Genomic DNA, 144,179 nt, shown 5'->3' with positions numbered 1-144,179 from the left:
GGGATCCTCCCGGACAGGGGCACAAGCCCGCGTCCCCTGCATCGACAGGCGGACTCTTAACCACTGCGCCACCAGGGAAGCCCTGGCATGGATTCTTTTGAGAGCACTTCAGCACAAACAGAGAAAAAAATGACAAACTCAAGCTAACTCTCAGCTCCCTTACTCAGGGAAGTAGCTCTCTCCTACAACCTGTGCATGCCAACTGGTTTCGGCTTGCCTATGTTCCAGAGGGTTGTCTCCTGCTTTCCCAGCGACTGTGGACCAGCTGTGGTCTGGGAAATCAGAGAATTTTTCATCATCTAGTGGACTGCAGCTACACATTCTCCAGTGAGGTCTGAACTCCTGTACTTGTTTGTCCTTTCTTGATTACTCTCCCTCAGCCCCAAGGTATACCTATATCTTATACTTACTCTTTTATCATTGCTTGATAATGTTTTATATTGAACTTCCCTTGTTTAAATCACAGTGTGGTTTCTATCTCCTGGTTGGACCCAGACTGAAAAAATTGGACTCCACGTTTGGTATCTGCCACAGGTCAGAGACTGATCAAGGAATCATCGACTTTTATTGAGGCCACTGTTTTCAGCTCCCTGTTTATCTATTCTTGCTTTGTTTTTATTAGAGGCATAAAGCAGTACCTTTTTTCAACTGCCCATCTGTTTTGCCTCCAGGGACACTGTGTTCTATTAACCATCTCTACAATTCTGTGGGTCAGTATCTTAGATGCTACATCAACTTTGCCCATTATGATCATTGTGAGCCTTTGACTTCTGGTGGTTAAACACTACCTGTTGGCCTCATCCCCTTTCCTAACAATGAGCTAAGTTCTCATACCTCTCTTACTGTCAGACCTGCCCTTTAGAGGAAAGCCACCACTAAACTTCTTGGTGATGCAGGTGCCTCTCTCACTGGTGTATACCTGATGGCCTTGGTAAATTGCATGATCTTTAGGACTTCCATGGAACAAAGTCTTCTGGTGGGTCTTTTAGCCTTACATGGTATGTCTACCCCAGCGTGTCCCTTGCCTGAACTTTTTATCCTCTCTGCCCACCATATACACAGAAATTCAAGCATTTCTATTTATCTTGGCATAAGCCATTACTTCCTGCAGCCACCCATGCAGTGAGTTTGCACTGTCGCTTGAGTGTCTTAGAAGGGTGTTACATCCAATATCTCAAGAGAGTTCCCACTGAGTTAATAAACTCTCCCTTATTCAGGTTTATGTTCCTTTGATAAAATGTTCTAAAATCCAGTACCACAGGTAACCCCTGGCTCCACCTGGAACATGCTTATGAATTCTCACAGTGCATTTGGAGTACTAACCTTATCCTCTCTTACCAGGCTCAACATGAACTCAGCTGGCTTATGCCGTTACTCTGTGGAGCGACTGGCTTGGCAGCTGGGTCCAGGTGCCCCGTCAAGAAGAGATCTCTCGAGTGTCTTCCTCTATGAAGAGCATGCTGGCTCTAAGTGAGGAAGGGTAGGCCACCTCTGTGGGTTCTGAGGGTTTAGATAAGTCTGGGGAGCAAAAATCTTCAGGGGATATGCAGTTATCTCTATTCCATGGGTCAGGATCCTAGGCTTTCCCAACCAGGGCACTGACATGGGCATGATGGACCTTCTTTGGTTATGTGTTCAATTGTCTTTGAAGTTAGGAACTCTCTCTAGTTCTTTTCGGTTTTAACTTTTTCTGCTTCTCACTGCAGGTGATGTAGGACTCTTTCTAAGATACCACAAAGGATCTCTGGCCTTCACAATTAATTTTCCATTGTTAATTGCCCTCAGCTTTTCATTATCCCTCTGTAGGAGGGGGAACCTGTAAGATACAGCTTAGTAACAACTAGCCAATTACATTGTCTTTGTATGCATCACCTCCCACTCCCATGCTTGAATCATTACACCAAACAAGGAATCCCCTTCACCAGAACATTCTTTCAAGCTACCACCTGTGGGTTTTAGCAATTGGCCACAGATCAGGGACAATCCTTGCCCCAATCCACTGAGATGAGTTTCCTTTAGCCTGAAGAACTTCCTTTATTATTTCTTGTAGTGCAGGTCAGTTGGCAATAAATTTCATGTTCTTGTCTGAAAGAATCTATATTTCACTTTCATTGTTAAAGGATATTTTTCCTGGGTATATAATTCCAGATTGACATCTTCCCAAGAAACTTTCAGTATATTGTTATATGTTTTTCTGGCTAGAATTTTTTCTGACAATGTCTCATATGTGTAATATGTCTATTTTCCTCTGGTTGCATTTAGATTTTCTTTTTACACTGGTGCTCAGTAATTTGTTTATGATGTGCCTTTGGGGTGTGTGTGTGTGTGTGTGTGTGTGTGTGTGTGTGTGTGTATTCTGTTTGCTATTTGTTGAATTTCGTGGATCTGTGGATTTATAGTTTTCATCAAATTTGGAGATTTTTCAGCCTTTATTCCTCTTCTGGGATTCAAATTACGTATATATTACATGGCAAATAAGCATATTTTTGAGATACTGTAGATTCAGTTCCAGACCACTGCAATAAAGTATTGCAATAAAGTGAGTCACACAAACGTTTTGGTTTCCCAGTGCATATAAAAGTTATGTTTACACTATACTGTAGCCTACTAAATGTGCAATCACATTATGTCTAAAAACACAATGTCTATATCTTAATTAAAAATACTTTATTGCTAATAAATGTCAAAACAATTACAAAAGTAATATCAAAGGTGAGTGAACACAGATTACCATGACGAATATAATAATAATGAAAAAGTTTTGAAATACTGGGAGAATTGACAAAATGTGACACAGAGACACAAAGTGAGCAAATGCTGTTGGGAAAATGGCACCAATAGGTGCAGGGTTGCCACAAACCTTCAATTTGTAAAATATGCATATCTGCAAAACACAATAAAGCAAAGTGCAATAAAACGAGATATGTCTGTGTTATCCCACAAGCCATTGTAACTGCTCACTCTTTTTCAGTCTTTTTTCTCTGTGTTTCACTTAGCGATATTTCAGTTTACTATGTCTTCAGATTCACTCATCTTTTCTTCTGTAGTACCTACGCTGTTAAATCCACTCAGTGAATTTTTAAAATTTGGGATATTGTATTTTTCAACTGTAGAATTTCCATTCTACTCTTTTTCAAATTTTTAATTTCCCCTGCATTGTATTTATATTTTCCTTTAAATTCTTGAACTGTTTTAAAGCTCCTGCCTACATCTGTCATTTCTGAGTTGTTTATACTATTTTTCTCCTAGTTATGGGTCACATTTTCCTGCTTCTTTGCACGTTTCTTTGCTTCTTTGCAATTTTTCACTGGAATCTAGACATTGTGATGTTATGGTGCCAGGTATCAATTTTGATGTCTTTTTAAAAAGAGTGCTAAGTTATTTTAGCACTACTACTAAAACATATCATCCTATGTTTCTAAATATCTCTGATTGAAAACCACATGTATAAGAGTTATGGATTAGGAGGCAGAGGAATAGGTATATGAATGTAAAGTCTCTTTTCCCCTCAGTTTCTTTGGTGAAACAGAATCCTTTACATGTAAAACAAAACAAAACAGGAACAAAATCAATGTGGTGTGGTGAAAAATGCCCAGGACCAGGAATGAGAAGATCTGGGATTTTTTAAAAATTCAATTCATTTAAACTGAAAAACAAAAACAAAAAAAACAGAAGAACAAAAATCAGATCACCCCAAATCTGGGATCTTGGTCTTTCTCTATTTTAAGCAAGTTCCTTAGTCTTCCGAAAATAACTTCCTTCTTATAAAATGAGGTCCAAACAACTACTAAGAGTTCTTATGGCTCTAAAATTTGATGATGTTTATGCATTAAAGAATTAATTCTGCTGAGATACCTTATTTGTGTGGCAAAGGTGGTCACAGACCAGTTTTGCAACTTGTAAATTGCAGAGGGGAGGAGTGTAGATTCTATCACCCTTCTTCCTATTAGATACAATCAAATAATCTAGAGGTCAGATGACAAAGCCTAGGAAGAATTTCAACTGCCTCCCAGGCTTTTTCAGAGGAAGATTTTTATTGGTCTACATGAACTCACAGTCTTGTTTTCCTCCTTAGCTCTCTTTCTGTTTTGATGAATCTGTTTGCCTGGTTTAGAATACTAAGTTTCCTTTCTCATTTGTCTATACATTTTAGAAATTTCAGTTAGTTACTGAATGTGAAGCATTAATCCTTCGTGACAGAATGTAGTTTCTAGGGAGTCCTCCCATTACACTGCTGAAATATAAAACACTTACTGTGAATGGAGCATGTTATTTGGGACTTTATATACATTCTTTATTTAGTCTGCCCAGGAACACTTCAAAGCAGAGCTAGTCTCCTCATTCTACGGATCAGGAAACTCTAGGGACAGAGAGCTGAAGTCAATTGCCCGTGGTCACACGTGCTAGTAAATAGTTCATCCTGACTCTGTACTATCATAATATCGAGTTCAATCAAATGAATCATTTAGGTAATTCAAGGAAGACATCCATTATCCTCCAAATTAAAAAAAAAATACAGAAACATACCTATTAAGGGTTAAGGCACTTCCTCAAACATTAGTCCTAATATTTTCTCCTGTTTTCTGTTTCCTGCCCTATTTAATTTTTTTTTAATTATTTTATTTTAGTTTATTTTTTTTTTGCTGTGTGTGGGCCTCCCACTGCTGTGGCCCCTCCCGCTGCGGAGCACAGGCTCCGGAAGCGCAGCCTCATCGGCCATGGCTCACGCGCACAGCCGCTCCGCGGTATGTGGGATTTTCCCGGACCGGGGCACGAACCCGTGTCCCCTGCATCGGCAGGTGGACTCTCAACCACTGCGCCACCAGGGAAGCCCCCTGCCCTATTTTAAGAGAGAGTATCTGTATCAAATCCTGAAACCTGAATAACTACTGATTATGACCTAGAAGGAATACTCAAGGAAAGAACACAAACTTTTATGTGTGATTATCTTGAGGCAGTGACCTTTAACCTTTACTCCAACTCACAGATTAGGGAAATAGACAAAATACTTTGCCCAGATTCAACTGTGAGATAATATATTCTTTATGACTATATTACGAATTGGGTTAAAAAATGGAAAATTTGAATTTAAATAATACTGTAAAAAAAAAGACTTAAAAAAAAAAAAGATGAACAGGCTTATCATTCTTATAAAAGATTGAGTGACAAGTCCCTTTGTGTTAACCCTTTCTTTTTGTTACTGTGGGACCACCTTTAACATTGTTAAACTTTCTCAGTGAGGTCACTGGGATCCCAAGCCCCCAAGTGGCTGCCTTTCCCATGGGGTCCTGGATGAAGTTTTCTTTCTGATGCTACAGCTACTCCAGGTCTCCCTGCTTCTCTGACACTTGCTGGGCTCATTGCAAAACTGCTGCTGCTTCCCTTCCTGGTATCACTGGGAATGGATAAGGGTCTTCCCCTTCCAGCATTCATAGCTCTGAATTTGGCTCACAAAGGGCTTTATAAGTTTTTCCCCATTGGCTGGAATGAAACATATTTGACAGTGATTCAATGTCTTGCTTAAAACAATTCCTCTTGTCAAACGATCATATTGAGCCCCAAGCTGTCTTAAGTCTTTCTTACCTCAAGATTTTACCCCATAAAAATTAGAGATGGTCTTTATCTCCCCCCCACCACCTTTTTTCCTTGAGGCTTAAACATCTATAAATTATAAATATATCTCTGAAAATATCCACAGAATTTATCTGGTGCTCCATTCTAAGGCTCTCCATGCTTTTTAACCACATGGCTGACTACCAGGACTGCTATGCTATCTATACAAGACCAGAGGCCTTCATATATGTCCACGTGGATGCAGATCCTGGAATTGTGTAGTCACGTGTGGTGGCCCTAAGATTTTATACATTTCCAAAATCTTTATGGACATATTTCTCTGTCCCCTTATTTGAAAATTACAAAACATGCCTCTCTAGTAAAATCCCTATCAAATCTTAGCATTAAACTAGGAGTCAGCTAACCTATTCCATTGAAAAATTATGATCCTTTTAACAGTAAAAATAATGTAATAATAGTATATCTTCTCAGAAGTTAATTTTTTTAAAGATGACTTTTTTAATATGGTCATTTCAGTCTGCAAAGAATTTCCACATTAATTATCTCATTGTATTCCCACATCAGCCCAGAATATAAGGTCTGCAATTCTCGCTTTCTCACACTGGGAACTGAGGCTTAAGAAGAGACAGCAACTTGCCCAAACTCACACAGCTACTTAGTGACTGATTGGAACTCAAATTGCTGATTCTACTTGCTGTGATATTTCCATTATGCTACTTTTTTCAAAAATTAGAAATATCTTGCCTGTGCCAGAGATAATTCCAGTGATCTCAGAGGTATATATAAAATCAAAGGGGGTTTAATGATATTACATAAAAACTCAAAAAGAGCAGAAAAACTACCCACAGATGTCAGAATGGTCTTTCTGGGAAATTTTATTTATTGTATATTAAATGTTTTTTATTTATTTTATTTTATTTTTGGCTGTGTTAGGTTTTTGTTGCTGTGCGTGGGCTTTTCTCTAGTTGCAGTGAGCAGGGGCTACTCTCTGTTGCGGTTTGCAGGCTTCTTACTGCGGTGGCTTCTCTTGTGGAGCACGGGCTCTAGGCGCACAGGCTTCAGTATTTGTGGCACGGGGGTTCAGTAGTTGTGGCTTGTGGGATCTAGAGCACAGGCTCGGTAGCTCAGTAGTTGTGGTGCACAGGCTTAGTTGCTCTGTGGCATGTGGGATATTCCCAGCCCAGGGCTTGAACCTCTGTTCCCTGCACTAGCAGGCGGATTCTTAACCACTGCACCACCAGGGAAGCCCCTGTATATTAAACGTTTTAAATTTTATTTTGTTATAGTTGGTTGATTGACTCACTCATTAATTCAGTATACATTTTTGGGGTGTCTGTTATCGACAAGGCAATGAACTGAACACGATGAGAACTGTAAAAATGTGTATGACACAATCACTGACCTCATGAGATGTACAATCTCCTAGTACACAAGTAACTATAATAGCAGACAAAATGTTACAGATGCTACCAGAGGCTGTGAGCACAGTGTTACAAGACATTAGCAAAGGAGACTGTTGCAACTGCCTGCTGGTCTCTGCCACCACAGGCACTTTGTATACACCCCAGTCGTGGCTGCTGTACTCCTCCCCAGCCTGAGTGAATTGATGAACAGCTGCCTCCCCGCCTCCCAGGAGACCTTCCAAGACCAGCAGGTATCAGGGAGACTAGGAAACATCACTCAAGGATTTTACATTCTCTTCTGGGAAAGAGAAGCAGTATAACAAACAACTATTCAAGAATAAGATATCACTGGGAGAATTTAATATAGTGCCATGTGGCTGACAGGGTCTTGGTGCTCTGGCCAGGTGTCAAGCCTGAGCCTCTGAGGTGGGAGAGCCAAGTTCAGGACATTGGTCCACCAGAGACCTCCTGGCCCCATGTAATATCAATTGACAAGAGCTTTCCCAGAAATCTCCATCTCAACACTAAGACCCCGCTATGCTCAACGACCAGCAACCTCCAGTGCTGGACACCCAATGCCAAACAACTAGCAAGACAGGAACATAACCCCACCAATTAGCAGAGAGGCTGCCTAAAATCATACTAAATTCACAGACACCCCAAAACACACCACCAGACATGGTCCACCCCACCAGAAAGACAAAATCCAGCCTCATCCACCAGAACACAGGCACAAGTCTCCTCCAAGAGGAAGCCTACACAACCCACTGAACCAACCTCAACCATTGGGGGCAGACACCAAAAACAATAGGAACTACGAACCTGCAGCCTGGGAAAAGGAGACCCCAAACAGAGTAAGTTAAGCAAAATGAGAAGACAGAGAAATATGCAGCAGATGAAGGAGCAAGGTAAAAACCCACCAGACCAAACAAATGAAGAGGAAATAGGCAGTCTACCTGAAAAAGAATTCAGAATAATGATAGTAAAGATGATCCAGAATCTTGGAAGTAGAATGGAGAAAATATAAGAAACATTTAACAAGGACCTAAAAGAACTAAAGGGCAAACAAACAATGATGAACAATACAATAAATGAAATTTAAAATTCTCTAGAAGGAATCAATAGCAGAATAACAGAGGCAGAAGAATGGATAAGTGACCTTGAAGATAAAAGAGTGGAAATAACTACCACAGAGCAAATAAAGAAAAAATAATGGAAAGAATTGAGGACAGTCCCAGACACCTCTGGGACAATGTTAAATGCACCAACATTCGAATTATAGGGGTCCCAGAAGAAGAAGAGAAATAGAAAGGGACTGAGAAAATATTTGAAGAGATTATACATGAAAACTTCCCTAATATGGGAAAGGAAATAGTCAATGAAGTCCAGGAGGTGCAGAGAGTCCCATACAGGGTAAATCCAAGGAGAAACACACCAAGACACAAATTAATCAAACTATCAAAAATCAAATACAAAGAAAAAATATTAAAAGCAGCAAGGGAAAAGCAACAAATAACATACAAGGGAATCCCCATAAGGTTAACAGTTGATCTTTCAGCAGAAACTCTGTAAGCCAGAAGGGAGTGGCAGGACATATTTAAAGTGATGAAAGGGAAAAACCTAAAACCAAGATTACTCTACCCAGCAAGGATCTCATTCAGATTTGACAGAGAAATTAAAACTTTTACAGACAAGAAAAAGCTAAGAGAATTCAGCACCACCAAACAAGCTTTACAACAAATGCTAAAGGAAGTTGTCAAGGCAGGAAACACAAGAAAAGAAAAAACCTACAGAAACAAACCCCAAACAATTAAGAAAATGGTAATAGGAACATACATATCAATAACTACCTTAAGTATAAATGGATTAAATGCTCCAACCAAAAGACATAGACTGGCTGAATGGATACAAAAACAAGACCCATCTATATGCTGTCTACAAGAGACACACTTCAGACCTAGGGACACATACAGACTGAAAGTGAGGGGATGGAAAAAGATATTCCATGCAAATGGAAATCAAGAGAAAGCTGGAGTAGCAATTCTCATATCAGACAAAGTAGACTTTAAAATAAAGACTATTATAAGAGACAAAGAAGGACACTACATAGTTATCAAGGGATAAATCCAAGAAGAAGGTATAACAATTGTAAATATTTATGCATCCAACATAGGGGCACCTCAATGCATAAGGCAAATACTAACAGCTGTAAAAGGGGAAATCGACAGTAACACAATAATAGTAGGGGACTTTGACACACCACTTTCGCCAATGTACAGATCAATGAAAATGAAAATAAATAAGGAAAAACAAGCTTTAAATGATACATTAAACAAGATGGACTTAATTGATATTTATAGGACATTCCATCCAAAAACAACAGAATATACTTTCTCCTCAAGGGCTCATAGAACATTCTCCAGGATAGATCATATCTTGGGTCACAAATGAAGCCTTGGTAAATTTAAGAAAATTGAAATCATATCAAATATATTTTCTGACCACAACACTATAAGACTAATTACAGGAAAAACACCATAAAAAATACAAACATATGGAGGCTAAACAATATGCTACTGAATAACCAAGAGATCACTGAAGAAATGAAAGAGGAAATTAAAAAATACCTAGAACAAATGACAATGAAAACACGACTACCCAAAACCTATGGGATGCAGCGAAAGTAGTTCTAAGAGGGAAGTTTATAGCAATACAATCATACCTCAAGAAACAAGAAACATCTCAAATAAACAACCTAACCTTACACCTAAAGCAATTAGAGAAAGAAGAACAAAACAACCCCAAAGTTAGCAGAAGGAAAGAAATCATAAAGATCAGATCAGAAACAAATGAAAAAGAAATGAAGGAAACAATAGCAAAGATCAATAAAACTAAAAGCTGGTTCTTTGAGAAGATAAACAAAATTGATAAACAGTTAGCCAGACTCATTAAGAAAGAAAGGGAGAAGACTCAAATCAACAGAATTAGAAATGAAAAAGGAGAAGTATTAACTGACATTGCAGAAATACGAAGGATCATGAGAGATTACTACAAGCAACTATATGCCAATGAAATAGACAACCTAGAAGAAATGGACAAATTCTTAAAAAAGCACAACCTTCTGAGACTGAACCAGGAAGAAATAGAAAATATAAACAGACCAATCACAAGCACTGAAATTGAAACTGTGATTAAAAATCTTCCAACAACTAAAAGCCCCAGACCAGATGGCTTCACAGGCGATTCTATCAAACTTTCAGAGAAGAGCTAACACCTATCCTTCTCAAACTCTTCCAAAATATAGCAGAGGGAGGAACACTCCCAAACTTGTTCTATGAGGCCACCATCATCCTGATACCAAAATCAGACACAGATGTTACAATAAAGAGAAAACTACAGGCCAATATCACTGATGAACATAGATGCAAAAATCCTCAACAAAATACAGCAAACAGAATCCAGCAGCACATTAAAAGGATCACACACCATGATCAAATGAGGTTTATCCCAGGAATTCAAAGTTCTTCAATATACGCAAATCAATCAATGTGATACACCATATTAACAAATTGAAGAATAAAAACCATATGATATTCTCCATAGAGGCAGAAAAAGCTTTCAACAAAATTCAACACCCATTTATGATAAAAACTCTCCAGAAACTAGGCATAGAAGGAACTTACCTCAACATAATAAAGGACATATATGACAAACCCACAGCAAACATCATTCTCAATGGTGAAAATCTGAAAGCATTTCCTCTAAGATCAGGAACAAGACAAGGTTGCCCACTGTCACCACTATTATTCAACATAGTTTTGGAAGTTTTAGCCACAGCAGAGACAAAAAGGAATCCAAATTGGAAAGAAGAAGTAAAGCTGTCACTGTTTGCAGATGACATGATAAGAAAAAAACATAGAGAAAAAAAACACAGAAAATCCTAAAGATGCTACCAGAAAACTACTAGAGCTAATCAATGAATTTGGTAGAGTAGCAGGATACAAAATTAATGCACAGAAATCTCTTGCATTCCTATACACTAACAATGAGAAATCCAAAAGAGAAATTAAGGAAACACTCCCAATTACCACTGCAACAAAAAGAATAAAATACCTAGGAATAAACCTACCTAAGGAGACAAAAGACTTGTATGCAGAAAACTACAAGACACTGATGAAAGAAATTAAAGATGATACAAACAGATGGAGGGATATACCATGTTCTTGGATTGGAAGAATCAACTTTGTGAACATGACTATACTACCCAAAGCAATGTACAAATTCAATGCAATCCCTATCAAACTACCAATGGCATTTTTCACAGAACCAGAACAAAAAATTTCAGAATTTTTATGGAGACACAAAAGACCCCAAATAGCCAAAGCAATCTTGAGAAAGAAAAACAGAGATGGAGGAATCAGGCTCCCTGACTTCAGACTATACTGCAAAGTTACAGTAATCATGATAGTATGGTACTGGCACAAAAACAGAAATATAGACCAATGGACCAGGATAGAAAGCCCAGAGATAAACCCACGCATATATGGTCACCTCATCTTTGATAAAGGAAGCAAGAATACACAATGGAGAAAAGGCAGCCTCTTCAATAAGTGGTGCTGGGAAAACTGGACAGCTACATGTAAAAGAATGAAATTAGAACACTCCCTAACACCATACACAAAAATAAACTCAAAATGGATTTGAGAACTAAATATAAGACCATACACTATAAAACTCTTAGAGGAAAACATAGGCAGAGCACTCTATGACATAAGTCACAGCAAGATCCTTTTTGACCCACCTCCTAGAGAAATGGAAATAAAAACAAAAATAAACAAATGGGACCTATTGAAACTTAAAAGCTTTTGCACAGCAAAGGAAACCATAAATAAGATGAAAAGACAACCCTCAGAATGGCAGAAAATATTTGCAAACAAAGCAACTGACAAAGGATTAATCTCCAAAATTTACAAGCAGCTCATGCACCTCAATATTAAAAAACAAACAACTCAATCCAAAAATGGGCAGAAGACCTAAACAGACATTTCTCCAAAGAAGATATACAGATTGCCAACAAACATATGAAAGGATGCTCAACACCACTAATCATTAGAGAAATGCAGATCCAGACTACAATGGGATATCACCTCACACCAGTCAGAATGGCCATCATCAAAAAATCTACGAACAATAAATGATGGAGAGGGTGTGGAGAAAAGGGAACCTTCTTGCACTCTTGGTGGGAATGTAAATTGATACAGCCACTATGGAGAACAGTATGGAGGTTCCTTAAAAAACTAAAAATGGAACTACCATATGACCCAGCAATCCCACTACTGGGCATATACCCTGAGAAAACCATAATTCAAAAAGAGTCATGTACCACAATGTTCATTGCAGTCCTATGTACAATAGCCAGGACATGGAAGCAACTGAAGTGTCCATCAATAGATGAATGGATAAAGAAGATGTGGCACATATATACAATGGAATATTACTCCATAAAAAGAAATGAAATTGAGTTATTTGTAGTGAGGTGGATGGATCTAGAGTGAAGTAAATCAGAAAGAGAAGAACAAATACTGTATAGCTAACACATATATACGGAATCTAAAAAAAACAAAAGGTTCTGAAGAATGTACGGGCAGGACAGGAATAAAGACGCAGATGTGGAGAATGAACTTGAGGACATGGGGAAGGGGAAGGGGAAGTAGGGACGAAGTGAGAGAGTGAGTGGCATTGACATATATACACTACCAAATGTAAAATAGATAGCTAGTGGGAAGCAGCCGCATAGCACAGGGAAATCAGCTCGGTGCTTTGTGACCACCCAGAGGGGTGGGATAGGGAGGGTGGGAGGGAGACACAAGATGGAGAGGATATGGGGATATATGTATACATATAGCAGATTCATTTTGTTATACAGCAGCAAGTAAGCCAGCAGTGTAAAGCAATTATACTCCAATAAAGATGTAAAAAAATAAAAATTTAAATATTTAAAAAAAAAAGAAATTAGCAAAGGAAAAGAAGATGCAACATAAATTTAAATTTTTGTCTACATTGAATATGTACTACTTTTGTAATAAGAATAAAAAGATTCATTTGTTTATTTTTTAAAGAAGGGATTGTTAAATTTATGAAAGAGAAACAAAGGTATGGAAGTGGCCATGGAGAGTCAGGAATGTATAGACCAACTTCTTTTTCTTTGTTCAGTGAATTAACAGAAGGAAAAGTAGCTGCCTTCCTCAGCAAAGTTTAAGGAAATGTTGTAAACTGGGGAAAACTAGGTTTCAATTAAGGTAAGCAAATTGAAGGATTTTTAGGGCTGGGGTGGGGGAGGGATCTTGGCTATCATCTTGCACACCCCCCATTATTTTAAAATTTATTTTTGGCTGCGCTGGGTCTTTATTGTTGCACGGGGTCTTTCTCTAGTTGCGGCGAGCAGGGGCTACTCTTCGTTGCGGAGCATGGGGTCTAGGTGCGCGGGCTTCAGTAGTTGTGGCACATGGGCTTAGTTGTTCCGTGGCAATGTGGGATCTTCCCTAACCAGGGATGGATCCCGTGTCCCCTGCATTGGCAGGCGGATTCTTAACCACTGGACCACCAGGGAAATCCAACCCCCCATTTTAAAGTGGAAGAAATTGAAGCACAAACAAATGAAGATACTTGCCCAAAGTCACATAATCGATTGCAACTGAGACAGAACTAACATTCTTGTCTCCACACCCCATGCTGCTTTCACTGGCAGTATGTAGAATACTGTCAGAGGCATAAACAGAGTTAGATTATCTTTATTGGCTATCTACAGGTGTGCCTTAAACATCTAGGCTTTCACTAATTGTTCACTGAATGAGTAAAAAATTAAATTAGTAGTATGTTATTTGATGATACAAGGACAAATAAAATGATATCTATAATATATATCTGTCTACTTGACATCCTGAACAACTAATAAATATTTCAAATTTTCCATGTCCAATACTGAACTCCTCATCTTCTCTCCCCATACCTGCTTCCCTCTCAGTTCTTCTTACCTCTAGGGATGGCAACTCCGTCCTTCTAGTTACCCAGGCTAAAAGCCTCCAAGTCATCTTTGACGTCTCTCTTTTTCTCCTACCACACATCCATTTTGTCAGCAAATCCTGTTGGTTCTACCTTCAAAATATCTCCAGAATCTGACCTCTGTCATCACCTTCTTTACCAGCACTGCCTTAAATTGACCCACAACTGTCTTTCTCTTGGATTACTGCAATAGTCTCTAAACTAGACGTCCTGCTTCTACCTTTGCCCACATCCAGTCTACTCTCAAAACATCCAGAATGATTCTTTTAAAAGTCAAGTCAGATCATCACTCCTCTGACCCCAGCTCTGAAATAGTCTTCCACTTCATTCTGAGTAAAGGCTAAAGTCCCTCCGTGGAACAAATGTTTAGAGCAGCTGTAGTCATAATAACCAAGAAGTGGAAGCAACCCAAATGTCACCCAATGGGTGTATAAACAAAAATGTGGTGTACCCATACAGTGGAATAATACTCGGTAAGAAAAAAAAAGTGAAGTACTAATACATGCTACAACTTGGATGAACCTTGAAAACATTACCCAATTGAAAGAAGCCAGTCAAAAAAGACCATATATTATACGACTCCATTTATATGAAATATCCGGAATAAGCAAATCCACAGAGACAGAAAATAGGTGAGTGACTATTTAGCACTGGAGGGATTGGAGGAAATAGGGAGGTGACTGCTAATGGGTACAGGTTTCTTTTTTTAATTTTATCTTATTGAACTACAGTTGATTTACAATGTTGTGTTAATTTATGCTGTACAGCAAAGTGATTCAGTTATATATATATATTCTTTTTTTTCAGGTTTCTTTTTAGGATGATAAAAATGTTCTAAAATTGATTATATATATATACATATACATATATATTTTTTCAGCTTTCTTTTGAGGATGATAAAATGTTCTAAAATTGATTGTGGTCATGGTTGCTCGTCTCTGTGAATATACTAAAACCATTGAACTGTACACTTTAAATGGGCATATTTTTTGGTGTGTGAATTACATCTTTATAAAGCTGTTAAAAAATGGAAGGTAATAGAAGGGAGGAAAGAACATAATAAGAGGAGCAGTATATGTAAAGACTCCAAATTGGGAAGGAACTTAGTATCTTTGAGGAATACAGGGAAAGCCAGTGTCCCTAGAGTATATGAACAAGGTGGGAAATAAGCTGGAGAGTTAGTTAAGGGCCACATTATGAAGGATTTTAAATTTTATCATAAGCCTCAAAGTTTAAAAAGGATTTAAGCAGGTAAGTGACATAAGCAAATTCCCATTTCAAAAATCATTCTGGCTGTTGTGTGGAGAGTTAGAAGTGGGCAAATGTAGAACCAGAGCAATTAAAAGGTTATTGCAATAGATAAGGAAGAAAGGATGGTTGATGTTGAGGCAGAGATAAGAGAGAGAGTTTGTGATCTACTTTGGAGGGAGAAGCAATGAAAGTTGGTGACTGGTTGGATGTAGGGCATGAAGGATATTGGTAGATGGAGATTCTATTTACTAAGGTGGAGACCCCTAGAGGAAGAGTGGTTTGGGATAGTATATTTCCGGACATGCTAAATTTGAGATGCATCTGAAAACAACAAAGCGTCTATGTACATAGGTAGTTTGATATAAAGTCTAAATTGGGTTCAAATATTGGCTCTGCCATTTACTAGCACTGTGACATTGAGTAAAATTATTTTTTCCTGATTCCTTCATCAGGAGATAGCAATACCCTCTAATAGTCAAATAATAGCCTATTGGGTTATTACAGCTTGTTGGTTAAGAGCACAGACTTTGGACCCCAGCTGTCTGTTTTGGATCCTGGCTCCACCATGACTATTGTTGTGTGACTTTGGGCAAGTTACTTAACCTCTTTGAATCTCATTAATAAAAGCACCTATCTCCTAGGGGCATTAAATAGTACATGCATTAGATCAGGGATCCCCAAGCCCTGGGCCGCGGACTGGTATCGGTCCACGGCCTCTTAGGAACAGGGCTTCACAGCAGGAGGTGAGCGGCGAAGCTTCATTTGCCACTCTCCATCGTTTGCATTACCACCTGAATCTCCCCCCAGCCCCGTCCGTGGGAAAATTGTCTTCCACGAAACCGGCCCCTGGTGCCAAAAAGTTGGGGACTGCTGCATTAGATAATACAAGAAAAGTGCTTTGGGCTTGGCATATTAAGCCCGATATAAGTGGTAACTATTACTATTATCTCACAGGGTTAACATGAAGAGATGAGATAATATACATGAAAGACACCAGTGTGTAATAGATGTTCAAAGAATGGGACTAAAATTTCTTTCCTTATTTTTCCACCTGAATTTTGTCTTAATCAAACTTTTAGCTTTTATCCAGATTAGATAAACCCAAGACACCCTCTCCTACTGGAAAGCCCACTATACCGCCCAACAATGTAAGATGGGAGATAAAGCCCGGTTAACATTGCCGAAGAGGTGACAATGGATAAAGGAATGTCTAAGAGAGGAGGCACAGTCCAGGCTGGGAAGATAGAACGCAATTAGCAAATTTGGAATTCAGCTTAAACAGTGAAGCAGACACTATAGTTCCTGAGAAAAGGAGAGCTGGGTTGGTCTGGGACACTGGCTGCTAAGAGATGAAACTCCACAGCTGTGTCTTTTATCTGATGAATATCATCAATAAAGCAGGCCTCTTCCCGTGAGGACTCTGACTTGACAATATCTAAACTTATCATTAACTCTTCCCGAAGCGTTCGTGTGTGCCATCCCAGCTGGTCATTCATTCATTTACTCACTTGTTTGATTATTTAGTAATTCAATTAGTTACTAAGTTGACTATTTACTAATTCAACAAATATCTGCGAAGTGCCAGGTGCTAAGGATACACAAGGTGAAAAAAGACAAAAGTTCTTATTCTAATAGAGCTTGAAGTCTGGTGGAGGAAGACAGGAAAGAAACAAGTAAGATGCATAAATTTTATGGAGAAAAATAAATTAATGGCATCAGGAGAAATGTGGTCATGGTGAATAAAGGGCTGAAGGAGGGGAACATTACAACAGAGGGAACATTCAGTACAAAGGTCCCGCATCTTCCTGTCTCTACTTTCTGTATCCCATTTCCCCATCCTCTAACATTTAAAGAAAGAAAGAAAAGTTTTTGTTGGACTGAAGAAAATAATATACTCAGTAACTCAAGGTATTAGTTTCTTAGGGCTTCTGTGTGTCAATTTCTCCTTTTCAACATTATGCCTGAGAGATTCATCCATGTTCCTCTGTGTAGATGCAGGTCATTCTTTTTCACTGCTGCATAGTATTCCACTGTATGATATATCCTAATTTATTTAGTCATTCTATTTTTGATGGACATTTGTGTTGCTTCTCTTTGTGAGCTATCATGAATAAAGTTGCTTTGAACCTTCTTGTACAAGTCTTTTGATAGACATATGCCTTTATCTTTGTTGGGCATATCCATAGGAGTGGGACTGCTGGGTCATAGGATACGCATATGTTTAATTTTAGTAGATATTGCCAAAGAATTTTTCAAAGCAACTATACCAGTTTTCACTCCTGTTGGTCCACATCCTCATCAACACTTGATATTGTCAGGATTTTTAATTGTAGCCATTCTGATAGATATACAGTGGTTTTAATTTGCATTTCCCTAATGTCTAATTATGTTGAGCACCTTGTCCTATGCTTATTGGTCGTTCATACATCCTCCTTCATGAAGTGCCTATTCAAGACTCGCTCCTCTCCCCTGAACCTTTAAAAATTTGGGGGGTTGTCTGTATTTTTGATTGATTTGTAGTTCCTTATACATTCTGGATATAAATCCTGTTTGCAGATATACATCTTTTCCTAATCTGTCCTAATTGCCTTTTCACTTTCTTACCTGTGTATTTTGGCTGTCATCAAACTTTTTCCGTAAAGGGCCAGATAGAAAATATTTTAGACTTTGTAGGCCATGTGATCTCTGTTGCAACTACTCAACTCTGTCTTTGTAGCACAAAAGCAGCTGTAGATAGCCACACAATTAAATGAATAAGCACGGCTGTGTTCCAATAAAGCTTTATTTATGGGCACCAAAATTTTGCATTTCATATACATTTCACATATCATGAAACATTCTTCTTTAGAGTTTTTTCAACCATGTGAAAACGTAAAAACCATTTTGAGCTCACAGGCTGTACAAAGACGTGTAGTGGGCCTCATTTAACCTACAGGCCGTAGTTTGGTGACCTCGGATGTACTTCATAAATATAAGTTCTTAATTTTAAAATATTTCAACTTGTACCTCTTCTTTTGTCATTATTGTATTTTATTCCCATATAGGAAATCTTTGCTTACCCCACAGTCATGAATAGGTTCTCCTTTGTTCGATTCTAAAAGCTGTATTTTATCGTTCATGTTTATATCAATGATCCTTCTGGGATTAAGTTTTATGAATGGTTTAACTCTTTTGTTTCTATGTATTCAAGTTATTACATGTCTTTTCCAGCCTTATTATGCAGCCCTGCCTTATCTGCTTTGTGAAACTTTCCCTCATGGCCCTATGTGGAACTTACAACTCTCTGCTAGCCTTTTATTCAACAACTACTTTTTGACGACTTATTACGTACCATGCTAAGCACAAAGGTTTGGCTTTTGTCTGAAGATTACATGCTGTTTTTTTTTTGGCGGTACGCGGGCCTCTCACTGTTGTGACCTCTCCCGTTGCGGAGCACAGGCTCCTGACGCGCAGGCTCAGCGGCCATGGCTCACGGGCCCAGCCGCTCTGCAGCATGTGGGATCCTCCCGGACCGGGGCATGAACCCGTGTCCCCTGCATCAGCAGGCTGACTCTCAACCACTGCGCCACCAGGGAAGCCCGAGTACAGGCTTTTGAAGAAATCAATTAAGTCTTTATAATAAAATGTGATGAGAGTCAGGATAATATTGCCAGTATTTGGTTATGTTTTTCTCCTACTAAAAATGAGTCATTTGAGGAAAGGGACCATAAGCTTTTCATTTGATTATCTCTAGCATCTAGCATGAATTCTAGTGTAGAACAGGTGCTCATGAAAATGTGTGAGTGATTAAACGAATGAATAAACACCCATGTATATACAGTGAATAAATACATAATGTATGTGAATAGGTATACAGAATATGTATACATATGAATTCAGTAAATGCACATAAATGTGTATGTTTGTGTATACCCACACACAAACACAGAACTGTTCACATCTTCTACCCTTCTTCCCAGACACACACAGCTAAAGTGTCGCTTGGAGAAACCACTGATCTTTCCCTTGTGTACCTTAGACAGAGGACAAAGTTATTCAGTGTGGATTAATGATTAAAGTCTCAATGGCTCTTGTATCAGACAGCCCAGGTTCAAATCCAGGCTTTACCACTCAGTAACCTCATAATCTTAGACTCGTTTCTTAACTTCCCTGTGCCCCAGTAACCTTATCTGTAAAACGGCAAAACCTTCCTCATAGAGTTGTTTAATGAGTCCATACATATGAGATAATTAGAGACCTAATTATCCATCCTCAATGAGAACAGTAATTCTTGTCTGCTTTGTTCATTGACATATCCCTAGCTCCTAAAATTATTTGGTACATATCAGATACTCAATATATACTTGTCACATGAATGATAAATACTGGATCAGGAAAATATCAAAAACTCTGGGCTATTATTATTTCACATATGATATAAAAATTCTGAATTCCCATTACAGCCATTCCCCATCCCCCAACTATGACAATTTTCACTTTGGGAGTCCCAGCATTTTTCTACAGCGACACAAGGTGGCAGCATCAGTCTCCTTTTGAGTTATCAGCCATGCTCCAGTATTACCCATTCTGGAGACGAACTGCCACATCTTTATTTGCAAGTTCCTCTGTCCATTCTAGACTGCTTTTTTTTTTTAAAAAATTAATGAACAGCATTCACTCTTTGAATTATCATAAAGTTAGCTCTTAACTGCTATAATTTCTAGCTAAAGAAAAGACGACTGCTTGTAGAAAGGTAAACATATTGACATGAACTGAGGCTACTGTACAGTAATACTACTGTTTTGTGTTCTCAAGCTCCCTTTTTGTAACAAATAACTGCTTGACACACAATGAACCCAATTCTTGCTTTTCAGTGACACAAGGTGCAACAATGTTGTTCCTTTCCAAGTCTATAAGAAAATACAAAACAACATAAAACTTCTCCGTCTTTTTAGTAAAGACGCGAGGCTAATTCTGCAGTCCCTCTAAATTACTCTGTGAAACCATGGTTGAGCAGCAGAAATTTCTGAGCACTTTTGAGGATGTACAGAAAAGAATTTTAGTTTAGAAATGAAGAGATCTGGAATTCTAGTCCTTCAGGAATCTCCTTACCTCCAATTTTAAGCAAATCTCTTATCTTTCAAAAATTCATTACCTTCATTTCTAAAATGAAGATAATAATCTCTGCCTTATCTACCTGAAATGAGATCAGTGAATGTAAATGCCTTTATAAACTGTGAAGGGTTCTATTTTACTCCGCATGAGCTAATGTTAGAATCATTTCCATTTTACCTTCAAGGAAAACCATTTCTATCCAGTTAAATGGGCTTGCCTCAGTTTTGTCATCTATAAAATGGGCTAACGATAGCAACCCGCCCCCACCTACTTTGGTGAACTGTAAGAATAAAATAATACATGTGAAAGTGCCTTTAAAATGAAAGTACTCCCACTTGTACAAGATTATTAATTTAAGTAAATAGCTTTTCTTGAGTTTCACAAACAATCCTGAAGAAAATAATCTGTAACTAAATTGTCTAAAAGAAATAAGCTTGTTTGATTCAATACCTTCAGAATTCTCAAGAAATTGCACATTTCAAAAAAAGATAGATATAGAGATGCTGAAGGTGTTTTTGCATCTAGGGAAAAATGAATAAAATTAAATGGTACATTCAGAGTTAGTACTGGATAAACATCTTTTTAGATCTCTGCCACATCTTTGTTTGCAACCTAGGCAGTCTGATACAAGAACCACCAAGACTTTAATCCTTAATCTATACTGAATAACTTTTAATATCTGTGTTTAAAACAGGTATATTGTAGAAACAAAGTGCTCATTTAAAATATTAACATTCAATTAACATTTGTCAACTACCTATTGTGTACTAGGTATTTTCAAATGTATTATTTCATTATTAATGTTTTAGTCCCCAGAACCAGAGAAAAATGTCAGTCCCATTTAAAAGTTGAGGCAATTCAGGTTCAGAGAGGTTGTTGAGCATATCTCAGATCAAACAGCGCATCAAGATGCTCAAAGCTTCTGCTCCTTCCTGCCTTTTCTCCAGAGTATTACTCTGGAGGCCTCTATTCAGTCCAGTGGGAGCACTTGTGATATTGAATCCAACACTTAGAGCAGCAAGCCAACAAGTTTTGTTTGGTAAAAACAAGAGATGGAATGGAACACTTTTAAAGAACTTGGATAAGTGGGTACTTGTTAGGCCAAACTTAGGTTTCTTTAAGTGAATTTCAATGGCTTGGGAAATTTGGGCTCTGACCTTTTGACTACACAATTTTATGTAAAGGAACTCAGTTACCTTTCCCTTAAGTATTTCCAGAGCCAATTCATGCCTTTTCAAAAAATAAAAAATGATTAATTATTAAATGTTAGGGGTTAAAAAGAGAGAGAAATAAAATTATGAGGTAACGAGAGATCTTAGAAATGAAGGCCTTTTAAATCTCTCGGGAGGTATCAGTTATTTAAGAATGATGTGCTGTTGTTGCCACACATAATAAGTTAATCTTAAAAAGGCATTTATCCCCGCTGATGTTATAGTTTTTATACAGACTAGTTGAGTGAAATGGATGTCATTTTCAGGTGTGCATTCTGGTGGGCTATGTTTACCAGGAATTTAAATTATGTAATTACTTTGAAATGACACCATTCTAAACTATCCAGTCTGTTCTGTTGCATTTTACTTGCTAATTGGACTCTTCAATTTTAGGATTTAAAGCAAAGAGGCCTTCAGATGCATCTGGGGAGGCTGTTTTATTTCCTATTACATAAAGAATGATATTGACACTATATTTATGACTAGTTCAAGTCCATTTTAATGAGTATCTGTAGTGTTCTGTTCCCTTGAAGAGTTATCCAAATGTAATCATTGTTTGCACCCAACTACATGCACCAATTAACACTATGATCTTTTTGTTATGAAAAAAATAGCCCCCAGTGCCTTGTGAATGGAAATATAAAGCTCTTATTTAAACATCCATTTATTTTCCCTTTTATTCGCTCCTGGAATAACAGATTTTTATCTTTCTTAATAAGTAGCTGAATTTAATCCAGGGAACCTTTGAAGCCAAAAAGGTTCCTAGTATTCAATCCAGTGCCAGCTGAAGTTTACCATCAATCTTGCCCAGTAACTTTAAAGAGCCCAACAGTGACTGCTGAGTTATAATACCATTTAACTACAGTAAAAGTCTGGCTTTTAAAAATGCCTGTTCTTAAATTAATAAAAGTCATTTCACAGAGAAGGAAAAACAGACAGGAAATGTAAAGGGAGGTGACTATAAAATTCAAATAATAGAACAGAGGACTCTACAGTGGAATATTCGTGGCTGTCAGTGGCACAGATGCCCTAGGACTTTTGAAACTCAAAGGAGGGAAAGATCAGAGTGGGCTCCTGAAGTTTCAGGGGTTTGCTCTTACTTTTCGTTTGGGATTCTAAAGATGTGGCTTGGTGACTTAGAACTTCAAGGGTGATTATCATGACAAGGAGTGCTGAGTGGGCAAAAGGGAAGACACCAGGAGCCCAGAATTCCTTTCAGAATGTCAGTAATGGTGAAATCGGTTTTGTATTGTTTCTGCTATTTTAACATGTCAAGAGAAGGTATTTCTCCTGGTAAAGCCGTCTAAGGAATTTGTTCTTCTGGTTTCCCTGGCTTTGACTTGCTGCTATTTGATTGAGAATGCTGTGTCTGATCTGCCGCTAGATACTGCAGCTCCAAAACTGTCTCAGAGATTCAATTACTCTTGCTTCCAGAAGACAGCGATTTTGCCTTTCTTTGCCAGCCCAATGGTTGCTGTGCAGTCTGGACTTAAGCTTAATTCTGCAGGCATCAGACTCTGTGCGAGGTACCTGGGAGATGCTTTGGAGCTGATAATCTGTAGAGTGGACTAGTCTTTACTAAGTATAACGCCAAATCAGACTGTGATGAGTGCCACAAGAGTGTCATAAATAAAGTGTTGAAAGTGAAGTTAATTCTGTCTAGAGATCAAGAAAGGGCTCAGAGAGAAGGTGACATTTCAGAGTACCCTAAAGCAAGAGAAGAATTTTGCTAGTTAGAGAAGGGATGGATGTACATTACAGGCAGAGGGAAAAGGAGGACGGGGTGTGGAGTGGGAAAGGACTATTGGAGAAAGGTCAAGTGGCTGGGGGTGGCTGGATATAGGGTTACTGAACCCCATAACAAGTCAGGATAAAAAAAGAACATGAACAATATAACATATAAAGAAGCTACAACTATTTCTGTTTCTGGATGTACAAAAAGAGACATCTGGAAGAAATACCTATTTATTGTACTGTGTGCCCAGTTTTCTGCTAGGCACTACAGAAGATAGAAGGAAAGGCCCTTGCCTTGGAAATGATTATAGTCTACCTGGAAGAAAAATTAATTCACATAAAATAATTAATTTAAAAGCACATGACAACCTCTAAGGCAAAGCATTAGATTGCCCCCAAAACTACCCCTCGTAGTTGTACAAGCAGGCTGGGGGCCAGCTGAACTAGCAGGGGGTTGTAGGGCTTGGGACTCGTTCACCCTGGAAACAGGAATAAAAGTCATAGTTAACACCTATATACCTGGCACCGTTCTAGGCGTTACATGGGTTAGCTATTTAAGTCTTCACAATTACTCTATTTAGGAGAAACAGTTATTATCTCCAGTTTACATATGAGGAAACCAAGGCACAGAGCCACGGCCAAGGTTCCAGTCCACAGGGTCTAGCTCCAGAGTCGTGCAGTCCTTTTCCTGTTCGTATCCTCAGAATCTACCCCAGTACCCGGTGCTGGGTGTTAAGATCTTTAAAAAACTTTTTTTTTTCTTTGAGTATTTTCGGGATAATATGATTCAAACCAAAATAAAGACTTGAAAGCCCCAAATGTGTCAGGGAGGAGAAATGCTTTTGAGCTGCACAGCCTCAACTTTTACCTGACCCAAGGCCGGCAAGAAAATGTTTCTTTTTATTCTTTTATTTATTTATTTATTTTTCCTTTTGTGACAATTTAGTGTTTCTGAACGCTAGGGGCTCCCGGATTCTCTGGTTTGAGAGTAACTTTTCCTTTTAGGATTTTTTTTTTTTTTTTTTTTTGGAAAGGGGTGGGGGAAAATGTGGCCTTAATTATCCTACGTCTTCGGCTGCTTAAGGAAGGGGCTGTGCTTTCGGAATCTCTTCTGAGCCAAGTAAGGAGGTCCCTCTTTCTTTTTAAAGGACCTCTTGAAATAAAACTGCCGAAAACAAATCCAGGCGATCACAACGGCAGCTGCGGCGGCAGCAGCAGCAGCAGGAGGAGGAGGAAAGTTAGAGTTGCAGCAGCGTTTCGGCGTGGCTGGGCTCCGCGCAGCTGGGCTCCGCGCAGCTCCCATTCATTAAGCAACCAGCCGCGGAGGAGGGTGGTCGAGGGCCCGCGCTGCCCGCTCGCTGCTTTGCACACAGAAACGGGAGCCCTGCGCGTCCGGGGCAGCGCGGCGCTGCAGAAGTTTCTGCTCGGGAGTTGTCTCTCTCCCCCCTGGACTTTCGAACGATTCGGGATTGAGGCAGGAAAAGCAGAGGAGCCCCAGGGGAGCAGAAAGCACCACCGCCTGCCGTTGGAAGCGGGCAGCGGGGCCGCACTCTCCCGCCGCGCCCCGAGCAGCCTCGGCCGGGAGGCGACCCGGGCGTCTGGGTGTGTGACTGCTGTCGCGGGGCGTCTTGACCAGCGCCATGCAAAACTACAAGTACGACAAGGCGATCGTCGCGGAGAGCAAGAACGGCGGCAGCCCGGCGCTCAACAACAACCCGAGGAAGGGCGGCAGCAAGCGGGTGCTGCTCATCTGCCTGGACCTCTTCTGCCTCTTCATGGGTGAGCCCAGCCCCGTTGTCCCTCCGGCCCTCGGCGCCCGGCGCGCGTCCCAGCCCGACCGGGGCTGCGCGCCGGGCCGCCTCTCCCGGCTGCGCCGCGCAGTCCGCCCCGGGGGCCGCCCGCGGGCTTCTCGCAGAGCCTTCGCGCCGCTCCCGGCCCCCGGGTCCCCGCCCTCCCCGTTCCCGCCGCCTCCCCGGCCTGTAAAGGAGTGCCGGGAGCGCTGTAGGCTTTCGCGGGCCACTTGGACACCGAATCCTAAAAGCCGACCTCCGGTTGGAAGCTCGGCCAGAATCCCACGCAAGGCGTGGGCTCGGCCTGTTAGGATAGGGGAAATCGGTGGAACCAGGACCCGGAGCCGGCGTAGAGCTGGTTGCCCTCCATCCAAGTAAGATGGATCTCCTGGAGCGCTGGGCTCCAGCCTGTAGAACGCTGCCTTCCCCCGGCCGAATGTAAACATTCAGCCCTTCCGCCGGGGCTGCCTGGGCCTTTTCTCATGCCGCTATCCTGAACGCCCCCCGGGGGTTGGGAGGGTGCTCTCGAGGGGCGTGATGCTGGGTACCGATCCAGCAGTCACTTTTTAGGCGCCTACTGTGTGCCAGGGAGTACTGCCTCTCCCTGACTCGGTGCAACACGGGCGAGGAGGTCCATTTCACCGATGAGGCAACTGAGGCACTGGGAAAGCTAGCCACGGTTCATGCATCGGGACCACAATTAATTGTACTCCCAGAAAGCTGAGGCTGTAGCCCGCTTCTGTTTTCCAAACTAGTTGGAAGCACAGCTGGAAGAGCAGGAGTAAATGGAATGGAGTGGGAGGGAAAGGAGGATTTATGAACTCGCCCCTGGGGCAGGGGGTGGCTATTGGCAAGAATCTACAGGAGTTCCAAGATTGAAGTAAGTGTAGATTTTTTTTTTTAAGCGAATCATGGTGTTATGGGAAGCGTGCAGGACTTGTCATCAGGACACCACCACTCTGCCACTTGCCGGGGGTGCCACCTAACTGCCTCTCTGGCCTCAGTTTCCTCATCAGTTGAGTGAGTGGCTTGAACTAGATGCTCTCTAAGGCCCCTTCCTGCATTAAGAACTCGGATTTGGTCCAGGAGCTGTTCTGCCAACTCTGCTAACTGAAGAAACATCTGTGTTCCCTGTTCCCCTTAAAATAGAACTCCTGCACGGAAGCTCAAGTCCCTTTGAAATGGAGTTGTCCATGCAGAGTGTGCAAACCAGAGACTTCTTGGGCTGGAGTCCAATGACCCTGCGTTCATGACTCTGTAGCAGGATCCTTACTGAGGTCCATCTGTCCTTGGCTTGACTGTCCATAGTAAATTCTGAGAGTCAAAGAAAGAAAGGACTCTTGGAGTTTAAATATAAGAATGGCCCCCTTTAGATATGCAGAGACAGCTGAAGGTCAAATTGTGCTCTGCGGAAGGCAAGAAAGGTGACTGTAGTTCAGGTGGCAAATCCCATTCCCACCTCCTTGTATCAATTCAGCATTAAGATGTTATGTAAAGGAATTGTCACTGGGGGGCCTACCTTCCTGAAGGCCACTGGCTTCTGCACAGTGCAGAGATGAGTACTTAAAAGTCCCCTTGCCAAGCTATTGAATGTTTAAGAGACCTTCCCTGGTCCTGGGGGAGTACCAGGAACACAAACACATTGAAGCTGTTTGCTGTAAACTTGTCTGGGGCTTCCCAGTGTTCACTGATGTGTTTTGTTCCCTCGTGGTAGGGTGAATTCTTTCTAGACTGTCTGTTCCCTGTACCCTCCTACCTCCTACTTGGTGATTAGGAAAGCAGAGCTAGAACACACTTGACAGCCTTCGGACAGTTTTATTGAACTCCCCTCCTCTTTCCACTCTTCTGATTTCAGAAGGCAGTCCCACGAGATGGTGTATCTTATCAAAGGAAAAAGTGTGAAGGAATTTGCAAAAAGACACACCTATCAGCTATAGTTTAGCGGGGGACACAGAAATCCCAAGATACTGTTGTACATTGAAGGTGTTAAGTAAGGTGTATGTTTGCACATTACAGCTCTTCATCTGCCCCAACTCTCCCTGTGTCCCCTTCAAAGCTAATATTCTATACCTGGCTGTTTGTTAAGTTTACTCACTATTGGCCTCTTTGAGCAAATGATTTTTGTTTACTGAAAAAAAAAAGTTAATAAGATACCAGGTCGTTGTATTTTACCATAAGGAGCACATAGCTATCCGTTTTAAGGTATGTGCCTTGCCATTAACCTAATGTCAACCAAGTCATTTTCAATGTGTCTCCCCTATGCATAGGCCAAATTACAATATCACTAATTTAATGCCTCTCGACCACCCTTAATAGGAAACACTGTAAGGTAAACATTTACTTGAGAAATTTATGCAGGAGAACTCTATTTGGCTTCTAAAAGAAAATTATTAACACAACATGTGATTTTAATATTCCACACATCACAGTCCTAAAAAATTGTTTCTACTTGGTTCACTTTCTGCCTGGGACTGTCAGTATGATTTAATTTTTATATAGTGTATTGATCATATGGTCTGGATTACAAGGCCCTAATATATGAAAAAGGGAGACATTTTTCTGTTTATTCTCTCACAGGAATATATACCAAGCTTCCTCTCCTTGTGTCTGGAAAAAATAAAAGCTGATGTGCAATATATGTGTTATGTAAGTGGAAATATGCAAGCAGTTTAACTTGTTTCACATACCTTTTGGAATGTTAAATTCTTGGTGAAAAAACAGAAGTCCACTCTCCTTTGAGGACCAAAGGAATCTGGTGTCAGAGAATCACCAATGGAGGTTTATGTCTCAGAAAATAGCATCTTTGCCGATTATTGCTTTTATAAACACAGTTATGAATCTTTGCATAGTAGTTTTTCTGAAATCGATTTTGTTTTCCTTTCAGTTGCATAAAAGTATGGCCTTCTGTTTTTTTATGCACTCCTTCTGCTCTACCAGGTTACAAGAGAGCAGCAGACAATATTCCCAGGCAAGGAGGAATGAGCATCTACTGTCTTTCTAAGCCCTGTTAGCCTCTTTTTCAGATGAATGAGCTTACGTCCTTTTCACTTCAACTCTGATGAAGAGATTATCTCCATTTTATAGATGAGAAAACTGAGGTACACACTGAAGTCAATTTGAGTTGATCTCTAATCCTCAGTGAGCATGACTGGAGTCCATCCCCCTTTTCTTCCCTCATCTGAAGAACCCTGAAACTCAGATCATTAGAAAATTCTAAAGCTCGGTTTGCAGAAAGTCCTGCCTCTCCACATTTTCCAGTTAGTCATTTGCACCAAAGCAGATGGATAAAGGTGGTTCAACTCTTCTGGTCAGTGATACGGTCTCGTCTCCCCAAGGTATCGTTTTGATTTGGGGTCGTTCTAACACTAAGTAATTCCCAAATTTTGAGGACGCCTTTTTACCCCATGAGACAGTGGTTCCAAAGAAAGCACAAATGGCAGTGCACGGCTGTAGCACAAATGGCAGAGATTTGGTAAATCCATGTGGAGCTTCTCTGCTCTGTCCCCTGTCTCTTCCTTGTCCCCCTCCCCAGATATCTAGTGAGTGCCTCCTTCCAACCCATGCAGAGTCAGCCCTGCTGACTCTTCCAGGATGGTTGAAAACCTTTATTGTCTGGATTGGCTAGTTTCTTTTGTTTTTCGGTTTTTTTTCTCCTTAGCTCTTCCATCCCTTTCTCTTATACTTGAGATATACCATAGGGTTATAGCTGCCTTTGTGGGAGACTGTTAAAGCCAGAGTTGGTGGCCTTTTCCACTTTTAGCCCTTTTGACTTCCTGTCAATTTGAGATTCTTTCTTTCCCCCTTCCTGTGCAGTTGTTTGGGCTGGCAAGCCCTGTTCATAGCATGATGCTAATGATACCATAGCTGAGGGCTTCTTCCCCGTGGAGGCAGTCATGTTTATGGAGACACCCTGCCCTAGGTGTCATGTCAACCTGGTACACATTATTTGAGGAGTGATAATTTGGGGGATGCCTCCTGTGTCAGTACTTCACCAACTCAGCTAATAAGGAGACCCATCTGGTGTGACATGCAGATTTCTCAGGCTCCTTCCCAGGAGATTCAAATTCACTAGGCTCTGGACCAGGGCCTAGGATTCTGTGTTTTATAAAAGCTTCTGGTGATTCTTATCAGGCCAATTTGAGAATCACTGTGTTGTTTAATAGCTAATGTCTTGAAGGGCAGTTGGTTTATGTAGAGGGATCGCATGTTCTGGCACGTTTTGAATTGTTAGGTTGTCTGTACTTTTCTTTCTGTTTGTGGCCAGTACACCTGTCTTTTCCAATAAAGATAGTCAAGATACCTAGAGATTATCATACTAAGTGAAGTCAGACAGAGAAAGACAAATAGCATATCAAATATCAAAGACAGATATCACATATCTCTCATAGGTGAAGTCTAATTTTAAAAAATGATATAAATGAACTTATTTACAAAACAGAAACAGGCTTGCAGCTATGGAAAACAAACTTATGGTTACCAAAGGGGAAACGTGGAGGGGAGGGATAAATCAGGAGCTTGGGATAACCGTACTTGGGATAACCAACAAGGACATACTGTATAGCATAGGGAACTCAACTCAATATTCTGTGATAACCTATATGAGAAAAGAATATAAAAAAGAATGAATATAGGTATATGTGTAACCGAATCACTTTACACCTGAAACTAACACAACATTGTAAATCAACTATACTCCAATTAAAAAAAATATTTAAGATTGTTAGAATCCTTTCAAAAGGAAAAATTACCTCTGGGTGCTGGCCTGAAGGTCTGATTTTTAGTGCAAGGACTTGCTGGTGTCTCCTAACTGCTAAGAGACTGGGATTTTTATTTCTTTTTAAACTGAGTTCTCTGTAGTGTTGTAGGCCAAGTGACCACTTTGGATAAATGAAGTGTTAACTCTATAAATATTTTCTTTTGAGATATTGAAGTTTGTATATGAGTAAACAGTGAAATGAATGAATGCGGCTTCTAGAGAGAGCCTTTACAAGATCAAAGTTAGCTTGGCAAAGTGTTGTAGCAACAACACAAGCTTCGGATTCACCCAGGTCTGGGTTTGAATCCTGACATAAAGTCATCTACACATGTGACATGGGCAAAAATTATTTAACCTTTCACGCCTCAGTTTCCTCATCTGTAAAATACAAAAGCAAACCTGTGACCCTCGTATATGGTGAGGCTCAGATGAGATCACAAATCTGAAAGCAAAAAAAAAAATAAAAAAAAAAAAACAAATCTGAAAGCACTTCGAAGAGGTAAAAAGCACTAAATCATTATCGGGTATTATGTAGCTATTATTATTCACAGTAATAGCATTTTCCTTTCCTTCCCGGTGTCCTTACTCCTCGATGGTTCTATGAATTTAATATTTTGGCAGCAAAGTTGCCTGAAATATATTAGGGGAAACAATTGTGAAGAGAATCCCAAGAAAAAACCAGACAGAGGGAACACAAATGTTTTCTATTAGCCAGAGAAAAGCAGTGGCAGGTTTGGGAAAAGTCACAGTGCAGGAACCTCAAGAGTCTTTGGTGGTTACCTTCTTCCCCTCTGGAAGGGACATGGCTATATCATTTTAAGGGAAAGATAAATACACCTTTGTCGGGGAGGGAATTTGGACAAATGGCCTATTTTAGTGTCAACTCTTATATGTGTCTTTTGAAAGCCCAGAGGAAGAAAAAATAACTAAAAAGAGCAACATGATTAAAAATAATCAAAATGCTTGTCGTCCAGGGCACTCTCCATATCTCTTGAGGAAGGGAATCACTGTGGTAGTGAACATATTTATTGTTCAGGTCAACCATGTAATATAGATAGTAGATTCCTTTTAGAGAGGAGGAAACTGCAGTTCAGAGAGGTTAAGTAACTTGCACAACGGTGCCCAGCTAGTAAGTAGTCACTAAATTTTCCAGAACTCTCGTCGGCTTACCTTGCTGCCCACTTTTCAATGCAGTTAATGCAGGGAAGACTCCCTCTTTTCTATTCCATTCCATTTCATTTATTTCCATTTTTTTGAGTCCAAATATGTACAAATATGTTCTGCAGGGCCCAATAGAAATAGTTGCAGAACAGCTTGGAGTGTGCTGACTGAGCATCTCGGTGGACGTAATAAAGAAAATTCCATCGGAGCAATTCTTTAGTGCCTAGATTCATGGATGCTTTAGAATTTGAAAGTACCTTGGGGATTTCATTATCAACAATACCAAGTCATTTTTTATCTCAGTCAGAAAAATAGGCCTCTTTCAGCAGGGGACAGGTGGGAGGTCCAAGGGGGAAGCACAGGCTTTGGAGACAGATAGGTGGGAGTTTGCTTAGGGTTATTAGCTGTACGTGGTTAGGCAAGTTGTGACTGTCTCCGAAGCCTCGGTTTTCTCATCTGTAAAATGGTATAATATGTGTTGTGAAGTTGCGAGGCGATGCCTGGTATAGTGTGTGCCGTTGTGCACTCACCAGCTGCTCTTGTCATTGTCACCACGTCCTAGTCAGTGCCCTTGGTTCACATAGGAAGACTTGGATGCTTGGACTGGTTAGTAATTGTCTGGTGATAGCGAAAGGGCAGGACCTAGAACCAAGGTCTTGCCTTTATACCATTTTGCTTTTCTGGTGCGTACTTGTCAGTTCGAAACTTGATTATCATTTATGAGGTGGTTCTCCAGAGAGCCCTATTCTCATTTTTCTCTTTCCTGGGTCAATTAAAAGAGGAACAAGACAAACAGGTTTAACTTTTAACCCAAATCAGAGGATGATAGTTTAGTGAGGGCAGAGACACATGGGCAAATTTGAAGGACTAGGCAGTTTTTTTGATAGATCACTTTTCTTCCACTGGCCCTTGTTCTAGAAGGTGCTTATTACCAAAGATCACTGCTGACTGATTTGAACTTGAACAGGCACCATCTTTTTCAGATGATGTGTCCCAGGAGAGAAGAAAGAGAAGCCCACGTTTTCGAAGTGTTTGTTTTTGACTGGGGAGGAAACTGAGTCTCAGATGAAATAATTTTCTCAAGGTCATGCATGAGTTGGTGGTCCCAACATTCAAAAGAAGGCTAGGTCAGTTTCTGAAACATCCTTGTGAAACTATTCTTCCTTTAGGTCCAAGTTAAATTATAAATTATGATCTGCATTAGAATTCCCAAATTTAAACCAAACCAAACCAAACAACACACATAAGATCCAGTTGGCACCTTATGAAAGGAACTTGATGATTTCTGTGTGCTTTGAGAGTATACACTGCAATCAGAGTATTGGTGGGAGGTGTGTTTTTGAGGTTTGTCACAAATTAACAAAATTATATGCTTAGAGAGTTTTGCAGAGAAATGCAAATCAGTGTAAGTGCCTTGTCATAATAAGCAGTATGCTTTTGTTCCTGTTTATGTATCCCTAAAGCACATAATACAGATGATTATATTGACACGAAGGAAGCTGTTCTCACTGATGGTTTCTTTATATCTGGCCCCCAAATTAGCATCAGTCAGTATAATTTCTAGAGAGCCTATTTAATTAAGTCTATGTTTGTACCTGTCTTTCAGGTATGTCTTGTCTTCTGCAGTTGTTTCTTGAGCATCTACTATGTGCAACACCCCTTAGTCCCTTCTTCCCCTGGAGTGGGGTTGGTGGGTGGGGTTCCTTGTGCTTTATGAATTCCCACGTTGGGAAAGGGTAACAGACTTTTGTGTAATTTTACACACTTAGTGCTGCTGATTTGGGCATGGTAAGGGAGGGGCTATAGCTGCACAGTGAAAAGCAATGAGTTTGCCTGAGGGCTTGGAGCTGGGTCTTGTTAGAGAAATAATAGCCTTCATTACATGGAGTGGGAAAGGGTATTGCAGCAGAGGGAGCAACGGATGCTGAGACTTAGAAACAAGAACGTTTTTGGGAAGGGTGGGTGGTTGGAGGCTGGAGTGTAAGTGCTGTGTATTTGCATTGAGTTGGTGGGGAAAGAGAATGTTGGGGATGAGGCTGGAGAGATAGTTAGGAGCCAGATTAAAAAGGGGAGCTATAAATGGCAGGCCGCTAAGGGACTTGAACTTTAATTTGGAGGACCAGCGAATGAGGTTGTATTTTCGTTTTCATTTTTCTTTTTATTATGGAAAATTTCATACAGAAACCAAACACAGTATATACCTAGGAGTGGAATTGCTGGGTCATACGGTAACTCCATGTTTAACTTTCTAAGGACCTGCCAAACTGTTTTTCCATAGCAGCTGCACCATTTTAGAAGTACCGTAAGGTTAGTTAAAATGTGTAAGGAAAAAAAAAATTACCGAAGTTTTACAGGCAATGTTTGACATTAACATATTCATGCGCAGTTTTTAAGAGGGGATTAATTTAATCTGATTTGTGTTTGAGGGGAGGGAAATTGGAGGCCAAGGAGGGAGATCATTTGGAAGCCAGATTAGAAATGAACCTGAGGTACAGGGGACAGAGAGGAGAAGGATGGGTGACAAGGAGATTAAAGGAGATTGGGGGGGGTGAGGGAGATGGTGGGGGGGGTTCCTGATCTCCTGGTTGGGAGCCTCTGAACCATGGTGATGCCTCTCTCTCCACGAACACTTTAAAGGCAGTGTTTGTAGAGACCTGTGAAGCCTGTATTATAGGATTAGTGAATGCTTCTTTATGTTCATAGCCTTATTAGAAAGATGAGGCTCTAAGTTTTTTATATACATAATTTATTTAATTAATATATATTTTGCTCTGGAATTTTTAAATTTCTCAAAGCCCCTTAAAATAAATGGGCCATTGGAAATCCTCTTGGTTTAGAGAAACGGTTTTCCTTGAGTTATAATGGTATTTTTAAAACAGTTTTGCTGAGATCTAATTTATGTACGATAACATTGATTCACTTAAAGTGTTCAATTCACTGGCTTTTAGTATATTCACAGAGTTGAGCAACCGTCACCACAATCAATTTTAGAACATTTTTATCACTGCAGCAACAAAAAAACTGTACCCATTAACTGTCACTCCACATTTACCCTCCTCCTCCCCCATCCCATGGCAACTACTGATCCACTTTGTTTCCTTGCCTTTCACTCAGCATAATATTTTCAAGGTTCATCCGTATCGTAGCATGTATGTTCAGCATGTGTGTTCAGCAGGTATTAGTACTTCATCTACTTTTTTTTTTAACATCTTTATTGGAGTATAATTGCTTTACAATGGTGTGTTAGTTTCTGCTGTATAACAAAGTGAATCAGCTATACGTGTACATATGTCCCCATATCCCTTCCCTCTTGCGTCTCCCTCGCACCCTCCCTATCCCACCCCTCTAGGTGGTCGCAAAGCACCAAGCTGATCTCCCTGCGCTATTGGACATAGATTTTCAATTCTCACGGTTATATTTACCTAGGAGTGGAAATGCAGGACGATATGGTTCCTGTGCTTGACTTTTTGAGGAACTGCCAAACTATTTTCCATAGTGCCTACACCATTTTGGAAGTATCGTAAGATTAATTAAAATATGTATGGAAAAAATACAAAAGGTTTACCGAAGACCTTTGGCATTAACATATTCATGAAACCACTCTAGTGCTGCTTTGTTTGTCAGAGAATATTTCACAAAGAAACAGAGTTTTCAGTCAGTTTAGCAGTGTCAGTGGGTTTACGATGAGTGAGCAGAGAACAATAAAGCTGCCTGAGGAATAGATGCTGGGTGGTCAGCTAGACCCCCTCACCCGCTGAGTAACGTACTTCCACAAACCAGGGTGTGTGACAAGCAGATTCCTGCTTCAGCAAAATGAAAAGCAGCCTTAGATCTTCAGAGTACCCTGAAAACAGTTAAAAGTACAAATATTAAAAATCCGTATTCCTTGGATTAGCTTTACAATATTTTTAAGACCATGAAATAGAACTGTAGTTCCTGATAAGGTTGATTTTTTTTTTTTTCCCATCCCCTTTCCCCCCTGGAGATGTGGCTGTTATACATGATTATCATCTCAAAAACTAAAATTACTGTGCATCTTTTAGATTCATGTGTGGGATGCTGGGTGATATTAAAGGGTATAAGACACAAACACAGATCTTTAGAAACTGGTTGGAGTGTCAAGTTGAAAATTACAGTGAAGATTAAGCTATAAGTGCGTGAAAAATTAAACCACATAGAATACAAGAAGGTGAGGAAAAGGCACTCAACCTTTATTATTAGGAGTTTTAGTTGATATCTCACTTAATCTTTCCAATAACAAAATAAGGTAGATGTCAATAACCAGTTTTGCAACTCAGAGAGGGTAAATGATTTGCTCAAGTTCACACAGCTAATAGGTGTTAGGCCTGGGATTTGGACTCAAGCAAGCCTGACTAAATAATGACAATTGCTAACATTTATTGAGTGCAAGTATGTACCTCTCACCGGGCAAAGCAGTGTGCATGCGTTCTCTTATTTAATTCTCCCAGTGAGCCTATGAAGTCTTCATTACTATTATCTCCATTGACAGAACTGAGGTTCAGAGATGTTAAAAAATAACTCACCAGAAGTTACACAGCAGGTGAGTTTGAGTTGGGGTCAGACCTGAAAAGTCTGTCTCATGAGGCCATTTTTTTTTTTAACATCTTTATTGGAGTATAATTGCTTTACAATGTTGTGTTAGTTTCTGCTGTATAACAAAGTGAATCAGTTATATGTATACATATATCCCCATATCCCCTCCCTCTTGCTTTGAGGCCTGAAGCCCAAGTTTTCCCCACTATTCCCTGCCAGCTTTCACATCAGCAACACGTGATGAATTGTCCAAAATGAGTTAGACTCATGATTCTCACCCTGGGTTCTCTGGACCTGCCAAGGTCTGTTAGGGCAATCACAGGGCATCTCGTGCTCTTTTTAGGACTTCAAAAATACCTAACATGTCCTGTACGTTTTTCAATGATTAACTTGCCTAGACTAACCGAGAACAGCAGCCTCTGCCTGGACTGGTCACAGCACTGGCGTTCTGTGCTTGTGATCTGAATGTGGAGTGACACTGGCAGATCACTCTGGTTTCGCTGGTTATTTCCACTCATCAGGGGATGTGATTGACACTTCCCATGCTTTGATTGACAGAAGTGGAGAAATGATTTAAATATAGTTTACCTGGTAAATAAAGACATCTTATAGATGTCACAGAGGGTCGAGAAGGAACTGCAAGGCATCTTTGATGGTGAAAAGGTTGGACAGTCTAGAATGCACAAGCAGCTCTGGATTTAGGGCAGAGGAAGCCCGCTGGATCCTGGGAAGGCTTCTTAAAGGAAGGAGAGACTTGAACAAGGCCTTTGTCACTCATATCAGGGAGCAGGAATGGGTCTCTCTGTTAGTGACCCTGTTTGTCCCGTGGGCTCTGTCTGCTGTCTTGGTGGTTTGGCGTAACCTTTGGGTCACACTGAGAGATTGTGAGCTTCTCTGGTTAGTGGCTGTGGATGCGGCATCTTCATTAAATGCAGTAAATAGAACTTCCCCCAGTAGCCTCTTCCCCACAAATGACCCACATTGTTGTAAAGTTAGCAACCACTGACAGGAAGTGGCAGGAGTGCTTCCAGCCACACAGTGGATTTCATTAGACACTGGCCCAAAGTAGCTGTTTTGGTCATTTTGGCTTTCGTAGGCTTCTAGGGAGGAACGGCCTAATACATTCTTTCTCATCCTTGCATGTGTCCTGCTGTCATCTTCGCCTTAGTGGATATTTTGATTAAATGCCTAGTGTCTTCTTTTGAAGCAGCCATATGTTTCGCAATCAAAGGGAGGAACTTCTGGCAGGCTGAGATTTAAGAATATTTCCAAAGGTGTCACCAACTTACAGTAGTCCTCCCTTATCTGCTGTTGCCCTTTCCATGTTCTCAGTTACTCTCAGTCCAAACATATTAAATGGAAAATTCCAGAAATAAACAATTCATAAGTTTTAACTTGCATGCCGTCTGAGTAGCGTGATCAAATCTCTCGCTAGGATCCCCAACTGGTGACATGGTCAGCTACTGACATCCAACCATCCACGTTGTTATGACTTGATGATCCAGGATCACCCGATGCATATGGTCCTTCTTCTGACGTATCATCAGAAGGTCAGTAGTAGCCTAACGCTGTGTCACAATACCTACGTCATTACTTCACTTTATCTCATCATGTAGGCATTTTATCATCTTGCATCATCACAAGAAGAAGGGAGACTACAGTACAAGCAGATATTTTGAGAGAGAGACAACATTCACATAACTTTTATTACAGTATATTATCGTAATTCTGTTTTATTAGTCATTGTTGTTAATCTCTTCCTGTGACTAATTTAAATTAAACTTTATCATAACGATGTATGTACAGGAAAATTCATGGTACGTACAGGGTTCGGTACTGCCCACAGTTTCAGGCATGCACTGGAGCTCTTGTAAGTATCCCCTGAAAATAAGGTGGGGGGCTATTATACTTGAATCTTTTGTATAGCAGTTTTCTCATTTAAATCTGTCTGAAGAGAGTGGCTCCAATGCCCTGGCAGGAGGGATGATGGGTCCCACTCACTCTAGTAAACCTTTGCTTTGGACGGTCTATACTGTAGGCATTGTGTGAATGTAGAATTCTCTGGGGCTGGCTGGGAAATTAAAGTATACTTCTTGAGTCAGAGTATTCAAAATACAGGGCTTTCAATCCCAGGGGAAAATAAGCCCTCTTGATTTTAGGGTTTAATTTTCCGAAGGCCACTGATGGAGTTGAAGACCCTTTAATTATAATTTTGCTTTAAATTGGATGTTTGTGGTTGTGTTGACCTCAGCTGTGAAATCCAAACATTTATTATTAATTAATAATCCCTTTCATTGAACAGTTCTACCAAATGATAGCATATGCATCTGAGAATTTGAATGTAAATATTCTTCTTGCCTCAATTCATTTTTCTCATTCTAGCTCTTTCTTCAGCTCCCCAGCCCTGAAAAGCCCGCAAAACAAAACACTCAAACCACCCTACCCAGGATATCATTCTCCAAGTGTCAACAGGAAAAAGTCCGGGAAAGGAACATCTTTGAACCCTTGCACTAGAGTCAGGCACATTCACGCATCTCATCAAAGCCTACAACTGTGGAGGGGAGATATCGCTGTAACTGATTTTACAGATGTGGCAGTTGCCCTTGGGAAAGGTCGAGGAACTTGCTGGGGTCCTGCATCTGGAAAATGGTGGAATGCCTGGGACAAGAACCAGCCAGCACCTATGTCTCCTCTTTCCTCCCACAGTGAAGACTCGCGTTGAAATTTGCACTGACTGCTATTTTCAATAATAAGCATATGAAGCGAGCAAGCCAGCCAGAAAATTTTAAAATGAAATGACTAGACCTTGTAAAGTGTTCAAGTGTGATTTGGGGGTTAAAGCCTTTTGCCCCTTTTAGTATTGCCTGTTTCTTTGTAAATTCCTAGAGGATAGATATTAGACTCAAAACGTCTGGGCTGGAAGGGGGAAGGGCATGAACTTTGCTGTACATCCCTGGCAGGCAATCATGCAAGGGGTTTGTTAACTGGCTTGAATTTCACAACAACCTATGGAGGAGGAGGGGGTTAGAGTTCATTTCAGTTTCCTCAGAACCTGGTCGGCTCTGCCTGTCTCAACTCTTTTTGGTGGGTGGCGTAACACATTGTATTAATAATTCAGCTACTTCATCACTCGCAGAGACTGTTTACTAAGATTCCAGGGGAACTGCTTTGCTAGAATCTATTTGGAGCTGGTAGCTTGGACCATGCATCCACTTTGATTGAAAATATGCTCACAGAGCATCCCAACTCCAATTCTGTAGAGCCTGAGAAGAAAAGGGCAGAAAACCGCGGCAGGGGACTACTTTGCCGATTTCGTACAGAAATGGAATGACTGGGGGATAGCGACTTCGGATTTGTATTGTTAATTCTTCCTATGGGTTTTCTCCAAAGGAGTTAAAAGGGCAGGGAAATGCAACAATTTGAGTGAAGCAGCCTACACTTGGGTTACAGGCTCTGTGTATTTCCCAGGCTATTGCAGGACTCCTATTCAGCTGGGATTTGAATGGGAGTGTGATTTGCATGAGAGCAAGTGTATAAAGTAGGTCTTTTTTTCCCTTTCCTCAAAGAAGTTTTGTGGCATTTCTTTTTCTGACAGAGTTGGCATGAAGCTTTGACAAACACAGACCGATGGAAAAGTTAAACAGGCCTGAGAGCAAGCGCATTTTGTCCAGATCCTTCACACTTAGAATGCAGAGCAGCTGGCAGGAGGCAGCTTAGATCACAGGAGTCATGGCAAGCGCTGTTCCTCCACTGTGGACTGGTGATGAATGGGAAATGCTCACAGAAGCAAGGGGAAAATGGATGATTGCCTATTTATCATTCTCTGTGGTCGGGGGAAACTACAGATGAGAACAGTCCTGGGACTCAGCTGTCCATCTTATCTGTCCTTCGGTATTTATTGAGATAAATACAAAGAGATAACAAAGAAATACTAGAGGCAGATCCTGCCCTCAAAGTGTAGGAGAGAAGATGAGAAGATAGACACACATTCATTCCTGGAGAAAACATGGCCAGGTGTCTTGAGCTGATCACTAAATGAAATTTTAAAAAGTCTTCGAAAGTTTAAGAGGCAGCTCCACACTGATCCTGGGCTGTGTTCCCAACTTTGCTGTATTAGCTGGGTGATCCCTGGCATATCACTGCCACTTTAGGAATGGTAAAATGGAGATGATGGTTCATTCCCTGCCTGCCTCATGGAGCTATTGAGACCAAGGGTATGGTATCACATATATATAGGAAAATGCTTTGAAACTGTGAAGTCATATTTGTACAATGTATATATATATATATATATAGAGAGAGAGAGAGAGAGAGAGAGAGAGAGAGAGAGTGCGAGTGTCTTCTGAATCTGCTCTCCTCCATTCTCCCTATTTCTAACCCACTTTAAGTTCATGCTGTCATACACCTAGATCTGAAAACATTCCTTTACAGATCTTATTTTTAGGGGGATGGTGTCCCCCCGTATATTATTTATGCATTAACTATACAGGAATCGTTTCTCAAAACTGTAATTCGGATCACATAGGCCCTTCGCTTCATGATTTTTATGACCTCTCGTGGACTACAGAATAAAACTTATTAGTATATTTGAGACCCTTCAGAATCTGGCCCCAACCAACCCTTTCTGCTCCCCATTCCCTTCCCATCCCCCTCCACTTCCCCCCTTTATGCCCTTGTCCCAGACATCTCCATTCTGTGGCTCTTCCAGGAACTTTCCCACCAAATCATTTCTCTTTGCTTGATACGTGTTACTCACCTCTTAGAATCAATTCAAGTGCCACCTCCTCTGTGAAGACTTTTCTGATTTCCTCTGGGCAGAGTCCCCTCTTTGGGCTATCATAGCACTTTGTATTGACCTTTCTTGTGTCAAATTTTTTGGCTTGTTTTATGGTTTTGTACAGTTCCATCTTAATAGATTATGATTCCCTTGTTTATAACAGGTGCTTGAAAATTTTTATTAAAGTCAAGACATTGAAGAAAATGTCAATAAAACATTATTTTAGTAAATATAGACAAGAAGCAAAAAGAAAAATAAAATTTTTGTTGCTTATCCTACCGTAGTCCTAAGGTAGCCATGGGCACAGTATCTCTTCTTTCTATAAATGGCTGAATTATTATTAAGTATAATTATAAATCTAAACACTGGATGCTTAAGACATACTTCCTGCCAATGAGTGTGATGGAATGGAAAAAAGCCTTCGCTTTCTAGAGTTTATAACAGCCCATAATAAAGTATTAACTAACCTGAGAGATTGGGAGTATGTAGCTAATTAAAGGCAGCTAGATATTTGAAGTTCGATTTTGCATTTCATGCAGTGTTTTGAACTTGGTCAACAGACTGAATTTGTACTAACCATAATAGCTTCCATTAAAAAAAAAAATTGAACTTACCCTAAAAGCCAGGGCTGTATTTTAGGATGAGTGGTTTTTCTCATCCTAGTCGTGCCTTAAGGGGAGGCTCTGAATGAGGAGAGCAGACGCCTCCTGTTGGGGAAAGATGCCCAAGCGGAGAGTTACGAAATCTAGGTTTATGTCTTAACTTTCTTATTAACTTACTGGGTCACTTTAGCCAAGTAACTTTTCCTGTCTGTGACACTGTTGTCTCATCTGTGAAATGGGACAGTTAAATCTTCCAGCATGGAGAATTCTCTTGTTCTTTTGTCCAACTCGGCATTTCCTCTGAAATCTCTACCTCCGTTCCTTAAAATATTTTAAAGTTCACATTGAAGGAGGAAGGGAAGGATTTTCTCCTTTCAAATCTTTTCTGTTTGATCATATTGCTGTACTTTTTCTTAATTCTGTCCCTTCAAACGTATTTGGTTCATAGCTTTTACCATTGGAAAAACTTAAAAACAATCCCCTTGTATACTAGGACACTGCACATTTGTATGTTTACCTTTTTAGGTATTAATCTGGGTTAATCCTGCTTTTCATAATTTTGAGAGGGCTGAGATTGTGGTACCAAAATGTGTGATTCAGAAGAGAAAGGAACTAACAGTACAGACCACCTAGTGTGTTTTATTTGATCCCTGTGATATCCTTGTGGAATGGGTGGATTACTCCAATTTTATAAATGATAAAACTGAGGCATGAAGAGGTTCGTTACTAGGAATTAACCCCAGATCTGTGTATCTTATTTCAAAACTCAGGCTTCAAGACCATTTAATCAATCTTCCCACTTTCACCCACACCTGGGGCAGTCCCTCTAAACCATCTTTTCTTGGTTAGTGTCAAGCCTCTGCTTAGTAATTTCAGTGATGGTAAATTTTATAGCAGTTCTAATTGTTCAGAATATTATGTTAATATAAAATCTACCTTTCTATATACTTAACCAAGCATTGGCTGTGTTTGGTACTCTGCTGGTAAGTTGTTATTAACATTAATAATCATATCAATCAGTTTCATAATGAAAAGCTCCTGAATAAGTGGTGGTGATACGTCACTTCAGGCAATATTCGTTGAGCACCTTTCACGTACCAAGTACTGTGCTTGCTGTTGGGGTCTAATGATGAACTGGATGTAGTTCTTCTAGGGTCTTCTGGAGGAGACGCTGGTCAGATGCAGCTCTAGAAATACAACACAGACACGGTACAGAGGTAACAGGATCCAACTGGGGGGCCTGGGGACAGTCTCGTCACAGTCGTTTGGATGGGCAACTCAGGAGAATGCTCTTAGGCACCATTGTCAAAGAAGGCATTGCGCTGAAGACCTTTCTTGAGCAGAGTGGTTCCCGTGCCTCAGCTCTAACCATTGGTACAGTGACCACCCTTTAGAACAACCTTAGAATGCAGGAGTGGAGGGGCCTAAGCATCAGTCGTTTTCCCCTGCCCACTCCCATTGAATAGGTGGGAAAACTAGGCTCAGAGAAGCTCAGTCTCTTAGAAAATGAGTAAAATGCAGAGCAACTAAAACCCTTACCTTGTGCAGGTTCAAGTTTAAATCCAACATATGCCATATTTTAAAGCATCCCTTTATGCCGTGGATTTGGTTATTACGCAAATCAGATAATGACCCCATGTGTCATAAAGCCTTTTAAACCTTCATGTAACATCCCAAAGCACAGCAATATACTCTTACAGTAAAAAAATATTCCAAAAATGTGATTATGTTAAAAGTGGGTAACCCTCCCACCCTCCCTCCAAATTCCACTCCCCAGAGGCAGCTGCCGCTAACAGTTGTAGTTCCTGCCAGCCTTACTTTGAATACACAGGTCTTCTGATTGGCATCCACCTTCATCCGTATTGGTTGTTTCCTGGACACACCCCACAGATGTCTGCCTTCTGGCTCTGGCTCATGCCTTTGCTCTTCAGAGCACCCGCCCCTTCTTCTCTGCCTATGGGAAAGAGTATTCATCTCTAGTCTGGTTTCTGCTCATCCTGTATCCTCACTACCCCAACCTTGGGGAACTTTCACCTCCTCATTTCAAGTCCTTCCAGCTGTGACACTAGGTAGCGACCTTCAATCACTTACTTTCTGTTGGGTTAACTTTCCTTCCCTAAATAATGGGGCAGTTGAGTTAGATGATCTTTAAGCTCTGCTGAGGTCATCAAATATAAAAGACTCCACACTTAGGACATTGCTTCACGGTTAGATGTCTTGATCCGTGTTGAATTGCTGAATCCTGTACAGGGTTGCGACATAAGAGGAGAGATAAAGAGATTCACCCTAAGAAGTTCCCACAGTTTAATCTCAAGAGTTAGAAAGTTTTAAACTTTCAGAGGCGATATGGCACAATGGAAAGAGGATGTGTCCTGGGGGACAGTTCTGGACTCAAATCCTGGCTCCACCATTTGCTAGCTTACAACCCGAGGCCAGGGTTGTAACCTTTCTGAACTTCAGTTTCCTCATCTGTAAACGAAGGACAACAGTTCCTATCTGACAGAGTGTCCCAAGATTGGGAGATACAGACAGTAGGCTCTTCCACATTAATCTCTACCCTACTCTCTAAAACCTTTTTATTTAGAAACTTTTCTGTCACAGTTGGCAAGCTTCACGAGGAATAAGAGAGAGTGCTACCTGGATTGATAGGATGTGCAGTGTACACGGTATGGATTAGATGCAGTTTACCTGATCTGCCAAAAGTAACTTTGGAGTCCTTCCAGGGAATCATCGAGTAGCTGTACAGATATAGCTACCTTTCTGTCTGCGCTTGCTAAAGGAAGGTGTTTTCCAATTTGGAGAGAACGTGTTGGAAATTTGTCTTTAATGCATTCCGGTGTTCTGAGGCAAAACTTGCCCAAGAGATTGAGCAGAGCCTATGAACCAATATCATTTAAAGTTCATTAAAACGATCGTCTTAATTGAATACAATGGAACAAGAAGTTCTCAGTCTTCTGGTAGCAATTAAAGACTAAAGAGTCAATTTGCAGTTGTTTTTGCAACTCTTAAAATAATACTTTCTCTGCCCCTCCTCTCATGAAAAGAGTTTTTAGCTATAGACATACCCTCGCATTGAGGATTTTGAAAGCTGTGAGGACCACAAACCTGCTGGCAAAGGCTTCTGCTGCCAAGGCGTCAGAGTTCTCAAAAGCAAGATGGTTCAAGCTCAGGATGCGCCGATTTGGAAATAGAGTCCAAACAAAGGGCCTTTTGAAGCAGGAAACTGGGCTTTGGCTTCTGCACAGAGCAGTGTGGGATTGGAAAAGCGCCCTAGGACTCGCTGAGGAGAAGAGGCACTATGAGACCGATGGGAGGAAGTATAAAGTTTCTCCATACAGTGAGACTTTCTTTCCAAAGCCTCGAAAGTTGGTTTCGGAAGCTGTCATCTTTCCTCTGTCTGCTTCATCGGCATGCCTCTAAAATGTGGGCTTAACGACATGGTATGTCTTTGAGCAGAAAAGGAAAATGAGCCTCCAAGGTACATGGGGACGTTCCCATTCTAGCAAGATGCCTGACCTGAAGACCAGTGGTTTTCTTTCAAGACCCAAAGCAACCACATTCATGAATTCATTCATTCACTCCCTTAATTGCAATATTTACTGATCACCTGCTACGTGCTAGCTTGATGGAGGTATAAAGTTAAACAGCACAATTCCCGCTCAAGGAGCTCAACATTTAGTTAACCAAAACTTGAAGTACTTCCCAATGTGTTCACGCACACATGACTTTCCTCTCCTCCATCACGCACACGGGATTTTACATTTGACCTTCCCTGCAGTGAAACTTCGAATACTCACCTTTACAGGTATTCCAAACAGCAGCACACTGACCAACAGAAGGAGTCCAGTTCAGGTAGAGAAGGGCTGTAAGCACGGGGGAAGGCTCAGTGATGGAGCTTAAGGAAGAGAAAATAATTTAAATTCTGATGGATTCTATTCTTCGTGTTTTTTTTTTTTTCCTGTTCTTTTCCTGTTCCTTTTTCTTTTTTCTGGCCATGCGGCTTGTGGGATCTTAGTTCCTGACCTGGGATTGAACCTGGGCCCTGGCAGTGAACCGAGTCATAACCACTGGACCACCAGGGAATTCCCAGTTCTTCATTTTGATATATCTAAACTTCACCTATTAAGCACAAACTTCCGTGACCAGAAAAGACCCACTTCCTGTCAAAGGCTTGGTGAGACAGAGGGAGGGGAGTGGAAACACAAGAGTAGGAACAACAGAAGGAAAAGGGTGGGTTTGGCAGAACCACGGGCAAGAGAACTCACGCTGGAGAGCCTGGGAGCTGGAACCCGTCGCCATAGAAGAAGCGCGGTGGCTTTGGGTTGTACATTTGGAAAACTGATTTTTCTGGAACAGAAAGGGCTCAAAGATGTGAGGCAAAAAGGGGCAACCTTTCGTGTATTAGTGATCTTAGATGTTTGCTCTGTGCCCCAAATGTGTATCGATAATGTAGCCCCTGTGTTCGTGTCTTCCAAGAGTCAAGAATCCAAGCTTACTCGGTCTCTGCCTTGTAGCGTTATTTATGTGCCAGTTTACTATTGATTGTTCCTACACAGTAGTTTTACAGACGTAGGCTTGATCAACCCATGCAAACATTCTTGAATTCAGAGGTGCCAGGGCCTTGAATCTGCATACAGGTTCCCCTAATATTAGTTGGATGTTGTCATCAGATGTAGGGATGTCTTGATTCCCACCGAAGGTGGTGTTTTTGATGACAGGACTTAATCAGAGAAGTGACAATGTCTGATTGGTTGATTGAACAACATTTAGAAGAAACCTTTCTGGTGTGTTTACAGATACCAGGCCACACACGTAGCTTTTCTCTTGCTCTTTAGTTTTGGGGTTTTTTTTCTCTCTTGCTCTTTGAATTAAGAGTATTTGTATGGTAGATTACAATTTGGGGAAAATACTGTATATACTATGTATATTTGGAGAGGTATAGAGAATAAGTGAGGGTTTATGTGGAACCTTGACAGTGAAATCTGAGGCAGGGACCTTCTTTTTTTACTTCTCTATTTCTTTTTTTTTTTAATTTATTTATTTTATTTATTTGATTTTTGGCTGCGTTGGGTCTTCGTTGCTGCGCGCCAGCTTTTCTCTAGTTGCGGTGAGCGGGGGCTACTCTTCGTTGCGGTGTGCAGTCTTCTCACTGCAGTGGCTTCTCTTGTGGCAGAGCACAGGCTCTAGGCGCGTGGGCTCAGTAGTTGTGACATGCAGACTCAGTAGTTGTGGCTCGTTGGCTGTAGAGCACAGGCTCAGTAGTTGTGGTGCACCGGCTTAGCTGCTCTGTGGCATGTGGGAATCTTCCCGGATCAGGGCTCAAACCTGTGTCCCCTGCATTGGCAGGAGGATCCTTAACCACTGCGCCACCGGGGAAGTCCTACATACAATTTTCTATTTTTTTATATTTTATTTATTTATTTATTTATTTACTTTTGGCTGTGTTGAATCTTCATTGCTGTGTGCGGACTTTCTCTAGTTGCGGTGAGCGGGGGCTACTCTTTGTTGTTGTACGCTGGCTTCTCATTGTCGTGGCTTCTCTTGTTGCAGAGCATGGGCTCTAGGCGCGTGGGCTTCAGTAGTAGTGGCACGCGGGCTCAGTAGTTGTGACTTGTGGGCTCTAGAGCTCAGGCTCAGTAGTTGTGGCACACGGGCTTAGTTGCTCCGCAGCATGTGGGATCTTCCCGGACCAGGGCTCGAACCCGTGTCCCTGCATTGGCAGGCAGATTCTTAACCACTGTGCCACCAGGGAAGTCCTACATACAATTTTCTATGTTGCTAATAGTCACCATAATGAAAATTATTTTGTCTTTGCTTGACCATATGACCCTTTATGATCATTCAGAATTAAGCATCACCCTTTAATCACGCATAGATTTCTCTTCCACTCCCTTTCTCTTCTCTTCACCCTGGGAATGGTACTATTGCCCCTGTTTTGCTTGGATGGCTGTGACAGTACCATAGACTGGATAGCTTAGAGAGCAGAAATGTATTGTCTCAGAGCTACGGAGATAGAAGCCTGAAGTCAAGGTGATGCAGGGCGATTCCTCCTGTGGGCTGTGGGGCAAGGATCTGTTCCTGACCGCTCTCTTTGGCTTGTAGATGGCCGTCTTCATGTTCTCATGGCATTCTCCCTGTCTGCTCTGTATGCGTGTCTCTCTGTCCAAATATCCCCTTTGCAGCAGGTCACCAGCCATATTAGATTAGGACTGACCCTAATGTCGTCACTGTAATTTGATTACTACTGTAAAGACCCCACTTCCAAATAAGGTCATACTCGGAGGTCCTGGGGGTTAGAATTCCAATATATGAAATTTTTGAGGTGGGGCATAATTCAATCCTTAACAGCCCGCATTTATATATGAGGAAATTGAGACCCAGGCCAAGTAGCTGGAGATTTGAATTTTGGCCTGAGTGAATCTGGAGTGCTGCGTTAGCATCTCATCCTGTCTTCTCCCCATGACTTGAAAATACCATGAACAAAGGGAAAAAAAATTCTTTGATCTGAATTTAATTAGCGTGAGACAATGTTTGATGGTTATTAACTGCTAAATTTAACTGAGTTTGACTATTTGAAACCTGTGTAAATCATGTTATTTAAAAATGAAGTTAAGTACAGCACACTATACTTAGTTAAAATGTTTTATTGCTCTAAAGCATTTGCTAAGCCTGTTGCACAGACTCTTCCATTCTTATCTGAAAGTACCAGATAAGTACTGGTATTTATAATACAGTGACCTGTAGGCTTTATAGCATCCCATCAATTCCCTGGCAACTGGATCACACTTTATAGCAAAACCAATCAGTATTAGATATGGGTCACCAATTTTTATCTTGTTTGTCTCTCTTTTTTGTAGATTCCTTTTAGTTCTTCATTTTCCTTCTCCTGCATTAGTGATTATGGCAAGCCACACACAAACACTCACATGTACACACACACACTTGCACCCCATATATATATATATGTATACACACACACACACACACACACACACACACACCCCATTAGGCCCTAGGGAAGGCTAGAACCAGCATAACAATAACCGACTAATGTAGCCAGTCATGGTGCAGTTGTACAGCTCATGGATACCTGTACTTGTGTCTCTTTGTCACTGAGTGCACTTGGGCAAATCACTACTCTTCTTAATTTCCCCACATGAATTAAAAAAGAAAACGATTTAACTTATGATCACTGCATCTCCCCAGTTGCTCTTACATCTGTGATTTGTTCATTGTAGGTGCCTAATAAATATCTATTGGACAAAAATGAATGAAAAGAAAGTGAACACATAGTTTCCATAGTGTGGTGTGAACTAAGGAAGATCCGAGTGACATTCCATTCAAACCAACATGAAGTGCTGAGAAAATCCCCAGTTATTTTCCTTTAGCTGGAAATAATCAAACATTGAAAAGACATTGGAATTGTAGAAAACTCTACATATGCTGATGCCCTTGCCTGCTTTAAAGGAAAGGAAGAACTGCCACGTGGGGACATAGGGCTACCCTAGTCATCTTGCTTCATTCCAGTGTATTTTGTGGGGGCCATAACCATAGCGTCATGAATTGAGTGCACTCTGTATATGGTACTGTACCTCTAAACTTCAGAGTAACCCCTCCACTGGCCCCACGTTACAGATGGCCTGGAGAGGTTAGCAGCTTACCCAACGTCACAGGACTAAAAAGAGGCAGATGCAAACTTCAAAAGCAAATCCATTTAATCCCCAAAGCCCGTGCTTTTCTTGATAGTCTGTATTGTCAGTCACCCGCTCCCATCTCATAAAAAACCCAAAGGCTTGGTGACGTTCATGATACGTAATCAGTAACTCTTTGTGAAGTACATAGTAGACTTCTTTATTGGCCAATATAACGCTTGTCTCTCTCCTTCTTACAGAAGACACACCATCCCATATTCATGATACGAGTAACACCTATTGAGCATTTCAGTGTGCTAGGCATTGTGTGAAACATTTTCTCACACCATATCTTTTTTATGTCATATCACTGTGAGAAGTTAACTGGCATGTTTAAGGTGGAGACAGGACCCAGGTGTGTCTGACTCCAGAATACACACACGTGGAGCTATACCATGCTCCTCTTTGCCACGTGCTTCAGCAGCCAACAGATGGATTGCCACCCCCTTTAGCCTCATACTTCTCGTCTACGCCTGGTAATGCTTTTGAATAGTGCTGTGCGTTAAGATAACCTGAGAGGGTCTGAGACTAGCAATGAGTTTCAGAGAGGTGTAGGAAGCAAGGAGGGGAACAGGCCCAGCCTCTCCTGGAGAGCAGGCAGTGTTTATTTGAGTTGTGCTGTCCTGGACCTAGCTTGGCGTCCAGGCTGTGAGAGGCTTTCATACCTCTTTTTCAGGGCGGATGGGGATGTGTATAGAGAATGCAGAAGGTTTTTCCTTGAGAAGATGCTTGTCATGTGTCACTGAGCAGGGAGCTTTAGATGTAAAGTCCTGTTCTCCAGTCCCTCTTCCCCATGGCCGCCAGGGTGCTCTCTCTCAAACACAACTTGGCCATACTGTCTACCCCACACGTATTCCTTTATTTTGAGTGTCTGCTGTGCACCCAGCAATGTGTAGAGGATGAATAAGAAACACCATCCCTGCTGGCTAGGAAATCAGTCTTGTTGGAAAGCCATACCCTCAAAACGTAATTTTGGAGCTGGTTAGAGACCATTTAGGCTAGCTTTTCTTAGCAAGGGCTCTGGAGAACTGTGGTTCTTCTAGGTTGTACATCTCCCTGTTGAAACTCAAAAGTGAACTCTGATGAAGTCTCCAGGGAGAACAATTTGTGCCAAGTATGCTTTGGGATATAACCGAGTAGTGCAGGCTCCTCTCTTTAATAGATAAGGGGGCTTGGCGAGGAAAAGGGACTTTCTGAAGTCACCGAAGAATCCAATGCTGGGCTCCAAGACCCAGCCCTGGGCTTATTCTGCTGCACAGAGGCCCCCTAATGTTACTCCCCACTCTGCTTCTATCTCAGACCAGGCAGTCCTAAACCACATATTTTCTCCTGTATCTTAAAACCATATGTTTCGTAGGGTTTTTTTTCTCCCTTTCTAAGATAGGCCTCTAATGTTTGGTGTCTGAAATCGTTCTGTTTCTTTTTCAGAGCTGTTTTGGCAAAGACATTGGAAAGCTAGGTTCACAACGAGGCAGAAGAGAAAGTGAGAGGAGGCTTGTAGGTGTGGAGCCCCAGTAGGAAAGATGGGGTTTCTATGGGAATGTTACCAGCCCCCTAAATAGGGAGCTCTTTGAGGGCAGGAGCCCTGGTTTATTCATTTCAGTATTTCCCACTCCCAGCACAAAATAGACACTCAGTAAACCTTCGATATTCAATATGCTTTAAAAATTTTGTTTATTTGATGTATGCATATAAAAATTCCATTGTAAAACCCCTTGAATTCAAACGTGAAATGGTCTTGACTTTTTAGAGTAGTGATTCCCAGATCGCCTTGGGATAGAATCATCTCAAGGTCTTATTATAAAAGGAGAATTCTCAGGCCCTCGCCGCAGCACTTCTGATTGAGTTATTGAGTGGGTTCTGGGCAGTGCCTGGAATGTGTTTTTTAATAAGTGCCCCTGATGGTTTGGATGATTGGCCAAATCGGAGAGTCAGTATCCAGAGGGTAACGTTGTTCGATCCCCCATGTCACCCTTAAAGACAGACATGAAAATAAGCACTGGCCTTCAGGCCTGGAACCTTAAAACAAACACACACACAAAGAGCTGTGTGCGAAGGAATACAGAAAGGCTATATGCAGAACAATTCGCCAGTATAGCCTGGGTCAGATGGAGAGGGGCGATGGATAGAAGTGATTTGCAAGCCTAATTAGACCTCCTCCCCAGTGCTCAAACCTGCAGCTCTAAGCCTTCTGCTAATTGGCAGTCCCTTAATAGATTAGGACCTGGCATCAGGTTTGCATGTTATTATAAACCACACACAGAAAAACCCAGTGGCTGAGGAACTCCTGCCAAACCCAGGCCTGGGTTTTTGTGAGGCTTTTGAAGTGCGCTGCTCTTTCAGTATTTTGTATAGTCAGTGTACTAAAAGGCATCAAACCACTCCTTTGGATGGGATTTGTGAAGGGTGAGTTTGTTCAATAATTAATTCCCCAAGACCCGTTCTGTCATCTTGACGGACAGGCTGGAGCCCATATATGCAGCTCTGCTCTCAGCAGTCCTTGGGGCATGATAGGAGACATGATTTCTCATGGATCCTGTCCTATCCTTAGGAATCTGTCCCCCTCCCCTTGGTGCGCTTGCAGGGGAAGGAAGAAACGTTAAGAGCGCATCTGCTAGAGCTGGGCTGAGTGACACACCATCTCAGGAAATCCTCACAGCAGCCCTTCCAAACTGCATGACATGACGTGTTTTGCCAATGAGGACGTGGAGATCCTGAGAACTCGCTAGTCCAGGGTCACACCGCTACACCTGGCGGAGAGGGGAGGGACTCGCACCTGGGTCTGCTCGCTGCAAACTACCACCGAACCAAACCAAAGCTGGAAGACCCTTTTTAATTTTTCTTGGTGCTCAGTTGATGAATCTGGGCAGTGTAAGAGTTTTTCTGAGACTCACATCCTGCGCGGGAATACTTGTTTGCATCCCTGGGTAATATATGTACTGTAAGTACACATCTCCCTCCTCAGATCATATAATAGGGTCCCTGCTCAGGGGTGAGGCTGCCATCACAGAGAGCCTTGCTGCACGGAGGGACCGAGCGGGGCCGCAGAGGGTGGCTTTGCAGAAGGCCTCTGACTGGCTGTCAAGGGCGCAGTCAGGTATGCCTGGAGCCTTTGAACAATTCCAGGGGCCTTGCCCTCTGCTCTTGTCGGCCCAATTAGGTTCCAGGGGGGCCTCCTTCCATTTTTTTCCAAGTCCATTTCCACAAAGGGAGAGCTGTAGGGGAGGCCGAGATTTCAATGAAAACCTTCCATTTTTCAGGCAGACATACCAGGCAGCTCTCATGGCGATACTATGGTGAAGGAGAATAATGTTATTTGGCATTCCGCCCTTTTAAGAAAGTGTATGTGTGTGTCGGGGGTGGTGATGCGGATGGACAGGCGGGAGAGGATAGGCAGAGAGAACAGTGCGGGCTTTGTAATTTACCGCAATAGAGCGGTCAGGTGGGCAGGGTCATGAGGAGAGGAGGGCTGCAGGGAAGGCCTCAAAGCCCCCTCCTTGGGCTGCAATACCTTCTCCTCCCCCTTTTTCTGATTCATTCACTTTGAGAGGTTGCAAAGGGGATGTTGAGGAGTTTTTATGTTTTTATTTGGAAGAAGGGCTCTAGACGTTCTGTCCCTCGGAGAGAAGCTGGCTCCTTGCTGCTTTGCAAGGATTAAGGGCCTGGCTTCCAGAACCGTGGAATAAACATCCCAGGAACTACCCTTTTCTCTCCACAGCTGAAAAATGCATCATGGAGCAGTGGCTTCCTGGAGAGTTCTGGCAAAAGAGCTTCCCTCTGGAACAATAGGGCTCCTATAGCAAGCCACCTAGGAGTTCTTCCCTGCAGCCCGCTCTCTCACGTGCATCTGGATGACCACATTTTGTTTCCCTGATCCTGGTGGGTAAGGGGCGGGGCTCACAGCCAGAGCCACCAAGGGCGGCCCCAGAGCACAAGGGTCTCTATCTCGGGAGGGCTGACCCATTTACGAGAAGTACCCCTTCTGAGGTCCAGGCAAAGGCACCTAAACGTAGGAAATGGGATGGCTGCAGGGCACTGTGCAAAGCCAGCCTGACCCGGCGGCGTTTCTGCCCTGCTGCTCTGTGACCTTATTTCTCATCTTCTGTTCTGGCCTTTGCAAAATCGAGCTGGTACTGCTCACTGGAAAGGATTATTGGGAGGGATAAATGAGAGCCAGCTCAAAGTGCCTAGAATAGTATCCAGTTTGCAGGAGTAACTGATGCTAATTCCCACCCACCCCCACCCCCCGCCTCTAACCCACACTGCAGTATTGCTGATAGATACCTACTTCTTTGAGCCAAGAGCTGCCTATCATGAATTTGGTTTGTATCTGAAGGTTTGCAGATTTGGGGATGTTTTCTGGGGCTGTTCTTTATAAATGAGCATCTTTGAACCCTGGAAGGCTTTGCTTGGCCAGGCTACCTTCACAGACTTAAAGTAGCCTGCTCCCCAGTTACCCCAGCTGGGATAGTGGGCAGGAGGTGATGCCCATCTGCTCTGTAAAGATGCCATGGAAAGAAAGCCTTCAGTTTGTGCAGAAGATGCCCTGCACTCCTTGGATAAAGGTGAAAACTTTGGAAGGTCCATAAGACACCTGGTAAGACCACCTCTTTCATTTTGCACATGAAGAAATAGAGCCCAAGAGAGCAGCAGTGCAATGATATAGTTAGTTAGCAGCAGAGTTAATGCTGATGAATACAAGTTTTTATTATCAGTTACCATTGGTTAGCATTTGTTTTTAAGGCGGCCTTGGCTAGAGAAACTTTGACTAAATTCCCCAAACTCACTGTGCTGTCTTATCGCTACTAGGCATTACTTCACTGAATCGAAAATTAGTGTGGAGATCATTTTCCTTCCAGAACATTGGCTGAGCCGACCCAGCTCAGACTACTTGAAATTCTTTCTTGCTCAGTAGGTGAAAGGTTGGCTAATTTATTAGAACAGACACAAAGTAGAATGACCCCAATATATCTATCTGCCTTCAACTTACTATAATTTATAGCGATCCTAGTGATGATTAAGTTAGAAACCTTTTTCCTCCAAGGAAGAAATTTCTTCTGAATTGAACAACATTTCTACCTCTCAGTTTTTCCTTTTTCGCATCTTTTCAGCATCTGTGTGTTAGGAATTAGATAGGCTCCCTCAAACTACTTTTCTCACTTTGCCTCAAGAGTAAGAGGTGGGTAGGGGATGAGGGTGAAACTCTGAAGCAGTTTTTTTGGGGTGGGGGAGACTTCCCAGTTCTGGATTTTTCTTTTTGTTTGTTTGTATTGCTTTAAATACATCATTAGCGTTCAAATAACAGCAAGGAATCTTTGAAATGCATTTATTGAGCTAGTCTATAAACCGGTATTGCACACCTATTGGCTGCTGAGTCATGGGCTAAAGGGCATCTTCCATGCTCCCTGAATATTTTAGAAATGCCTACGTGGAAGTTCCCGTCATGTGGCATCATGGGCAGTTGTCCCCAGAGTATGCCTTCTTAGAGGGCAGGGACCACTTCTTATTAATTTTTGTAGCTCATAATTCTCTCAGTGTGGAGTTTCCTCCATCAAAGCAGGCTTTTTCTCCTTCACTTTCTGGCCACCCATTGCAACTTGGAGAACTCAGTGGGGTATGCACCAAGCCTCAGATGTCTGGGAGAGAAGTTTGACTTCTACTTTAATCAGGTGTTCTGTAATGCCATTCACTCCCGGGATATGTCTAAAATGAAAATATAGCCTAGAAGGACAGCACAGAGAGAGGAAATAAACTACAAATTAAAAAGTGATTAGTGAGTGTTTAGGCAGAAGGTCAAAGGGATTATTTTGGACTTCAAACTTTTCAGCTTTCAGGGCTTGTATTCAGTTACAAAATTACATCCCCGAATTATTTGTGCAGGTGGCAGCTGTCAGATTTGAAGAAGGTTTCTGTGTTTTACAAAAGGAACATTGACAGGGCTGGGAGTGGGGAGTATGCTCCTGGGGTGAGGGCTGTCTTCTCCACCACGCACTGGAATTGCTCCAGTCTTGTGCAGCTCGAGTGACAGTCCTTGTCTGAGCTGACACAGCCGTGTCCAGGTTGGTCAGGTGACCTTCTTGAGGAAACCAGTCAAGCCGGCTGGTTGATTGGCATGGAAACAGTCCCGGAGAGTCGATTTTCAGACTCGGAGCGCAGGGAACGAACCTTTGTTAAATACCTACCATATGGTATTTCATCCTCACAGCTCTTCAGAGTGGCTCTTGGCGTCCTCTTTTTACAGTTGGGGCTCAGAGAAGTTAAGCAATTTGCTGAAGATTGCCTACATGATAAGTGGCAAACCCGGTTTTCAAATCCAGGTCTGTTGCTTTCTTGAAATCTATGCTCTTCCTCTTACTGGGAACTTTCTTCGCAGCAGAGATTCCCAAGAGGATCACAGCAAATGGGTTAGGTCGGGGTGTGCTGAAAATGATCCTTTAGCCCTTGGCCTGCGAGCTAGGGTGGGTGTGGCACTGAATCACTCCTCAGTTTACCCCTTCCAAGTATGTTCTGATAGTTTCACCACCTAAATGTCTGGGGAACTCTGAAGATTAAGTGTCTTAGAGATCATCCAGTTCAACCACTCCTCTGAGACTTGAAGCTGGTTGGGTTCTCCATAATTTACTCCTGGTGCAATTGTCTGCTCTTTGCGAGGGTATGTGGTACTGTGTTGCTTTGGGAGATTGTGTTAAAAAAAAAAACAGGATTTGGGGATATGAGAGAGATTAGATTAAATTCAGAAACAGGGGGAGGTGTTGGGGAGAATCTAAGACGGGGGGGTCATAGAGTGTACTGGGGGCGGAGCCATATCCTGGGAATTTTAGTCTGTTTCCTATACAATTATTCAGTACCCATGCGCTGAGCACCCACTAAGTGCCAGGAATTATTCTTTGTGCTGGGGATACAGAGATGAATAAAATATGGACCCTTTTCTGAAGAGACTCTCAGCTAGTGAGGAGACTTACCAGAAAAGATTCATTACAGTGATAGGGGGTGGTGGGTCTCAGCCTTCCCATCTAGTAAATGGAATAAATGACACCTCAGATCTCTTGTAGTTCCAAAATTTTACCAGCGTATTACTGAAATGTTCCTGACTCCACTAGAGTAAGGTTTGTAATACCAACAATTATCTAGCGGATTTTAATTTGTAAATTCCTTCTCACTTGGCTTTGACTTTTTAGAATGAATGAGCTTCTATCAGAAAGAGGCTTTGTTTTCATTTTAATACTATTGCCTTGAAAAATAGAACACTCTATCACATAGACGTGTATAAGTTGGGTCCACTTCTTTCTTCTGAAGCATAACCATGTAATTTATTAACACGTCCACATTGTTTAAGTGGCCAGTAAGGCAGATTCATTCTGGCCCTACCTACCACCAGCTTCATGGAATAAACTTGCTAAGGCCTTTGTAGTTCAACAAGCCTTGGCTTCCAACCCTCATTCATTTTTTTTTCTTTTTAAACATCTTTGTTGGAGTATAATTGCTTTACAATGGTGTGTTAGTTTCTGCTTTATAGCAAAGTGAATCAGCTACACATATACATATATCCCCGTATTTCCTCCCTCTTGCGTCTCCCTCCCACCCTCCCTATCCCACCCCTCTAGGTGGTCACAAAACACTGAGCTGATCTCCCTGTGCTATGCGGCTGCTTCCCACTAGCTATCTATTTTACGTTTGGTAGTGTATATATGTCCACGCCACTCTCTCACTTCGTCCCAGCTTACCCTTCCCCCTCCCCGTGTCCTCAAGTCCATTCTCTATGTCTGCATCATTATTCCTGTCCTGCCCCTAGGTTCTTCATGACCTTTTTTTTTTTTTTTTTTAGATTCCATATATATGTGTTAGCATACGGTATTTGTTTTTCTCTTTCTGACTTATTTCACTCTAGGTTCATCCACCTCACTACAAATAACTCAGTTTCATTTCTTTTTATGGCTGAGTAATATTCCATTGTATATATGTACCACATCTTCTTTATCCATTCAACTGTCAATGGACACTTAGGTTGCTTCCATGTCCTGGCTATTGTAAATAGAGGTGCAATGAACATTGTGGTGCATGACTCTTTTTGAATTATGGTTTTCTCAGGGTATATGCCCAGTAGTGGGATTGCTGGGTCGTATGGTAGTTCTTTTTTTAGTTTTTTAAGGAACCTCCATACTGTTCTCCAGTGGCTGTATCAATCTACATTCCCACCAAGAGTTCAAGAGCAACCCTCATTCATTTTACTAACCGTGAGACCTTTGGCAAGTCACGTAGCTTCTGAGCCTCAGTTTCCTCATGTCTGAAATGCAAATGTTATTAACTGCCTTGCAGTGATGACTTGACACAAGTTTTGGATTTGAAAACGTTGATAGGAGGCACAGTCTTTGGTTAAGTTTAAGACATACGCACATGCACATACTCATCCATATGTGTCTAATGTAGCCATCACCTATCATGGAGGACATTGTTGAATCAGGAGTTCATTATTTCTATTTTTATGGCTTCAGCCAAGGACTTTATGTTCTCTAGAGTACGGATGGAAAAGCCAAACGTCTCCAGGGGCCAGGTGGTTAACATAAATGACTGAAGTAGACCAGGTATAGGAAGATTGATGGTACAAGCTCAATGGGAATGGAACTGAGACACAGCCTTGGTTCAGGGAGACAGCAGGGCATGGTGGTGCCCTGGAGAATCTGTGCAGCCAGTTACCACTGCCTGCATTGATTGCCACAGGGCGGTAGAGCTGGCTTCAGAAGCTGAGATCTGAATGTTATGTGAGACCTCTTGTTATTAAATGTTGACAACGAATTTTAAAAATCTTAAACACTGGGTGGGCCAAGCGGAACATCTCTGCAGGCCAGGTTCGGCCATGCACTGCCAGTGTGTCACCTTCAACCTAGAACTTGGTAGGACCGTGTAGCCTGATGGGTTAACTTGGAATACCCTGACGGCCTTGGATTTCCTATCAGCATGACGTTGTTCTTGTAAGGCCTCCAGTAATGCTCCAGCTCTTCATTTTTGGCACTGCGTCTGGCTCCGGTCTTGCCTTTTGACTATCTCGAGCTTTGACCCTCCCAGGTGTCTGATGTCCTGCCAGGCCCCATATTGTTTATTTTACCGCCATGTGAACCTGGTGTTTTGTGTACACCTGGATAGCATGGCTTGGATGGGAGCACAGTGCTGATGAATGCATGTTTAACTGTTGGAAAAATAAGAAGAAATGTTTTTTCACCCTTATTATAGACTTACCTCCCATTCAGCCTCCTGTGATCTTTGAGAATATGGGGCAGGGTTCCTGCTGTGGTATTTCTTCTCTGTGTCAGGGTGCCAGGTCCTGCTAACCACTATCGAAGCCCCTTCTGTTTACACAATCCCTAGAAGTCCCTGGAATTAAAGGATTTTATGAGCATGCTTTTCCCGTGGGATCAGATTGCACTGGGGAAGAGGCTGGTGGGCCCGTGGCTTTTGACAGAACTCTGATCACATCTTATCCCTGCTTAAAAGCTTTCCATGGCTTCCTGTCACATACAGAAGCAAGAATTAACATTTATGGAGCCCAGTGGTTACTGGTTGTTTTATAAATTGTCCCAGTTAGTCCTTCCAGTCCACTCTTTATGTTGGGAACTATTACACAAAGGCCTATTGCACAATGATGCAGGTGGAGTTCAGGGAGGTAAACTGACATGCCCGAGGTCACACAGTAAGCATGACAGGTGATAGAAGTGGAATCCTGTCTGCCTGACTCCAAAGTTCCTGGTTAAATTGGAAAAAAGTAACTCTGCCAGAGTGGGTTACGTGGCTGAGTAGACTCCTTTGTAGAAAAGATATTTATATTTAGGTCTTGAATCAGAGTCTGCCAGTGGTACTTTAATCCAGATGTTAAAAACATTACTTCCCAGAGTTGTCAGGAAGATCAGAGGTGATCATTTATGTAAGAGCTGTAAAACCCTGTGCACGCATGTGATTCTTTCTCTGTACTAGTTCTGGGCAGTGTATTGAAAATGAACACATCTGGGTCATTAGGGAGACTGAGGCAGGAGAGTGGCCGGATCTGTACAAATCCATCTCAGCATCTAAGGAGGAGGAGCCTTGCTTTTTATCCTTGTTCAAGGTCAACCTACACTTTGCGGAGCTTTGTAGCTTTGTGAATAATCTGCATAGACAGAGTTCATGTTTACTTAAGAATAAAGGCTAACTGGCCCTGTCTCTGAATGAACTTTAGAGTCAGAGTATTCTATTGCGTACTCTGGTTACACCTCTTATCAGCATAGTGGGCACTGAGGCAAATTATAATCTCTGACCCTCAGTGCTTTGGCTGTATACTGAAAATTAATTTAGAGGGTTGTTTGGAGAGTTAAATCAGTTGATATATCCAAACCTCCTGGCACATAATAAGTGCCCAATGAATGTAAATTTACTCTCACCCTTTTAAAAGAGGGAAGAAAAGAGAGGAAGGAGGTCTTGGGAAGTGACCCAGTTTTACCTGGAGAGGAGGAATCGTTAGTCCTTCAGGCTCTAGTAGTTGTGTAGTACTAGAAATAAAATATCTTGTTTGTGAAATACATAATGGCAACCAAAGAGGTCTGGAATTCTCTCAGTGGAAGGTATGAATCATGGGCCGTTGGTTGAGTTTTTAGTTCTTGGTAGATATGGCAGCCCTTTAAAAATCCAACTGCACCAAAGCCGAAACAGCCAGAGCTGGGGGTTTTAAGGTGGCTGAAGTTCTTTATTTTAAAGGATAAAATGTGTTTATTTTAAGCCCATTCAAATAAGAAAGATCATTCTAAGTCCTTTTTCATACCCACGATTAGACTAAAGACAGGTGTCTCTTTGTCACGGAATCTGAGATTTTTCCAAAGTTGAGGAACTCAGAAACAGTGCTCAAGGTTGTGTCCTGAGCACCTCACACAGTGCCCAGAAACTAAACTCAGGAACTGTCTATACATGCTTGTGAAATCCAGCTAAGACCAAGGACTTGGGCTCAGGAAACCCAGGGACCAGGATTGGATCTGCCATTCCTTTCTTCATTTCTACCATGTGGTTGCTTTAAGTTCTGACAGTCTTCTTTTTGTAAAGAAAGGGCCTGAACTTTCCAGTACCGAAGGACTGAGCATTTGTCAAAGAGAACCTCTAGACCCAGAATACTGCATGTTCACGCCAGCCAACAGTGAGCGTTTTTCATGGCAGCCTCTTTCAAAGGTGGGAAATGCCTTCATAGTAAACTCAGGTTTGTCTCATCTGGATTGTGGCCAGTCTAGAAATCTGGACAAATATCGTAAACCAAAGAAAGTTTGCACACTTCTAAGACAAGTAGCAATTAATTACTTTAAATAGAAACCTTGTCACTTACAAGCAACATAAATATTTGTATTTTGAACCTCTAAGTAGTAGCTGGGTTGACCATTCTGGCCTTAAGTGATTAAAAAAAAAAAATCAGTCGGTCATATTTTAACAGGGAAGACATTTATAAAGAAAGGGAGGGTCAGGTCATGGAGTAAGAAAACATAAGCCCAAAGAAAGACAGACCTGGGTTCAAATCCCAGCAACCAACTGACTCACTTGGGAACCTTGGCCACGTTACAAAACTACTGGTTTCAGTTTTCTGTTGGGTACAAATGAAAGTAATGGCCTGCAACTTTTCAGAGCTGTTGTGGTGATGAAAATACATGAATTCCTAATTCGATTCTAAACTCCTTGAAATCAGAAGCCCGGTGGCGTCCACCTACGCTTCTCACATCTGGTCCAAATTGGTGCTGTTTGCTTGCTTTGATTTCAGATGAGCTACTTAAACTTTCTGAGCCTTAATTTTTCACTTGTAAAGTGAGTAAAACAGTAAAGTTGGTAGAACTCTATAACCGTAGATAAGATGCATAAATTCCTGTCACAGAATCATTTGAGCAACTAGATTGTGCTTGATACCTACACACAGATTCTATATCCAGTATTATTTTGTGAGCAGATATGTAGGCTTTCTGCAGATATTAGTTTAATTATCACTCACACAGATGCTGAACTTGGCTTATTTTAAGGTAACTACAGCTCGGGTGAAGTAGAAAGTTGGACAACTCTGGAAAAGGTACTTGAAGGACATGGTCCATAGGAGCGATGGGAAAATCTCTCCCCGATGCTCCGATTTCGGTCATGCAAAAGTGCAAAAATTTCTCGTTCACTCTCCCACCCCCACTCTTTTCCTACCCTCACAAGAGCTTTCTAAAAAGCACTTTGAGAGCAGGAGGCTGTGTTTAATTTTGCACAAACTTGAAGCTGTGGCTGGAGGGAGCAGGGCTCTGGGGCTGGGTCACTTTGGTAACACTTCCCACATGACTTTATCAATGGGTGGGCCACGGAAACTTATCCCATGTTTTCTTACACCCCACCCCCAAACCGCCCAACCTGCCCAAGTGTTCGTTTTTTTGAAGCCCAAGAACTTTCAAAGGCCTGAACCCAACACAGGGGCTTTTCTTCATGCTTTGATTTTCTGCCCGTTAAGTGTTTGTCAGTGAGTTCGTATTTCGCCTCCTCTGCAGCCTACACATCCCAAGAGGTCCCTGGAGGTTCAGGAAGTTAATTGATCCTTGATTAAAAGAAGGAGAAATGCTTGAGTTGAGGTCTAGCATCACCAGATGGGGCGTGTGTGTGTGTGTGTGTGTGTGTGTGTGCGTGTGTGTGTGTGTGTGTGTGGTGTGTGTGGTGTGTGTGTGTGTGCGTGTGTGTGTGTGTGTGGTGTGTGTGTGTGTGCGTGTGGTGTGTGTGTGCGTGTGGTGTGTGTGTGTGTGTGCGTGCGTGCGCGCGTGTGTGCGTGTGTGTGTGGTGTGTGTGCGCGTGCGTGCGCGTGTGTGTGTGCGTGTGTGTGTGTGTGGTGTGCGTGTGTGTGTGTGCGCGCGCGTGCGTGTGTGTGCGTGTGCGTGTGTGTGCGTGTGTGTGGTGTGCGTGTGCGTGCGTGCGTGTGCGTGTGTGGTGTGTGTGCGTGCGTGTGCGTGTGCGTGCGTGTGTGGTGTGTGTGTGCGTGTGTGTGTGTGCGTGTGTGTGTGTGCGTGTGCGTGTGTGGGGTGTGCGTGTGTGGTGTGTGTGTGTGCGTGCGTGTGCGTGTGTGGTGTGTGTGTGCGTGCGTGTGCGTGCGCGTGCGTGTGTGGTGTGTGTGCGTGTGTGTGTGCGTGTGTGTGTGCATGTGTGTGTGCGTGTGCGTGTGTGTGTGGTGTGCGTGTGTGGTGTGTGTGTGTGCGTGCGTGTGTGTGCGTGTGCGTGTGTGGTGTGTGTGTGTGCGTGTGCGTGTGCGTGTGTGTGTGTGTGTGTGGTGTGTGTGTGTGTGTATTTACATACATTTTGGTTCTGCTTTGCAGAAAGCTTGTAATGTACCTTTCATTTTAGATAAATCTAAATTCCGGGATATTGGCTTCGGAGTCTTCATTATATTCAGTACTGTCGTGTGTGGTGCACAGTGAATGTTCAGAGAGCAGGAGCCAGTGCTGCTGCCTTGACTGTTCCAAACAGAGCATTTTCTTCTTCAAAGCCCATGAGATTTGCTGGGCTTCAAATAATGTATTAAACTCATAGGTGCTTCCTTCCCTCTCTTTTAAGTGACTCATTTACTTTAGAAAGCGCCCAGGAGTCAGAGCATTTGAGCCCTGTCCACCCCTACCACGGACAGAGGGATGCTGGTAAGTCACTTTAATCCCTTTGAACCTTAGGGTGACTGAACGTGTCAGCTGTTATGACTGCTCCTCCTGTTGGCCTTTGGGCCACTGGAAGGTTGGGACTCCAGCTCAGTAGCCCCATCAGTGCTGAGAACAGAACAGGCAGCAGGTTTGTCAGATCTGCCACAGTTTATGTGGGGGTCCTCGGTACCTTGTGTATCTCTCCCAGCTCTGTAGCCAAACTTAAAACTGTATTCTCGTGATGGCAATGGCCATCAGTTTTGTGGATGGCCTATTGCGATCCCTAAACTACACTGTTTTTATGAGTGTATTTAACCCCTGGACCCCAGAAAAACCTCCGACTCACATGAGGGCCAAATTAAGCCTCCCATCCGGGCCATCTTTAGTGTCTGTAGTCGAGTGTTCTTCTGTGCCCGCGCTGTACTCTCTACATCCATCAGTCCTCACACTAAAAATGTTTTAGTGCACTTGTTTTCATGATCTTACAACACGATGCACCTCTTGAGGGCAGGCACTGTACTTTGATGTACTTACCCCTTGATTGCCAGTGGCTAGCCCTGGGAATGGTCTTATAATGAAATGATCAGGGACTGCAGTGATTGGTAATAAAGATGGTGCCAGCGCTGGAAATGGAGATCCCGTTTTGGAAAAGAACGCCTCGTCTCTGTCGTGGAGAGGCAAGGCATGGTGTTATGTCTCTTGAGGACTGGCTGTCCCACTGCGGGGACATGTTCATGCTTTTCCCATCAACTGAAGGGGATCTGAGGTTATTCTTTTCCCGGAGCCAAGTCAAGATTTGACTGGCATCACCCCCAATCATACCACAAGTTTGTAGGGGAGACAGAAAAGGCCACCGGGTTTTCTAAATGCCGTCTCCACGCCTTTCAAGAAAATAAAATGGACCATATTCCGATCCAACTTCTTGTCTGTTTGTGGCCATCATCCACATAATTGGAACCGGAAACCCTCCCCAAGCCTTGGACAAGGAAGGAAGGAAAAGGATTTGGATTGTTCCCAGGTTAAGAGTACAGAGGAACTGACCAGACAGATTTTCTTTCCTAACCTTCTCTGTGGGACTTTCCCCTCCTTCTTCCTTTTAGCGTTTCTGAGTGTCCACAGTATGTGCCAGACTCGGTGCTGACACTGCCCCGTGCTGCTGCCTGGTTTCTTCCAACGAAAGCAACTTCCTGTACTGGTTTTATTCCATGATGTGTGTCTTCCCCTACTAGATTGTAAACTTCCTGAGGGCAGGACTTGTGTCATCTCTGTAGTCCTCGTACTTAGTAGGCATATTTAAGACTCAATAAATATTTGTTGAACGAATGAATGAATGAATACATTATTATATCCTCCCAGCAATCCCAAAGCAAGATTTTGTTTTTCCCGTTGAGCAGATGAGAGGGGGGTTTTGGAGATGAAAAGTAACTTGCTCGAGTAGTAGGGAGCAGAGTTGAGATCATTAACCGAGTTCAGTCTGACTCCACAGCTCTTTTATATGTTTTATTGTCCTTATGAACATATGTTTTACAGGCCTATCATGTGAACACTAGTAAAAATAGAAGCTGGGGGCCTTAGGAGCGGAGCACAAATGTAAGGAACTTGGGGTCTGTTCCCTTCCTTTTATTAGCAACGCTCTGGCTCCTTGGCACCACAGAGACTGTGACCGGGCTCAGATGTGAAGCTAACGGTGTTTATCACGATGTGTGGAACTTTAAAAGTGGACTATTAATATCATGCTGCTGGCTTCACAGCTCCTTTTCATAGCCAACTTGGCCACATTTCAAAATGTTTAGGCAGTGGAATGAAGACGGCTCAGGCCCACGTGATATCTTTTCTCTCCCAGCCCCCAACCCGAGAAGATCAGCTAACCGCACTTGCCATCTCGAAGCCAGAACATGGATTCCCTGTTTCCCTTTCTTCCTTTTCTCCATCGCAGAGCTAATAGTTGTTGCCTTCCAGGGCCCCTCTGTGTTTACTCTCCGAAGGTCAGGCACAGCGCTGCGGTGTGCGGCTGGGCTTTCTTTTCAAAGCACCAGTATGAATTTGATAAAGTAAATTGTTGTTCTAGCAGGAAGCAGTTGGGGGGGGGGGTCACAAAATAAATAGCCGTAGAATTCAAATAAATCCAAAGAATAAAACCAAATAAATCCATGTGTGTATGCACAGTGATACATAAATACACTTTTTAGAAAGTGAGCATTTTTATCGCTGCCAGTCTGGACCAAAGTCATTGAAAAACTGCAGAGTTCATGGTATATATATATTTTTTTCTTTAAGAGGCCGTCCGGGCCTTCGAGCCACATGACATGAGCTTAATTCTTTTTGAAAAACATGAAAATGGAATCTTATCTTTTAAACGGCTGCTTATCGTGGGTTTTTTTTTTTTTTCCACTAATGAAATTCATATATGGATGAAACCAATTTGCAAAGTTAAATTAGGGATTTAGGCACTTTGGGGGGGATTGAGAGACCCTGAGTGAGCTAAGCATTCGTTCTGAGCCTCTATTCTCTCCACTGGCAGATGAGTGATAGTAGTGCTTAAGTGATTTTAAAATGACTGCTCAGGGTTGTTGGAAGAGTCAATGCAAAAATGGTTGCAAAATATGTCACCTGTTGTTAGTGCACAGCAGTGGTGGGCTGTTATCATCGACAAGGTGGTTTTCATGGTCTTCCTTAGCCTGACATTCAGTGGCTTACCTTGCACTTTTACTTTACCTTTTACTCACCATTGTGAGGTGACCTTGGGGCTAGGTATTGAATTTGGATATAGGGGAGGAAGTGTCTTTCCAGCCTAAAGAAGAGCATGAACCGAGACAGAGGCTCTGTGTCCTGTTTTGTTGGAGGGTGTATCAAGGAGGTTCAGGTCGTGGGGAACTCTGGAGGTCATACTTACGGATGTCATCTTGTCCTGTGCAATGGGGAAACATTGAAGAAGCTTGAGCGTGGCCACGACATACTTACGGTCAGGAAGCAAACTGGTGGATGTGGGTAAGAGGCACAGAAGGCCAGGAGACCAATTTGGAAGCTGCCGCCGTGTCCAAGAAAGAGATATTGTGGGCCTTCACTTTTTGCTTCAGGCTTATGAGGGCCTTTCCTGGCAGGTGATGGAATCCATTTTCCATGACCTTTAAGAGAATGGCAACTGAGCTGGACATTGATAAACTAGCAGCAGCTGCAAGAGTGCCTCGGTACCCCTGATGCCCTTGGGCTCTGCTCCAGGTCTGTAGGCAGGAGGGCCCAGCTCAGCTCTGCTCAGTCTTGTCAAAGACTCTTTGAACAGTGAAAGAAAAGCACTGGAAATGGCATTCGCTAAGCAGCTACTATGCGCGAACACTGTACTAGGAGTTTTATGTGCTTTGTTTCCTATTCCCCTTTAGTCATCACCACAATTCATTTGTGGGGAAACTGAGGCTCAGGAAGATGGAGAGAGAACCAGATGTCACATTGCTAGGAAGTGGTGGATCTGGGGTGCAAATTCAGGTTGTCTGTCTGATTCCAGAGTCTTCAGAATTCCAAGCCACAAAGTCTTGGCATGAGCTTCTCAAGGGGGAAATGATTGGCTTAAGAGAGGAAGGCACTTGGAGGCATCATGAGACATCATTAGATTTGGGGCTTTGTTAGTAATAATTACAAATCGGGCTTTGATTTTTAGCGGGATGTTGTAGAGCAGTGGAAAAGTTCCTGCCCTGCCACTTCCACCGCCTCCCTCTGTGCTCTTGGACAAGGCAAGAGGATCACACCACGCCCTTCTTAGTGGCCACTAAAGGAGGGAAGGGGGTGCATGTAGAGAAGCCTCTCTGTAGGCTGTAGATCAAATGCAAGGAATTAACACTGCCGTCGATGTTGTTATCTGGGGTGGTCTTTGCTGTAGGTCATTCTTCTTTGGCCTCCTCGCACTGATGTTTTTCCCTCTCTCTTGTGTTTTTCTGGTATATGCGATGATGGTTCCGTCTGGTCCAGCGGGCCTGCCCTTCATCATCATTGAGACAAGCACCATCAAGCCTTACCACCGGGGGTTTTACTGCAATGACGAGAGCATCAAGTACCCGCTGAAAACCGGTGAGACAATCAATGATGCTGTGCTCTGCGCCGTGGGGATTGTCATCGCCATCCTCGCGGTAAGCGCCCAGACCGCCGTGCGCAAAGCACGTCGTGGACTATCCAAGCTAGTAGAGGTTTGGAAGATCAAGTAGAAATTCATTTGATTGACACTGTTTCATGCGGTTAATACTATTACTAAAAGTATTTTAAAATACTAAATATATATATAAGTATTATAAAAGTATGCTAAGCAACCTTCTACAATGCTTTGCATACCTTATCCTTACAACAATCGAACAAAGTCTAGATATCGTTCTTATCTTTCTTCTACAAATTAAGAAGCTGAGGTCCGCAGAGTAAAAATAATTTGCCCAAGGTCACTTAGTTAATGAGTGGTTGAGTTGGGATTTCAACCTATTGTCCCTTACCCCAGAGTCTGAGCTCTTAGCCACTGTGCTATAAATCAGCCCCAGAGGACGGGGGTAATACCTTATCAAATATCTCAGGCCTTTTCTGTGTTCTTTCCACACTCTCGTGGTGCTGCTCTGACAGTGGTAATGCCACTGACATTCTCTGGCATATTGTTTAATTCTCTCATCCAGGGACTGTAGTGTCAAAGTGAAAATAGAATGAGACTTGCAATCCAGGGACCTAGGTTCTAGACCTGGCCCTCCACCGCCAAGCTGTACGTCTTTAAAATCTCGTTCCAGTGCTGTACGTCTTTAAAATCAGGGGTGACCATCTTGCTTCAAAACTTTGCAGTCAGAAGTAAAAGAGATCATGAATATTGAAGTAATTGGCAAACTCTTAAGTGCCGGCCAGGCTGCTCATACGCCAGTGTAAAATCTAGACTTACATCCAGATCTTCCCTTAGAGGATGAAGCCTTCATTGAAGATGCCAGAATGTGCCGCCGACTTGACAAGGTCCAGGATTACTTTGAGCAATGGTAGCCTCATGGGAATCAGGGTATGGTCTATCGGGCTTTACTTGGTCACTGCCCTGTTTCAGAGGTGTCCATTTAGGGCAGGGGAGGGGGAGAGTAACTGAGGGTGTTCCAGTCTTATAATTTGTAGTTCATACATTTTCACAGCCATCCATTCCACACCTCCAATATTTTCTAAATTTTTTCTTTGTCCTTGAACTTGAGCCAAATGGGCAAAGGGCTAGGCATCACATCCACCAAGATCGAAAATCTTTGTTTCAAATCCTTGAGTCATCTTTGTATTCATCCTAGCCTGGAAGCTTAGCTTTGGCCTGTAACAGCAAGCCAAGAAGGAAGGAGTTAATATTAAGAACACTGCATGTGAAATAAGGGCTTAGTATCCCCCGCATTCAAATGGAAGATCAGAAGCTTGGAGGGATTCAGTGACATGCTCAAAGTGTAAAGCAAGTAAAAATTCAAGCCTAAACCTGGCTATTCCCAAACCTCTGTCCGTCTTGCAGGCTTGATTTAGGCTTGGAGGTTGGCTATCCTATCCAAGTGCTCAGTGGAATGGGCAGTTAGTGACTGTTGCCTTCTCTGCATCAAATGCAAGCTGCCGATGGCCATGGAGCACAGTGCATGAAGTTTTTCTTTTGACTTCCCCACTCTGGGGGTTTGTGATAACTTTGAGACCCCTGTTTGTTTTTTAATAACATCGTAAACGAGGTGCGCAATCAACAGTTTGACATTGGGGAGGGGGCAGGGAGGCTAGTAGAATTCTTTCCAGCCTTTAAAAGAAAAGCTGTCCATTTGGCAACTGCGGTAGTTTCTTAAAGGTGGACTAAGGATCTTTGTGTTCAAAAGCTGAGAAATATGAAATCTAATTTTACTCTTTGCTCCAAATTAACAGTGTGGGGTTGAGTTCTCTAGGAAGAATGGCTTTGCCTGGAAAAAGCATTTGAATACTCAATACAGTATCTTGTGCTAAGGTTTGAACAGGTGTTTTTTGACACTTGGAGGCTCAGTTAATTGAATGCTTTTAGAAGCCGACTCTAACCCGGGAGGGCTTGAGATAAGAATAGCACAGCGACAGGGATGTTCTGTGATCTTCGTACTCTTTACGTGCGATTATCAGTGGCTTGCCTAGTGGGCTGCTCCTAGACGTGGCGCCCTGGAGAGAGACACTCCTCAGAGGCCTTGGGCCCCTCTGGCTATGTGAATTAGGTGAATCCCTGGTTCTTCTAGGCCTCGTTTTTCTCGTCTGTAAAATGAGAGTGTTCTTTGACTTCACTCCTGGGGATTGCTGTAGGAATCAAATGCCGTCCCTTCCGTGGGCACATGCTCGGCTGCAGTGGGCTGGGTGGACCCAGCGTGCTCAAGTGGCTTCTTTGAGGTCCACGTGTCTCTTCCATCCTTCCTTCCTCAAGCAAAATTCCTGGTCAGCAGCTCTTTCCCTGCTGTTTGCCAAGAGCCCCTTCTTCCTCACGAGATGCTAGTGTTTCTAAGAAAAATCTGCTTTGAAGAGCTTAGCTGTGGCTGGCCTCTCTCCTCATGTCACGTGGATGTTTTAATTAAAATGCTCCCTGACCTCCCAGGTTTCCTGGAAATGGTCATGTGCTGTGGCCTTGGTTATATAGGACGGGCGGCAGCGATGTTTCCTTCTCCCACACAGGGTCAGCAAAATAGGTTTGTTGGGGCTTCCCTCTGGTTCTGAAAAAGGCCAGCCAAGCAAATGCGGTAATAATTGGTGTCCTTTGTCAGGGGCTACCGTTGTGCCGTGGAAACCTGAGACCGTGTTCAAGCCTTTTGCCCTCGTAGAATCCCCGCCACCCTGGCACGAGGTTTTCTGGTGTCTCAGTTTCTCATGGGGTTAAAGTCATAAGCGCTGGTTCATCCCTGAGCTCCTCTGCTATGGAACGTGTAGCAAATTAATGAACCTCACTGCGCTTCAGTGGGCTCATCTGTGAAATGGACATTATATGTCTACTTGTGAAGCTTTTCAGAAATAAATGAGCTAAAGTAACTTAGGCCCGACACAAGCAGTATAGTAGGTAAATGTTCACTATTTTTATTGTAAATGAGTAAACAGTCAAAAAGTTGTGAAGTGACTTAGCCAAGACCTCATACCCGGTATAAGTAGGATCAGGAAATGACTTCCAGCCTTTGCACTCGTCACATCTCCCGCTCTTTCCTTGTAGTTTATTCGTCAGAAACCGGGTCTCTTGACTCTCGTTCCAGTGCTCTTTGCAAGAAAACTTTTACCTCTTGATCCAGCTGCCCCTGCATTTCAGCTGGAGGCATGTGTGAGAGGTGGGCTCCTAATGAGGTCTGCTTGCCTGCTCACCTGCCATTAAGGACCGGAGCACTCAGGGGAAAAAGGAAAAGCAAAGACCTCAGAGGAAAAGTGACTAATTCCCATTCATATATATTCTCAATTCTGGAAAAGCTATACGACTTGAATTCAACAACGATAGCAACCCCTCTCTCCCACTGTGACCGGCCAGAGAGCCTGGCTGGCCCCGGCCAGAATCTGCTTCTGATCAGAGGGCGTGAATGACAGTCAGGGAGGGTGGAGGGGGTACCCAGAGCTGGAAATCTAATCATCCTGCTACTTGCTGCCCCGGTCTCCTCCCACCGAATGTCAGATTTGTTTAAAACAACACGAGAAGCCTTTACTGATTAGGATGCCCTTGTTCCAGTCTGAGGAGTCCCCACAACAAAGGAATCGCATGCCAACGGGGTTTAGAGTGTGGTTTAGAGATGCACGAATCAGAAGTTATAGAGAAAGCAGACACCTTTCTATGGCAGGAGATGTGGAAAAATCTAGTCATTTTGACCTCTTTTTCAGATGTATCACAGATTCTGGAATTATAGCATAATAGGAATTCCTTCTAAATCCACAAGGCAGTGGTTCCTATCCCTGCCTTGTAAGGGTTTAGTGACTCTACAGCAGTGAGATCAGGAGCGAAAGCAGTACATATCATTTCCTATCTAGCCTTCTCTCGATTTGCCTTGTACCGCGCTGTGAAGAGAATTACGGGCAAAGATCTTAATATGGAAAAATGCTTAGTATTCTTTTTAAATAAACATGAGCTCAGTGCTTGCCTTGGTCAGACCCTGAAAGGGGTTTAATAAAGATTCTTAATATCGAGGAGTTGAAGCATGATGAATCACAAGTGAATCCCCTTCTCCCTCTGGCCGTAAAAACACTACTGTTCCTCAGATCCCATTGATTTTGACCTCTGTCATGATATTCCTAACTAGAGAAAAAGCTCAGGCTTTGTCATCATCTGATTGAGGTTCACGGCCTGACTTCTGAGCTTATCCATTCTGTGACTTGTCCGTCAACTTCGAGCAATCCATGGACCCCTTTGGAAAAGAGCTATACCTTCCTTTACTGTAAATTGGTGACAATGGTTCACCAACGCCATAGGCTAGTTCTGGGAGTCAAATCAAGTGACAGTATGTGTGTCATCAGTGAGAATCAGCCTTTTCTTTTCTGTAGTGTCTACCGTAGCCTTTGTACTGTGCATACAAAGCCGCCTTCGTATGCATATTCTTTCACTTGTACTTGGTAGTGATTCTAGGGGGTAGATTGGTACAGCTAAGGCAACTGGGAATCGAGATAGGAAGTGACTTTCCCATAACTAAGGAGTGGCAGGGCCAGACCAGTAGTCCTCTGGATCCTAAGGCAAGGCTTTTAAGAAAAATAATGACACCACTGCTACCTTCTAAAGGCTGCCTCCCCTTCCACAATTACTTATCAAGCCCCCAGGGCGTGGCAGGTGCTGGGGATGCCGTGTTGAACCTCAGCCCAACAATCTGTGTGTTGTCTCTTGTCGCTAAACTTCCAGAAGCTGCCCCATCTCAAGCAGACGAATAGCACCTTCAATACACATCGCCTTGTAATGTGTCCACATCTTGTCTCCCAGCTAGATAACAGGTTCCTGCAAGGCAGAGATCAGGTCTTTTCCTCCTGCACATGGTAAGTACTAAATAAACACCAAGCAAATATCACCTCTTCTCCAGGAAGCATCCCTTGGCTGCCTCCTCCCCCCACCTTCCAAAGGTCCCAGAGGTCCCCGGGCCCACCGCTATCGTTGCAGTCACTGTGCTGAACTGTCATGTCTGTTTGATTGTCTATTTCCTCGTTATCCTGCTAGCTGCATCACGGTAGGGACCGGTCTGATTTGATTTTGTATTGCTAGTGCAAGGCACAGACTTGGGTGCTCAATATACATGTTTGTGAAAATCACAGAGGAGGTCATGCATTTTGGGCAGAAACTCACAAGCATTAGGGCCAAAAGATGTCAGAGGACCTAGGAAGCAGCGACAAGTGTCCTGTTTATCTCCCTAAAATCTTCCCTGTGGTCCCTGATGCACGTGGGGGCCTGCTCTCTACCACATGCACATTTCTAGCTGGAGAGACAAGAAGAAGAGCTTATAGCTCCGAGACTTGTTTATTCAGGATCAGGCTTCAGTTTGCCCACATCTGGACTTCATTACTTCCTCCCCACTCCGCCATCTCCCTTTATCTGAGAGAGCACTGCCAAGAAAACAAGGTTCCCCAAGATTGCTTCCTCATTAAAGGTTAGTCGAGTCTTCAACTCTGAAAAACATGAAGTCGAGCTGGCCCAGTGGTGCCTTGGTGGGAGACCCAGTTCCCCAGTTTACAATCCACTACATCTGTGCAATTATCAAGACCACCAACAGAGAGTGGCCCTGTTAATCCTTCAACTGTGTCATCCCGGATCAGACAGCTACAGAGTTCTTCTGAGACCTTCTTACCCCTGGGGGTGAGGTGGGGGAAGGGGCCCTATTTGCGATATAACAAACACAGGCATGGAGGTTAGGATTTAGGTTTCTCCCTTTCCCCTCCACGCCCCATACTCTGCAGAAATTCTTCCTTAGTTACTATCACTCTTAAGGGTTCAGGTTTATTTGGAATATGTGTCGAATATGAAGGTGGTGATATTCTCCACTTAAAGTGATAATGCTTAGGGGGCTGGGAAATCTGTTTGCGTGAGTTAGTGTTAGGGGATGGGGTAGAGGATCGGATACCATTGGTGAACTATCTAGTGGGCCCGAAACTAATATGCCTTATCTTAAGTCCTCTTCAACAGCTACAGGGGGTAGGTATTATTTACCCCATTTTACAAATGAGGGAAGGTCCTGAGGCTTACAAGGGCGATGTGGCTAGTGTGAGGTTACTCTGCTTAATGAATGGGGAGCAGGAATGAAAACCCAGGTCTGTCTGGCTTCAGAGCCAGCGCGTGAACTGACCTTGAAGACCCCCTCAGTGCTAGAGGCTATGCAGAGTGCTCTTTATTTAGTAAGCTAGAAAATCTTTAGTTCCTGGTGTAGAGAGCTCAATGTATAGAGGAAGACGAAACATCTAGAGCACCGGGCAGATGGCTGCCTGAGGTTGACAGTGTGGGATGGTGTTTTGTAGCAAGTGGTTTGTGCAGAATCTCTGGGTGAGACCTTCCTTAGAACAGGCAGGCAGCTTCTAGGCTTCCTCTTGGCCTAGAAGCTGATAGACAAGACATAGATACTGTCCTTGGAGCTTATGGTATAAAGGGGAAGCAGGGCAAGTATAAGACTGACTGTACCATTAGATCCTCAAGGAGACTAAAGAATTGGTCTGAGAGCTAGAGGAGAGTCAGGGCTGTGCAGGGTGGTGGGCCCCAGAGAGGTGAGAGCTTCAAGGACAAAACAGGCCAAATGCTATAGATGGTCTAAGGGGTAAATAAAGTGCTATGGGAGTTGAGAGGAAGATCACTGAAGGTTGTTTTCATTGGTGAAGGCTTCATCGTCGCCATCATCATCATCCTTCATGGAGCACTTGTCCCATTTAATATCACAACAACCCTTGAGCTCTTGATACTGTCATCATATAATCCCCCTTTGTACACATAGGAGGGCTGAGAGTCCTAGAGCTCAGTTGTCCAAGACTCCTGAGTCAAAGAGCCCAAACTCTAACCCAGTGCACTCGTCGGCACTTGAGCTCTACTTTGAAGCAGAGGCGAGACTTTCATCAGAGATCCTGATACTCCAGGCAGAGGGGATGGCTTCACCATGACTGAAACAATAGGGTGTTTTCAAGAGTAGTCGAGCCAGACCCGTTTGGCTGGAGAACTAGAGTGTAAGGGAGTAGACAAAGATAAAGTAGGAAGAGATAACTGCAAGACTGTGAAACTCCTTGAGTGCTGAGGAGTTTTTACTCCAGTTAATTGCCTAGAGATTGATGAAAGTACTTTCAGCCTACTGGGTCAATTTTCCAACCAAGGTTAAGGATGAGGCCCGAACCACAGTGGTGGTAATACAAGGGGAAGAGAGAGACAAGAATGGATGTGAGACACCTTGCAAACGTGAGATGAACAGAATTTGATGACAGTGGGGTAAAGGAGACGGAGGGGTCTAAGATTTCCTATCTTTGCAGTTCTATGTTTGGCGGCATCTTGAGTAGAAATGAAGGGAAGAGAAGTGAGGTTTGGGGCAGAAGTTGCAATGAGTGTGACTTGGTCAGGTTGACATGCTGATAACATCGGTTTGATAACTAACTAGTTGGATGATTTGGCAGAAGATTGGAACAAGACTGATAGGGGTAAATGGTAAGCTGAAACTAGAGAGAGAAAGGTGCCCTTTTGAAGGTCATTTTCACAGAGGTAATCATTGAAGCTATTGGAGCAGCTGAGATCACAGTGAAAAGGCAAGGATACAACCCCAGGAAGACCTACCTTTATCTGGTAGAACCCAAAAGTGGAGCCACTGGAAGAAGAAAGGTGTTTGAGAAATAGGAAGAAAAGCACAGTGGTGATATTAAGGACGTTAGGAAATTCAAGGTCAAAAGGAACGAGAGGTAGGCAATAGGCAATGTTACAGAGAGAACAGTCGGGAGACTCTTGCATGGATAGGCAGAGCTGGTCATCTAGGAGACACATGGCTGTGAGTCCCTGACTTTGGAAAATACGATGCTTCATGCTTCAAACTGCCTTCCTTGTAAAGCTTGTGGGCTTAGGGCAGCCACTACTGATTTCAACCATTCATAGCTTCTATAGTGACCTCTCTCTGGCTTCTTTGCTGTCCATTGTTCTAGATATTGGAGTTTTGACCTACCCATAAAGCCCAGAATCTCCACTGGTGGCCTTGGACAGATTTAGGTTCCCATTGCCTTTCCCGATCTGTCAGGCACTGATCTCCTGCCAAGAGGTTGAAGACAACCTAGTGGGAGAAGAATGGGATATTAAATTTCTCATCAGTTATTTCTCGTCACGAAAGATACTGCATGTTTTTTTGTAGTAGATGGAGCATTCAGCTCAAAGAAAACACAGCTACATGTATCTCCATCCTTAGAAGCAGGACCCAGATACGTTACATTTTTCCTTTCCCTTGGGACTGAGAAATAATGTGAAGAAAAGGATTCTCCATTATTCTCCATCATTTAATGTTTGTTGAATGAATGAATCTCTTCTGGGCTGAGAGAAGTTCATTAATCCACAGAGCTGAGATGTGAAGGGGGAGCTTGGTGCTCTGTGGCTGGCAGGGATCTAGATGTGCACGTGCCTGACAGGGTTACATGACCTTCCCAGGTGCTCAAGGAACGTCTGTCTCCCTGGAGACATCCATCCTGCCACCACCTGCTAGGGCTTCTAAGAGAACGCTAGCTTGACACCATTGGACAGAACACGGGAAGCCCAGGCTGCAGCAACAGCCCTGCCACTGCCCATTGCCTTGTACCTGAGGGTGATTCAATGGCCTCTCTGGCCTTCGTCATACTCACCAAGTATGGATAATAATTTAGTAATCCATAGGGTGTTGTGAGAAGCAGATAACAGTGGATAGGGAAATGTTTTGTGAGCCATAACAGGCTGTGCAGATGTTATCATTCAAGCAGATCAGAATATAGGGAAGTTTGTCCTTCGAACTCAGCAGGGGAAGAAGATGAGTCCTCAGGCTCTGAAAGACGGATTGTTGGGACACTGTGTGCAAAAGCCTTTTCTTGGGAAAATTTATAGAGGGGACTGTTGTAAACAGCCCTCGCTCTCTGGGATTTAGACTTCCCTTCTGCTTTGTTCCCCCGAAAAAGGCATCCTAGATAAAATGGTCAAAACCAACATCTCCATACCCATATTTTCTGGTTCTACCCTGGAGGGGTGGTACTTCCACATTCTTTAGTGTGGAATGGTCCTTTCCAAGGGGCTCTTAGAACTGTCTTGGAAAAGATGTACTTGTATAAAAGTACAGGCATTTCCTACAGATATTGCAGGTTCGGTTGCAGATCATCGCAATAAAGTGAATATTGCAACAAAGCGAGTCACACGACATTTTGTTTCCCCAGTGCATGTAAAAGTTATGTTTACACTAAACCGTAGTGTATTAAGTGTGCAATCGTATTATCTCTAAAAATCAAGGTATATGCCTGAATTAAAAAGCACTTTATTGCTAAAAAAATGCTGACAATCATCTGAGGCTTGCGGGAATCATAAGCTTTTTGCAGTGGTAACAGTAAAGACCGCTGAACACAGATCACAATAACAAATATAATAATGATGAAATAATGATGAAATAATGAAATAATGAAAAAATTGGAAATATTACGAGTATCACCAAAACGTAATACACAGAGACACGAATTGAGCAAATGCTGTTGGAAAAATGGTGCCGATAGACTTGCTTAACGCAGGGCTGCCACAAACCTTCAGTTTGTAAAAAAAAAAAAACAACAAAACAAACAACAAAAAAGACCTCACAATATCTGCAAAGCACAATAAAATGAGGTATGCCTGTGTTAATTTTTTGTTTCTCTTTTTTCCAAGGGCAGAAAAAAAAACAATGTTTGCATGGCTCTTCTGCTAGGTGCTAGGCATTTGATATACCACCTTCTTTTTTTTTTTTTTTTTTTGCGGTACGCGGGCCTCCCACTGTTGTGGCCTCTCCCATTGCGGAGCACAGGCTCCGGACGCGCAGGCTCAGCAGCCATGGCTCACGGGCCCAGCCACTCCGCGGCATGTGGGATCTTCCTGGACCGGGGCACGAACCTGTGTCCCCTGCATCGTCGGGTGGACTCTCAACCACTGTGCCACCAGGGAAGCCCCTGATATACCACCTTCTTGAATCCCCTGGCAATCCTGTCAGGTAGAGATTACTCTTTTTTTTTTTTTTGAGCTTTTAAAAAAAAATTTTATTTTATATTGGAGCACAGTTGATTAGCAATGTTGTGTTAGTTTTAGGTGTACAGCAAAGTGATTCAGTTATTCATATACACGTATCTATTCTTTTTCAAATTCTTTTCACATTTAGGTTATTACAGAATATTGAGCAGAGTTCCCTGTGCTATACAGTAGGTCCTTGTTGGCTATCTATTTTAACTATAGTAGTGTGTACATGGCAAGATATTACTCTTATTTCATAGACAAGGAGACCTAAGCCCAGAGAGGTGAAGTCACTTATCTAGGTCCAAGGTAAGAGATGGGATTCAGACCAAGGTTTTTCTGGCTCCACAGTCAGTGCTTCTTTCACCACCATGTGCTCTCTTCTTTCCAAAATGTCTCTCCTAATGTATCTCCAAATTTCCCCTCCGGAACAGTTCAATATTTGTGAATATGTGGCCAGTTGAGCTCTTGTACACCAGAAAAGACAGGAAGAGGAGCTGTCTGAGAGTTGGAGACTCCCTCCCTCCAGACTGCGGCCATTCTCGGGCAAGGACTGATTGACTGATCCCTTTCTCTCCACTCGTAGCTTAATTGCAATGCTTTCCCACTTTATTAGTTTCCAGATTCTGTGCCAAGTACTTTAAGAGGCAGGTAGGGGAGAATTCTTCTCTGCTCGCTGGCAGCCTGCCATCACCCCCAGAATCTGTTGCTTGCTGTTTCAGAAAGGGATCCACATTGAAGGCATTTTTCTCAGCCGTGAAATTTACATATCATAACCTTGCTGACTGAAGCAGAAATGAGGGCTCCAGGGGCAGGAGTATGGGCCCGAGTGGGGACAGAGCCTTTGCAGGGGGGGAGAGGGAGGGGGAGGGAAGAGCTTATTTTATTACCGGGGAATAAAAACATTGTGAGTAATGAATAAAGTCCGAAAGCAGTAAATCTGGAACTCCAGAGTTACGTGTGTAACGTGTTGGAGAACAATTTAAGCCCTCGCCTCTTCTGCAGAAGCGAGGTATTTGGGCAGCCCGAATTTCATTAAATAGTCTTTTAAGGGTTAGGATTACAAGAAGCCAAACCCGGCTGGTTCATAATGATGATTTATGGCTGTGTTGTCGACTCCCCGACCCTTCTGTACAAGGGGATGGAGAAAATACATAATTTGTTGCTCATTAACTCCAAGATCTGTCAGGGCTGCCCCAGAAGCCATGTGGTCCTGGAGTCATGTGTCTGCTAAATGGCTTCAGCCTGGTCCTGTCCTCGAAAATATGCAGTTGCCATTCTACAGTGGAAATTGTTTTTAATAACAATAGAAATAATAAAATGATCTCGATGTATTTCTTCTGTGTGTCTTTCAACTTGAGAGTCAGAATGCCTGGGCTCTGCTCTTAACACTGTAAGCTTACTAGCCTCACATCCTTCAGATGAGTCATTATTTCTCAGTGCCTTAGTATTCCCACCTGTAAACTGGGTATATTGTCTTCACAGGTTGCAGATTAAGTGAAACTGTACGTTGCTAAAGAAACATAAAAGATTGCTAGTATTATTAGGGTTGTTATTGGGAATTTTAGGGGCCATCACACATTCTCTTTTTCATCTTCCCACGAGAGGAGGAAGCATTTTAATTAGCAGCTTGCTATTTGCGAGACTGTGGCACTGAAAACTGCAGTTTTAGAATGAAGGGATGTTAGAGCTGAAAACAGTCCTTGAGGTGTAATCAAACCCTTTCTCCCTAAGACGGCTGACGCAGAGAGGCGACTCCCCTGAGATTCGTCAATAAAATGATGTAAGAGATGCTGATGTGCAGTGGGAACCCACATGTTCTTTTTCAGCATCAGATAGGAAATCACGCTCAGGCCATGCCGATTTAGAAACAGTTTCTTAATCTGTGGCAGTGGATGGCTCAAGGAACTCCGGAGCAATCCAAGGGCAGGGATCATTCATGGGGCTTTGGTTCTGCTCCTTGCCTGTGGTGTCGTCTCCGAGGAAGTACTGTTCCTCTGCTACTAATTATTACCTTTGTTTGGTTGGGAGGCTACTGGTGGAGGTGGCACAGGAGAGCTGGGAATAAATGTCTTTGCCGTTATGAAGGAACGAATCACGGAGTCTAGTGCCCTCGTTTTGCAAATGGAGAAGCTAACTTATCCCAAGTCACTCAGTGAGTAGGGACTCGAGCCCTGGCCTCTTGACTCCTAGTTTAGTGCTTTTCCCCCCAAGGTCTAACGTCACGTGGGCATGATTTATAAATAAAGAAGAATAAGAAAGAGAGAACATGATGGTGGTAACAAACATCTGGAATGTGTTAGCCTGTAAGGTTACATAGGGTAAAAGTATAAACAGGTTCAAAAGGGGAATTAGACCATGAATGGTAGGAAAGAATGCTGGGTGGAGGGTTAGAACACCTGGGTCTAATCTTTAGATGTGAGTTAATTTGGACCTCAGTTTCTTCCATATATAATGGAGCCTTTCATTTATGACCGGCTAGGCTTCTCAGATTTTAATCTCTGCAGCATGTTGTCAAAGGACTCTTAGTAATGTTTAGATGACATTTCCAATTTTGCAATAAAACAACTGTGAGGACCACCATCCTGCTCCCTTTCATTCATTTGTTCATTCATCGGATCGTCCTGTTCTCCCAGGGAGTGGCTAAGCCAGGATGCCAGACCAGACTGGCCTTTGATCAGCTCTCTCTAATATAGAGTCATATGATCTAGGAAACTCAATATGATCTAGGAAACCAAAGGGTAGCACTTAGAAATATCAAGTATTTATGAACACAGAATCACTGTATAAACGTTAGCGTGCTGGTAGCTGTTGTCACGACTGCACCTGCTCGCCGCGCCCCTGGGCCCAGCTGGAATTTCATGGCCATCCTCCCCCCAGACTTGGGAGCCCTGGACTTGGATCAGATCCCTAGCCTCGACGCCTTCCCCAGCTGTAAAAGAATGACGGGACACTTTGAGAAGGACTGCCCGGATGTGTCAGTCTATTGCTTCCCCTGTGGTTGTGAACATGCTCTCTGTTCCCTGAAAGGGCAAGTGTGGCTCATCAGCCTTCCCTGTGAGGAAGTGTGAAAGGGACTTTGTGGTGAGTGGTGAGTTGAACATCGCTGTCCCTGGACTCTGGTTGCATCCAGGAAGTGGCCAGGGCTGTGCCGTGGAGTTAAGACAAGGGCAGCAGGCTGTGTGGTGGTGCATCACCCGCGCAGAATTGGTCCTCGGCTGTGTAGGCAGCAGAGGCGTTTTGAGTCAGCTGCCCACCCCCAGTTCTTAATGTAAAACCCGACAGTTTTGGTTAAGGTGCTTTCCCTCCGCCAGCCTCAGTCCACCTCCTGGTGGTCCTGAGGAGTTCATAAAATAAAGTGTATAAAAAATAAATACTGGTATGCAATAGATAATCAATAGTTGGTGGCCCTTTTTTTTTTTCTCTTTAAAGTAGTGATAAATCGCCCCTAAGCATAAAGGAGTAGGCACTGTGGGATGGAGGAAGGGCATGATCTGAAGCGCCTTGTATAAAGTTTCTTGGTTTGTAGGCCAGTGTTCTTTTCATCACGCGCTACTTCTAAAGAGTAAAATGAAAGAATCACTTTCTATGACCCAACGGGGCATTTCCCATCCATGTTACCACCTTTCCGGCAGTAACTGCAGAGATTTAAGTTATTTCAGAAGGACGCCAGGTAGGTGACAGAGCCTGGATTCAAACCCAGGACTGGGTCTGGGGGCATTCGCCCTTTCCCACAGAAACCTCGGCTGTGGCTCGACATGGCACGGATCGAGGCCCGGTGTAAAGTTACATCATTGTTGGTGATCCTTTACCCCAAATCCCAGAATCCGGAAATGTGCTTAGGCCCTCAGACCATGACCTTGATTCTTCAATAGCTAAGTCATTATTTGTCTCTCTCTTTGTTTTAAAATATATGCGTGTGTGTGTATAATATATTTTTATATATTACGTATTTTTATATATTATATATTTACATATAAATATATTCGACTGCATATTTTTCTTGTTACAAAAGTACTATATGGCCATGTAGAACTTTTTAAAAAAAGGAAAAAATGACTGTGTTAGCACATTAATCTTTTCTCCCGTGCCTGTTTATGTCTGTATACTTCTTCAATAGAAAATTGGGATGTTCTAGATTATAACCTGGAGTTATGTACTGAATATCTCTTATGTCAGTAAATATCCTTTACAGCCTCACTTTTGTTGCTGGGTCTTGATACTGCCTAAGCCCCCATCCATCGTCTTTCAGATCATCACAGGGGAATTCTACCGCATCTACTACCTGAAGGAGAAGTCGCGGTCCACGATTCAGAATCCCTATGTGGCAGCCCTCTATAAGCAAGTGGGCTGCTTCCTCTTTGGCTGCGCCATCAGCCAGTCCTTCACAGACATTGCCAAAGTCTCCATAGGGCGCCTGCGTCCTCACTTCTTGAGCGTCTGCAACCCTGATTTCAGTCAAATCAACTGCTCCGAGGGCTACATTCAAAACTACAAATGCAGAGGCGACGACAGCAAAGTCCAGGAAGCCAGGTGAGACCCCACCTCCCGTGGCACTGTGTCCATGCCTTTGCTGTAGGCAGTTCAGTGAGCACCTACTTAGTAGGGTACCAAGTTCAGAGCTGGGCCCCGGTTTAGATGGGTGAATAAAGCAGAGTCCGCATTCTTAAGGAGCTCACAGTCAGATGATTGAGACAGATAGTAAATAAACAGTTACAATAGAGCATTGCTAAGTCCATTCGTTCATTCTTTCTTTCTTTGTTTCGTTTATTCACACATTCATGGGTGCCCGCTAGGTTCCGGGCAATCCGCTACCAAGGATGCAAAAATGAACAAGGCAGCGCTGCTTTCGGGGTCACTGTCTAGGGAGGGAAGATGCACGGACATGTACCGGGGATATGAATATGGCCCTTACACTGCCCTCTCTTGCTCTTACAGGAGGTCCTTCTTCTCTGGCCACGCCTCCTTCTCCATGTACACCATGCTGTATTTGGTGGTAAGTACTTTGATTCCAGTGGAGTTCAGCCCCAGCTTCAATCCTGTCTGTGCGAAGAGCCGTCAGAATCGTTAGGGACAGACTTCACTGAGAAATCTTTGAAAAAGAGGTTAGATAGAAGAATTAGCTTCTATTCTGAGCTCTGCCACTGAGTTAGCAGAAGTTGTTTCACTTTCCAGACTTTTCCCATGTTTCAAATAAAAATAATATTTACCATGGCTGCTTGATAAGGATTGAGCACCCATTTTGGAATGATTAAGTGATAAAGACACTTGTATAACATTTTATGGTAATAAGCACCGTTTTCTGAAAATCCATGAACTCAGTTGATCCTTTCAGAAGTCTTATGTTATAAGTAATATTATCTCTACTGTGGGAAAGGATTACTCAGTAAGTCTTAGAGAATTAAAGCAAACTGCCAAAGTTTACGTAGACACCAGAACTGTCGCTCAAATCCATGCCTTGTGCTCGAATTCCTCGTAATGTTCTCCGTGCCATTCCTCCCCCACCCTCTACTGATGGAAGGGCTTTAAAAATCATTGTGTGACTACGGAGTGATTTTGAGTTTTACAGAATCCTTCTGCATCCCTGAGCACACGTGACCTCATAATAGCACAGTGAAGGAGAAAATCCTTGGCCCCACTGCTCAGATCCAGAGACCAAGGCCCAGAGAGGATCAGTAGTGTGTTGGAGGACCTTCAGGTAGTGGTAGAGCCATGGTCTGAGGTCCCCTGTTGGCCTCGCCATGCCATGCTTCCTGGAGATGCCGGGATGGTGCAGGTGAAGCGCCTTGCTCCCCTCCAGCTGCCACACAGACAGACAGCCGCTGGTCTGTTTCTCTTTGTCAATTAAATATGGTCCCACTGCCGTTCCTTTCCCCTTGAATGAGGTCCGTGTGCCAAAGCACTTCCTGCTTTTGGCTGCTTTGATGGAGTTCAGAGCGAGAAGGCGCTGAAAGGTCAGATGTAGCTCGGAGGAGCATAAGCTGTTTGGAAAAAGAACATTTTGATTTCAACTTATTTGAAAAGCATAATTAGGAGTTGGAAAAACAGCAGAGAGGTTTTTTTTGTTGTGTTTTGTTTTTTCCCCCAATCCTTTCCAAGTCTGGAGGCCTCCAGGCTTCCTGTTACCTAGGATACAGAGCTAAGAGGTAGGCCCCGACCTCTAAAAACATTAAATGTGGATTTTAAAAATTCATGGAGAGCACTTCCAACCATTCTTCATTTTTTGTTGTTGTTGTTTTAGTTTTTGCTTTGCTCTTAGGAAGGACAATTTAGCAGCAATATTTTGTTTCCTGTTCCATTTATGTTTTACCCAGGGCTGGAAGCAATTTTACAAAATATATTTCAGTGTTTTGTAAAGTAAAAGTGCTGACAGGTTTCTGGTACCTTCTAGGTGCCAGGCACTGTGTCGCACTCAAGCTATACCTTTCGATTCTCTCAATAACCCGGTGAGATGTGGGTTTTTTTTTGTTTTGTTTTGTTTTTTGACGGTATGTGGGCCTCTCACTGTTGTGGCCTCTCCCGTTGCGGAGCACAGGCTCCGGACGCGCAGGCTCAGCGGCCATGGCTCACGGGCCCAGCTGCTCCACGGCATGTGGGATCTTCCCAGACCGGGGCATGAACCCGTGTCCCCTGCATCGGCAGGCGGACTCTCAACCACTGCGCCACCAGGGAAGCCCATGAGATGTGTTTTGATTACACTGTTTTCAGTTTCAAACAAACAAACAAACCTGAATCTAAGAGGTATTCGAAGCCTGGTCCTCATGACCCCAGCATCGTTGTATGTTCTTTTCATTGTGCTGCACGACAAAAAATAAGGCCAAACAAACCTCTGCAGGATAAACTTACAGAATATAAGCTCCAACCCTAATTTCAATGTCGCTTGAAGGTGACCTGCCTTTCTTCAGATCTGCTTTAATGGGTGAGATGCCCCCCTACCCCCAGCACCCATCACCTCCTGGAAGCTATGATTATAGCAAGAGCTCCCTGTGGGGGTGATGGGTGAGGAGTAGATTGTGATTGAATGTTTATTTGCATCTTTAAGGGAGGAAAAAATTACAGTGCCTTTATATTCCAGGAAGGAAGGAAGGAAGGGAGGGAGGGAGGGAGGGAAGGACGAAAGAAGAAGAAAGAAGACAGCCTCCTTAATCCTTCATCTCTGAAGCAAATTTTTACACACACTCCCCCATGCACACACTGCACACTCTTCAGAGCTCTTGCAAACATACACACATTCACAACTCACAGATACCCACATATACAACGTGCAAACACAGGGCTCTCCTTTTAGCTCTAAGATTATCTTGTCTTAAAACAACCTCTGCAGGTAAGGGCTAAGAAGTAAGGAGGACAGTGCCCTTCACCAGGGCTCCTTTTTATGTGATATTACACAGAAATCTCAACTCTTTGAAAGTCCAATTTGCAAAGCTTTCTAAAGGAATTTTGAAGAACACCGTTGCCTCCTGTCTGGGGAAGTGGGAAATCCTGCAGTCCATCAGAGAAGCCCCTAGACTCCTCCCACAGGGCTTTTATATTGGGCTGCAGGAAGCGCTGGCGCTGCACTCGGCCTCCCACAGAGCCCCGTGGGCTTTTATGAAGGCAGCCTGTGATCCACAGCTTCTCTGGAGCCTTGGGAAGAAGCCCGTTTGAACCGGCTGGGCATGGCATTGACAGTGTTTGCCTTTAGAGTTGGACAGACCTGGGTGACTCTGGCCATGCCAATTACTAGCTGTGGAACTGGGAGTTGATTACTTAGGTTTTCGAACCTCAGTATACTCATCTGTCAAGGGGAGACAATTGTGTCTGTTTTTGCAGAGTTGTTGCCACTTTTCTTCTCTAGGCCCTGCTTTCCCCATCCGTCAAATGTAAGAGTGGAATTAGAAGGTGTCTTCTGATTCTCTATCTCTGTGGTTCTATTTAAAAGCAGTTGGGACCACGTGCTGAAAGAGAAGATGGGAGGCACTCAGAGACAGTTTTGCCCAGATTCCCATGGCGTTCAGAGAGTGGCGGACCAGAAGCGCCAGCCATCCCTTCGCCAGGCCTTTCAGTGCCAGCCACCGTCTAGAGCCTCCCGTGGCTTTGGGGGGCGCTCCATATTAGGTTTTGATTTGTAAAATGGATAGCTTGGAAAAACCATGCTCCAAACACCAAATTATCTCTGGGCATGGAAGCTTAAGGATGAGGTTAAGGCCTGTCAGAGATTAATGCAAATTCTAATCAGAGAAATCCCGCAGCCTATATAAACATAAACGGTGCTTCCTACCCTTGAGCCCTGGTCTAAACTCCAGAGGACCACATCTGGATTGGCCCCACGCCTCCATGGTCAGGGATTGAGGATGGCCTGGCTGTCTGGATAAAGTGGCAACACAGGAGCCAGGCACCAATTCACATAGCACACCTGGAGTTACCTCTGTTGTACCAGGCAGGCTGCTGCCTTCTGGGGCTGCTAGATGAATCAGACCTGGGCCCTGCCCTCAAGGAACTCACCTATGCTTTCAACATTCATCATTCAGCATGTATTTAGTGAGTGGCTATTATGCACCAAGCCCCATGCCAGGGGTGGGGATATAGCGATGGGCAAGGCATGGGCATGGCCCTTGGGGAGTTCAGTCTAGAGGAATAGGTGGACAGTGACGATAGTCTTGTCCATGCTACAGGAGGGCCCGGGGTGTATAGGTTATTATGGAAGCTCAGAATTGTGGCACCCTGGCTAAGCTGGAGTGGGGAACAGAAGCCGGGGAAGGCTTCTCTTAGGTAGTCACGGGATGGTGGGAGGGTTGGAAGGACTGCCAGGTGCACAGGTGGAAAGGAGGATGGTGGTGTGGGATCTGCAGGTGTTCAGTTGAGTAGGGCTTTGATGGCTGGTAGGAAGCAGGGCGTGGAGGGTGCAATGAGAGCTGGGAAGACCCTGGGGGTCGTCAGCCCCAGCTCCTCCTTCTGCAGCTCAGACCAGGCAGCAGCAAGTTCGAGTGAGGCCTTTCTCGGCCTGCCGAGCTCCTCTCCTGGGAATCTGCGCCTTGCCCCTCCCCTTCCTCAGGACACTTTGTCAGAGAAGCCTTTCCTGGAAGCCCCCTCCTATACTCCCTAACTCCCTTTGCAGCCTTATTTTCTCCCCCAGTTTCTCACCATCTGACATACTCTTTGTGTATCTCCACCAGATAAATTATAAGCTTCATGAAGGAGAGGTTTTTGGTCTCTTGATTCACTGCTGTTTCTCACTTCCCAGTGTCTGATACTTAAGTATGCAATGAGTGATGAACGAATGAACGGATGGATGGATGGATGATGGATGGATGGATGGATGGATGGATGAATCCCGCGTCTTTTGACACTCCCAGGCCGTGCTCCTTTTCCATTCCAATCAGAACTTTGTTCATCTCCTCATCACTGACTTGATAGATCACAGAGGGCCTGTGTGATGTAGGGAAGGCCTTTGCTGCCTCTTTGCTGAACTGTTTGCCTTTGGACTCTTCACTGTGGTGCCCGTGAATACTGTGGATGTGTCAGAGGCTTTGTTGGGTACCAGGGAAGTGGCTGTGCTCTGATAGCCATGTTCTCTGGCCTCTGGTTGTTAGTCATTGAGCTTTTGTTCAACATGTTTAGAATCCTGGAGCAGTGGGGTCTGGTAGGCCCACAACACATGCCCACAGATCCTGGGAGTGTCTGGTGAAACCCCTTCCGGGAACAAGGTTGTTGTTTCCAAGGGGGGATAAACCACAGCACCAGATGTTTTTCCTCTTCTTCCTGCCTGCCTCATCCGTCCATCCATCCATCCATCCATCCAGCAGTTTCTGAGTACCTGTTCTGTGCCAGACCTTGTGTGAGCAGCTGGGGACACCAAAAGAGCTCACATTTTGTGAGGAAAGCCTGAAAAATATTTAAATAGTTGCAAAGCAGTTGGCTAAGTTCTCTGATAGTGGTGGACTGAGGGATTGGAGCCCAGAGGAAAGGACTGTTATTAACTCTGCTCTGAGTCAGTTTACAGGCTCTCCTGAGCTTAAGATCAGGTCAGAGACTCTTCTATTCTAACTCTTACAAAAGCTATACACCTGTGTTTGAGACGTGCGTGCTATAAAAGGGTGTGACAGGTGAATTAGAGGAGACTGAAGTTCCATATGTCCCATTCGGGTTGTCCTTTAGTCCATGACGCCTGTATAGTCCCCTCAGATTGCTTCTCCAGAGACAGAAGTCCAATACAAAAGACCAATACTTGACATGCAAAGCACTAATTCCCTAAGGAAGCCAGGTGGTTCTGTGGTTAGAGCATGGACTTAAAAGAGGCAAATCTTACTCAGTGGAAATCATGGCCCATTGTTACCTTGAGCAGGTGACATGGCCTCTCTTGGCCTTGCTCTCTTCATCTGTAAAATGGGCACAATGGTGTCTGCCTACCAGGATGGTTGTAACAATTGCAGGGGATATAATTTAAAGCACTTCGCTCGCTGTCGAAGAGCTCAGCAAACCAGTAGTTTCTTTTTCTCCCCCTGATAGTGGCAGAAAACAAGATCCGATTCCCTTCTAAAGGAGGAGAAAAGTCAACTAAAAACTCCTCTTTGTCCTGAACGTAGTTGAATAACTTCCCAGTTCTGCACCACGTAGAGTCACCAGGCACGTGAACCTGAGCCATGGAGGAGATGGGAGAGGGGAGAAAGTTTCTCCCGTGGGTGTCAGCGATCTGGACAGACTTCCAGGAAGAAAGAGGGCAGGGACAGAGGAAGGACAAAAGCCTCCTTCTCACTCTTAGCAGAGAGCTCCCAAGAGCAATGGAAATGAAGCCAGAGGACAGTACAGACCTGTTTCACCAGTATGCAAATTGTGTAATGAAACACAAATGACTTAGCAAGAACCAGTGAGACTCACCCCAGTCTGACTTGCTGGTTCAGCCCCAAGCTGGCTTGAACTCAGCCAGATCTTTCTAAGGAGGTTTTGTTAGAATTCCACAGGATCCCAGTTTTGAAGCTCAGACCAGGAAGAAGAGAGCTCCACTTCTGGAGTGAGTTCTGTGTGCCGAGGACTTTCATATACATCGGGGGGCGGCGGGGGGGGGGGACAGACATACACCTTTCTATTGTAAACTCCATATTTACAATCAGCAGTTTTATTTTAGCAACTGGAAGAAAAATCTTAGTCCCAGAAAGGGACTGAAAGATTATATTCTTTTTTTTTGTGAAGGAACTTGTTTTATTCATGTCTGTGTCTTTCACAGCTTTGAACAGAATAGATGCTCACAGCATTTTCTTTTAAGTGAACAAATCTCCTTATGTGACATATGGGAAAGCAGAAATCCAGAGAAGCAGAGTGCCTTGTCCAGGGTCAGACAGCTGGTGTGTAGCAGAGAAAAGATTCAAATCCAGTTGCTCTGTTTGCAAGTCAGGCACTTTCTGTGGCATCGCACTGACGCACAGGAAGTGGATTCTCTGAACACAGAGGCCTTCACACAGGTGGGGAATTAAAGACAGAGAGGACAGGACCTCAGGGCTGCAGATGCCCAGGAGAGGTCAAGCTGATTTAGGCTTTCTGGTTTTGTCCAGCTGCGCTCACCCCTTTCTTAACCACCCGTTTCAGGGTGCCTGGGACTTCGCTGAAGCCCCTGCCCGAGCTTTGATTCTGGGAGAGGCTCCTTGCTGTTTGTTCTAGGACAGGGCATTACATCCTTGGGGCCACAAGGTTTGACTCCCTCTCCTGAGTAAGGGTTACCTGCCCCCTGTGGAGTGGGAATGAATGGAGCCTCCTGACCTACATAGTATCCCCAGGTCAGGTTTCCAAGGGAGCAGGGCGTTCCAGAATGTACTCACTGATTCTGGGGAGGCCCGAGCCTCTGGCCTGGAGTGAGTGGCTCTTGTGAACTGGGCTTTCAACTGGCAAAACCAATCCGTTCAGCACTTAGATTGGGGTAGGGCAGAGGGTGTTATCAGATCCTTTGGTCAACTTCAAAGCCTGTTGCCTTCAGCTGACTTTTCAAATCGAAAGTAGTCCTTGGGTGAAAGGTCATTGTGCAATCGCTTTCTTTAGTAATTCGCTTGTTTTGGTGAAATCAACAAAGTCATTGAGTCAATCTCATCTATCAAAGAGAAAGGGTGACATCGATTTCTATAAAGAGTGCCTTGAGTCCCTGTCTCATGCCAGGCAGGGTCCTGTGATGTGTCATTTGACCCTGGCAACCCTAAGAGGAAGATGTTGTCCTGCCGGTTTCACAGAGAAAGAGACTGAGGCTTAGAGAAGTTAGTGAGTGGTAGAGCTGGGACTGGAATCAGGGCTGTCTCACCCCAAAATTCACTTTGCTACTGCTGTGCCCCTGCTACAGACACCGGGATCCACCCTGAGATCTTGAGACATTTCTCAATAAATGTGTCAGTTACTGATGGATTTGGGGGCACGAGCTTCCATCTGCCCACTCATTCCATGCCTGACAGCTTCCCGAAGGGATTCTTTCCCCCAAGATGGCCCCTCACTTCTTTCTAATTCCTGAGCACTCCCTTTCTGAAGCTATTCTGATGACAAGTCTCTTCCTCCCTCCTCAAGTTCCTCTCATGTATTTGCTTTTTTCTTATATTAAGCTCCAGCCTTCAGTATCTGAGTCAGTGGAAGGGGAGATGTGTGCCTCGTTCAGGTTGGGAAACCCACCCTTCCTCTGTCCCGCCCTGATCTCCAGGGCCCGTGACCTAAAGTCTACATGGAGGGGGCAGGGAGAGATGGAGGATTTTGAAAAGTCATTTTTTGAGGACCTGCAGATTTTTAAATTGAGGGAAATGAGAAAACCTTGAGGTTATTAGGTCCAAATTCAGAGAAAAAAAACCATGGTTAGAGAATAAAAGCATCTGTTTTTTGAGCAGTACGTGGTGCCAGGCGCTTAGCACCAATCTGTGCTACAGCCTGTGAAACAGTGGTTGTTACACTTATTTCACATGGGCGAAAACTGAGGCTCAATGAGGTTTTTCTTTTTTTTATTTTTGGGCTGCACCCCGCAGCTTGAGGGATCTTAGTTCCCTGACCAGGGATCCAACCCACACCCTCAGCAGTGAAAGCATGGAGTCCTAACCACTGGACCACCACGGAATTCCCCAATGAGGTTTTTCTGGTGAAAACCTGTGCCCTTTCCGTTGCCCACCCCGCCCCTGTCCATGGCCAAGACTGGCTGGAGGAAGGCCAGACCATGGTGGTCACACTACATATGGCCTAGTCCTTCTTCCCTGAACTTGCTATTGTCTTAAAGACCGGGTTGAGTTGGAGCTATCAACATCATTCTCACTCTCAAAAAGGAAGAGATTTCTTTGGTTCTTGATTGTAGAATCTGCTGTTTGTTGGGTCATTTCAGCAGAAATGAGGGAGTAGCCTTTGACCTGCAGATTATTTTCTGGTACTGAGTACCTTGCTTAAAATCATTTTACACCATGGCTTACAGTACCATTTCCCAATAGTGATTCATTAGGTAGATACTCTGTAAAAATCATGTCTTGTAAGTGATGAAAATAAACATTTAGTATTTACCAGTCTTTTTTAAAAAGACCCTTAGTATTCCATGGAGTATGGTTTGGGAAAGACTGACCTACTAAATAAAGGCCACGTTCATTAGTTTGACCTCCAGTGCCCTTCATGAGCTGCCTGTGCTTGCCTCTGTAGCCCTGTGTTTCACCCCTCCCCCATCCCCTGCCCCATACCCCCTTTTCTGCTATTACAGAACTTCAAGAAGTTCTCTGCCGCTCTGATTGCTGCCTTATAAGCCTTTGCTCTGCCTGGAATACGCACCCCCTCACTACTATCCCCTTAACTCCTAGAAAATACCTATTCGTGTTTAGGATTCAAGTCAAGTATACCTTCCCCTTAGTAACTGACCTTGGTCCCCCCAACTTCTTTCATAGTTTCTGTAAAGCCCATAAGTGCACTTACATGTTTTCATATGTTCCTCCAACTGGATGCTCGTAGGGCAGGAATTATAACTTCTCATTTCTGTGTCCTTAGCACCAGCACCCATCACAGTGCCTGGCTTATTTATTGAGCTGTGTGTGTGCGTGTGAGTGTATTTATTTATTTATTTATTGGCTAGTTCCACAGGTTTGGCCTTTTAGGTTAATTTTAGAATAATTTTTTAAGGTTTTTTTTCTCCAAAGCTTTTTAGGATGTTCCTAGGAATCTGATTAAGGTTACATATTAACTTTTGAATTTATAAGTTGAGGGTTCTTATAAATGGGTGTTCTTATAAATAAAAATCCTAGCGATCTATTCAAATTGTCCTTTATGTCCTTGGCTTCATAAAGGCTCTATGCAGTTCTTGGTAAGCTAATAACTATTTATAGCATCATCTTGGCCATTATGATGGGGTTTTTTTTTTTTTTTTTGCGGTATGTGGGCCTCTCGCTGTTGTGGCCTCTCCCGTTGCGGAGCACAGGCTCCAGACGCGCAGGCTCAGCGGCCATGGCTCACGGGCCCAGCCGCTCCGTGGCACGTGGGATCTTCCCGGACCGGGGCACGAACTCACGCCCCCTGCATCGGCAGGCGGACTCTCAACCGCTGCGCCACCAGGAAGGCCCCATTATGATGATTTTATCTCTTCTTTTAGATTTTTAACTGGGTATTTTTTATAAAACGATTGGTTTTTATCACTTGTTTAGTGGCCAACATCATCAGTGCATTCTCTTTATTATTTTTTATTTGTTGTTCTTACATTTCCCAACAATACATTTATATAATTTCGTAGTGATTATAAAGTTGCCTGCTGTTTTCCAGGCCTGGGTTTTTTTTTGCAGTTGTCTTCCAAGTCGTCGAGGTTTCAGTGCTAGAGGTTCTTCCTACGCGGGCAAGAGTGACTCTGGAATCTTCCACTCTTCTATCTCCTCAGGTTTACTGCTGGCTTGTCAATCCTGACCACCCAAAGGAAGGTGTCCATTTGTCTCAGGAAGGGCAGAGTCACTCCCTTGCCACTGTCCAGGTCTATCTTTAGGCTGTCAGCCCCTCCCCTCTGCTCTCTTCCCCTCTCTCTGGTCTCCCAGTGCCTTGCTTTGATTTGTAGTCGGAAGTTCCCCTCGTCCCGTTGTGTCTTCCCCCTCATTTCCCAAGTTCCCACAGGAACCTGAGAAGTCTGCTGTGCCCAGAGGTTAGAACGGAAACTGCAGCAAGATAACTCCAAGGGACAATGCCCAGCTGACGTCATTGCAACTTCTTTGCCTCGGCCAGAGCGGCGTTTTGGTTTTTTTCTTCCATTTTTCTTCAGGTTACTCTTCTACCCCACCCAGTCCAGTCTCTGTCAACCTCTCTTTGAAAGCTCTCTGGCATTGTCTGGTTGGTTTATGTGTTTCCTCATATTCTAATGCAAAATCCCTGGTTCCAAGTGGTGACTTAGAAGCTTGTTCTTTGGTAGAGTTGCTTTCTTTTGAAGCAGAAGCATTCCCTTGCGACTATCATAATGAACCACCCTCCCCCACCCCATCATCATGCTTGTGTTTCCATGACACTCCTGAGAGGCAGGTAGTGTAGGGATTGTATAGCCGTGATCTCCAGGAAAACACACGTGTGCATTGAATGGGTTGTCATCAATTGTAAAAAAGAAACCTTTACTAACCCCAGTTACTATTCTTTAATTGGTTTCAGTCAAGAAGATGATAAAAGGAAACTCAGGTTTCTGGAGGGTCTAGTCCATGCCAGGCAGCGTGCTAAGGCCATTCTCATGAATTCTTTTCCTTGGCTCTTATTAGCTTACCTCCCTAGAAAAGCTCCATTTTTCTTAGTGTTTAGTAGAGGAACTAAGGCTCAAGGTTTAAAAACATGGGCTTGAGGTCAAGTCCAAGTTGAACGCTCTTTCTTCCAGATGGTTCCATGTGTGGGAATGTCACGTGTGTCAACCTGGGGCTAGAATGCAGGGGAGCGGCCAGTCACTCAGTGTCTGTTCATTTTGTCTCCTCCCTCCAGCTGTACCTGCAGGCCCGCTTCACTTGGCGAGGGGCCCGCCTGCTCCGGCCCCTCCTGCAGTTCACCCTGATCATGATGGCCTTTTACACAGGACTGTCCCGCGTGTCTGACCACAAGCACCATCCCAGTGATGTCCTGGCGGGGTTTGCTCAAGGAGCCCTGGTGGCCTGCTGCATAGTAAGTAGCCTCTTGTCCTCGGCACACAAGCAGGGCCCTGGATGGCTTGCTTGTTAAATGTTTCCAGCTCAGTGACCAAAGCCAGGGAGCTCAGTCCTCTTCTCTGCTTGGCGTCTGAGGAGTCATCCTGCCCCAGGAGCCCTTCAGTGAAATGAGGATAATTCCTGCTTCTTTCCAGCCTGGGAGTTTTAATCCAACAGATTCTGTGAATCCTTTTCTCCAGAAATACGGAAGGTTCGTGCTCATAGTTGCAATAGCAAGAGGTCTTAGATATTATTCTACTCACTCACTCTATCCATGAGGGCAGTCAGGGTTCAAGAGGAGAAGAAACTTGCCTCAGGTCACATGTCAAGAGTCTAAGTGTCTGACTCATATGTTTCTCACATGCTGCTTTGGTGATCACTTGCTATTCAGAAGCACTTCCCAGCTGCTTGGAAAACATCTACCCTTCCCACTGTGACCTTTACAGGACTTGGTCAGACCCTAAACTAGGTGTTGGCTGGGGAGGTGGGAGTATGGCGAAGGCTAAGCCCTCTCCTAGCCTGAGGGCTTTGTACAATCAAGTCACAGAGCTTCCTAGAGAATGGCCTTGGGATGGACCACATTCCGATCGGCCTCAAATGACCTACCCCTCCACGTACTTCCTCCCTGACTCCCAGTGAGGGGGGATGAGGCATTCCACCTCTGAGGCTCTATCTCTTCAGGAATCTCTGCTTTTTTTTTGCCTGCTAAGTTTTTGTTTTTAAGAGTCAAAAAGAGAAACTTTTTTTTTTTTAATCTGTACAACATTACATTTCACGCTAAAATGTTGAGGGTTTTTTTTCAGCAAACACAACTGAGCACCTCCTCTGACATTGTGCCTTCCTGGGCCCTACTCAGGGGCACTCACCCTGGTCCAGCAGGAATCCGTGTTCGAGTACCACAAATGCAGCTTGTATTGTTAGTTTAACCCTTGCTCATTCCCGGTAAGAATCATGAAGTGAGATCTAGGCCAGCCCCTGGTCCTTTCCTGGTTTTTCAGCCTGGCTGCAGCCCCATGTCTCCCTGGAATAACCTCCCTGCTTTCCTGCATTAGTCACCCTGTGTTGAAATTATGGACGTGTGTCTCCCTTTCAATCGTTTCTCAGGGACAGGGACCCTAGTTAACATATATGTTATTCTCCCTCTGTCACCAAGGCCTCTCAGAGATTCTAGCTCAGAGTAAGTGAATGCGTGTGTAATCAACACAAAGCTAGTACTCTTGAGAACATTCTCTTGAAGGCAGAGGGACGGAGAAGGCACAGCCCTTACTTCCAAAAAAATCCCAGTCTAGTTGCTCACAGCCAGGCCAAGCACAGGAGCTACAGTACAACGAGGGACTGTCACGGGGACTGGCCAGGGCACTTCGGCAGGCAGGTGAGGCAAGAAGAGGGGCAGGGAGTTGGGGTGATCAGAGTGGACACCACAAAGAAAGCAGCATCTGAGCTGCCGGCCAGCCTCATCCCAGGAACCCTAGTCTAGGGACTGGCTGTTTTGAGGGCTTTATTCGTTGCTTTCTTTCGTTTTTCTTTTCAGTCAAGGCTAGAAGGGAGAGAAATTGGGGGAGCAGACCGTTAATGAGAGCAGCTGTCACTGAGAGCTTGTTCTCTGAAGCTTGGCCCTTTAATGTGAAGTGACAGTGGGGGATGGGTGTTTGCACGACAGGGTAACCCTTTGCTGACCGTGCCCTCTGAGCTTTGCTCTAGGCAGAAGGTCAGCCCACGGGGGCCTGCTGTGGTGTTTCCTTCCCGGCGCCACTGCCCTAATTAAAGTCTCCCGAATCCCCAATTAAAAAAATTGAAAGGTTGGGGGTTCCTTCATAGCCTTCCCCTCTTTTATAGAGCACTCTCTACGCACAATGAGACGAAGTGTCCGGGAGGATCATGGTTTATGTTCGAGAAGGGAAATGAGGGGTCTGACTTTTATCCTGTTTGGCTCGGGTGCACTGGAGCGCTGGATAGGAATTTGGTCCTAGCGTTTGTCAAGCATCTACTCTATGCTGGCTCCGCTCTGGGTCCTTTACTCATCGGCTCCTTTTAGGGACACGGAGCCGTTGTATACCGCGGCCATTTTACAGATGAGGTCACTGAGGCTCAGAGAGATGACTCAAGTCATCTGAGGTCAGAGCTAGTTGACAGCGGCTCCCGGGATGATCACTGACTCCAAAGCTTTGCCCTCTGTGCTTGGCAAGGGGGCACGGTCACCGGAGCTGAGGCGGCAGGAGGCACCCGAGGCATAAGCAGCCTAGGCAGCAGCTTACAGAGCAAAAGTTAAGGGTGTCAGGGGCCTTCCCAACCCTTCGGGCTGATCCAGTTGCTGCTTTCAGTTGGAAAGCCTGTTTTACAGTGTCAGGATGGCTTAGAAAAGGATTACAAACATCTTTCCCTGTCCCACTTAGCTGTGAACACATGAGGGTAGGGACTTGACATTTATCATTTTTCTCCCAGTGCCTGACTTCCGGCCTGGTCATGGAAGCTCAGGGTCCTGGCTGGCTCAGCACTCCAGCGCTGAGGGAGCCGTTTCATCTAAGCCACCTGAGAGGCCAGGGCAAGACACTGGAGTCAGCCTAGGAGCTTGAGGAAGCTCAGCTCGGGGAAGAGAAGGCAGTGGGTCACTTCCCATCAAAGGAAGTATAAGGATCAAGACCCTGAGTTGAGCCAGAGACGGGTCTGGGGAACCAAGAGGCCATCTGAGGACACCACGTGCTGGAGGAGGGGACCGTGAGGTGGCTGAAGGGCATCTGCCTCACGGGTTTTGCAGCTTTATCGGGTGCTTTTCCAGAGTTGTACCGGGTAGCTTGCAGCCTAGGCAGGAGCCTGTGGTCTCTGCTCTGCTGTGTCTCAAAGCAGAACTTGCCCCCAAGAATCAAGGCTGTCCTGGCACATACCAGGCAAAGCCGAGTTCTCTTCTCACCCGTGAATGGGGCTGATATGAATGGATCTTAACACAGGGACATTACCTGAGCTTGGCTAGGAGGACCAAGAAAAGGCAGCCCAGTGAGGTACAAGGCCATCGCACAGAGGTCAAGGAACCCAGAAGCCATTTCCCACTGTGCCTGGTAACCTCCTGAGCCAAGCTTCGATGGACCCCCGTCAACAGGGAAATCATATTTGCTGACATGCACTGAGAGCTCACATGCCAGCCACTATGTTAAGCACTTTACATAGACCATCTCCAGTCCCCCAAAGATCCTATTTTGAACCCTATACCCATCACTGTCCTCACTAAAAAGATGAGAAAACAGGGACTAAGGAGGATGAAGTAACAAGGAGAGGGTAGAGGGTCGACCCCAGGGCGGTCCAGCAGAGACAGGTCTGAAGACCCCAGACTCTTCTTATAAGACCTCATCTCCTGCCCATCTCACGTCCCTTCACCTCCAGGCACATGAAACTTATCAAGATTTTTCAACACCCTGAGCTCTTATCTTAGACAGCTGTCCCCTTTTGATGGAGCACACAGTTCCAGTTTCACCCCATCTCTGATGAAACCTGTGTTAGTTCCCCATGTTGCTGCTCTGACAGATTACTACAAACTTAGTGGCTTAAAATGACACAAATTAATTTTCTTAGAGTTCTTGAGTTCTGAATTCCAAAATGGGTCTCAACGGGCTAAAATCAAGGTGTTGGTAGGGCTGCATTCCTTCCGGAGGCTCTAGGGAGAATCTGTTTCTTTGACGTTTCCAGCTTCCAGAGGCTGCCGGCATTCTTTGGCTTGTGGCCCCTTCCCCCGTCTTCAAAACCAGCAGCGTAGCATCTTCATCTCTCTTTCGTTCTCTCTGACCTCTGCTTACATCTTCACATCTTCTGTGATTCTGACTCTCCTGCCTCCCTCTTACGAGGACCCCTGTGATTACATTGGGCCCACCTGGGTGATCCAGGATGCTCTCCCCTTCTCGAAATCTTTAACTTAATCACATCTGCAAAGTCCATTTTGCCATGTAAGGTAACATATTCACAGGTCCTGGGGATTAGGACGTGGCCATCTTTGGGGGGCTGTTGTTTAGTCTAGCATACCTTCTCTTCTGTCTTTTCTGACGACAGATTGCCTAACTGTCTTCCAATGCTCCCACAGTCCTTTGCATGTTTTTCCTGCTGTGACATTCAACCTGGTTCTGTCGTAATTGTTCAAATGTCTGTCTCCCCAACTAGACTATGGGTGCCTTAAGAGCAGAATCCATGGCTTAACCCTCTCGTTGTTCATTATCAGTGCCTGATACAGTGGCTGACACACAATAGCTACTTGATAAGCACTGGCTGAAGAATGAGTGATGAATTAGCCTGTGACCCCAGGCAAGACACTTCCTCTTGAGCCTAGTTTCCTCATCTGAATTGATCTTGGAGGCCCTTAGCTCCATGACCTTCTCCCACAGAGATTCCGAGGCACAGCCGACTTTGGACTTTGTAGTAACTGAGCTGGACCTGCCTTCTCAGATGGAACCGTCTCCATTGCAATGCCTAGGTGGCCTCTATTTGGGGATCATGACATGTCTTTAAGTCCCCAGGGGGTACAGTGCATCACTACAGAATGTTGGCTCAGCCACTGCAGAGCCTTGGGCAACAGGCCATGACAGCCAAGCACTTTTACCCGGGTCTGTTGAGAGTAAGTCCTGTCACAGCAAAAAGACGTGTCTAGACAAAAATCACACGCCAAACAGGAGAGGGTTTGGTCCCCTCCCTCACTGCTTACTAGCTGAACGCTTTCCAGAGGAGGAGGGCAATGGCAGCCAACACAGAAAAAAAACCTACAGTGTTGTGAACTCAACACAGAGACACGGACACACAGGGGCAGAAGGGCAGGCACACTGATGTACATCTTCACACATGTGGACGGAGGTGCACAGGACAGAGGCACGGGGACAGACCCAGTCGTACCCAGACACAGGCATCCATCCTCTTTCCGTCACCTGCACTCAGAATCACAGATACACAGACAGGCCAAGGCAAACACAGGCACATGCTCACACACACACACACACACACACACACACACACAGAGCCACCCCTCCCAAGATGTGAACTCTACAGCTGGGCTCACCATTCCCACCCCTGGCGTAACCCAGGGACCTGGACGAAGCGACAGACCTCAGTTCATTTCCTATCTGGTGACAACTTGACTATCTGTCCACCTCCTCCCTGACCCTCCAACAGATGGCAAATTGTGGGGCCCTGGGAGGGGTCAGGGCAGGGCCAGGCCGCCATTGCTGTGGGTGCAGCAGAGGAAGCAGCTGCTCGTGAATTTCATAAACATGCAGCAGAGTCTTTCCTGGTTTTCCTCTTGCAGGGTGTGTGGCTCAGCCAGCAGTTGCTCTTTTGTGTGCTGCTATCTTCCTCCAGGATGTAGGGAAGGGCGAGGATGTTCTTTGTCTCTGCCGCAGTTAGGTGACCCTGGGAGAAAGGACAAGTGAGAATGTGAATGGAAGAAGGGTTCAGTGATGACAGCCCCCCAAGGGGAAAATGGGGCACAGAGAGAGGATGGGACACACCCAAGGACTCATGGTGGCGGAGTAAGAACCAGATCTCGGCTCTCTTGATCCTATCTCAAAGGATTAAACTAGTAAACTCCAAACACGTGTAGTCTATGCCCTGAATTTGTGAGATCTTCTGTAACAGGAGATTCCCATCTATTTCCACTGGATTCATTCCACTACTGCCTGGGCACAGGGGAATGGATGAAATGACCTCCCGAATCATTTCTTGCCCTGCAAAAGCCTAGCTCTTTGCCCAGAAGCCCTGGGGCTGACCTTGTCATCCTGGGCCTCTACTCTCAGGTGGGCAGGGGTGCCAGGAACCCCTGGGTGTGGGAGAGAGAAGGAAGCAGAGGCAGGGGTAAGCTTTGCCCCCCAATAGATAATGACAATTTGCACAGTTCTTCTAAAATCTCCTTTCTCATTCCCCTGCTGAGATGAATGGGGTAGATGATGAGGCAGAGACTCAGGAGGGGGAGTTGTATTCCTGCCACTTAGGCATATTGGGCAAGTCACTTCCTCTCAGCTGCCTTTTCCCACCCCGCGATGTGGGGATGATACGTCTTAACATCACCTGATCTTTGGATTGAGGATTCAGTGAATTAACGGTGCCTCATGCTTGACACATGAAACGCATTGATCAGATGTGTTTTGCGTGTTAAGTATGGTGCCTTGTTTTAAATATTCACAGCTGGAAAGAATTGGTCCTTAAAGAGCTTAGAGTGCAGTAGTTTCCCAGCCATGATCCATAATAAGAAATACATTATAACCCAATAGAGGTACCCACACATAACTAAAATATTTCACAAAATAAGACTTATGCTTACTGTATGTGATACGTTCTAACATTTTAAATTTAACCCTTAAGAATGCTGGTAGTAACCGCCCAGTAAATTGATTTTAAACTTACTAATGACTTGTGACATGCAGTTTGAAAAACACTGGGCTATTGGGGACAGGCACGTAAACACACAAGTGCAGTAGAAGGGCACAGCCATTAGGATGGGATCCTGTCCTGGGGACAGTGGGGGCTTGAGAGAGGGGAGAGCTCATTCTTCTTGAGGGTGCTGGAAGACTAGAAGAATTCCTGGAGGAGGAGAGTCTCGAGCAATGAATGGATATTTTCTGAGATACAAAAGATAAGGAAGGGCATTTCATGCAGAAGGAATAACACAAAGACATGGAGATGGATGGGAACATGGTATGTCTTGTGACCCTAAAAAGTTCCGAATGATGGAACTTGTGGAATATTGGGGGGAAGTCAATAGTAGTAGCTCTCTTTACCCTTTCAGCTTCAAAAGGTGGGATTTCTAGAAGTAGGCGCCTGCCTTCCTCTAGCCTCTGTTATTCTTGGGTACCGTGTTCCTGAACTCTAGCTGATACTGGATCTAGCATCTTAGTGACCGCCGTCAGCCCTCTGGGTCCTCCTTACCAGAAACCCTCCTTTGTATTAGCCAAGAAGTGCCTTCCTGTGAGGCTCCTTTCAGGGCTCAGACGCCTGTTCTCCTCCACAATTGCCCGCGACTTTCCTCTGCTGCCCCAAACCCTCCTTCTTTTTACGGGACCAGCTCCCTTCGTGACCCTCAGTAGCAGTGATGGTCATGAATGATGGTAACTGAGGGAGGATTTGAAGAGCTCTTTACAGGTATGAAGCGTTTTCATGTGAATTCTCCCATTTAAGTCTTACAGAAACTGTGAGAAGGTAGATTTTTAAATAATGGTAGCACACAAATGCAGGGCAGACCCATCCTCTGAAACCATAAACCTCTTCATTTTGCACAAATGCAAGTCTAGACGAGAGTGTGACTTGGCCAGGGTCATAGAGCAGTAGCAATTTGGGGACTAGATCCTGCTGCCTGACTCCTCGTGTGACTCTTTCTACCTCATCAAGTGCCCTTTCAGATATACCAGGAAATTACTCAGTATGGACACTGACAAGCTCCCGTGCCAGAAAATCACTGAAAGGCCTCTACTGAGGTCAAAAAATAATTATTGCAATCAAGTAACTCCCATTTAGTCAAAAGACAGGGCTGCCAAAGATGACTTTTCTTTAGACGGCACTTATTATACGTAGGGCATGAGAGTGAGCTGAAACCCAAGGCAAAGAAAAATTATTCCTTCATCAATGAGATTGTTTATTACGGTAGAGCAGGATGCCCAAAGGATATCCCAAGACCAGGGCATCAGGGTGTATGCAACAGGGGCAGCCCATGGTTTCTGTCCTCACAGTGGGGTGGACTAGATGTATTGAGGCTACGCTTGCTGGGCTCTGAGCACGGTTCATTCGCTTGAGTATCTCATTGTCTAAAGGGGAAGCATGACATAGCATTTATAGCATTATGTCTGCACTCGAGCCTGTAGGCCTCACGCGAAGACAGAAGTTCATTAAAAGTTCAGCGTGGGTACCAAAGAGCAGATTCGAGCAGCTTAAGGAAGGGCTCATGGAGCCCAGTGTATAGATAAGGAAGCTGCTCTCAGAGAGATTACAAGATGTCTAAGACACACAGCCAGTGAGTGGCAGGTCTATGGCTTGAGCCCGTCTGTTCATCTCCATGGACTGTCCACTGATGGCTCTCCTCACTCGAGTCTACATAACAAACACCACTAGTGTTTGTTCAATGCAGATTCTAGGCCACACTTCTAGTAGGTCTGGGTGGGCCCAGGAATCCGCTTTTTCAAGAAGCACCCTGCTGATTCGGAAATAGACGATCTGAAGATTATACTTTGAGAAACATTGGAATAGACAGCTCGGTTTTCTTCTGATTCTGAGATTCCAAAATTCTTCCACTCTTAAGTTTATGTGCTCTGTGTTGGCATCTAAGCTCAATGAGGGCTTATAAAAATTTCAATATATAAGGCTGTGGTGCCTGTCTTCAAGGAGTTCTCTTATGCACTCTCAGGACTTGAAACACTCAGGGACTCCAGAAATATTTAAAGGACAATTTTGTTGTCATAATCTGCCCTTAAAAAAATGACACTCAGGGCTTGCTGACTCAGCAATTTGCAGCAATGGGAGTGGAAACCTGGCTGCAGACGAGACTTTTTGTTTCTGGCCAGTGGTTCTTGGTGAGCTCCAGGCAGGCAGCACCTAGGCCAGGCTGGGCTGTGTGCTTTGGGCATCTCCAGAGCTGGTGAATGCTGGTAACGAGGCATTGGAAGCATCTTCCTTTTTGATTGTGCTGACTCATTCCCCAAAATAGCCCCAGAAATTATTGGACTTTGAGAGCATATCCTATCTGCCCTGTGGAAAACTCCCATCTCATATGGTCTTTATGTCTGGCTTGAATCTATACAGGCTTTCACCTATTCGTCCATATTCTCAATCATTTCAATTTTCCCCTCTCTAATTTTCCTTGTTTCTGGTTCCTTCTCTTGTTTCTTTTCTTTCCACCCAAGGGGCAGGGGAAGAGACGTGACTTGATGTGGGTAGGCACTGAACACGCAAGCCAGTGATCATTGCTCTGTTTATTAACAAGCCCCACTTGCTCATTTTGTGACATCATATAATCCTTTGAGTAAACCTCTGAGGTAGGCATTGTATCCCTCATTCAGGTATTTTGCTGAAAATGGCAAAACTTGGATTTAAAGACAAGTCTGTCCCACTACCAAGAGCAAAGCCTGTCATCAGTGCTACATGGAGAGTGGGAGGTGGTGACCCAATGGCACAGTAACAAGAGTTGCCATTTAGAAGGAGACTCCTGTACATGTCTCATCTCATTACCGCCAACAGGATTCCTCCAGCCAGGAGTTGCCCTGTTTGTGTGTTTGCTCTCGGTGGAAGGGCTTCATTGTCTTGAGTGCTTGTCTGAATCAGATTACTACGCCCTCAGATCACAGAAAAGCTTGCCTTTCTGACTCGGGAGAAGGTCAGAACCACTTTCCCAAGCAAATATTTGAGGGAGCCAGAATTTTAGAAGACAGAGGAAAGCAGAGCTGTCATTTTTCCCCTAGCGTAGTTACCCAAACTTGAAGAGTTTCGTTGGGAACAAGTGAGAGGTTTCTAGAGTTAAAAACAAAACTAGAAATAAAAGCATTATGTCCCCCTGCACACATACATGCCACCTCCATCAACGGCAGTTGTGTCCTCAACGTTTCAAAAACCCATCTCTTCTTTGTCTTCACTGCATGGTGATCTTACAGGACTCATCCTCTCCTAGATTCTGCAACTGTGTCCTGACCGGGACCCCTGCCTTCGGGCCCTCGGCTCCCTTTCTGACGCCTTCTCCTGCTTAGGTAATCAATGATCTTAATGCAAGTCTTCCCAACGTGCTGCTTCCCTGTTTCAGCCTTGACAGTGGCTCCTCGGGCTGTGCCAGACCCCTTCTCAGTATCTGGCTCCCCCTCCAGCCTCACTGACCGCTCAGCCCTCCCTATACTGAGCTTCCTGCGGCCCCTGAACGAGCTGGGCTCCCTCACTCCTGTGCCTTTGCACGCGCTACTCCCTTTGCCTAGAATAACATTCCTGGCATTCACCACCTGGCTTACTCCTACTTATCCTTCAAAGCTAAGCTCAAATATACCTCCTTTGGGGGAAGCCTTCTAAGGTCCTCTCCCCTCCACTTCAGCCTGGGTTAGATGCCACATTCTCTGTGTTGCTTTAACACCCTGGCTTCCCTGTGTCATAATCCTCAGAACACTATTGTAACTGCTCTATTTACCCGGATCTCTCCCTCATTGCCCTGTGAGCTCCTGGAGGGCAAAGAACTCTCTCTCTTCTGTATATTTATCATCTCAGGGCTTTGGCACGGAGCAGATGTTCAATAAGTGTTTACTGATTGCACTTTTCAAAAAAGCAATCTGTGAAGGTAGAGGAGAAGATAAATGGAATTGAAAGCATATGCTCAGGGTAGGAGAACTTAAAACTCTCCCTGGTGCTTCGCGCCTAGATTTCAAGTTTGCCAAGACTGTCGTCTGATCGGCTCTTTCACACCACAGAGGAGGTCTGTGCAGTGGGGCTGTGGGCTGGGAGTGGCTTTGTCCCTCAGACCTGGGGTAGCCACCTAATTCATGTAGACCCTTCCCAGCCTGGGCCGCTGGGTTTTCTTTCCAGGTGGAAATCATCTTCTGCAGGAAATAGAACTGGCCTTTCCTAGTCCTTTTTGTATTCTGCTGTTCAAGCATGAAGAAGGAGCCCTGTTTGAGTCTTGACGGGATCGTGTTTCATGATCCCCCAAAAAGTGTTTGCGTAACCTCAGGCCACGCTGAAGGCAAAATACAGCTTAAGGGGGGATCCTGCTGGACCCGACTCCATTTTTTATCTTGCCGCTGGGGTGTGTGCATGTGGCGTGGGAGGGTGTGGTCCCCCTGACATCCGTAGGCGTTCTCCGTTGCCGATAAGATCCAAGGCCAGAGTGCTTGCTTCCAGTGGAAAGAAGTGGAGGAATTCAACAGCAAACATTTTATAAGCTCCTGGTGTGTGCAAGGCTCAATGCAAAGGCCTGTGGGTGATGTGGGATGATTAGGGCTGGGCTGCATCCTCAGGAAGCCTCTCATTAGGAAGAAAGACTGATGGGCAAAGTTTTGGAGACACGAGAGGACGTGGCTTACTCTAGGCCCAGACACGACCTTGGTACCCACACAAGGAACGCCTTTATTGAACTATGTGCCAGATGCAGGTTTAGTTCTTATCAAGTACATTCTTGCCTTTAACCTTCATTTCATTCCTATCTTGCAGTTCGGAAACGGAAACTCTTAACATGTAGTGGATATGAGCTCAGGAAATTAAATTGGGAAGTCAGCCAGTAGATGGAGGTGGTATCGGGATCTTGAAGGGAGGGATGTTTGTGTGAGGGTGTCCCCTGCCGTCTTTGCCCTCAGCACATGGCACACAGGCTGGGAGAAAGATCTCTAAGGAATGAGATTCGTAAGAACCCTTATTTGGTGGCGCTCGCTGCTAGGCTGGAGAAAGTGGAGTTCAGAGCCAGCGATGGAGAGACTGACCGAAATCTCTTCCTCGGGGACAAAGTGAAGGAGGAAGGGGAAGGTAATTTCCAGGTAGAGATGAGGACATGGGCTCTCCACCTGTCAGAGAAGAGTTGAAAAGTTTAATGATCTCCTATAACTTTAATCATGTTTGTTCAGATTTCCTTATACTGGGGGCAACTGAAACCCCCCTTCCCCACCTGTTTGTAAAGGGTTCCCGTGCAGGGGGAGCCTAGGGCCTCCTGGCAGGGTTGGGTACAAACCTTTTCTCTCCTGGTTCTCAAGCTGGCCCTGGCTACGAGACGAACCTTTCTGTGCCACGGTTCTCACTGTTCACACCTCCTTAGAAAAGAAAGAGACAAAAGGCTTAATTTTTTCCTTTGCAAAATGGTACATTCAATAGCACTCAGGCTGCAAATGTCTTAAAATGTTCCATTTCTTGGCTAATATTTCACTTTCTTGCTGTAGGATAGAAATCGCCTAGCCTTCTTTCTGTATATATATATACATATATATATTTTTTTAACCAAAAACTAGTAGTGAAATGTTTAAGTAATATATATATAATGGGTACAAAAATTCAAAACATACAATACAAAGGATTTTATGGTGGCCAGTAAATAAGCCTCCGCTTCCCATTTGCCTTCTAGTCACCCCATGCTCCTGGGGTGACCAGCATCACCTGTGTCTTGCTGTGATTTTGATTGCACTTTGCTGATGGCTGTATCGCTACAGAGAGAACACTGTGGAAATTGGTTCAGCAAAGGATCCAAGTCACTTCTGTGGCCAGGCCCTGGCTGCAGAGCCTTGGTATTGGTGCAGTCTTATTAAGAACTTCATTTTCTTGCCTATAATGGGCCCTGAATGAAGTCACAGGGCCGTCATTATTAGTGAGCACGTGACCATCTGCAGGACAGACTCTTCCATCCAGAGAGCCGTTAGCCATAGGACCTTTGAAGTGTTTTAGCCACTAAAACACTAGTGGCTAAACTCAGCCATATGTTTCCTATTAAATTACATGACTGACAGCTGCCTCTTATGGCTACTTAGTACAAACGCCTGTTGCTTAATGGCTCAAATGGATATCTGTGTATTTATTTTGCCACCTAATACAAAGCATAAATTTTTCTTACTCTGGTAACTTAGCAAGTTCTTGAATCTTTCATCATAAGCTAATTGAGACCGGAACTCTGCCCGAGCCATCCTTATACCCTTGTGGGTAAGCGTTCAAGTAAAGGTTTCTCAGCGATTCTAAGAACGACTCCGTGAGGGCACATGCTCAGGAGGAGGAAGGAGGTTGGGAATAAGCGATAGGAGAATTTTTGTTGACCTTTCCACCGGGTTAGTTGCTGACTCCTTCAGTCAGGAGACCCTGGCTTCTCGACCCCCATCAAATTGTTGACATCACTGGGCTTTCAGGAAAAGGTGATAGCAACGGCTTCCTTGCTCCAGCGCCTGCCGATAGGAATTCGTACTGGCTGATCTCTTTTGGTTACACCCTAGATTCCTTTGTGAGGAAAGGGAAAGTATCACGGACTAATGACGGTGACTAATTATGACTTGCTTCCTTTGTGTGAGAACTTATCTTTCACTGCTACTCATTTACCTTGAGAAATAAGGAAGTGGGGCTTGCACACAGGGGGCACTGGACTGAGAGCCCACGGAAGTGCGGGCTGCCCCTGCCATGGCTGTGCAACGTCGGGCGTGTCACTGCCTTTCTCTGGGCCTCCGTTTTCCTCTCTGTACAAGAAGACTTGGACTCTGTGGTCTCCTTGGTCCTTCCGTATTCAAAGATCTACAGTTTGGAGGCGCCTTTCTCTAAAGTCTATGCTCCTATGGTCTTCCCTTTGCCTTTGCCTTTGCCTCTCCCCAAGGCTCAGATGTCAGTGACTGATTGGAATCTCTGATTTTGTGCTTCTAGGTTTTCTTCGTGTCTGACCTCTTCAAGACCAAGACGACACTCTCCCTGCCTCCTCCTGCTATCAGGAAGGACATCCTTTCACCTGTGGACATTATCGACAGGAACAATCACCACAACATGGTGTAGGTACTACCCACCTCCTGAGCTGTTTTTGGAAAATGACTGCTGACAGCAAGTTTTTGCTGCTCTCCTATCTCATCAGACAGTAGAATGTAGGGAAAAACTTTTTGCCCGACTGATTTTTAAAAAGGAAAAAAAAAGTCTTACCTTGTGGCCTTCCAAAATAGGTAGTGTTCACCTATATGGAAACAACAGCAAACTAACAGCAAGTGCGGGAATCCTGGATGTGCAGTTGGTTTAAGTGTTCATGTTCTAGTGAACACGGGCTTGTTCCGGAACAAACACTAAGATGATTTGAGTAGAGCCTGCCGGTCACCTGTGTGACCTGAGGAATCCCAGGCCTGTTGGAAAAGCTCAAATTCACCTTGTAGCACACGACGCCAGAAATAGCACTGAATCAAGAAAATAGCCATGGGGCGCTCCCCTGTTGTGTCTCTCTGTCCACACCACTCGATTCTCCACTGTGACTTTGGTTCGGGAATCTTATTTGTTTGTTTGTTTTTGTTTTTAACTCTAAGAAGTGAGCACGTTTGCTCAGTCAAGCGATCAGATCCTGAATCCAAATTCCCAGTTGTGAAGCCTTATCACTCACTTCCTCAGCCCAGTAGGCCAGCAACCGCGGTCCCTCACTTTAGCGATTAGGTGACTCTTTGTGGATGAGTGAATTTCACAAATAGCACAATTTCAGAAGCGCTCGAGGGCACAGGCCCTCCCGTGTCTTCTCTTGATGCACCGGCCTGTGATGCTGAGACGTAAATTACAGGATGCTGATGTCGTGTACATCAAACACCGGGGCACTGCCACGCTCAAGTAGTGATGGTTAGCTTCGGTTACTGCTTTCTTCCTGGAAACCCTTGCTGGGTGCCCACCGGGATTGCCTGGGAGCGCCCGGAGACGAGCAAAGATGTGGTCTGCCATCAGCTGATGGAAAGCAGCCTTCCATGCAAGAGATGAAGGAGTGGAGGGGGCAGAATGAAGAGTGAAGCAACCCTTTGGCTACTCAAAGTCTGAATGAGCCAGAGTAGCAGACAGTCTCACATCCCAGAGGCTGCCCTTCCAGATAAAGTGGGGGTCTCCGGGGGAGCCGCTCTTGCTAAGCTGTGTAAAGCACTATTGTCTTGGGGTTGATCTCTAGGGCAGTTCTTGGTAGGTTCTGCTGGGCAGAACACGTGGGTTAAATCTCCGTAGAGTTTCCTCATCCTCTCTCCGTAAGTGTCCTTCCAAGCAAGGTCCCACTCGAGGCAGCAGACAGGGACCGCTTCTACTGAACCTTTGAGGAAAGGAGGAAGGAAGAAATGCTTTCAGATCTCGGATGCAAACCTTTCAAAGGGCTAAATGTAACCACATGGGTCAACCACATGCACATCCTTACAACAGAAGCCGTCCTTTCATTTCAACTTATAGCAAGCTATGATTTTTATATATAAATATTATATAAATAATGTATAAAACATTAAAAGTTAACTATGTAAAATATTATTTCTGAAACAATTTTAGCTATATCCACTATGACTATAAACTGTGTCTCGACCTGTGTTATTTACATTAGCTGCTTACAAAAGCATGGAGTTCATTTTTTTTTAATATCAACTAAAATATTGTAGTTCTGTGCTAGACATTGTTTTTACAATGAAAGAAATAACTGCAACTAGAGAAAACTGTATAAAAACATTAAATTGTCAGTATTTTTGTAAGGTTCCATTTTGTAAAGAGAATAATATTCAAAGACTTTTGTAGAATACAAAGTGAAAACTTGTATCTGCGAAACTATACTTGTATTAAAGGTGCTTTTTAAATAAAAGCTCATAACAACTAAGGAGGGAGTTGGAAGCTCGGAATGATTGAGGGGGTTGGTCTTGGGTGGGTGGGAGGAGGGGGACTTGAAGGCTGTGCTCCTCGAGGGGCCTCGCCTCCCCTCAGGGCATCACCGTGGGATTCTCTCAATGGAAAATATGGTGGCCATGGTACTGTCGACAGGGATGCCCCAAGCTCTTTCATCTCTGAGAGCCTGTTTGCAGAGTGAACAGAGAGAGCTCCGGTCCTGCTCTCCTCTCAGGGTCTTCTAAAGAGCTTTTGTATTCAAAAGGGGGGTTTCCTTGGGGCAGGGGGAGCTGTGGGTCCCCGAAAGCAGATAAGGAGCAGGCTGTAGATAAGGTGTGCTTCGGGAGGTGACAAAGGGAGTCCTTTACCCAGCCGGCGACATCAAAGGAAGGAGGCTGCACCGCTAAGAATGGTATTTGCCCCCTGCTTTCCTTCCCTGTGTCTCCCCAGCCTGGAAGAAGCTGGACGTTCACTCACATTGTTTAAGCACCTGCGTGCCAGGCGCTGTGGCCTATTTGTCGCTTTTGATCCTTCTAGCAGTTCTTATTTTGAGAAATAAGGACGGCTAAGGAATGCAAAGATGATGTTTAAGGTCGTAGAGGAGTAAACTGCAGGCCAGAGCTTGGATTCATTTCCTATTTTGCTGCTGTCACAAATTACCACCAACTTGTGGCTTAAAACAGCACAAATGTACTATCTTCTCGTTCTGGAGTCTTCAGGGGCTCCGTTTCCTGGAGGTTGCAGTCAGCTGGTTAGCAACCTTAATTCCATCTGCTACCTTAATTCCCCTTTTGCCATGTCACATAACATATTTACAGGTTCTGGGGATTAGGACATGGGCATCTTTGAGGGGACCATTATTCTGCCTACCTGTGGCCGCCAAAGATTCACATCCAGCCCACATGCAAAGTATATTCACCCTATCCCAACATTCACCAAAGTCTCAACACATTATAGCATCAATTCAAAATCTCAAATCTCATTATCAAACTACATCCTCTAAATAAGGTAAGGATGAGGTTCTGGGTTTAATCCATCCTGAGGCACAATTCCTCTCCATCTATGAATCCGTGAAACTTAAGAAATAAGTTATCTGCTCCCAAAATTCTATGATGGGACAGGCATAGAATAACAGTTATAGACATTCCTAGTCAAAAGAGAAAATGGAAGGAAAGAGGGAATCATTGGTCTCAAGCAATTTTAAAATGCAGCCAGGCAAACTCCCATTTGATTTCAGGGCCTGGGAATAAACCCATGTGACTTGTGGCTTCCTTTCTGCCACCAAGGTCAGCCTGCTCTTCACTGCTACACAAGCCTCACTCAGGTCCCTGTCCTAACTCAGCATTTTCCTGTAAGTGGAGTTGTAACTTTGGACCCCACAATGCAGCGAGGGAGATTCTTAAGGCCAGAGTCCAAAGTTTTTCCTTCAAATCTAGGGGAACAAAGTTCCAGATAGACAAAATAACTTCCTGGCAGGAGGAGGGGGGTACACAGCAAGTTAGTGGGGGAGCCGGGGAGACCAAATCAGGTCATTCCGTACTGCTTGTCTCCCTGTCTTCCCATTATACCTTTCCAATAACACTTGGTGAGTTAAACTAGTCTCAAGGAGGGAGAACGCCATTTCATGGGCACTTAAGGAAAGGTGGGGCCTGTGCCATGGTATGGTGCAGCTCTGGGATTCAGATCTAAATATTTCAGTTATTTGTTGATTAATACTAATTAAGTACTCTGTACCAGGCACTGGTAAACACATGAGGTAGGACAGTGGATAAAAGGGACAGGGTCTCAGCTTCGAGGGAATTATGGGCTACAGAAGAATGCAAAAAAATCAAATGATCACACAAATAGGTAAGTAAGAAGAGCGTTAGGAAGAAAGAATACAGGAAGCTATGAGAGATGTCATTTGGAGGACTCTGTCCTATCTGATGGTGGTTTTTCTGAGATCTACCAAGGGCCAAAGCCTGTGTATACCACTTATCTACACCAATGACATGAATGAAAAGAGCTCTGCCAGATGTAGGTCTAGGAGGAGAGACAAGTAATTACGGTAGTGTGATAAGGGGAGGAGGGGAGGTGTTGCAGAACCATGAGTAGAATGAGTCAGACTTTGACGTCCTCCATGTGGACCCTCTCCGTATCTCTGGTAAGCATCCCTTCTAGGACATTCAACCCTGAAAAAACATTCCAGCTTCTGCATGAACCAACCCTTCCAATGACGATAATTGTGCCTTCAACAGCCCTTTGCAGTTTTCTGAAAACTTGAGTGCACACATCACATTTGGATTCTCCTCACCTCCTTAGGAGAAAAGATGAGGCATGAATGGCCCCAGATGTCAGAGATGAATGTAGGCTCAGGGAGGCTTTGGTAGTTTTCTTTTGATACCAAAACAGTTTGTAAATAATAATGAACAAGAAAAAGAGAGACAACATCTTTTTTAAACTTTCTAAGAGAGGATATACAAATGGTAGATAAACATAGAAGTGTGCTCAGCTTTATTAGTCATGGGGGAATGCAAATTAAAATCACAGTGAGATATTACTACATACTGTGACATCCTTGTCTAACTTAACAAAAAAACTGACAGTACAAATGTTGGTGAGGAGGTGAAACAATTGAACTTTCATTCACTGCAAGTGGGGATATAAATTGGTACAGGCATTTTGGAAACTGGCAGTATCTACTAAAGCCAATAATATGCATACCCCATCCCCCAGAAATTCCACTCCTAAATATACACCCAACAGAGGGATGTATGTGTTCTCACCAAAACTGGAAACAACTCAAATCCCCATCAACAATTGAGTTAAAAAGTGAAAATGAAAGAGATCATTAAAAAGTATAATTAAATATTCACATGAGGAATACCATTTAGCAATGAAAATGAACAAACCCCTGCAATGCACAACAGTATGACTGAATTTCACAGAAAGAATATTGAGTGAATGGAACCAGGCACAACAGAATACATACTGTGTGAGTTCATTTTTATGAAGTTCAACACAGGCAAACTCACAGCAAAAGAAACAATTAACAAAATGAAAAGACAACCTACTGAATGGGAAAAAATATCTGCAAACCTTATATCTGATAAAGGAGTTAATATCCCCAAATGTAAAGAACTCATACAACTCAATAGCAAAAAACAAATAACCCAATGTAAAAATGGACAATGGACCTGAATAGACATTTTTCCAAAGAAGTATAGGAATGGCCAACAGGTACATGAAAAGATGTTCTACATCACTAATCATTAGGGAAATGCAAATCAAGACCACAATGAGATATCACCTCATGCCTGTTAGAATGACTAACATCAAAAAGACAAGATATAACAATTGCCGGTGCAGCTGTGAAGTAAAGGGAACCCTTGTGCGCGGCTGGCGGCATGGTAAACTGGGACAGCCACTGTGGAAAAACAGTATGGAGGTTCCTCAAAAAAATAAAAGTAAAACTATTATATGATCCAGCCATTCCACCTCTGGATATATATCTGAAAGGAATGAAAATCCTGTGTTGAGATATCTGCACCCCATGTTTATAGTAGCATTATTTACAATAGCCAAGACATGGAAATAGCCTAAGTGTCCATCAACAGATGAATGGATAAAGAAGTTGTGGAGGGGCTTCCCTGGTGGCGCAGTGGTTGAGAGTCCGCCTGCCGATGCAGGGGAAATGGGTTCGTGCCCCAGTCCGGGAGGATCCCACATGCTGTGGAGCGGCTGGGCCCGTGAGCCATGGCCGCTGGGCCTGCGCGTCCGGAGCCTGTGCTCCACAACGGGAGAGGCCGCAGCAGTGAGAGGCCCGCGTACTGCAAAAAATAAAAAAAAAAAGAAGTTGTGGAATATAGATACAATGGAATATTATTCCGCTATAAAAAAGAAGAAATTCTGACATTTGCAACAACATGGATGGAACTGAAGGGCATTATGCTAAATGAAATGTCAGACAGAAAAAGACAAATACTGTATGATCTCGCTTATACGTGAAATGTAAAAATAACAAAAAGAAAAAGAAAAACCAAACTCACAGAAAAAGTCATCAGATTTGTGGTTACCAGAGGCAGGGGTTGTGGAGAGGTGGAACTGGATGAAGGTGGTCAAAAGGTACAGACTTCCAGTTACAAGATAAGAACTAGGAGTGTAATGTACAACATGATGATGTAGCTAGCACTGCTGTGTGGCATATAGGAAAGTGGTTAAGAGAATAAATCCTGAGTTCTCATCACAAGGAACAAATATTTTTCTTAATATATATATTTTGTATTATAAGAGATGATGAATACTAACTAAACTTATTGTGGTAATCATTTCACAATATATGGACGTCAAACATTATACTGTGCACCTGAAACTTATACAGTGCTGTACGTCAATTATATCTCAATAAAACTGGGGAAAAAAAAAAGAAAAAACCCAAAACAAGCAAGCAAAAACAATACATTTCAAGGAGTTCAGTAAGAACAGAAAATTCCAGAGCAATGATTATACCTTGGTCAGAAAAACACACTTGAACCAAAATAAATATTTGTACCACTTGATTCCTAGCATTGAAAGGGCCTGGTAGGAAACCAAGGAAATTATTTGACTGTCATAATGATACTCAACCTTGTTTTTCTCTACTCATCTCCTATCACAGATTCTCAAAAAGGGGATCACTGACTTTCCCAGCCCCCATTCAGCTGATCATGTTCTATGTATTTGAGAAAACAGGAAAGCACTTGAGATGTCTCATTAGCCTGGTTATTGCTGCTTCCTTCCTTCGACATTGTGCTGTGAGGGTATGATGTTTGGGGCTCTGGCAGCTACCTTGCCAGCCATAAGGAAAAAGCCAGACCCTCACAGAGCAGTTGACCAGTGCCCTAGGTGGATCAGCTCTGGAGGCACCTGCGTCTAGACATCTCATTATGTGTGATAACGAAATGCCTCTGTTATTTCAATAAATTCAATTCAACGTTAAAAGAAAATCAGAAAAAGCTCATCTACAGTGATAGAAGTCAGATCTGTGATTACCGTTAGGGGGCATATCGACTGGGAGAGGACTTAATGTGGGTGGTAGTCACTTTGTGAAAATTTATTAAGCAGTACATTTCGATTCACGTATTTGTCTATTGCTATGTCACACTTCAACTGAAAAAGGGAACAGAAGGAAATTTGTTCAATGCCAAAGGAAAATAAAAAGATTGACAAGATATTAGCAATTTTTACTTCCTAAATAGCTTTCAAACTCATCCCTTCCCTTTATTCCCTTTATTTATGTGAGGCCCCATTAACTCTTTTTTAACCAACTGCAATAGCCTCTTTACCAGGTATCACTGCTTCAGTCTACATTCTTGTAAGAATTCCTCCATACAGCGGCCAAAGGGAACCTTCTAAACACAAATCTGACCATGCCACTCACCTGCTCAGGGAATAAAATCCTTCACATGGTATTTATTCTTCTTTTTAAATTTATTTCAAAAAATGTAATATAATACAGAGAATAACACGAGAACCGTGTGCCTACCACTCAACTATAAGAGATTAGCATATTGCCCTATTTGTTCCAGATCAGATATTGTTGTTGTTAAGAAAGAAGCGGTTGAGATACAATTTTAGCCCAGTCCCTTCATTCCACACAGTCTCTCCGCCAGGTAACTATTATCCTGAATTTGGTGCGTGCCCTTTCAAATCAGGTTTTCTTACTTGACCCAACATATGTATGCATCCATGAGCCCTATATAGAATTGTTTAGTGAGTGTTAAATAAGCATATATATAAATAGTATCAAAGTAGTATGTTTTTTATAATCTGCTCTAATCACTCAACATCGTGTTTTTGCGATTTATCCATGATGGCACACAGATCCATAATGTTCATTTAACACTGTAGCATCACTGTATGGGTAAACCATACCTTATTAATCCATTATAAAGTTGATGGACATTTAGATTGTTTCCAGTTTGTTGCTATTGCAGACAGTGCAGAAATAGACTCCTTTATGTATTTCTCCTTTTAGTCCCAATACACAAAGAAATGGAATTGCTAGATGGCAGAGTATATGCGTCACCACTCTAACAGATATTATTGCCAAAATGCTCTCAGAAGTAGTTGTATCAAATTTATACTATTACTAGCAGCATATGTAATTTCTATGTGATTTCCATCTTCAACAACTGGTACTGTTGGACTTTAACATTTTAACAATCTGGTAAGTGTGAATAAGCAAAATCCCTCTGAATTTTCATTTTCATCTTGCACACTAAATAGGTTGAGTGTGTGTGGTTTATAATTTTTTATTGTGAGCTTATCTATAGCAGGGTTTCTGTTGTCTATGGGAGTCCCATGCATCCTGGTCTCTAAAAAGCAATTTTGTGTTTGCTGCCGCCAGGAAGGAATCCCAGGGGGTTCATAGACCCTGGGCTATGCAATCAAATTATGTTATTCTCTTTTTAAACTTTCTAAAGAAGGATTTCAGAAAACAGTTCAGTCCTATTAGATGGATATATAGGACTGTGTGATTTAGCTTTTATGTGCCTCTCCAACTTCAACTTCAGCCAGAAGTTATTACCTTGGTTTTATACTCTCCTTTTATTTCTGATACATGGAATGTCTTTTGATCTGGTCCATGTATTAACAGAGGAAGGGAACTATATTCAGTGGAGAGAACTGTTGTATTTTATTCAGTATTTCTATGTGTTTTTTCTGGGAGAGGTAGTCCTACGTTAATGAAGTCTGCCATGTCGCTAGATTTGGAATTTCAGCATGGGATTCCTTTCATGATCTGGGATTTTCCTATCCCTCAACCCCTATTTCTTGTGATACACCTACCTTTCCCCTTGTCCCCTAAAATCCAGCTATGCTGAATTGCTTGCAATTCTCCCAAGCTCATATCACTTTGCTTTTGCATATGTAGCTACCTCTTCCTAGTTATTGTCAAGAATCAGATCTGCCTCCACCTACCTGGGAAAACTCTGAGCCCAGAGGTTGTGTTGGATGGCTTTGCTGACCTTCCACTGTCGTCTTGCTCTGCAATTGACTAGATGTCCAACTATCTCACCTATTGACTGTGAACTCCTTGCAGGCAATGACAATGTCTTATCCTTCATTTCCTTAGGATGGAGCACAGTGGCTAGCACAGAGTAAGTACTCGATTAAATATTTTTGATTGAATAGATGACTAGAGAGTCCCTTCTTTAGTATATATTTGGAAGTGTGTGTGTGTGTGTGTGTGTGTGTGTGAATTATATATGCAAGGATGTACATGTATTTGCCAATACACAATTGTGTATCTCTGGGCATGCACACAAGTGTGTGTGTGTGTGTGTGTGTGTGTGTGTCCAAGTATATGCACGTACGTGAATGTTCACTCTGCTTCTTCTGAGTGGGTGACACAAACTCTTAGGTGGCATTTGTGGGGATGCTATGATGTTTGTGGTGACAGCGGAGAGGGGGAATAAAGGATAATTGCCACTTTGGTGCCCAAACTGTGGAATATGTGGTCCAAGCAGCTCTCAGAAACTCGCCCCATGGAAGGTGCCTTTTATGGGGGGTGGGGGGGTGGAATCCATTGTACCTAAGTAAGCACTGCACTGCCCTTGAATTCAGGGTGTTGGAACGAGGGGTTGGAAGGAGTTTTGACATCAGTGGTACAGCCTCAGTGAACAATGACTCCTGTGGACCTCATCTCTTTAACTCCAGTAGAAGCTATGTGCCAAGTTTTCACTTTTCATTTTCTTTTTAATCCTTTAAGGCCAGTTCCTGCCTCACACCGGGGCCTCTTTCCATCCCATTAAGCCTCTGCCTTCTATTTCTGTGTTTCCTTCCCTCTCATTACTCTGGCATGTGTGGGCAAACAGAAACTTTCTACTGGCACTCTCACTCGACATCTTTCTCTTTCTGCCTGATTCACGGGAGGCTGTCTGGGGGTCCACCTTGATTGGCAGGGGAGTTCCACGACCATGATGTCACCTCTGCTCAGTTGGAGGACCCCAGCATGAATCAAGACATCAGAGGAAATGAGTGGTGATCCCCCAAGGAGACAAGCTCATAAAATCATCATCAGTGACAGCAAAGGAAATTAAGGAAAACTGAGGTCAGAGTTATAAGAGTACAGCCAGTGTTTGTTTATTCATTCCTCATTCATTCAGTGAATGTTCACTGAGCCCCTACACTTTGAATAAGACATAGTTCTTGTCCTCAAGGAATTTACAGTCTAACAAGGGAGACTGATGGATGGATAAACAGAAAGACAAAAGTAAGCCCAGGATACTCTGGAAACCCAAAAAAGAGGAGTCTAAATGACAGGAAGATCAGAGAGGAAGCAAATTGTAAAGAACATGGGTTCAGAGTCAGATAGACTTGGGTTTAAATCTCCAGCCTGCCACTTAACTACAGAAGCCCCTCACTTCTTGAACCTCTGTTTCTTCAGTTGGATGTTGGAGATAACATAATACTTATGCAAAATGGTTATAATGATTAAATGAAATATTTTAGTATAGAGCCCAACTCACCACAAGCATTTAAATTGAAGATATTTTCTATCTTATATAGATATTGCTTAATGTTAAATTTTGAAACAAGTAGGAGATGGCTAGATAAAGAAAAGGGAGCATGGTGTTCTTGTCAGAGAACACAACCATGTCCAAAGGGCTGACACATTTCATGAGCTGATATATAGCTTGATGTGGTTGAAATAAAGGGATCGCATGTGAAAGCAATGGCAGATGAAGTCAGAGAGGTAAGTTGAGGCCAAATCATGAAGTCTTGTATACCTACCTAAGAAGTCTGAGCTAGTATCTCTGGAGGTTTTCAAAAGGGAGTAACATGATTAGATTTGCATTTCTAAGAAGTTTCTCTGAGGCAACTTGACAAAAGAGCCTTAGCATGGACATATAATTTGCTCTACTAATGTTACTTCTAGGAATTTATCATAAGGAGATAATTAGAAATAAAGACAAAAGTTTATGTACAAGAATGTGTGCTGAAGGCACATAAGGAAATTGGAAACAATCTAAATGTTGACTAATTGGAAAACGATTAAATAAATCACAATACATCCAGTTGATGCAATATTTTAAAGCATTCAAGTACATTTGGCAATATTTCAAGGTATAGGGAGGCATTCAAAAGAAAATGCCAAGACAAAAAGAAGAATTCAAAGCTTAAACACAGTGATTCTGGTTTTGATTTAAAATAAATAAACAACTGAATAAATATGCAAAATTATTGGGAGGAGCTGTACCAAAACCAAAAAGTAACTATAGTTATCTTTGCATAGTGGAAATATTGGTGATTTCTGTTTTCTTTTTCAAGTTTTTTCTATACTTTCGACATCTTTAGAATGAATATGTAGCTTTCACAATTTAAAAATATTTTTTAAAATGATCACTCTTACGGGCATTGTATAGAATAGAGGTTTATGTAGGAGAGACAGAAAGAAATGAGACAGTTAGTTGACTATTACAATAACCCAGGAGAGAAGGGATAAGATTTTTAGCCAAGGCAAAGCCAGAAGGGATGTACAAGCAGGAGGGCGGATTCTAGAAATATAAAGAGTTAGAATTGAGAAGACTTCATTGCCTATTAGATATGGGTGAAAACAGAGAGAAGAAATCAAACATGGTGCCCAGGTTTCTGACTTGGGCAATCAGGTGGAGTGTGTACTGATCTCAGAGAGAGAGAAAACGGGGAAAGGGCAGTTTGGAGGAGAGAGTAGTAGAGATGAGGAACTCTGTTTGGGATATGCTGACCTTCACCTGTCTGTGAGATGTTGAGATAGATGTGTCCAGTAAATAGGTGGATAAATAGGCCTGCAGTTCATTTAGTTACTCATTCATTCATTCAACAAATGTTAATTGAGTACCTACTCTGTGCCAGGCAATGCTCTGGTTTTGGACAGCAGTATACAAAACAAAATAGAGCTTGCATTCCAGTTGGGGACTAGGGTATCTAGCTCAGAATAGACATAACAGACATCTGGGCTGAAGACAGACCTATAGGAATCAACAGCTTGAACATGGTAGAGGTGGAGAAAGACGTGAGAAGTGGATGAGATGGATGGCCCAGCGGGGTTGTGTAGGATGAGAAACGTGGGCTTGTTTTGGATCAAGTTCAGTCAAACTATTCCTTTTCTATGGCTTAGAGGATTGAACTGCTTTGAAAAATGTCTGCACACCCTTTAAATATGATTACTTTCTGACTGTACTCAACTCCCAGTCTAGCTACCACTTCTGTGAGAGGTGGACAAGTCACTGAAGCTTAGATTTGATGGTCTTATCTCTAAACTAGGAATAATATAGCTTTAACCTGCGTCAGTATAACTCTCCTGCTTCAGGACCTCTGCAGTCTCTGTTCCTTCTGCCTAGAATACTCTTCCCTGTGACCTTCCCCTGCTGGGCTCCTTCTTCTCATCAGATCTCTGCCCCACTAACACTCCTGCAGAGAGGACTTCCCTGACCCTCCAGGATAAAGCAGTGCAAACCCAGGCCCTTGATACTCAAGCACCCTATTCTAATCGCTGTCTGCTATTTCTTTTACTGTTTTTCACTCATTATTGATTCTTGCACTCCCTAACCAGAACGTGTCATGAAAGTATGGGTCACACTTGCCTTGTTCTTTGTGATAGTCCAATCTCCTAGAAGAAAGCTTAGCACATAGTAGGCAAGCAGTAATTTTTGAATTATTTTGAATTTGAATAATTTTGAACAAATGAAGGATTTTCCAGCTTTATGAGCAAATATTAATAAACAACTCTTGAACATTTCTATGTGCCAAGTACCTTGTTAAACTGCTGGGGATACAGAAATCTTACTTGTTTCTTATTTGCAAACAAGTTTACAATCTCATGAGAGATACAGACACCTATGCAGCTATTATAAGGGAGTGAATCAAAGCGGGGCAGAGGTTTGGTTTGTTGTGAGGAAGGGTCTGGAGATGTGCTGTATGTGTGGAGGACGGAACTAGGTGGTCTCGGGGCTACAAATTGGAATACTGGGATTGTGATGCCAACTTGATATTCTGACCCAGAGGCTTGGTTGATGGATGAAAAGATAGGACAGGAGAATGAATCCACTTTTCACTTACACTAGACTATGAAATTTATATCTGTTTGGCTCACAAGCACATCATATCCAGATGTATGTACACATAGTAGGTGCTCAATAAATATTTTTTGAATAAACAAGTTTCATCTCAGCATGAGATAAAATTCACAGTTGGTATATTCCTGAAATGGAATATCATTCAGCCTTAGCAAGGAAGAAAATTCTGACACACGCTCTGACATGGATGAATATTGAGGACAGTTTGCTAAATGAAGTAAGCCAGTCACAAAAAGACAAAAACGGCATAATTTCACTTATATGAGGTATGTAGAATAGTCAAAGAAATAGAAACAGGAAGTAGAATAGTGGCTGCCAGGGACTGCAGGCAGGGAAGAATGGATAGTTGTTTAATGGGTATAGAGTTTCAGTTTTGCAAGAAGAAAAAGTTCTGGTAGTTGGTTGCACAACAATGTGAATATACTTAACACTACTGTACACTTGGAAATGGTTAAGATGGTAACTTTTATGTAATATGTATTTTACTACATTTAAAAGTAAAAAAATAAAATAAAATAAAATTCAGAGTATGACTAGTGATTCAGTTGCATCTGAATCTGTGTTATTTTGTTCTCCTAAGTGAAAGAACTCAAAAAGTCTGTGTTCCTAGTGAGAGTTCCTCCTGTTTTCAGAATCTATGAACCTGCATGAAAGGGGCAAGGGGAAACTGAGGCTCTGAGAGGTTTTGTAATTTGTCCCAGGTCACACTGTCAGCAGGGCTGGTCCTGTGATAAGAACCTGAGTCACTGACTTGAGTGCAGCACTCTCCCCATTCCACCTGTGGTCAGGGGTCAGGGGCAACCTCTGCAGCCACCTCTCACATCCTGATCCTGCTTGGGGCACACGGTTCCTGCCGCAGGACAGATGTCCCTTGACATCTCTGCTTGAAAATCTGATAGGCACCTTGCAATCAGCTATACGGAGCTCCTGATTTACTAGTTATCAGATGGTAGATTCTTAAAAATAATTTTTGATGATAGTTCACTGTGTGATTTTTGGCATACAACTTAGGAGTTCAAAGAATGAAGTCACAGTCCTATAAACAAAACTCTTTCCCCATGAACTGATTCTTGACACTAAGTTCTCTGTGCTGACATCTGTAAATATGATAAATAGGACTAGAATTCATGCTTAACTCTGTGTCACTCTAGTGATAAATATTATATACCAGTGGATATATATACTAAAGAAAATTCTCAGATGTCCCATTATGAGATAAATTCCCTATACTTTGTATGTTTCCTTACTTTATATGTTTAGGAATTATTTTTTTAAATCCAGATTTGTTATTTTGATCAATTGTGTATACTAATCATTATACTGATAACTCAATGCAGATGGAATTTTTTAATGCTTAGAACCATATGGTTAGAGGAAACAAAACATCTTATATAGCATTTATATACATTTTAGAGATATATGATATGGTGATCAATAAAAGACTTTCAATCTTATAATCTGTATTAGGTTAAGATTCTGGAGGAGAGGTAAATGGAATGAAAATATGAGTTCAAGGAATAAAAGAAACTAAAATTTCTGATTGTTGAGAAGAGTTCTTTTATACATTTTTAAAAGTAAATGTAGGCATCAGAACACTATGATATTCACTTTCAACTAGATCATTTAAAAGTGACTTAGTACCTTTATTTCAAATTTTCAATATTTACAAATTGCCATAAGTTTCTTTGCAACTATGTAAACTTACAATGAACAATTTTAGAGGTCAGTGTAAAATGTGTGTTAGAGTACATAATTTTTCAGAATTCTTTTGTGGGTGTGTAAACCAAACCAGTTTGAAAACCGGGGGCGCAGACTGTCCTTGATAAGTTGTACTGTAAAGGATGCTGAGAAATGGGTAGGTAGCGGGAGGAAAATATGGAACCTCAAAAGACCTGTTTGGTTTGGGTTCGCTCCTGTTTCTAACGATGGGAGAAATTACAGAATGTTTATGTGCCGAGGAGAATGATTTAGCCAGGAAGGTGAAAGTGATGGTGCGGGAGAGGAGGGACGGTGGCTTGGGGCAGTGAAGGACGTGGGCACAGAGTACCAGCAGACGTGAGGCCCGTGAAAGGACAAGGCAGAGCGACGTGGCCGACGCCGGGAGGGAGGGCAGAGTGGATGGGCGAAGGGCAAGCGCGGATATCCGTGTGGGATGGAGGAGCGGGTGGTGGCTGGAGGAAGTTCTCTCTGACTGAGTCTATTTTCTCAGTAAAATCAAAGTAAGATTAGCAGCCGTGAGGAAGGGCGCGGGAGGAGGTGTTGGGAACGACAAGAGAGAAGATGTCGAACGGTCCTTTAGAGGAGTGGAACGGAATTCACTCGGGAAGTGCAGTAGGACTTGGGCTTGGTTTCAGGAGTTTGTTGAGAGGAGTCAGCCAGGCGGTGTGCTTCTTCCGCCACGTGCAGCCGGGTGGACGCAGGTGAGGGCGGGCGGGAGAGTTGTATTTACCCAGCTTGCAATGTGCAGGTGCGCACACTGATGGGTGCGGGTGCAAGGTAGTTGAGGCCGAATCATTAAAATGATGGAGCCTGGACTTTAAGCTGAGGAAGGAGGGACAGGACGGCACAGGGATGGGTGATGCAATCCATGAAAAATTAACTCCCTGTGGGGGGCCAACTGCTGCGTTTGGAGTATTGACTTTCTTTTTAAAATTTCAGCCGTCTTATTTTTTTCCCCCCAAGGGCACTGACTCTCCGATTCTCCTCCTCTTCCGTCCTCAATATTTCTGTCGTCGTTTTCACAGGTGGAATATCTTCTAACATCTTCAAGGAGGTCAGTCGCGGTTTCTTTCAGCGTTACCTCTGCCGCCTGCGTGGCCCGCTTTGCGCGTTTCCTAGACATTCGCGTTTCTGTTTGTTTTGGTCGCCGGCTTTCCTCTCGCCGCGGCGGATCCGGGCGGTCCCTTCAGGTTCTGGGGGAGAAGGAAGCGCTGATTGGTTGTCCTGCGAGCCGGTGCGGGGCCTGTCGCCGGGGGGCGGGGAGGGCGGCCGGGAGCTGAGGCAGCCGCGGTTCTTCCTGGGCCGCTGGGCTCCTGCCGTCCCTCCGTCCCGGGCCTGGGAGGCGGGCGCCCGGGGCGGGACTGTGCGGGCCACGGGGGACCTGATTTCTTGTTTTCTGCCCAGCCGGACGTTTTGGCACGCAATGCAGATGCTTTGTAGCTGGGCATTTATCTGGGAGAGTGTTTGCGGTGACATCACAGAAACAGATTTTGTTTGGCCTGCCTCCCCGCCCACTCCCCGCCCTCTCCAGACTTCTTCGGGTGGGCAGGCACGCACCCAGTGGGAGCAGTCCAGGGCTTCCAGCCAGTCCTCCTTTTGAAAGGCACGGGGTCGGAAGGGTGATTGAACATTAACTCTTTGTGGCGGCAGTTTATCTGTCAGGGAGGCCTGGCGGCCGGAGGATTTGGATTTCCAAGCAGCTCCACGCACAGAGTGCTGCCCACCAAACACTGTATTTCGTGCTTCGTTCGTGCCACACCCCGGGGACGTTTCCGAAGAGAAGGGCAAGTTCCAGCCCTTTAGAGGGACTGCCTTTCATTCTAACGTCCCAGCTCTTGGTGGTTCCTGCACTGAATTCTCACAACCTGTGATGTCGACATTAGTCTCCCATTCTTCAGATGAGGCAGTTGAGTCTTAGAGAGATGAAGTGACTTACCGATATCATCTAGATAGGTGGGACAGAATTCGGTTTGGCCCTGATCTGCCTTCAAAGCCCAGGTATAATCTATTATTCTACCAGAGCCATGCCCTCCAGGGATACTGGGTTTGCTGGGTGGGGAGAGGACAAGAGAACTAAGTAAAGCCGGAAGTGCAGACTCCAGGCGACCACTAAAAGCAAGGGAAAGCACCATGACTTACTTTGTTTGCTTGCTTGTTTCTGTGCCCTTTAGGGAAATATGCCCAGAGGAAGTTCATTTAACCTGGCCCTGCAGGATGAGCAGGGAATTCCACCCGCTGACAATGGACATTTCAGGCCCTGGGAGCAGAAGGTCCAAAGGGGAAGAGATTCTGGCATCCGCAGAATGTAATGGGGGAAGGCCCTTAGGGAGCCCCCAGCCCTTCATTTTACTGAGGGTATAAATGGAGGCCCAGAGAGGGTACTTAATTATTTAAGATCACGAAACGCAAGTGCCCAAATTGGGGCTGGAATCCCAGTACTCTGCCCTTTAATCTGTGGTCTGTCTTTATTAGTAATTTAGCAGTAAGACACAATGTAAGAGTTGTTCACACTTGTTCAGCACTTACTAAACAAGTACTTTATATATATTCCTTTCTTTTAATCCTTGGAACAACTCTATGAGGTAGACGGTATTTTACAAAGGAGAAAATTGAGACTGAAGGAAGTAACTTACTCCGGATCACACTGCAAGTCTGAGCCTGGAGCCCAGGCTCTTTCCTCTCTGCTCTAGTAGTGATAAGCAGATACGGAAAGAAGGGTGTGACCAAAAAAAAAAAAAACCCTTTTCAACGTATGTATTTTTATCTCCCGTATTCAGATGAGAAACTGAGGTTCAGAGACCGTCAGTGACTTGTCTAAGGTCACAGAGCAATAAAGTGGTGGAGGGGGCAGTGGTGACTACTCCTGGGTTCTCTCTACTCCTATCACAGCCCCCACCTTGGAGAGAGAAGCAGTCAAAGCCCCTTGTCTCTTGATCGTCTTTCACATCTTCCAGACAGCTCTGCCTTGGGATCGTCCTCTGCAGGCCAAGTGGCTCTGGTCAAATCTTACTTCTCCAATGAGGAATTACCTATCCTAACAAGACAGGGACCTGGGTCTCCCGGCGGCCAGTGAGGTGATTTTCTGCATTCCTCCTCACTTTCTCCTGTGCAGCTTTGTCATCAGGGGATCTGGATCACGTTATCCCCCAAAGACCAAAGTGTGAGATGCTTTTAGCTCCAGGGTCCTTTGGAGAAGCCACTTGGTCAAGCCCCTTTGGTTTAAGTTTGCAGGATAAGCATCGAGGGGCAAAGCCCGGTCAGGACAGTGGTGCTGGAGGCCTGGGGCCTGCTTGAACTGCGTTAGCACCTCTTACATCTGGGTGAAGAGTGACGAGTAGACAGAATTATGAATTGGGGGTGGAAAAATGAGTCTCCCCAAATATTTCCGTTCACTAGTAACCCTCACTGACCGAGTGAATAAGCTTCATGAGAGTGCTCAAAATTAATTAGGTTTATCTGGCTTGTCTTCACTGCTAAATCAGGTGTCTCTGAGGGCTTGGCTTCCAGAAGGGATGTTTGAAAGATGGGTTTCCACTGTGGAAGGAAGCTCTGGACCAGATCCCAGGAGGTCTGGGGGGCTCGAGCCAGCTCTGCCAATGACTGACTGTGTGACCCTGGAAAAGGCAGTTCACCTCTTTAAGCCCATCGTTATTCATTCACTCATTCTGTCATTCCATACACATTTCTGGAAGCGCTACTGTGGGCCTGGCACCGTCTTAATGGTTGAGACAACTTCTAACAAGACAACCTCTGCAGTGGTAGACCTCACAGCTTCTGGGGGGAAACGATCAAGGCTAGAGACTGTGAGTGGATTCTAAGCTGCTCTGGGATATGGGTAAATGCCCCCTGGAAGAACTGATGTCAACAGGACCCTAGCCCTTATGGAAGCTCTGTGAAAATTTGAAAAAGGCTCCTCCTTTTCTGGACAAATGTAGCCTCATACCTGGATGTACAGCTTGGCAAGCAGAGCCTAAGCAGATCCTTGTGTCCCCAGTTGCCTCCTAGGCTGATCACTCTTGCCTGGTGAACAACTTGCTTATCTGAACACAGCAGCCCTGAATGTCAAGATTGAGATAGAAAGGTCCGGTAGAAGGAAAAGGTGGCAGAGACCATTTCAGGCTCAGAAAGGAGTGTGTATAAACCCCGCAGGCTGGAGAGAATGCTGCCTCCGCTTGGGGACTTGCCTGTGGTTCAGTGACTGGAGGGACAAGTGGGTGGTGTATTAATGGGGGGATTGAGGAGAGATGAGGTTGGGAAGATTGGCAGAGGCTGTTTCTTCACTTATGAAGCAAACAGTTAGTGGGCATCAGTGCAAGTGTAGTGCCATAAATACTAGGGAAATAGTGAACAAAATCAACCCAATGCCCTTCCCTGGAGGAATTCACATTCTAGTGAGATCCCGATGGGCCTCCAGTGTCTATGACGGCATCATGAGGCCATATTGATTTCTGACCCACCTCCCCTCTAGCACTGTATGAGCCCCCAACCAAGATAATGTGTATAAAAGGCCTTTGAGAACTGGGAACTTCTGAATCATTCCAATAAATAATCACTTTTAATCTTTTTCTTTTTGGCCGGACTGCGTGGCTTGCAGGATCTTAGTTCCCCGACCAGGGATTGAACCTGGGCCTGGCAGTGAAAGCACCGAGTCCTAACCACTGGACCACCAGGGAATTCTCAATCACTTTTTTTTTTTTCTTGGGGTACGCAGGCCTCTCACTGTTGTGGCCTCTCCCGTTGCGGAGCACAGGCTCCGGACGTGCAGGCTCAGCAGCCATGGCTCACGGGCCCAGCCGCTCCACGGCATGTGGGATCTTCCGGGACCGGGGCACGAACCCGTGTGCCCTGCGTCGGCAGGCAGACTCTCAACCACTGCGCCACCAGGGAAGCCCCTCAATCATTTTTAATCTTAATCTGAGTGACTAACACTTGTGCCTAGGAATTCGGGGGCCTGTTCCTGGCACCCACCTGATCCTACGTTCTGAGAAGAAGACACCTTTTGTCATGGTCCTGATGCAACAGGAAATGTGACGCCTTCCCTTGCTCTACTCTCAAGGCCCATCCTGACCAGGAAAGATCCAACCTCTCTGGGTCAGCTGAGCAGGCTGGATGGCCTGTGACTTCCTGGGGCCTGTATAGGAATTCACTGGCTCGTTCTCAGGCTATGAGCATCTGCTGTGGTCAAAGGCTGTTTCTCTTCTGGCTGAAGCACCGGTGTGGATGAGAGAGTCACTTAAAAATCACAAACAAAAGGGAAGCTCTGACTCTTGGGTAAGAGAGGGTTATCCCCGGGCTAGAAGCTGGGTCTGGCCTGATCAATAAATAGGTCTGATTCAGTGAAAGAGGCTGATTCCTAGGCCTGGGAAATTGTCCTCTTCCTCACTATGTGGCTGTAGACAAGTCAATTCCCCTTTCTGGGTAGTAGTTCCTTCCTCTATTAACCAGGAGGTTGAACTTATTCAAACCTGAACAACAGAGTCATTTGAATTCTTCTGTGGGACCTCAGTATGTAAAACAGATAAAAGCAGTGATGCCGCGGTTAAGGCAAGTGCTGGGGCCTGGAGATCTGCTGATCTCATCTTGTCCTGCCTCATCCTCCCTGGACTTCTCCCGCTACCAGATATTGTCCTGGAGTCAGAGTGGAATTTGGTTTGAAAATGAATGGATTAGATCATTTTTCCTCTAACTGGGCTCCACTGGCCCCTGGGTTCAGGGTAGGGGTGAGTGCAATTTAAAAGTTTTGTGATAATTTTGTGTATCCATTGAAATGGTTATCCAGCCCTCTCCCCATTCCATATAAACATAATCATCCTCCCCCACCTCCATTTCTATGTATAGATGTGAGATTTCAGTGGCCCCATTTGACTTTCTATTTATGACTATGGCAACACCATGAATAAGTCTAAAATGTTTTCCATTTCACTTTCCGTGCAGTGTGTTTCCCAAATTGGACAATCTGTGATTTTTTTTTCCTTAAAAAAGATGTATTTGTTAGAAGACAGTAGCATAAACAAGGTAGGAATTTATTTCTCTCTCATGTATGAAGTCCAGGTAGGCGTTCCAGGGATAGAATGATGGTTTCTTGAGCATCAGGACCCGAGCTCTTCCCATCACGTTGCTCTATAGTCCTCATCATGGGCCTTCCAACCTGTGATCCAAGGAGGCAGCCCCAGTTCCTGCCATCAAGTGTGCATTTCATCCAAAAGGAAGGAGGCAAGGAGGAAAGTAGAGAGCCTACCATTTCTTTTTAAGAGCAGAATTTACACACATCACTTTTTTTCACATCCACTACCTATAGTTTGATCATATGGCCACCCCTACCTTCAAGGGAGGCCAAGTAATCTCTTTAGTTGGGCAGTGTTGTGACCAACTAAAAATTCTATCATTATGCAACAGAAGAGAACAAATGGGCCAAACGGTAATCTCTGCCAAGAGTCTAGCCATTTCTCAAGCTTGAGACACATGAATTTCTACACTTTTTTTTCTAGGTGTGAAATTCTGTGATGTGAGTAACATCTAAAAACTTCAACCTGGACAGGAGCTCAAGATTTCAGCTAATCCAGTCCTTTCATCAAATGATGAAGATGTTATGGACCCATTTTACAGGGAAGACAACTTTGGGCCAGAGAGGTTAAGTGACCCACCCAGGGTTAACTTGGTCAGTAGCACAGGGAGAAGTTAATCTTGTGGAGATAATTGCAGGAGTGGTGGGATTCGCTGGGCACCTGGGAGGGCTCTTTGCTCTGTGCTTTTTATTGCTGCTTCCATGATGTCCTGGCTCTTCAGACCATACCTTACCGCTGGTGCTATCATTTGGGGGATAAAGTGGACTCTGACCCAGGGATCAGGATGTCCTGAGGGAGTCCAAGCTTTGCAGTCACACAGAGCTGGCTTTCAGTCCTAGTTCTTCTTCTTATGACTCTGCTGCCTTGGGCAAGGCATTTTCTCTTGACCTTAGTTTCCTCTTGTTTAAACAGAAGATAATATTCATCTCCAAGTTTTCTTCCCACCCTTCCTTCTTCCTTCCACCTCCCCCCCCCTTCCCCCACCCCTTTTCCTCCTTTTTGTCACTCATAGAATGAATAAATAAAGGGAACTGGTCTGGGACTTAGTACTTAGAAGTGAAAGCCCAAGTTAGTTTCCTTCCTTTCTTCCTTCTTCTTTCCTCTTCTCCTTTCATTTTCCTTCTCTTGTTTCAGTTTCATGTATGTTTAGATTTTTTCCCACGAGGTTCAATAATCATAGGACCCAGAGGACTAAAAAAAAATGTAGTAGTTGGTACGCACCAGATTCTCTTCAGAAAATGCAGTGCCCAGAAATAGTTGCCCTGACTGGCGAACTTCTACTTCCCTTTAACATTTTTTTTTTGGCTTGTTTTTTGCATCAGGCAAGGAGAACTATAGTACCTCTTGGGTTTCCCCCTCTGACACCTTACTGCTGGACCCTGACGTGGCTATTCCCTCCCTTCTTCATGATTTCTGAACGCTTGAAAATGTTTATAAAATGTCATGCTTCCTGTGGGGTCTTCTCCCCCTTGTATTTAGCTCTGGTTTTCTATAAGCTCCTTGAGGACAGGGAATGGACATCTGTGTATCCCCGCCTTTATGTGTTAGAGAAGTGAAAACTGAAGCCTGATTGGAGATGAACTTCCTCTGAGCAAGGACCCTGTGTTCTACTTCTTTGCCTTCATCGTAGCACCTATGAAGGACAAAGGAAGGAAAGAGGAGTGGAGGGAAGGAGAAAGAAGGTAGGGCAAGGGGGAGGAAGGGAGAAGGTGGGAAATCAGCATTTAAGCATGAAAAGTACCAGCTTTTAAGAAAATGCTACCTCGCTTAATCTTGACAGTGCACGTGTGAGACAAATTGCAGAGGTTGAGACTGGAGCCCAGGAAGGTGCAGTCACTTGTCCGAGCTCCCACAGTGCATGCAAAGCAGAATGAGAAACGGAAACAAGATCTATGAAGCTGAGGTGAGGGTCTTATTCTTGAACCATGAGTCAGAGTTACTGACACAGTCAAGTGTGAGAATTAAATGCACTGTGTAGGAGGCTAGGTCTATCTCAGGGATTCCCTTTAATGATAGTAATAATGAAGCTCTGTGACCCTGACAAAGTAGCTGGTTGTCTTGGAGCCTCAGTTTCCCCATCTCTAATGAAGGGGGCCCTCTGTGAGTGTGGGGGTCCCTCTAGGCTCTTGAGGTGCTGGGATTCAGCCTCTCTCCCTGAATTCCTCAACCATCAGTGTGAGCCATTTAAAAATGATAGATTCTTCCAGCAGGAGCAATGCCTCTTTCGCTAGGTCAGGCCAAGCAAACTTACTTGGGGTTTTTGATGGGATTTCTCTTAATTGATTGGGGTGAGGAGTTCAGAGTTAAGTTGGAGGACTGGCTTTTCAGCTCCAAGGTGGAAGAGACTGGGGCCTGACGTGATTTGAGGTTGCCTGCCCCCTCTTAGAAGGCTGATTGGAGAGCATTCTGCACCCAGCAACACTCCCTACTCCCTGGAGAGCACAGAGGGAGCTGATGTAAGCTATCTTGGTCCTGGAAGGAACGATGTCAAATTTCTGGGGCTTTCCTATTTTGACTCTCCCCATTGCCTGGATGGTTTTCAGTGTTCTTTTGTTTTATTTATTTATTTATTTTATTGGTCTGTCTCTCTCCCTTTTTCTTTTCCTCTCTCCCTCCCTCTCCTACTTCCCTCCTTCCCTCCCTCAACTTCCTTTCTTCCTTCTTTCCTTCCAGATGTATTCCTATTCTCAGTTTAAAAACATTTAAGACAATAAGAGGTTTTGAATGGTAATGCTCTCCAGAGTCTAGCTATCAGTGATGTTTTACATCTTCTGATCATTGGTATTTTCCGTCTCTTCCTTATTCATTTAACTAAGACTCATTAATAGTAGCAATAGTTACAACTGGGAGAACTTACCGAGCACCATTCTTTCAGGTCCCACAAGGCACTGCGTTCTTTCACCCAGCAAATATTTATGGAGCATCCACCCATTTCCAGGCACCATCTTGGAAGAGATTCATTCAAAACCAAGGCAGAGTCTCTTTTCTGAAAGGAGCTTACATCGTAGTTGGAAACACAATGAGCAAGTAAACAAATACTTAATGTATTTTCAGGTTACTTAATTACATCCTCAAAACAACCTCATGGCAGGTATTAGAAGCCCATTTTACACACACAGAAACACTGAAGTGTGGATAATGAAGTTACCTGCCCAAAGTCGCATGAGAAATTTGAATGCGCCCCAGCCTGTGGTCTTTGTAGGACCCAATGAAGCTTTTTATTGTTAGCCCAGAGGCAGTAGACTGTGAAGCTATGAAGCTGAAGCTCCAGGGCTCCTCACTTGCATGAGCCCTTTTTCAAGTCACTTCAGACCTAACTTTTAATCCCTTCCTTAGTGAGGGCCCATCACATTTTATAAGCCTCGGGCTTCACAAAACCTGGACCAGGCTTCACCAACATAAGGATTCAGAGACGATTCTAATTTTCCTCAAGAACTTAGAATCCAATGGAGGAGAAAGACATGAAAATAAAACATCATAATACATAGAGATGAGTGCTATAAAGGAGGTGTTATGGACCAAATTGTGTCTGCCAGATTCATATGTTGAACTCTAACCCTCCATGTGATTGTATATAGGCAGAGGGCCTTTAGGGAGGCAATTAGGTTAAATGAAATCATAAGGGTGGGGCCCTCATCCCATAGCATTGGTGGCTTTGTAAGAAGAAGAAGAGACAGCAGAGAGCTCTCTCTTCCTACACACATGGAGCAAAGCCCACATGAGCACACAGAGAGAAGGCAGCTGTCTGTAAGCCAGGAAGAGCACTCTCACCAGAAACTGAGATTGCTGGCACCTTGATCATGGACCTCTAGCCTCTAGAACACTGAAGAAATAAAATTTTCTCATTTATGCTACCCAGTCTGTGGTATTTTGTTGTGGTATCCTGAGCAGACTTGAACAGGAGGCAGGTACAAGGCAGATGGATTTGAGGATGGGGGAAGCATTCCAGGCATAGGAAACAGCCTGAGTAAAGGTGTGGAGGCCTGAGGTAGCACAGCATACCTGTAGAACCGTAAATAATAACTGTACATACTCTGGTGGAGTACGAAGGCAGAGATAAACAGTGAAGGTGGGTGGGAGAAGGTGGCAACCATGTGAGATGCCATGCTTAAGACTGAATAGGTGTGGGAGTGCCCCTAGTTTGCCCTTGAGCAGGGCAGAATCAAAACCATCATGGTGGCAGGAGGAAGAAGATGGATGAGAGGGAGGGAGACTAGTTAGGCGACTAATGTAATAGTCCAGGTGCGAAAGGGTGAGGCTATGAAGTAGGTCAGTGAGGTTGGAGAGAGGGAATGTGTTGGAACTAGGAGGAGAGAATGGGAGAGAGAAGAGGAGCTAGAATCATACTCGGGTTTCTCATTTGGGTATGTGGGTGGATGGTGCTTGGAATATTTTGGCCACATGTAAAGTGACTTGAATATATACATAGATTTAATTTACTTATGAGGAAAAGGGTTTGGAATTCTTGTATTTCAAAGAAATATGAGGTGGAAGTGTGCTATGGTCCTAGATCTGAAGGTTTGGTCAACTGGATGCTCTGATATTTGGGAGCCAGCAGAGTGGGAATAGGGTGTCCAAGAGGCACAGGGGAAGATCTGCAGGCAGCCTTCATTACAACATTATGCTTCTTAATAGAATACTGCTTCTTTTTCTGTTTTTTTTTTTCTTTTTTTTAATAAACCTGAAACTTGGGCCAAGAAAATGATAATGTCTTGGAAGGAGTTGGGGTCAAATTTGGGGCGAAGAGTCTGGTCGAGTCCTAGTCCTGACCTAACCCACCATGTGCCTTTGGGTGGATCAGTTACTGTCTCTGGGCCTCAGTCTCACCTTTTCAAAACTGAACCACTTGGGTTAAATGATCTTTACATTCCCTTTTAGTGCTCATATTTTATGTATCAATGTTTAACTAACATTATGTAAAAAATGTACACAAATCAAGAGTTTGGAGAAGATTAGAGTTTTATTTCCAAGGACAATGCCTAATTCAGTCCTGAAGTGACAAGCTTTAACTCCTGCGTCATTTCATCTCACCCTGGATTCACAGACTCATAGAGGAGTCTAGAGAGAAGAGATTATTTAGATACCATCCAGTTCAGTTTCTTTGTCTTTTTTTTTTTTTGCGGTACGCGGGCCTCTCACTGTTGTGGCCTCTCCCGTTGCGGAGCACAGGCTCCGGACACACAGGCCCAGCGGCCATGGCTCACGGGCCCAGCCGCTCTGCAGCATGTGGGATCTTCCCGGACCGGGGCACGAACCCGTGTCCCCTGCGTCAGCAGGCGGACTCTCAACCACTGTGCCACCAAGGACGCCCCAGTTCAGTTTCTTGATTCCACTTTTGAAGGGAGCGAGGAACAGGAAGAGCATCACCCAAGGTCATACAGCTGGTTAGTAGCAGAGTCAGGCATTGAACCGAAGCCTCCCGACGAGGGCCATGAGGGGCGTATAACCACCAGCTTACTCTGTAGACTCTGATGTGAGTGGCATCTCTGGAATTATCGAGGCAGAGATCCTGCTCTTGACCCCCACTTCAGCACCCCGCTCATTCTATGTATCTAATTGTTTAAAATGCCTCCTCCACCCCCCTGGATACCTGGCACCCTCACTTCTTCCCTTTTACTTGCCAGCTGGAATTCTATTCATCCTTTAAAACTCAGTACAAATGTCACCTCCATGGTCCCCTTTCTTCCCTCTGTACATACCTTTATGGCCATATAAACATAACACATTGCACGGCAATGGTTTCTTACTTATCTCTCTACAGTTAACCGCAAAGGTTGGGAACCGTGTCTTATTCATCTCTGTACTTCTAACATCTATCTAGCCCAGGTGTTCAACTATTGTCCATGGAATGAATGAATACAACGGATAAATGATAGCATGAGTATAAACTGAGGTCTGCTGGAGAATATAGAATCAAACAGAAAAGGCTTAGGAAGCCATGTCCCATGAGGTGTAAATGAGGCTAGGGTTTTCCTCTCATCCGGTTATTTCTTGGACCTACAGGTCATCACCCTCATTAAGGACAGCTCTGCTAAGCTATAAGCAGGAAATGCCTTGGTATCAGGCCCGATGGCCCATATTGAAGACATAATCCTTTGGCCCGTGACTCACCAATGGATTCCAGAAGGCTCAGTGTGGGTGGCCTTCCTCAATCAATCAATGGTTGGGCGTCCCAGCTTGTGATTGGATCCAAGCCACCCAAGCGTACAGGTCTCTTAGATGCAGGCTGTATGGAGACCTCTGGCCACCAGGCCTGTATAAGTTGTAGCCACCCACCAGGAGATACAGAGAAGCTTCCATAACATCCAGCTTTTATGACCACTGACACCCCCTTGAGCATGGTTAATATGATTAGTTAACGTTTATGAGACACCCTCTGTGCAGTGGGGCCAAGGGAGAGCCAATTTGGCAGCCTCAACACAAATGGATGTTTCTGTGTAACCCCACGAAGGTGATCCCTCCTCCCCAGATGAGTTCATTTGCAACTATATTCAGGAGCTCATATAGGCCAGGGCAAAACCCAATGCATTCTGTATAACATCAATCTAGGCATTAACCCAGGGGAACTTCAGTTAACCAAAACCCAGCAAAGGAAAACCCTCAATTAATTGGATCTTGATTTTTGCACTTCTACTGATTTGTTCTATGAGTGACGTTGACGTGCAAAGTATTTGGTTCAGTCTTTCTCATTCAATAAAATATATGAGCTGCTGACTTTATGCGAGACCCTGTGTCTGCTCTCCGCACTGTAGAAATAAATAGACAGCCTGTGCCCCCAGACAACTCAATCTTGAGGGTAAGAGAGGCATGACAATAAAAATATAGTCTTACAGGTGATGTGTAAGAGCAAAGTTCACAGAAGAGTAGAGGCCTAGAGGAAGGAGTGGTCAACAGGTTAGGCAAGCTTTATAGGAGGAAAAGCTTAAGACGGCATTTGACTGGTGGTGACAATTTCGGGATAGGTGGATATGGACCTTACAGGAAGAGGAAATGAATGAACAAAGGTACCGGAAGGTGAAATGCCATAGGATATTCAGGGAACGCTAAGCCATGCGGACAGGCTGGAATCTATGGTGTGAGGGGATGAGGTGGGAAATCTAGGCAAGGGCTAGATTATAAAGGGCCTTGCCCATCGTTTAAGAAGTGACTGCTGCGTTTGGAAGCACTGGTCATCCCCTTCTCGGAATGCTGTCCTCCCTTGGTCTGGGTGACATCACATCCTGATGGAGTAGCTCCTACCTCTCTGGCCTTGTCTCCTCTGTTATTTACATGGAACTATCTTTCTCTGCCATGTTTTTTTTGTTTTTTTAACATCTTTATTGGAGTATAATTGCTTTACAATGGTGTGTTTCTGCTGTAGAACAAAGTGAATCAGCTATACCTATCCCCATATCTCCTCCCTCTTGCGTCTCCCTCCCACCCTCCCTATCCCACCCCTCTAGGTGGTCACAAAGCACGACTCTGCCCATGTTTTAATACCAGTGTTCCTCCCCTGTTTTCTTCTCACTCTAGACCCTTCTCTGAGCAATTTTCCCACTGCAGCGATTCCCCAAATGATACCCCTCGTGCAGATAAGTTCTTTCCTGAACTCCAGATGTGTACATAGATCTAACTGCCTAGTGGATGTCTCTACCCAATGGGGGTAGCCCTTTGTTCTCTAAACCGTCATTCGTTCTGTATTTCCAATCTTATGAAAAGCATCAATATCCAGCCCCTTGTTGTAGCCTCTGGCCTGGAACTCTCCTGGACTCCTTACTTTCCTTCATGAGTCACTTCAAGTCCATCAACCATTCATTCATTCATCCCCTAGACATTTATGGAGTTCTGACTTTGACCAGCAGCTGGTGATGTGGAGATGAGTAAAACAGAACCCTGGCCACTGAGGAGGAGTCAGAAGAAAGGGACATGAACAGGTGGCTGTCACTCTGGGTGCACAGTGTAGCAAGAGGGGGCTGTGGGAGCATGGAGAAGGCACCTGCCCCAGCTTGGTGGCTGGCCTGGTGTGAGGGAGAACTGGCAAAACTTCCTCCAGGAGATGATTACCTGTGCCGGCCCTCAAAGAATGAGTAGCAGGAAGGCAGGGCAGTAGCGGGTGGGAGATGGTGAGGGAAGAGAGTCATTCCAGGAAAAGGGAATAACATGAGGAAATGAATGGAGATGTAAATGGCACAGTGTGGCTGCAACTACAAGCAGTTGAGAGCCGCCGGAGAGATAAATGGGAGGTGGTAGGAGAGAAGGAGGTGAGTTTTGTTATAGTTACACGGAGCCTCGTGTTCCCTGATGAAGAGTCCGGATGTAACTCAAGGGAAACAGGAACCCGACATTTGGAGCAGGGGTCTGACCTGATCAGGTTAATTGTGCAGGAAGATCACGCCAACAGATGGGGTAGGTTGTCAGGGGAGGGAGGGGCTGCTCCAATAAGAATACCGATGCAAGAGGTGATGAGGCTGGGCCTGGGCCAGGTGCTCCAGGAATGGGGAGGAAGTGCGCCTGGGGAGACGTTTCTCAAGCAGGGTCAGCTGCCTTTGCTCATCATTTGACTATGGGAACCATCCAAGGATGGAATGAAGGGGCTGAGTTTTTTCCAGCTGAGAGAACACAGGAGTGGAAGCAGGCTTCCTGGGGTAAGAAGAGCCTTCAGTTTTAGACCACTTTTGAGATGTTATTCCCCCAAATGCTTTGTAAGCTTGATTTTCTTCACATGGCGGACTGGGGCTGCCTGCACCTCCTGGATCTGACCTCGACCCCTCTGGGTTGAATCCATAACTTTGAACTGGGCACAGAGGCCCAGAACAGAACAGAGAGCTTCTGGGAAACGTGGACGATGGGAGTGAAGTCACCAGCCACCTTTGCTGCCCCCCAGGCTGCTGGCTTCAGTGGGCCTCCTACACCCTACCATTTCCCGCTAGGAATGTGGAGCCACTGGAGAGATACAACCACTCTCCATCCACACCGGCAAGTGTGAACCCTGTCCATCCCTGAAGGAACCCTGTCCATCCCTGAAGGAACCCTGTCCATCCCTGCCTCCGTGCCCCTCCACCTCCACGTGTTTCTCATTAAAGGGCTGATGGAGGGGCCGCTGTGGTTCGTGGATTTATCATTACTCTGTCCTCCTCCAATTTAATCCTCCAGAAAAGCTGATGGTCTTAAAGGGAAAGGGGCTTTGATGAAGAGTGTGCGGTTCTCAGGGAAAAGCGTGTTTTAGGGTTCTGTCTAGATAATAGTTCCCTTTTCTCTTTGTTTTGCGCTGTGTTCCTTTGTTTTAAAGGGCAGGTGTTTCCTGTTGTCTTTGGACAAAGTAGCATCTCTCTGGTATTTTCTTAGAGCGAGTGAAGTGGGGTCAGCCTGAGGGAAGCATGGTGAGCACAGGGGTTGCCAGCCCTGAGCTACTCCTTCCTTGTCTATAAGAGGTTGGCCTAGATGAAGTCCAAGTCCTCTTAGGTCCAAGAATCTAAGATATGGTTCCGAGGGTCCATGAGGTGGGGTGGCAGCACCATGAACAGAAAAAGCAGGGAGCTGGGAGCCCTTGCTTTTCTTGCCGGCTGTTGAGACCCCGGGCAATTCAGCTCACCTCCCTGAATTAGGATTTTCCTATCTGTCAGATAAAGACAATTATCCTATTTGGGTACTTTCAGGCTGTCATGAGGAACAAATGGAAATGTCAGAGGGTAATTTGTAAAGGACTGTGCATGTCAAGGAACTTGGGCCCAACTGGTGACGTTGCTCAGCTAGCTCCTTTGACAATTTGAATTGGGCCAGTTGAATTGTGGCCTAGAACGTGGTCAGTGGGAATAGTGTGTATAGCCAGTATCCCTCCTCAGTGAGACCCAAATTTCCTCATCAGTACCATGACTACAATAATAAGTATCCCACAAGGTGGTAGTGAGGAATAAATAACATAATTCCATTCACCTCTTCTTCTATCCACCCATCTGTCCATCAGTCCATCCATCCATCCACCCATCCACCCATCCATCCACTAAACTTTATTGCACACCTGTTGTTCACCAGTTTCTGTGGTGACCTCTGGGTACCCAGAAATGAATAGGATATAATCCTGTCCTCTGTGAAATCACAATCTAGGTACAGAGACATAAAACTAACCAAAAAACTTATAAAACAAGGAGTTCAGGGACACACATATAGTCCAGGTGTTTGGGAGCCCAGCATTTAGCTTAGTCTGTGGGTCAGCAAAGTCTCCTTGGAAGAGATGGCATCTGAGCTGAGACTAGAAGGATGAATCAACCAGGTACTGGGAGGGTTGGGGGAGGGCACAGGCGAGGTAGACCACCGTTCAGACAAAGGGACCAATGTGGAATATTCTTTTTTCGTAACTTTGCATGGCTTATTCCTCACTTCTTTCAGGCTTCTGCTCAAAAGGTCCCCTCCTCACAGGCATTTTCTCTGAGCACTTTGGTCACTCTCTATCCCTTTATCCTGCTTTAGTTTCATTTACATCACTTGTCATGACCTGAAGTCATAGTATATTTATTTTTGTGTACTTAGAGTCTGTCTTCTCTGTTGGAAGGTAAGCTCAGTGTGGGCAGGGACCTCACTTGTCTTGTTCAGTGACAGATCCCCATCCCTTCAGGTCTGATGCTGTATTAGTAACAAGGTACTATAGGCTGGGTGGCTAAAGCAACAGAAATTTATTTTCTCATGTTTCTGGAGGCTAGAAATCTGAGATCAAGGGGCCAGCAGGGTTGGTTCCTTCTGAGGTTCTTCTGAGGAAGAATTTGTTCTATGTCTTTCTCCTAGCTGCTGGTGGTTTGCTGGCCATCTTTGGTGTTCCTTGTTTTGTAGACACATCACCTTGCTCGCTGCTTTCATCTTCATGTGGCATTACCCCTGTCTGTGTGTGTGTGTGTGTGTGTGTGTGTGCCTGTGTCCAAATTTTCTCTTTTTATAAGGACACAATTCCTTGTATTCCAGTGTGACCTCACCTTAACTAATTACATCTGCAATGACCCTATTTCCAATTCAGTTCACATTTGGAGGTACTGGAGGTTAGGACTTTAAGATATGAATTTTGGGGGGACACAATTCCACCCAAAAAAGACACACAGTAGATAGTCGGGATCTATTTGTTGAATGAAGGAATGCATGGATAAAGGCAGAGAGGCAGGGATTAGCATGGTGCCTCTGGGGAACGCTGGGTTGCTTGGGATTCTTGGAGCTTCAAGGGCAGGGCAGGGCCTGGTAAGAGCTAACACCCAGGAGGTATGTGTACCTCTTCTTTAGCACATGGGAAGCACCCAGTCAGAGGCAGATGCTACGATTTTAATTTCTACCCGTTGTTAGGTGGATATATTGCTATCTCCGTGGCAATGCATCCTTGCTCCTGGTGCGTCGCAGTTCACAGCACGGCAGAGCTGAGTGTCAGCAATTTGGGCCAACACCATCCTGTTTACCAAGAACCATATGCGCACCAGCTTACTCAGCAGGTCCCAGAGGCCCATGTCTTATACGAGGCCCTCTAACCTGGTCATCTTTTCTTTACATCCCAACAATGGGCTGCATTCTGCCCTCTGATTAACAGCCTATCATTCATGACCTGAGGTCAGTAATGGTTACAGGGGTTCTGGTACATTTCCTTTAGGGTCATAACCACTGAGACACAATTTCTGATTAATCAACCCTTGTGATACAGCATGGGCAGGGTAACAGAACATAAATAGCAAAGGAAACCAAGATTAATGTGGAAATGTCCCTGAGATATCAGGATAGGAAGTTGGGAAAGAGCCAAGAGGGCTTCTTGGATAAGCTGGAGTCAGACGGCTGTAACCTCAGAGCCGAGTGAAAAGGGCTCTGGTGTTGATTGCCTGTCATGAATCCAACCTCTTCCACCTACGAGCTCTGGGATCTGGGGTGAGTCATCCTCCCACGGTGAACCTCAGTTTCCCCAGCTCAAAAGTGGGGATCGGGCTTCCCTGGTGGCACAGTGGTTGAGAGTCCGCCTGCCGATGCAGGGGACGCGGGTTCGTGCCCCGGTCCGGGAAGATCCCACATGCCGTGGAGCGGCTGGGCCCGTGAGCCATGGCCGCTGAGCCTGCGCGTCCGGAGCCCGTGCTCCGCAATGGGAGAGGCCACAACAGTGAGAGGCCCGCGTACCGCAAAAAAAAAAAAAAAAAAAAGTGGGGATCGTATGACCTGCGTCATTGTGAAAATGCGAGAGAATGCAGGAGAGTTTACCAGAGACTGTGGCGTTTAACAAGAGCTCAATGCATGGTAGCAACAATAATATCGCACACAAATTTAGCGCTTATGATGGGCAAGGCATTATTCTAAGTGATCTAACCCCATGAGGTGGGTACCATCATAAAACTCACTTTGCTGTTGGGAGAACTAAGGTTCAGAGGGTTTAAGTAAATGCCCAAGGTCACATAGCTACTAAGTGGTGCAGCTGAGATTCACACTCACGCAGTTTTTCCTAGAGCCCCTGCTTTTAATGATTATGCCGTGTTAACTGTTGGCCTAATTATAATTGATGTTAATATTCTTTAGCTATATGATGAGAATTTGGGGCATTTTCAATCAAGAAAACTGGAGGTAAGATAAATAACAAAAGTTATTAAATGATTCCCATGTGCCAGGCAAAAAAATACTTATCTCAATTAACCCTCATGTGCAGCCTGGAGAAGATGTACGATCACCTGCATTTTAGAAATAAAGAAATCATGACTCAGAATTATTGTGCAGCTAAGATTCAAACCAAGTCCATCTGAGTTCAAAGCCCAAGCTTTTTCTACCACACCCGCTGCCTCTGGGAAATTCATTGGAGATACATTGGAGGGGCTGCATGATATCCAGAGCCCTATCCCTAAGAGGTGACTAAAACATGGGAGGCTCTTCCTGACTTGCGTCAGAGCTGAGTTAGTAAGGAAGACCATTTACAGGTTCACAAGGCACCGGGTCCAAAATGAGTAACGAGTCAGACTCCCAAAGGAAGTTAAGAGGGCAATAGGAAAAATACTGCTGGGTCTTGATGGTCCATGAAAGCGCAGAGGAAACATCAGCAAGTAAGGAAGATGGATAGGAGAGCTTATATTTAAAACTGGCTGGAGGTAAGGAAGGAAGCGATCAACATAATTTTAGAAAGCCTTAGACTCTGAGGCTCCTAAGGTTTGAGACTGGGAACTCGGGTGAGGATTACTTGCCATTCATCATCCACTGGCCTCTGGAGGAGGAGCTGGGGCTGATTCAGCTGGGAGGTATCCTCCGGTGGGGTAGAAAAAGGATGAGCTTTGAAGCCAGGGAGATCTAGTGTTGAGCTACATTTGGTCAACACTAGAGGTGAGGTGGGAAAGGCTTCACCAGCTATCATCAACAGGGTCTCAATTAAAGATCTGATTTATTCAAGTATCTGAAAACATTCTACAATGAAAACTGTTATCAGATGCTGCTTGTACTGTGCTATGGACCACACATATACTGTTTTCAGAAGACTTGAAATGCCAGGGGTAGTTTAAAGACTGTACATCTGATGGAGAAGGAAGACAATGTAATGTTTCAGCTGGATCCAGAGGTGCATCAAATTAAGGGACAGCTCCAACTGGCAAACAGGTGTTTCATGTTGGTATCCAAGAAGAAGTGGTTGATAACGGACAATTCAGAAATGCTTTCCCAAAAGGTGGATGGTTCTTTAAAAAGTTTGAGGTCACACCCCTTGCAGAAAACACTGACACCCAACACACTGATTCTTGGTCCAGGAAACACAGGTCTTCCACGTATTAAAAAAAACAAAAACAAAAAACTTATTTCACCTCTCTGTGGCTTGGCTTCCTCATCTATGAAATGGGACGGTAGTATCTGCCTGCCACAGTTTTTGTTAAAGATTAAATGAGAAAGATGGAAAGGGCCTGGCCCTTGGTAGGCACTCAATTAATGTTCATTTGGTGAATCTCATGGGGAGGTGAAATGTTTGTAAAAGGAAGTCTTCACTGAATCACGATAAGAGTATCATCAGTAGATTCTAATTTCTTTAGATCAGAGGAGGTTTTCATGTCTTCTGTGTTCTGTTTTTGGCCTTTCACTTATTCAATGCCTATTATGCTCTGAAGGTCCTAAGAACGCTTAATAACTGCATGAATATAAATCATATACTCAAACCCTGGCATAAAGTATTGTCACTAATTACATAATGCACACTGAAGTTTACATTATAGGACTTTAACGCCGTTAGCTCTTTTTTCTTCAAAACTGAGGTATATTTATGTTTTTCTTTCCTGATTTCAAAAATAATGTAAGTTGGTTGAAAATAATTCTGTTAATTCAGGATGATATGGAGTAGCAAGTAAAAGAATTCTCTGTAATTTGACTTCCCAGACATAACCATTTTTTGTTATGTGTATGTGCTTCCAGACTTCATTCTGTATGCATATAAACCAATATGTTGCATTGTATGGACACACACAGACACACACACACAAACCTTAGTGCAGAATCTTGATCTCTAGCTGAGCACATTGCCACCCAGAATAAAGACTACATTGCTCAGCCTCTGTTCCAGCAATGTGTGTGCAGGGGGCTAAGTTCTAGCCAACAGCATATAAGCAGACAGGTTGTGCAGCACCAAGAAGGTTGCTTAAGAGAGGCTGGTGGAGATGGGAGGTGTGTCTTTTCGGCGTTTTTTCCTGCCTTCTTCTGACCTACAAAACAGATGTCAAGGTAAAGTGTCAGCAGTCATCTTAGGCTGTGAGGGGACTCTGAGGATGGAAGCCGCACGTTGGGGACCAGAAGAGAGTAGCTGAGGCGTTGATAACTTACAGGAATAGCCATACCAGCCCCCATCGTCCTTCTCCAGGTCTTCTTTAACATTGGAGAATAACTCCCTGTGATTTTAAGCCACTGTGATGAGATCTTCTGTGAGCGGTGCCTGGACACTAAGTACCTAAATGATACACAGTTCTTCCCCACCCCTTCCGCTTAGCTGTATATTATATATATTTTCCCCTGTCAATGCATAAACAAATCTACTATGTTCTTTTTCATGACTACATAAATATTCCATTGTAAGGATTTACTGTTAATTTTCTCAATTCCTCATTGATAAAACTCCTAAGTTCTTAATTTTTGAAAATGATGAACAGTGTGGACCGTAAATCTTTGTGCACATTTTAGTATTTTCTTAGGATAAGAAGAGGAATTTTAGGGCTAAAAGAGATGTGCATTTTAAATTGGTAATTTAATAAAATTGATAAATTGTTCATTGTAATTGATATGTATTGCCAAATTATCTCTAGAAAGGTTGTTTCAAGCTCTACTTCTGCAGGTAGAATTTAAAAAAAAATTGTGTCGTGAGATTTTTCATACATGCAAGGCACAAAGAGGAACATACAAAAATCTACATACATACTATTCTGTTTAAGAAGTAGAACATTTCCACAACGGCCTGAACTGTCCTGTGTATCTCATTCCAATGGGACCATCCAACTCTTCTTACCCAGTGGGCTAGTGTCTCTCCTGATCTTTCAACACCCCTTGAGGCCAATGGGTGAATCTGTAGGATTCTTTTACTTGCAAGCCATGGACACTCTCCCCCACTCAAAAAGAATGCATTGGTGCCTACAATTTAAATGTCTGGGGTAGAACTTGTTGGAGGGAGGAGTCAAAGGAGGTCATCAGGACCCCATCTCTCTTCCTCTCTCAGGTGTCCTTTCCTCCACGCTGGTAAGATGGCGGCCAGCACCGCCAGGCCTGCATTCTTCAGGTTCACATCCTGAACCTGCAGGAAAAAATAGTGCATCTTCCCAGTAACTCCCACGTAAGACCTGGATTCATTCCAATTAGATTAACCAGAGTGCTGTGCCCATCCTGAATATATCTAGCTCCCATTATGGATTTGTCATGTGGAACCTCTCAAACGCTTCTGATGTTCATTTATATTTTCTGCCTGAGATGGGATAGCAAACCCCAGAGTTAACTACCTTTTCGGTAATGTGGTCCCTGGCAGAGGATACAAGGATAAGCAACGCTAACATTTCCTGAGCGCTATAATGTGCTGGGCCCTTATCTCATTCATCTGCAAGGTGGGTATGATGTCCGTTTTGCAAAATGGAGAAAATAATGGCTTAGAGAAGATGAATGGCTGCCCTGAGCTCACACAGCTTGTGTGTGTTGGGACTGGGGTCTAACCCCAGGGTTCTCTCATTCCAGCGTCCAGTGGAAACACGGCCAGGGCATGCTGTCTCTCTTGCAATAGTCATGCATTCACCTCACAAGGCTGATGTAAACTGAAGCACTGCACAAACATTAGTGCATTGAACTCATTGTGATGTCCTCACTTTACCTCCTTCCATCCCCCTGGGGGAGGGAAGGAGACAGCTTGGTAATTGGCCTGGTAATTCTGAGTAAACAGATTAAGTAAGCGCTGAGAGAGACAAGTTATTTCCTGAACTATTTTTTTCTTTATTTCTACAAGTAAGTTTTCAGGGGATATCTACAAGTGTTTAGAATTTTGAGAATCATGTAAAACACTTACAGTAGAGGTTTACTCTGGGCAGGCTGCGCGGACCCTACAAGGTATGATGGAAAGAAGCAGGGCTCAGGCTAGACGGGTGGGGTTTCCAGCCGGCTTCTGGCTGTTGCTGGCTCCACTATGTAACGTGGAGCTGGTCCCATCTCCTTGATGACCTCGGTTTCCCCACTGGTTCAACACGGGCTTTGGATAAAGACATGCCCATCCTACAGCTTTTCATCTGTAGAATAGCTGTGGGGTAAGGGTGATTAGGAGCTGCTGGTAATCCCAGGCTAACCAAGTGTTATCCGTGAGCGTCTCAGGAAGAAAAAAAAATATCTTCCATTGGCTGTAGGGCAGCCTTCTTGTGGGCTGAAGAGGAGCTGAGGAATGGGACCCTAGGGGTTTTCCTGCTTCTAGAAATATCTGGCTTTGGTTATTCCCCAGCCAAAAGCTTCATGACCCCTGCAAGGAGTCACTTGGAGTACCTGAACAAGCTCCAGTTTGAACGTGAGGAATATAGGTCGTTAGCAAGAGGCTTTCATGCCCCGTAAACTGGCTTCCTGGAGGGGAGAGCTCAGCACAGCATAATCAAGCTGTTATTCAGAAGCTCAGCCTATTTCCAGCCAGGGGCACACAGAGCTTCTGGAGGAGGGGCAGTGCCAGGAGGCGGGAGGAGCACGGGACGGGGGGTCAGGGGCTCTAGTCCAGGCTCTGCCACTGAACTGGGCAAGTCACTCCCTCTCCTTGGGGCTCATTTTCAAGATGAGAGGTGGTTATGGGTGTGCTTTGGGACTTTCCAGCTCAGACAAAAACCACACGAGGAAATGAAGTGAACAGATCATGGAGCCACTTGCCTGAGTTCTGTGGCAGCCTTGCTCCTCACTGTCTTTGTGTCCTTAGGTCATTTATTTAAATTGCTGTGCCTCAGTTTTCTCATCTGTAAAATGGGAATACTCAGTGTTCACACCCCATGGAGGTTTGTGATGCTTCAAGGTAAAGCCCTTCAGGTAGTGCCTGGATAAAGTAAGCACCCTCCACATATAAACCCTCACAGTGATCGTCACCCACTCCATAGCAGGCGGCACCCTCTGTTTGG

General features: G+C 44.0%; 1 protein-coding gene and 1 long non-coding RNA gene across 2 annotated transcripts; both read left to right on the top strand.

Moving 5' to 3' along the window:
* Window positions 1–24,402: 24,402 nt before the first annotated feature.
* On the top strand, window positions 24,403–107,757 carry PLPP3 (phospholipid phosphatase 3). Its single transcript, XM_067726306.1, has 6 exons — window positions 24,403–25,108; window positions 66,261–66,418; window positions 80,672–80,952; window positions 81,358–81,415; window positions 92,320–92,496; window positions 105,822–107,757. Exons 1-6 carry the CDS (start codon window positions 24,970–24,972, stop codon window positions 105,945–105,947), a joined length of 939 nt encoding a protein of 312 aa, XP_067582407.1. The 5' UTR covers window positions 24,403–24,969; the 3' UTR covers window positions 105,948–107,757.
* A 13,531-nt stretch (window positions 107,758–121,288) lies between these two features.
* On the top strand, window positions 121,289–130,466 carry LOC137210555 (uncharacterized). Its single transcript, XR_010936611.1, has 5 exons — window positions 121,289–121,613; window positions 127,048–127,217; window positions 128,173–128,306; window positions 128,405–128,527; window positions 129,500–130,466. It is a non-coding gene; the product is annotated as an uncharacterized lncRNA (long non-coding RNA).
* Window positions 130,467–144,179: the final 13,713 nt, after the last annotated feature.

The sequence above is a fragment of the Pseudorca crassidens genome, chromosome 2 (assembly GCF_039906515.1).
Source record: "Pseudorca crassidens isolate mPseCra1 chromosome 2, mPseCra1.hap1, whole genome shotgun sequence".
In the NCBI taxonomy this organism is placed as follows: Eukaryota; Metazoa; Chordata; class Mammalia; order Artiodactyla; family Delphinidae; genus Pseudorca; species Pseudorca crassidens.
This window is presented reverse-complemented; position numbering and strand designations above follow the sequence as displayed.

Bases quoted from the DNA above. Each gene is read 5' to 3' on its own strand.
- PLPP3 (XM_067726306.1), top strand. From the start codon at position 24,970: ATGCAAAACTACAAGTACGACAAGGCGATCGTCGCGGAGAGCAAGAAC. The intron at 25,109-66,260 runs GTGAGCCCAGCC...CGTCTGGTCCAG, and splicing joins CCTCTTCTGCCTCTTCATGG to CGGGCCTGCCCTTCATCATC. The intron at 81,416-92,319 runs GTAAGTACTTTG...TCCTCCCTCCAG, and splicing joins ACACCATGCTGTATTTGGTG to CTGTACCTGCAGGCCCGCTT.